The sequence below is a fragment of the Sciurus carolinensis genome, chromosome 5 (genome assembly GCF_902686445.1).
Source record: "Sciurus carolinensis chromosome 5, mSciCar1.2, whole genome shotgun sequence".
NCBI lineage: Eukaryota > Metazoa > Chordata > Mammalia > Rodentia > Sciuridae > Sciurus > Sciurus carolinensis.
In genome coordinates this window covers 134,323,818-134,465,193 of record NC_062217.1, presented here as the reverse complement: position 1 = coordinate 134,465,193, position 141,376 = coordinate 134,323,818, and the positions used below count along the sequence as shown (strand labels likewise).

At 41.5% G+C, this 141,376-nt stretch overlaps 3 protein-coding genes and 1 non-coding gene across 6 annotated transcripts; all 4 read right to left on the bottom strand.

Annotated features, from left to right (window-relative positions):
• Positions 1–5,035: 5,035 nt before the first annotated feature.
• Cdhr1 (cadherin related family member 1) lies at positions 5,036–29,498 on the bottom strand. The gene is made up of 17 exons (XM_047553457.1): positions 29,278–29,498; positions 28,534–28,629; positions 27,424–27,569; positions 25,550–25,600; positions 24,244–24,333; positions 22,859–22,945; positions 21,450–21,566; positions 20,350–20,493; positions 18,554–18,632; positions 16,936–17,036; positions 14,634–14,837; positions 13,635–13,787; positions 11,314–11,478; positions 10,704–10,771; positions 9,904–10,132; positions 8,997–9,254; positions 5,036–8,240 (listed from the first exon to the last, which is right to left on the bottom strand). The coding sequence occupies exons 1-17, from the start codon at positions 29,330–29,332 to the stop codon at positions 7,707–7,709; spliced, it is 2,577 nt and encodes an 858-aa protein (XP_047409413.1). The 5' UTR covers positions 29,333–29,498; the 3' UTR covers positions 5,036–7,706.
• Positions 29,499–37,963: 8,465 nt separating this feature from the next.
• Positions 37,964–45,440, bottom strand: Gpr15lg (G protein-coupled receptor 15 ligand). The gene is made up of 3 exons (XM_047552126.1): positions 45,356–45,440; positions 43,579–43,653; positions 37,964–38,262 (listed from the first exon to the last, which is right to left on the bottom strand). The coding sequence occupies exons 1-3, from the start codon at positions 45,423–45,425 to the stop codon at positions 38,177–38,179; spliced, it is 231 nt and encodes a 76-aa protein (XP_047408082.1). The 5' UTR covers positions 45,426–45,440; the 3' UTR covers positions 37,964–38,176.
• An 8,122-nt stretch (positions 45,441–53,562) lies between these two features.
• On the bottom strand, positions 53,563–67,674 carry Ghitm (growth hormone inducible transmembrane protein). 3 transcript variants are annotated; one of them, XM_047554051.1, is made up of 9 exons: positions 67,558–67,674; positions 65,555–65,718; positions 64,065–64,164; positions 62,581–62,692; positions 62,002–62,143; positions 59,145–59,253; positions 57,737–57,925; positions 57,145–57,316; positions 53,563–54,961 (listed from the first exon to the last, which is right to left on the bottom strand). In XM_047554051.1, exons 2-9 carry the CDS (start codon positions 65,681–65,683, stop codon positions 54,877–54,879), a joined length of 1,038 nt encoding a protein of 345 aa, XP_047410007.1. In that variant the 5' UTR covers positions 65,684–65,718; positions 67,558–67,674; the 3' UTR covers positions 53,563–54,876. The 3 variants fall into 3 exon arrangements, with proteins under 3 accessions (XP_047410007.1, XP_047410008.1, XP_047410009.1); XM_047554052.1 differs by lacking the exon at positions 67,558–67,674 and adding an exon at positions 67,321–67,508; XM_047554053.1 differs by lacking the exon at positions 67,558–67,674 and adding an exon at positions 66,954–66,978.
• Positions 67,675–75,134: 7,460 nt separating this feature from the next.
• Positions 75,135–75,194, bottom strand: LOC124986018 (U7 small nuclear RNA). Its single transcript, XR_007108931.1, has one exon. It is a non-coding gene; the product is annotated as a U7 small nuclear RNA (small nuclear RNA).
• Positions 75,195–141,376: the final 66,182 nt, after the last annotated feature.

The window sequence follows — 141,376 nt, the reverse complement described above, 5'->3', positions numbered from 1 at the left end:
CCCCACATCCTTGCCAACACTTATTGTTGCTTGTATTCTTGATAAATTGCCATTATAATTAGAGTGAGATGAAATCTTAGAGTAGTTTTAATTTGCATTTCTCTAATTACTAGACATGTTGAACATTTTTTCATATGTTTGTTGATTGATTGCATATCTTCTGTGAAGTATCTGCTTAGTTCCTCAGCCTATTTATTGATTGTGTTATTTGTTTTTTTGGTGTTAAGTTTTTTGAGTTCTTTATATATATTGGATATTAGTGCTCTATCTGATATGCTTGTGGTAAAGATTTTCTCCTACTCTGTAGGGTCTCTCTTCACATTATTGACAGTTTCCTTTGCTGAAAAGAAACTTTTTATTTTGAATCCATCCCATTTATTGATTCTTGATTTTATTTCTTGTGCTTTAGGAGTCTTGTTAAGGAAGACAGGTCTTAAGGTGACATGATGAAGATTTGGGCCTACTTTTTCTTCTATTAGGTGCAGGGTCTCTAGTCTAGTTCCTAAATCCTTGATCCACTTTGAGTTTTGTGCAGGGTGAGAGGGGTTTAATTTCATTTTGCTGCATATTTATTTTTAGTTTTCCCAGTAACATTTGTTGAAGAGGTTATCTTTTATCCAATGTATGTTTTTGGTACCTTTGTCTAGTATAATATTGTTGAGGGCTGTCTTGGACAAGATGGCGCCTGGCAGTGAGCCAAAGGGCACTGGCTACCAAAATAAGGAAGTACCCAAAAAGGCTGCTTGCTTACTAGTTCCTTGGAGACTTATGATGTGCTAACACCAAGCTCAAGGATTGGCTATCTAATATGCCGTGCATGGACAGCTCGTGATTTGTATAGTGTTATGCTGGCATTCCTCTGCATGCTCTCCTGCGTGAGAGAAAGCTTTGCTATAATTGACTGATAACCTAGGAGCCTGGGGGAGGAGAGAGGGAGAGGGAGGAAGAAGGAAGCTAGAGAGAGAACAAAGGAGACAGAGAAACAGGGAGGACGCAATAAATCTCGTCAAACTAAAGATTGGTGGTGTCTCCTTTCTCCCCGCCGGTTCCACTGGATGGAACATAATATAACTGTATGTGGGTTTGTCTCTGTGTCTTCTATTCTGTACCATTGGTCTATCTGTCTATTTTAGTGTCAATGCCATGCCATTTTTGTTACAATAGCTCTGTAGTATAGTTTATGGTCTGGTACTGTGATGCCTCCTGCTTCACTCTTCTTGCTAAGGATTGCTTTGGCTATTCTGGGTCTCTTATTTTCCCAAATGAACTTCATAATTGTCTTTTCTAGTTCTATGAAGAATGTCATTGGGATTTTAATAGGAATTTTATTAAATCTGTATAGAGTTTTTGGTAGTTTGGCCATTTTGACAATATTAATTCTACCTATTCAAGAACCTGGGAGATCTGGGAAAGAAATTTAAACCTGGAAACTTCAATGATTTGCAAGGGCAGATGCTGACCTTCCTTAGAGTGGCCATGGGGTTCCCCAATATCAGAATTTGCTTATAATCAATGTTGGTTGACATAATTAAAATTTTTTTTGTCATATTGAAGATTGTACCTATAGCCTTACATATGTTAGGCTATTGAACTACATCCCCAGTCCTTTTTACTTTTTATTTTGAGACAGGGTCTCACTAAGTTGCTAAGACAGGCCTTGCACTTGTGATCCTCCTGCCTCAAGTTCCTAAGTATGTGGGATTACAGGTGTGCACCACTGTGCCCAACTTGAAATAAATTTAAAACAATTAAAGACGACACTCATATTCAGATCAATTGTTCATCATTCCTTCAGGTCCTTTTCACTTATATTCTTTTAGACACTAGAAGAAGAAACACTTTTGAATGGGAATTTACAGTCACATCAAGAGAAGAGAGACTCATTCCTCCCATTCTGTTAACTTCAACAAGTTTTAACATTTCCTGGTCTTATTTAACTGGTTCTTGCCCTCAACCTTTATTATCATCATTATTATCATTATTTTGTATTTTAAAACAAATACAAAGCTTCCCACCTACTTATACGTAAATGTTTTAGTTTGCTCTCTAACAAATGAAGTTCTAAAAAAATACAAGACAACATTATTATTGCTCCTTAGAACACATATTTTTAAAGTATATGTACATACACTTAGATATGTACATGTGCACAATAACATATATATAATAGAGAATTTCTTTTTTATGGTAAATTTTTATAGAACTTTTTCTTTTTTATGAGTGTATATAAATTAAAATTTTATTTCCAATAAGTTATAATTGAATGCATTATAACCGTGCATAATAGTGAGATTCATTATGCTATATTTGTACATGCACATAACATAATTTGATCAATCTCATTCCCCAGAACCTTCCCTTTCCCTCCCCTCTTCCATCCACTGATCCATTTGCTCTACTCTACTGATCTCTCTTCTACTATTATTATGATTTCAATTAGTGCATTATAATTATTATATATAATTATAATATATATAATATGTTATATTATATATACCCCAGTGAGATTCATTGGGGTATATTCATAAATAGATATAGCACAATGTAGTAGGTTTTGTTCCCCAGTACTTGCCCATGTCCCCTCATTCCCTTCCTCCACTCTCTTGGTCTCTATTCTATTTTTCCCAGGTTCCGGTGGTATATTTTTGAAGGTAAGTGGCTGGAGTGAGGCAGGAAATCGTATTTGTATTGGCCTCTGAGTATTTCCTTTCACAGGACTGAGGGTTCAGTCATCATGAAGCAGTTTGGTGCAACCATGAAGGTGATAATGGATGCTCTGATTTTCCTCCCCCAAAGGGAGCTTGGTGGTGGGCATGAAACACAGTGGGCAAGAGGAAACCTGGAAATGAGTCAGAAGCATGTCTGTGAGCAAAGCTGTGAACATGAACATTTAGGGAAGGGGAATCTGGTCTAGAGAGGATTTCTGTGAATCTGATCCTTTTGAAGATCTGTGGATAGCCTCTTAAAAAATCCTAGAGTGAATCAGGCAGGTGGTACACATTTGTAATCCCAGTGATGCAGGTGGCTGAGACAGTAGGATCACAAGTTCAAGGTCAACCTCAGCAACTTAGTGAAGTCCTAAGTAACTTAGTGAGACCCTGTCTCTTAAAAAAAAAAAAAAAAAACAAATATGGATGGGGATGTGGCTCAATGGTTAAGAGCCCCTAGGTTCAATCCCCAATACAAAAAAAAAAAAATTCTAAAGATTCATATTACTGATGGTTCCAGACAGTTCAATTTAGGATTTTTCTACTTAGTGATGATGCAAAAGTGATATGCATTCAGAAGAAATCAAATTTCAAATTTGGAATTTCAATCTTTTTCTAAATTAGTTATATATAGTATGAAGATATTAGACATTGGCAGCAACACACAGCTTCTAGCCAGTCACGTGATCAGAAGGGCAACAACCACTGATACTCTAGTACACTGTGATGTTAAGCTAGGATGTTCAGTTAGTTAGGTATGTTAAATGCATTTTTGACTTAAAATGATTTTAACTTAACATGGATTTATTGGGACAAAACCCCATAAGTCAAGGAGCATTGACACATGTAATGTCATAATATCTATGCTAATATCCCTCACATTTTCTGTATGATTCATGTTTAAAGGATGTTATAGTTTTAGATCCATTTGTCATGCTCTTGGGGAGCTTATGCATTTAGAGTTTAGACCATGTAATTTTAAGACAGGAAGCATTTGTAAGTAAGGCTACTTGTTTTAAGAATAAAGCTATCTCTAGTCCCAGGGTTCTGCTATCAGCAACTTGCAGGAGGAATTTTGTTCCTTTTCTCTTTTCTTCTGTCTTATTAAAGCCTGTCCACCTTACACCTAGACAAGGGCCCAGCACAGATAATAAGACTCAGAACATGTGTCTCCACAGGAGTGATTGAGTGAACTACTGAGAATTGGATAAGTGACAGGACCTCATTCAGCCAAAGAAGTGCACTGGCATGATTTCATGTCACACGGAAGTTTTCAGCAGCAACCTGTTACTAATCCACTTTATTAATCATATTATGGTAGCTTATGCCATGATCACCTCATTCTGGAACCCAGACCCTTCAGGACTCCTCTGTCTCCTAAGAGAACCTCCTTGTGTCCACATGCCAGTCTGCCTGCCTTGGTCCTCATGCATCATCGTCTTCATTATCCCTGTCAACCCTTCCTTGGCTAGAAACCCTGACGACTGTCAGAGAAGCATCACTGCCTGCCAGTAGATGCCAGCACTCATGGAAGATGTGCTGGTCCTGGATTATTTGAAGCTACTGTTATGCTGTGTGTGGTGACATGGACCTATAGTCTCAGCCACTCAGCAAGCCAAGGCAGGAGGACTGCTCAAACCCAGGAGTTCAAGAGCAGTTTGGTTAACATGGCTAAACCCCATCTTTAAATTAAAAAAAATAAAAAATTAAAAAAGCTTCCATTGCTCAGAGAGACACAGACTCCCTGAAGTCCTCGGAGAAGCAGGGGTGGATGGTTTGTCACACATTTCCAGCTGGATTCTGCATCGGGACAGAGTACCAAGGTTATATTAGGGACAGCTCATCAGTTCTACCCTCTCTTGGAGTGAGGAGACCTAAATGCAAGCTGCAAGCTGCACAGGTCACAGATGCCCAGCCCTCTTTTACTTCCATGTACTGTGCTCTCTTCCCCTAGTATAAAGGGAAGGATTCCAAGCCTATTATTGGGTGGAAACATGCTCAGGAGGGTCTGCTTGGAGAGGCCCTCTCCTCCAGGATATGTGCTTTCCTAGGTGGGCCACAATGAGTTGTCCTCAAATGTTCTCTTCTACAACTAAAAATAGCAACTGTCTACTGAGCTAGCATCAGTAGCTACAAAGCTAGTGCCAGGTCATTTGTATACAGTAGTTCTTGTCATTGTCACAGCAACAAGACTTTGTACCTTATATTGAAGAGGAAAGTGAGGCCCAAAGAGACTTAGTCTCTTGTACTAAGTCACATTTAAGTGGCAGAACCTGAATTTGGACCAAGGACTGTCAAACTGTAAAAGCACTTTATTTTTCATATAGTTAGAAAGTCTGGGCTCAACTACAGGAAAGAAAAAAATAACCATAAGATTTCTTCAAGTAGTATCTATTGGTTGTCCATAGGGCTAATGCTCCATTCTTGTAGTCCAGGAGTGGGAGGCCCTAGCCAGATGCTGTTCTGCCCTCTCAGCTCTTTCCCTACAGGCCTTGCATTGTACCAGCTTGTAGGTCTGGGTCTATCCTGATGTGACTGAGCAGAGAGCCCCTCACCCTGATGTTACCTAAGGCAGTGGGACTTGTTTAGCTCTACTCTACCTTAGTGGCAGAGTCTACTCTAGTGCTGACTACATTCACTGATCTCTTCAATTCCGCTGCACCCACCTCCTCTGCCCCAAGGTGGCTCATGCTGGCTATCTTGCCCTTTCTCCTTCCATAGCCAGTTCCAAGACTGATTCTGCCTTGGTTCAAGTTTCTGAGCTTGTCTTGGAGTCCAACTCCTTTCTAGAAACTGTGTGTCAGTTTAGAGGTCTTAACAACTATCATCCCAGAGATGAGCTGCCTTCTCAGTTTTCATGTCATGCCAAGCCTCCCAATTCCTGCCTTGCTGGGATGCACTGGGGTAATTAGTTCTAGCTCCAAATCTCCTTCTTTCCCAAGCAACCCTGGGTGAGTGTGTCCTACTTGGGGAAAAAGCTCAATCCAAGTCCTGGATGAGTCAAGGTCAGGTAGACAATTCTGCAAATGAGCTGCTGTTTGAGGTACATGCAGGCAATTTGGACAAAAATTCAAAGCCTCCCTCAGTTGGATCTGGGGGTCAGGTTGGATATACCCACCAAAGGAGCCAGAAGGCAGGCTGAGCTTGGTGGTGGGTCAAGAAGACTGGTCTCCACAAGTCAGTGAACACAAATGGAAGCAGGGGCAGGAGGTCAAATTGTCCTACAGTTAATAGGTTTTTATTTATCATTTACAAAAGAGGTTGCATGCATGTTGTAAGAATGCTGTATTCCCTATAAAGGGCAGGCATAATCCAACTTAGCCCTCTCCTGAACATGGGCTGGAAAGACCTGTCCAGTCTGGGCTCCTGACATGCTGGAGCCCACCCCTCATTAATACTGTTTGAGTTAAGAACTGAAGACACCCTGGCAAGAATTCTGTACACTGGCACATCTGAGTAATACCTCAAAACACAGATTCAGACATCAAGAGAACCACACAAGCTTAAAAGCTGTTCTCTTAAAAATCACGGACATATTCTAGAGGGCTTATGTGCAAGTGGAGCAAAATGCAAAGAAGAGTTCTATTTTTCTACCTCTGTGTACAAATCTAGATTTTCTTATAACAGGTTCCTTAAAGCAGGGAAGAACCTCTGTGTGTTAACACAGTGAGTTTGCAGGATTTCTGTCCTGAGGGACACGTCACATACTCATAATGTATGCCTGGGCTCTAGGAGAATGCTCTCAGATCAGATCCCTACTACCAACCCATTATGCAACACCGGACAAATCATGCCTTTCTTGGGAACTCATTTCCCTTATCCTGGCAAAACGGAGGCTTGGAATGGACATTGCTGCCCAGCTCTGGCTCTCCCTGAGAGTGGCATGGGTGACAGGAGAACAGAAAGGGAGGTGTAGGAGTCAAGGGTAAAGCTGTCATCTGATTCAGGCTTCTGGGGACCAGTGGTAGCCCCCAAACCCAGCACAGCACCTCCAGAGTATTCTAATACTTTCTAGAAGAACTGTACTCAGAGAACTGGCTTGCAGAAAGAGACTGCATTTGTGCCACTTCGCACTTGGTTGAAGCCTTCATCACAACCTTAGGGTTTATGTTCTTCATTTTACAGATGAAAAAGAAGATGATCAGGGAGTTATAACAGCTTCTCTAAGGTTATCCAATGTGAGCAGAAGAGCTGGATAAAACCAGAAGATCCCCTAGATCTTAGCCCTGAAATCTATCCACTACCCTACACTGTCTCTTGGAAGAGGACTGGTGGGAGCAGTTCCTCAGAGAGGGTCCCAACCTTCTCTTGGGTGCCTCTAGGGCTCCCAGTGTGCCTCCAGATTCTGGGACCAGGGAAGTCCTGGATAGGCATATCTGTCTTCACTCTTGGCAAGACCATCTTATACTCTTATGTCTCTTGTCCCATATGGGCACAACATGGTCCTACAATCTCACTGAGATGCCACGCTTCAATGTTTCAGTGGCTTTGGACAGAGCCATGCAGCCAGGATGAGTTTTCAGTGTATCTTTGCTCTCTGCTTGCCTGCATTTCCTCTCCTATGGAATGTAAGGTTTGCTGATCTTGCATTAGCGAGGACTGGGTTTCCTTCCCCTGTTCCACCTCTTAGCTATGGGCTCCAGAATCCAGATTCACATTGGCTTATCACATACAGCTAAGGTCCTATGATGAGTACCCAGCAGGACCCAAGCAACTGTGAAGTCTGGGATTGGTGAGTAGCAGATGCATAGAGCTAGCTCCTTGTCAACTGCCAGCCTCTGAAGAATGGCGAGCATCAAAGTTGTGTCAAGAATTAGGATATGGGGACATATTTGTCAAATGCATCCTGAGAAATCACTTGCCTAAGGCCCTGTCCAGAGCCTTGTGGGTGGGGTACAAAACAGGGGTGACCTTCAGAAGCAGAGGGAGGGGAGTACGTTGAGATCAGCAGGGTGGCTGTGTTCAGGAGGAAGGGAAGAAGGAGCCACAGGATACTCTTTAGAAGTAAGCCTTGTTGTTTGTACTTTTCTTCTCGAACTTTTGCTTGAGCTCAGAGATCAGAGTTGACTGGGTGGGATTTTTCAAGGCCTCAGATTGAGGTGACTGTTGGGGTCTCTCAGGAGTGAGGGATCCAGAGACTGTAGGCACCGTACAGTGGGTGACTGTGTTGGGTACCATTCTAGGGGGTGGAGGGAGAGCTGGAGCTATGGGGGGCAATGAGCTTCTTGTGCTGTTATTGCAGTTCTCATTGGAAGGATCCTCTTTGAGCATGAACTTGGTGGCAGACTTGGCTCTCCTGAACTTGAGCCACTCAATGCGGACAGTGCGGGGTGCAGGACTGGAGCGCTTGCGGAGTACACGTCTCACTGGCAGGACTTTGTTGGACTTCTTGTTGCGCCAGAAAGTGGCAGTGGAGATGAGGACAGTTATGGTCACAACGATGGCCATGATACCGGCCAGTACACCCACAGCCTTCATGGGATTGTCCTTAGTATGTATCAGGAAGGCAGCCATGGGGCCTCGGGACAGTGTCTGGAAGAGAAAGTCATTGCCTGAAATGAGTTGTTTCCATTGGTCCCTGGAAGACAGAGTGGGGGCATGTGCTTCCTTAAGTCTGATGGGGCAGATCTGGCTTTTTTTCCCCCAGTGCTGGGAAGAGAACTCAGGGCCTATGCCTGCTAAGCAAGCACTCTACCACTGAGTTATACTCCCAGGCCAAGCCTGATATATTTTAAGAGAATCTGAGAATCCAATAAGTGCTATGGTCTTTTGTATAGGAAAAGTGCATCAGGAGAGAACATACTACAAATCATCCTCTAGAATAATCACTCAGAAAGAAAATGGTGCCAACACCTTCTTTTAGATTCAAAACATCTCTTTTGCTGGACTCTGTCCTTGAAGAGTAGGATATCACTTGCCTGTGATTACAGGGGGATTCACTAACATAAATGTATCAGAAATCCCTCAAGTGATGATTCTGCCAGACAACTACATGTAATGATTTTACTTCTACTTTTCAACCCTTGCGTGAAGAGGTATCATTATTTCCATTTTATAGGAAAAGGTAATAGAATCTTAGCAAAGCCTGAAGTCACACTATTTATAGGTATTGAAACTAGAATTTTAAAATGATTCCCAAGGCTATGGGTTTGATGGCATAGATAGCTTTTGACAGCATTGAGCATCTTTTAGAGGAAGCCAGGAGATGGTCATTCACCCTCTGTCTATGTGCCAGAGAGGCCTGGGCTAGACTTCTGCCACCTTTTCCTTACTGTGCTTTGCACCCACCTCAGTGTCTGTGATGTCAATCTTGAGTAAGGCCGTGGTACTGAAGGATGGGGAGCCTCGGTCCTTGGCCTGCACTTGTAGAGACCAAGTACAGTCCCCTCCAGGAGTGATGTTGTGCAAGGCATCCAGGGAGCGGATGGAGTTCTTGAGCCTGATCTCCCCTGTGTGTGCATCAATGTCAAACACATTGACTGGCTCTGCATGCATGATGGAATAGTCCACCAGGTTGTTGGGTTCCTCTGCATCCTGATCTGTGGCCTGTGCACAAAGAGAGACAGTAGAACCAGGCCTGAGGAAAGGTACCTGTTTACACTGGATAAATCAGCATGTAATATGGAGCTTGCTGGGTTTATAGGAAATGGTTCTGATTCTAACTGAGGTGAATTAAGTTGGGAAAAAAGTAGAATGTGTGCACTACTATGAGCAAGGGCTTATGCTAGGTCCTATATGGTTCCATTCCAAGAACAAATCTAGGAAGTAGGTATTGGTGAATCCATACTATAGATAAACTAAAAGCTTCGATACTAGGTGACTTGCCCAAGTATAGAGGTGGAAGGAGGGGAACTGGGATCCAAGGTCAGTTCTATTGGGTTTCAGAGTTCATGCATTTTCCCCATTGGGAAGACAGTGAAGCACAAAGAACAGAGCATTGCTTTGAAGGCAGGCAGATCAGCTATGGGAACTCAGGAAAGCCAAACGCTTCAACCATCTGTGCTTCATGTTTTCCATTTGTAATGTCTTCTTTCTCAGAGGATTTATCTGGGCTGGGGTGGAGATGAGGTTATGTAAAGCACCTTAAAGTCCATTGCCCTTAGTGGGAATTTATTTATTTTAAACTAAATTCTTATGTCTTTCTCAGCAGCTAGAACCAGGTTTTTAGGGGAGCTCAGCTGCCTCCAACACTCACCTCAATTTTCACTGGGGACCCCAGGACCATTGTCTTCTCCTGGATGCTCTTACCAAATTGGGGGTAGTGGTCATTGACATCCAGCAGAGTGACAAATACTTCAGCTAGGCTGTACCTGCCCTCCATGTCCTCAGCCTTCACATAAAAGTTGTACCTAGCAGTTGCTTCGGCATCCAGGCTGGCCCAGGGCTGTGTGTAGATAAGTCCAGTGGATGGGTGTATCAGGAACCTTCCAGACACAGAGAGAACAGGCACAGGTATGCGCGTGCACATGCACGCAGACACTTAGGCACACACGTGCACACACACACACATATGCACACACATCCATGCATGCAATGATAAGCAGATGAGCTGTCTCCAGAAAGCAGCAGTGAGGCACCATGAAGCTTCTTCCAGAAATCCCGCCTGCCTGTTCCAGTCCCATCCTTGGAGTCTGATTAGGATAGGCGGAGCTTAACAACCTGAATTATAGCACTTCCCTCTCTTCCTGTGCCCTGCTCCCTCCCCAAGCCCAGTCCAGCTTGCCTAGCTCAGAAAGTTCCAGGCCTTAGCTCCAGCTGTGACCTTGACCTTCTTTTTTCCCAGTCACCTTACTAATTATGTCCCCTGAAATCTCTGACTTGGGCTCTGCACTACTTCCCTCTATTCTTCACCCTCACCTTGCACTCTGGAATACTCACTGCCCCAACCCAGGCTCCTATTGCTTCCACATTCTTCCTTCCTTCAGCAAAAACACTCTCCTACAACCAAGCAAATCCCTTGCCTGAGGCTCTGTCTGGGGTTCTGGATCTACTTACAGGTCTGCCCCAGTCCCATAGATGGAGTATTTGACTTTGCCCCAGGGTCCTGTGTCTGGATCCACAGCCTGGAAGACAGAAAACTCCCAGTGGCACCTGCCCTGTGTAGGGCACATTGGCAGCTCCCTTAGCAAGGACTGCTTTCAATAGCAATGCAAGGGGAGCCTGGAGTTTGCTCAGCTGAGTAGGAACTCACCTGGAGGCTGCCTTAGGGCCTTAGTTTTCCCATTCTTTTTGTTTGTTTGTTTTGTGGTGCTGAGGATTGAACCCAGGGCCTTGCACTGGAGGCATGCACTCTACCAACTGAGTTATATCCCCAGCCCTGGGGCCCTAGTTTTCTTCCAAGGAGGTCTCAAGTGTTGGAGGAACCAAAAAGTTCAGATCTTCAAGGCAATAATTCCTCCTTTGTAAATGAGGAAGGAAAAGGGACGGGTCTCATGCCCTGTGCTTGGGGTTTATACATCTGTCCTCAATACAGGCCAGTGAAGGCAAGCAGCTCAAAGTCACAGCTAAAGACGGTGGGATTTGTGATTTAAACTGGAACCTGGATTTGTCTCACTTCACAAGGCCCCTTACCCAACCCCATGTCCCAGGCCAATCCCCAACCTACTGTGACAGCCACTACGTTGGAGCCCCCTGGGGCATTCTCAGGGATCCTGGCAATATAGTAATGGGAAGTGAACTTGGGGACATTATCATTGGTGTCCAGGAGCTGGATCACAATATCAGCCGTGGAACTGAACTTCTCTGGAGTATTCACTTCAATGGCCAGGAGCTGGGGAAGGAAGAAAAACTGAGGGCTTGTCTGGATGGACAGTCAGCTGCTCAGAACCCCCCCCCACCCCCCACCTGTCTCTCCAGAACTGGTCCAGTAGTCACCTGCCTTGTCTCGGTTCTTACTTTCAGCTTCCAAGGGGTTATTCCTGCCACCATCTGTGAAACCTCTTCTCATTCTTCCCTCATGGGCTTTTAGCGCCAGCTTCTGATGGCTCCTATTTATATTTGGGCTAGTTTCTTTTGTTCTACTGATCTGCATATTCTTTTCTACTTCCAAATTTCCTGACTATTCTTTTAAGTTTATTTCTCCAAATAAAAACCAGGATAAGGCTTCTTACCACCTCCCCAAAGGAAATTCTAAATCAAAGTTAATTGGGGAGACACTGAATTCTATATTAACCCAAGGAGAACTTGCATTTTTAAAACAAGGTATACCTTTACGTATCTTGCCTTCTTTATAACCCTTTGTGAAATTTTGCATTTTTCATCATTTAAATATTGCATGTTTCTTGTTATGGTAATTTTTAATACTCTTTTATTCCATTATATATTCTCTCTGTTGGTTTGGGGGTACTAACTTGTAATCGACCATGTCAGCAATTTTGCTCCCTTTCTAAAGGTTTCTAAATCATTTCTCTTAGATTTTCTAAAGAAACAATTATATCCCTTACAAATAATGTGAATTTTGGTTTCTTCTTTCTGATATTTATTACTCTTATTTCCTTTCTTTATTCAGGAATAATGTTATTTCAAAAATCATACTAAATAATAGTGGTGATGGCAGGCATTCATGTTTTATTCCTGAGTTCATAAAATTCTTGCAGTATTTCATTTTTAAACATGATGCTGAGCTATATAAGTGTGTATAAGTGTAATAATGATTTAAATAATATCAATGAAGTATTTATTTTTGCTTTTTACTAATATATAACAAGTTAATATGTAATATACATCATTTATATACATTTATAATTTTACATAATTATAAGTGACATTAAAGAAGCATTTTTTCCCTCTTTGGCTAAGGTGGTTATCAGAATAAATGACAGATGTCAAAGACACTTGGGAAAACATCTTGATAATCAAAGGATTTCTCTCTTTCTAATAATAGGACATTTTTCCCCCTTTCAGATCATTTCATTAAAAGTTTCATTAAAAGTCCAGCTCGGTCCGAGTCGTGCTGAGAAGGCCATTAGGTTAATCAAAATACAAGGACAGCTCGCCATCTACTCTTAATTAACAGATTAGGTCCACTGCCGATTCAGCAAAACGGGGACCAGCCAATGACCCTTGGGATGGATGCTGGGCTCAGCCTTCCAGCGCCACCCACCAATCAGAACCTAAGGAGGACCTCAGCCCTGGCAGGAGGGCGGTTCTCACCTTAGATTAATGGGAAAAGCTGCAAGATGTCTCCTTCACCAGCAAACACCTACCATGCTCTCATGAGCCTTGTCTCCCCAGCTAGCACACAAGAGCCACAGGGTGACACATCATTCCTGCTTGCCCTGGACTGAGGGGGTTTCTCAGGGGATGCTAGACCTGCAGGGCTGAAACCAAGATGGACCCGTCAAGCAGTAAGCTGGTCCCTCTAGCTCCTGAAGAGCAGGGACTTGGCCTGATTTATTCATGAGTATATCATGAGTATATCCCCAGGACTAAAACCGTGTCTGGCACATGGCAGACCTTCAGAAATATTATCTGAATGAAGCCAGGTGCCACACACCACTGTAGTTCAGTGACCCAGAGAGGCTAGGTTAGGAGGATTGCTTGAACCCCAGTTTGAAGGCAGTCTGTTCGACACAGCAAGACCTCATCTCTTATACATAAAATAATATTAATATTGAATGAAAATAGTATGAATGAATAAGTCTCCTCTCTTATTGGCAGTTTTCTCTGACTATCCGCCCCTTGCATTCCTGGACCTAGTTGTGGTTTAGGAGCTGGGAGCTCAGTGAAGTCGAGGTGTGAGCAGTCTGCAGGAGGCTGTCTGTGTACCACTCTTCTCCCCCAACCAGACCCACCACCTGCTCCCTGTGTCAGGGAGGAAAAGAGTAGGACAGGGGGTGACAAGGGTCCCTCGGGGGACCAATCAAGGTGCTGGGATGAGCGCCCTTATCACACTCCCTGTTGAAGGCAGCGTAAAATATCACCTACCTTAAAGATTAACACTTGAGACTTTTCAAAGTCAATGGCTGCTGAGTTCTCCACAATGATGGTGACTTGGGCTTCATTTAGGACCGTTTGTGGGACCACTCGGAAGATGCCTCCAGGTCCCACCAGCCGCAAGTTGAATTTGGCATTGGCTCCCTGGGCAATGGAGTGTGGAAAGAGGAAACAGGGAAGATAAATGAAAACAGAAACACATCATATACATGTGCTAAGTGCCCTCAGCACAGGGAAATGCCCTTATCCCTGAAAGGTGAGTCATCTTTCTTTCTAAAGGTGCATTGATCAGGGATCAGACAGATTTAGCAGGTTATGAGGATTAAGCAAGGTAATGAACACATAAGGACCAGTTCTGTGCTGGGCATAGGAGGTGGCAGAACACATTTACAAACACCTGTTTGGAGGGTCAGATGCAGACATTTTGTTTGACTGGTTTTTGCTTTTTTTAAAAAAATTATTGGTACATTGTAACTATATAGGATAGTGGGATTCACTGTGGCATATTTGTACATGTACACAGCATATTTTTTGTTTTCACACAACATAATTTGATCAAATTAATTCCTCAGTACCTCCCCTTGCCCTTTCCTCCTCCCTCCCCCTGATCCACATCCTCTATTCTACTGATCTCCCTTCTATTTTTATGAGATCTCCCCTTTCCTCCCTTTTCTCTCTAGCTTCTACATATGAGAGAAAACACATGACACTAGATGTTCTGAGTCTGAATGGTTTCACTTAACATGATGTTTTTCAGTTCCATTCATTTTCCTGCAAATGACATAATTTCCTTTTTCTCTATTGTTTTTAGTTTTTAGTTGATTCTGAATGCCTTTATGCTGAGCAGATAATCTTTGATGAGCACTGTTCCTCTGCTCCCTCTTGATTCTAACCTCTTGTTTCATTCATTTTGTGACTTTCTGAACTTGTGCCACATGGGCTATGACAGTTGACACAGACCCAGTTAGTTTTGTGGGCAGGACCACGTACCTGGTCGGAGTCATTGACGGTGATCTTGAGGCCCCTCAGGATCTCCCCCTGGGGTGGATGTTCATACATGGACAGCTCAAACCTGTTCTGAGGCCCACTCTCTCCATAGAATGTTGGTGGATGGTTGTTGAGGTCCACAATTCTGATAGTGACAGGGACCATGGCCTGGGCAGCTGGACTCCCTGCAGAGCTGACCTCTGTCACCTGAGGTGGGAATAGGTGGCTATGAATGTGTGGCACATAGACTCTGTGTGACCCCCCATGGTCCTGCCTCCTGGTGTCTATGCTCCTGAATAATCCCTTTTACTTAGGTGTGGTCAAGCCTAGCAACTTGTCTCTGACTGACAGCAGATGGCAAAGATGATGGCTATCAATTCATGGTGAGATTACAAGAGACCGTAACTTCTATCTTACTAGCAGAATCTCCCTTGATGACTTTGATGACGCATCAGCTAAGTGGAGAGGCCCATGTGACAATGGGTGATTGCTAATCACCCATCAAATAACTAAGTAATGTCAATAACCATGTGAGCTAGGAAACCAATCCTTCTGCAGCCTAGGCTCCAGAAGAGACCCCAGTCCTGGCTGACAATCAGATCACAGCCATGAGCAAGATCTTAAAACCCAGGACCTAGTCAAGCTGAACCCGCACTGCTGACCTACACAAACTGTGAATATGGATGTATGTTGTTTTACGCCTCTGGGTTTGGGGTAATTTATTATGAAGCATTGGATAACTAACACAGGCTGCAAAGCCAGGGTGATGGTCCAAAGGTACCTCATGAATAATATGGCAAATATCTGAGCAAAGACCTTCCAAGGCCTCCTTTCCCTTGTTCTATAAAGATGCTCTGGTTCTACAAGGACACTCTCCTAAAATGACTCCTTCACACCCTGGTTGCTGTCCTAACCCTCACCCTTCTCCCACACCAGTGTCCGCTGTTCCCATTTCCTACTCCCACTCAATTCTTACCTGCCGCCATTTAGACACTTCACACTGACTTCCGTACTACCCATACTACCACCTTTGCACCTTCCTGAGGATTCTGCTCTCTTAGATAATGTGATTCAGCTCTTGGCAAGGTCTCCTCAACTTCTCTGGTCCCTCCTGGGTCTCCTTCATCTGCACCTCCCCTGATGCTCCTGCAGATGTGGACTTGGCCAACTGCTCCTCTCTCCCCACAGACATCCTGTGTGACCTCATTCCCTCCTGTGCCTTCACAGTACATATGAACTCTCTCTCCACTGAGTTCCAATTCTGCATGCCCAAGGGTAGATATTTCACCCTGAATGTCCTCTAGGCACCCAGACTCATCGTTTCCCTCCTTCTTAACTTGCAGCCTCTCCCATACTCCCGATGGTATAGTGTCAACTCGGGTTTCATCTGACAACCTCATATTTTGCAATTTGTCCCCTTCTGCCATCCCACCTCCCTTTACCTCTACAGGCCCTCTTCCTCTGACACCTTGACTGATGGCTCTATATCCTGTTCAGATCCCTTTCAGACCCCAGCTGAGTTCTCAAATGCTTGACTAGGACTGGAGCCAGAATCTCCCGAGTGCTCATAACATCCAGAGTCCTGGGGTTACCTCGGACACACTGAATTCCCATTCTTAAGAGGCTCCTGGAAATCTCCATTGGCCACACATTCCAAATTTGGGAACCCAACTGATTCCTGAGTAGCCAGAATGAGCTTTCAAATATAAGACTGTCCAAATGTTTCAGGGGCTCTTCATTGTTCTTGGGAGGATCCAATAGAACATCATAAATTATTGGAAATTTGAAGACAGTAATCAACAGAAAATTAAGTTTAGTGTGGGACCCTTCTAATCAGTTTCTGTGTGGCTGCACAGGTCATATACCCTACTCTAGAGAAAACCCATACCTCATATTCAGGACCCTGCTGCTTTGGTTCCCAGCCTGGGATTTCTACTTTTCTCCTCTGCATGCTGCCTGTGAACTCTACTCCAGTGTCAATTGACTCCTTGTTGATTTCTTACTACATCGTGTGCTGTTGTCCCCAGTCTGGGCTTCCAGGAATTTGTGGCTTGTAATATCTCCACTTAATCTCACCCACCATCGCTTCCTCCACTAGTTTTCACCTGCTGGTTCTTACCCATGCTGGAGGCATTGCTGCTTTAGTCCTACGTCCTCCTACTTTTTCATAATTCCTGCTTGTGCGTGTGTTGAAGCCCGGTACAGGTGCTCAATGCAGCAACATCTAGCTCCCTCCCCAGACAGCCCCAGGTAGCCTTCTGGGGCTGGAGAATGGGTGGAACAGGCCAAGTTAGAGGGAGGTTACCTGTACATGCAGCTCATACACCTCCTTCCGGAGCTGGGCAGGGCTCTGCACGACGGAAATGGCTCCAGATGTCTCATTAATTTCAAAGGCTCCATCACTACCTGTCAGAGAGGTCCCCTGCAGTTCAGCACAGGGCCACACGGGGGAGTAGGGGAGTCACACCAATCACTCCTCAAGCATCACCTAACCGAGGTCTCCTGCAATATTGTCATCTGCGTCTTGCCAATGAGGAAACTGAATCTTATAGAGGCCAAGTTAACTTATCTAGGGCTACACAGAAAGTGCAGACAGGGACTTGAACTCACTTCTGTCTGACTCTCAGGTTCCATGCTCTGTCCCTTCTATGTCAAATACTCTGTGTGTGTGTGTGTGTGTGTGTGTGTGTGTGTGTGTAAGAGAAAGGGAGTAAGAGGGAGATAAAAAGAGAGGGAAGTAAGGAAGAAGAGAGAGAAGAAAAGGAGGGAAGAAATGGAGGGCGTGGAGAGAGAAAGGGAAAAGAACAAGGAGATGATGGGGAGCAGGAGAGGAAGAGGCAAGAACAGGGGCTGGGGCTGGTGCTCTGTTGACTGGGTACAGGCTGCAGTGGTGGTGGGGCAGGAAGGTGCCCAATGTCTGTGTGCCTGGGGAAAGGAGCCCATGTGTGATGGTGGGCATGTTCATTCACGTGTGAGGTGCTGGAAGACGATGTGTACCAGGCGTGTCCTAGGGACAGGATGTGGGAGGTGGTGGCCTCTGGATGAGAGTGTACAGATGTGTGCACATCTGGGATCAGACTCCAGGTGTGATGAACTGGCTTCCTGGAGGCTGCAGAGCCCACCTCAGGAACACTGCAGCCTGTTCAGCAGTTGGCCAGGTGTGGAAAGAGCACACTCCATAGTCAGAAGACCTGGGTTCAAATCATGAAATTGGGGCCGTTTAGCCTGTTTAACTTCTCCAAGTCTCAGTTTTCTCATCCATATGTAGGGCTAGTACTAGGGAAGTGCCAAAAAATAAGTGTGCTTATTTATTCAGTTAAACTATATGCTCTAGTCAAAAAAATTAAAAGAATGAGAAAAAACAACAACTACAGAATTCCCAAGAGTCTAAGAGATGTTGCCACTCTCTGGGTGTGATGGCACATGCCTATAATCCCAGCGACATGGGAGGTTGAGGCAGGAGGTTTGGAGTTTTGAAGCCAGCCTCAGCAACTTAGTGAGACCCTAAGCAACTTAGCAAGACCTTGCCTCAAAAAAAAAAAAAAAAAAAAAAAAAAAAAAAAGGTCTGGGGATGTGGCTCAGTGGTAAGGCAGCCCTGGGTTCAATCTCCAATACCAAAAAAAAAAACAACAACAACAAAAGAAAAAAATAAAATGTTGCCACTCATTTCCCTCCACAAGTGTGTGGTCAGGGTGAAGGGAACAAGAATCAGCACGGTCTGTATGACTTTTGGGTCCCCAGTGCTGTTCTGTTGCTGGACTGCAGCACACTTGTCATCTCTGGAAGGGCCCAGTTCACCCTCTCCACCACATCTTGTCCTGGTAGTCCAATAGGTAAGGGAACCAGGACCAGAGAGATAGGGGAATTTTGCTGTGGTCACCAAGAGAGTCAGAGCTGTAGCTCAAAGCTAGCCCAGGCTCACCGTTCATGAGGCTGTAGAGAATGTGGTTGGGTTTGCCCCGATCTCCATCCATGGCCACCACTGTCAACACCTCTGAGCCCTGGGGGAACAGGAGCAGCTGCTTAAGGCTAATAGCGATACTGGGGTCCCCCATCCCAGATACTGCCCCGTCACAGATGGGAGGTGCCACCCCTGCACAGGGAAAGAGCCAGGCCTCTGGGTGATCCTGAAGTGTAACCCTGCCCTACTCTGCAGGGCGCTTCCAGAACTTACTGACCTCCCAGGGCTCAAGGGACAGCCTGAGCCTCCCTGCTTCCTGGCCTACGAGGTCCTAGCATGGGCTTCCTAGAGACCGTTGGGCCTCCAGACTGGCTTCTGTCCCACAGGCCACGCTCACCCTCACTCTGCTCTTCCCTACCCTCCAGCCTCCCCCTGCTTCCCCCTCCATCTTGTGTCCTCCTTCTACTCCAGAGTGCACAGGAAGAGGTGAGGAGGGGGGCATCCCAAGAGCACCTCAGAGCAACATCTCACACTCAGTACTTTATCCTGTGGACCCTGGAAATGAGTTATTGGGAGGCACAAGTCCAGCTTGACCTTGCCTGAAGCCCCCTTCTAAGCACCCTACTTGGGACCCACCCTCTTGCCTGCCCGTTCAGGGCTATGTTTGGACTGGGATCAGCTGCTACCTCCCCTTTAGAGCTAACCCCTCAGTACCTCTCTCTGTCCTTAGCTCTTCAGCAGGTGGGTCTGGGACTTCCCCAACCCATCTTGCAGCCTGCACTAAGGACAGCCAGTATATATCTCTCTCCCTTTCTCCATGCTTGTCTCCAGTTCTTTGTTCTCAGTTTCTTTGTTTTATGGAGTTGGGAACAATCAGGAAAAGGGGAAGTGAAAGTTGAGAAGGCAAAACAATTGCACAGAGTTGTTGTACCCACTGCGACCAAATGAGGTCTGGCTCTGGCCTGCTTTGCCTGCAGTCCATAGTACAGTTGCATGTAAATACATGGATGTACCCCAAGGAGGGATGAACTCATGGTGGGGTGTGCACTGCATGCTGTAGGAGCAGAGAGGAGGTGCCCACATCTCAGACCAAATGTGCAAGGATAGCAGTGCCTGAGCTGAATTGAGGATGGGGGGCATCAAATGGTGTAGAAAGATGGGGTGGGGTACCCAGAGGATGGCAAAGTCTCCTGGGGTGGCAGTGAGGCTGAGTTTCACTGGAGACCAGCCTGGAGAATGGAACCCTCAGGGATTTGCCAACAAAGCAGAAGATGAGAACAATAGCCGAAAGACCAGGGGCAGAGATTCGATTGCACAGGAAGGAAGTAGAGACTGGCCTTCCTGCTGGACCTGGGTGGGATGTCTGACAAGGGCCACAGTGGTTCAAACAGCAGATGATGGGAAAATGCTGGTCTGGGGCTCCCTAGTCTATATATTTGGGGCTGTGGAGGCAGGAAGGAAATCTCACCCTCCATAGCAAATGTAAGAAAAACCCCACCCCACACGAGCCTTCAGCTACTTGCCTCTCTGCCCTTTCCAGAGGTGGACATTTGCAGCCAGGTTGGTGTAAGCTTGCATGAAAGTAGGAATGCCCGGCATAGCCTCAGCACCCCAAAGGGTGCTCCACTCACTGGTATGGGCTTCCTTCCCCTGGTTCATGGACTGAGCCTGGTCTAGAGCCAGCCTCTGTGTAAAGGGGGTGGTCCTGGGGAGTAGGGTGAATTCAATCATCCTCAGCATAGGGCCCCAAGAAATCACAAAGAGACAGGGAAGGAGGCATCTGGAGGGGACACTAGCTGAGAGGCACAGCCACCCACCGGCAGGGTGTCTTCGTACACATAGCCGTAGTAGGGTGTGCCCAGGAAGACAGGAGGCATGTCCTGGACGTCCTCCACATTGATCGTGACAGTGGTGGTGGCTGAGAACACCACATCGGCACCTCGAAGCTTGCCCCCGCCATCCTAGGGGAAAACCAGGGCCACAGAAGGACAATGAAGATAGGCTAGGCTCAGGAGTGGGACAGACTCATAGGAGTCTGGCACCTGTCACCTACTGGCTGTGAGGCCATCTGCCCTCTCTGAGTTTCTGTTTGCTCCTGTGTCACTGAGGTTACTTCTCTTCTCACAAGGCTGTTGGGAAAATTAAATGAGATGATGCATGAAGGTTTTCATCAGTGCCTTATGTGCAGCAGGATCTTTTGGATACAGGAATAATTCTCTTTCCAGGACTTCATGTGAGCAAGCACTGTGCTGGATGCTATGGGTGCACACAGGATATGACTTGGGTCCTTTTCCTGAGCAAGCCTTATGGGACCAGCAGGGGGCCCCACTAGGGACCCCTGATGGAGGCTGTAGTGGGATAGCCTGTAGCCCATATGTGACCTGTAAAGGGATTTCTGCAAAAGAAACTTCAAGGCCTAGAGGGATGGCTTTTGCTCTTAGAGGGAAGAGGCTCGGCTGAGCCCTGCTGATTTCCAGCTCCCACACTGTGCACTTTAGAAATGTGAGGAAATTAGTTGAGCTTCTGAGGTGGGCAGGTGAGGAAACAGAGGCTCAGAGAGAGTAGCTGCTCACATGAAGAGGAAGAGTGGGCCCAGCAGGCCTGGCCAGACTGATGGAAGTTCCCAGAGGCCAGTTTATGAGGGGTTCACTTGGTCCTACTTAGCTGACCCTGGCCATCAGTCTTGAGGGTTCATACGCTCTCCCTCAGAAGGGAATATGGCCTCTCCACCCCATAGGCACCAGCTTCCCTAGAGAATAAGTCCAGATACAAAAGATTCCACGTAGCTGCCTCTCTTCCCCTCTTTGTTCCCCTTGTGCCTCCTGCTCTGCGAACTGCCCTCCTCTGCAGCATCTCACCGTGCTCAAGGAAGGTTAAGGAGAGACTAGATGCTCTTCTGTTCCTGACCCTCTGTTACCTTGGCAACCACAGTGACAAGATGCATCGGGGACTTCTCATAGTCCAGAGTGGCTCCAGCCTGCAGGCGCAGCACTCCGCTGTGGCGATCCAGGGCAAATTTGGTGGAGTGCAGGTCCTGCAAGAGTTGGAAAGGTACTGGACCTGAGGAAGGAGCCCAGGCCTGCCCAGGAATGTCCACTCTGCTTACCCACGAGGGTTCTCATGGGCCCTCATCAAAGGAACGCTGGTCTTGGGGGTGAGGTTCCAACTTGAGAACACCCAACCCTCTTGGCCCCAGGATACCCCTTCAAGGACTAAGTTTAGGGCTTTCTCTCCCACACCGGCTGTGGAAACCAGAATGTTCCCTCCCAGCAGGGCCTTAGCTTTTCTCTCTGCTCATTTGGAAAACACTGGGTTCAGCCTTGGGCTAAGTTTGGCCTGGAGGTACCAGCTGGTAGAAATGTGGACAGTGCTCTGACCTACAGGGCATTGGAGCTTCAGTGTCATGGTGAAGTAAGGAGCCTTGGGAACCCCCGAACCAACTGTAAGGGCTGCACCTGTCCAGGGAAGCTCCTGCTGGAGCAGCAGGGCATGATAAGCAGTCTGGAGGAGGCCAGCAGGAGCACTGGCCTCTGGTGGGGTGCACAGGAGGCCCTAGGGTTAGGTGTTAGGTGCCAGGTTCTGTGATTGGAACTTTCTGCACATTTAATCCTCACAGTGGTTCAGCAAAGTTTTTATCTTTTCCTTTTTACTTGTGAGAAAGCTGAGCTAGAAAGTTTAGGTAACATGTTGTAAGTACTTAGTGGTAAGTGGGGGACTCCCTGGTACCTGCGGTGTTTCTCCAGAACGTGTGGTTTTAGCTATCAAGCTGTGCACTGAAATTGTCAGGGTGGGTAACCAGATGCAGGGAGAAGAGGAAATGCTATGGAAACAGCAACCATGTGAAGGAGGAAGTTGACTTTTAGGGACCAGATAGGGGTAGGGGGTAGAGGGAAGGGGTTCCTGCCTTTGTCAAGGCAGCATCAATGGACAAGGATGGGGGTTGGGGCATTGTAACTCTTATTGTGAGAGTTGTTCCCTCTTCTCTTTTTCCTATGGACCAATGCAGGCCCAGATAGGTTTCTTCTACCCTGTGTGGGTACAAAGTGTCCAGGGCTTCTCCTGGGGAAGAGACTGGGGAAGAAGAGGGCTGAGGGTCACAGGGTCTCCATGGGAGTGGATGTGAACAAGCCACTCAGAGGACATTAGGATGGGCCAGTCAAGGAAAGAAACCTTCTATCCTTCTCAGGTCCCCACCTGTAGGTCCAAGCCCTGTGTATGCTCTTTGGGAACAGTAGAGGCAATGGTCTAAGGTTCCTGTGATGGGAGGACATACAGGTGTCCCCTCCAGCCCAGAACCCTGGGTGCATCCTATGCATCCCACCTTACCTGCAGGAAGTAGGTGACACTCCCTCCAGAGCCAGCGTCCTTGTCCACTGCATGGACCTTGAAGATGCTGCTCCCGGCAGGTGTGTCCTGAGGGGCCACAGCCACAGGAAAGGATCAGGGGTCAGAGGTATAGGGAAGTGGTGGGTCAGGGGACTGAGGGACTGAAGAGGTGGTAATGAAGTATGTGAGCACCCAATGGGGGAAGGACAGAGATGGAGGAGACATGTTGGATGGAATGCAGGAAAAATGGGGAGGAACAGGAGAGAGAAAGACATGGCAAGGGACTGGGGGTGCTCAAGGAGAGACTGGAAGAAAGGACCAAGATCCCAAGTAGATGAAGTATTTAAATATGAAGCCTCAACTTGCAAATGAGGATATGGTTCATAAACACAAATGTACCCAGGATCACCAGGGACCACACACAGAGTTTAGAACAAGAATGAAATCTATTTCTCTTACTGACTTAGCAAACATTTTAAACTTTGAGAATTTTTGGTGTCGACAGGGTCAGGGGAGACAAACTCTCCTCTGTGTTGTAGGGCAGGAAGTGAATAGGTGACCTGGAAAAGCACTTTGGTAATAGGTATTTATGCTTTTGACTCAGTAACTTCAAATCTTGGGTTCTATCTTAAGGAAATAACCTTTCTCTTCTCCTTCCTTCCTCCCTTTCTCCCTTCCTTCCTTCCTTCTCTCTCTCTGTGACTGAGAGAATGGAACCCAGGGCCTAAGCATGCTAGGCAAGCACTCTACCACTGAGCTCTATTCCCAGCCCCTTAAAGAAAAAAAAAAAAATCCTGTATGTTCAGAGGTTAGTGTTTCTTATGACAGCAAAAATATAAAATTTAAATACCCAAGCATCAGGGAACGGTTCAGTAAAGATGGAGTGTTCACTTGGTGGAAATTTTCAAAAATGATAACTTTACAATTAATGAGGAAAATTTGTCATAAATCAAGTGCAAAGTAGGATATTGATAGTATTTGTTTACTATATTCACAATTATGTCCAACAAAATTAAAAAAAAAACTGTAATCACAAAAAAATTAAAATACACCAAAATGCAACAAGTTCTCAGGTTGGAAGGGTTGAGGGTGATTTTTAAAACAATTCCCTCTACTTTTCAATATACTACACATTTCTACAGTAAACGTGCATTGAGTATAACAGAAAACAGTAAGCAGACATTCCTTTAGAGTAAAAACTAATGTGGGAGGGCATGGAGGCGGAGGTAGGGGAGGACACAGAGGCAGGGGCTCTCCAGAGGGCAGCAAGTGAAGGACAGGGTCTACACTCCGGGCCCTGGTTCCCTGGGTCAGAGCACAGAGCAGCTACAGTGGTGGGCTGTGGGCCTGAGGGGGTATCTTCCCTGTCCAGCAGCTCCTCTTACCTCAGGAACTAGTACAACATAAGGCTCTTGGATGAACCTGGGTGCCTCGTCATTGGCATCCGTCACTAGGATCGTGACTTTTTCTGCCACCTGAGAAGGAGCAGAGGGATCAGGAGTCAGGGCAGTGAGACCTTCTGGGGGCTAAAAGGATGGTGGCCTCTAACAGTCCCAGGCATATGTTCCTACCCATCTCTTCTTCTCCCTCCCCCTCTCCCTTCCTTTCTTCTTTTATGCATTTGAAGTGCCAAGCACTGCATTCCACCCTAGAGACAGCGACCATCTGAAGGTACATTATTTTGCAGTGGCCATGGTGAGCTTGGATATGGGGCAAAGATCAGCATATTCTAGAGCCTGGAGCTATCATTCAGGTTGATAATGGCAGTGTGCCAGGTCCTGAGAGCAGGGGTCCTACATGGGACCCCCTCCAGGGCACCACATGCACCATGGCCTGTGTAAATGCATCCCTCAGGGCTGTTCGCGCTGCATCCAGAGTCCCCTGGAAGAGGCAGCAGCCGGGGCTGTGGTGGTGGACAGTAGGAGGCTTCTCAGAGGAGTGAACATTAATCCCTGCAGCAGGTTGACCAGAGGAAAGAGGAAGAAAGGTGGGCCAGGAAGAAGGGGCCATGTGTGTAAGGGCAAAGAGGAGTGAGTCAGTGAGTTCAGACAGCGGAGGAGATTCTGGCTAGATGCTTGGTCATGGATGAGGGAGAAAAGCTGGGCAAGGCAGATGGTGCCTGACGGGAAGTCCTGCATGTCTGAGTGAAAGCTTGGATTTCATCCTGAGGGTGGTGCAGCCAGCTGTTGGCACTTGCTTTCAGAGTTGAAAAGAAGGGATGGGGCAGGGGGGTTCAGATCTACATTTTACACTGATGTCTCTGAGGGCACTTCGGGGGTGGACTGGGGTGGCTGGGAGCCCCTGGGGCCTTTTGCAGTAATCCAGGAAGAACTGATGAAGACTGGGAGAAAGCAGTGGATGTGAGGCAGGTGAGGGAGACTTCCTGGGTGGCCAGGTGTTCACTTTGGCTCCAGCAAATGAGGCAGAAGGGGAGGGCAGGGTCGAGGTGTTGCTATGGAATGTGGATTAGACCCATAAAAACTCAGCGGGGAGAACATGCGCTCTCTGTTCTCTCCCCCTGGATTCTTTCTCTCCCTCCTCACTGTAACTCTCTGCTGTGGGCACTTTGGGCAGGTCTTATTGGACCCTGGCTTGGATTTACAGGAACCCTCAAGTGGGCTAGGGGAGGAACCATGTCCTTCTCAGGTCCAAATGCTACATGTTTCCAGGGCAGCTCAGGCGCATACTCACCAGGTTCAGGCCGTCAGAAATGCTGATGATGGCTTCAATCTCATCCTCCCTCTGTGAAGCACAGGAACTGGGTGAGTGTCTGGGAGTCTGGCAGGCTATGGGGATGCAGGGGCTAGCGGAACCTTTCCTGGACCATCAGAGGAAGCTGGGCATGTTGAAGAAGCCCTGGGGCAGGGCCGGGTGGTGGCAGTGCACCCAGTGTGACTGAAAACTGCCTCTTACTAGGCCTGAGATTTTATTTTGCGGATTTATGTGTCAGGGGTTCTCATAGGCCCAGAGGGACTGGTAGGGCCCCAACAGAAAATGCTCTCCTTCTAGAGTGAGAGAGGTGAACTCTGGTGAGCTGGAAGAAGAAGACATCCTTTCTTTTCCTTCTCCTCTCCCTTATCTCTCTGCAGCTCTCCATATCCTGGAGATTGGCAATGGTCTATGCCCATGGTGTCTCAAGTGCTCCCCAGGACACGGTGGGACCTCTATGAGGTCAACAGATCCCTGTGTATGCCAGGGGGCTGTGTTCCCACAGTAGTCTCTGAGTCCTCTTTTCCTTTCTCTACCCTGCCTGAGGCTAGTGGATTCTGCCATTGAAGCAGAACTGGCAGCAGGCCTTACAGCTGAGGTCTAGTTGTGTGGCCAACTAGGCTGACCAGCTGGCTATGGGGGTATTTATTTATTTTTGGTACTGGGTATTGAACTAAGGGACACTCTATCACTGAGTTACATCCACAGCCCCTTTAAAAAATTTTTAAGATGGCATCTTACTAAGTTGCTGAGGCTGTCTTTGAATTTACAATCCTTCTGCCCTGAATCACTGGGGTTACAAGCGTGTGCCACTGCACCTGGTCTGGTGTGGGGTCTTTAAAGGGAAAGGAAGCCCTGCCCTGTCACTGACAGGTTCAGATGTATGCAGAAGGCAGGAGGTTTTCCAAACTCAGATATTCTCTCAACTACTCTTTCCAGTCCTGATCTGCTGAGTTTCCTATGGCTTACAGGATCTGTCTAAGGACTGTCTTGAAAGACCACTGCAGGAGATTTTTCAGAAATCTCAAAGTGCAAACATTTCACCTTTCTTTCTTCCTTCCTTCCTTTCTTCCTTCCTTCCTTCCTTTCTCTCTTTTTCTCTTTCTGTCTCTCTCCCTTCCTCTTCCTTCCTTCCTTCCTTCCTTCCTTCCTTCCTTCCTTCCTTCCTTCCTTCCTTCCTTCCTTCCTTCCTTCCTTCCTATCAAGGATTAAACCCAGGGGTGCTTAACAATTGAGCCACATCCCTAGTGCTTTTTATTTTTTATTTTGAGACAGCATCTCACTAAATTGCTTAGGGCCTTGCTAAGTTGCTGAGGTTGGCTTTGAACTTGAGATCCTCCTGCCTCAGCCACCTGCACTGTTGGGCATGCTGGGATTATAGGTGTGTGCCACCACACCCAGCCAAACATGTCTTTCTAATTGCTTAAAAAATATGCTTATGGGCTGGAGTTGTAGCTCAGTGGTAGAGTGCTTGCCTAGCATGTGTGAGGCACTGGGTTCAATCCTCAGCACCACATATAAATAAATAAAATAAAGGTACTGTGTCCATCTACAACTAAAAATATTAAAAAAAAAAAAAGACATGCTTAAAAGTTTAGCAGGGTTGGCAGGTGCTTGTGAAAGGATCCCCACTCCTCTCTGAGAGCAAAGTCTCCTCTCTAATGGAAAGCAGCCCAGAAGCAGAGCTGCCGTGCTGGGGGCAGTCTCTGCACTGACGCCCCCAACCCCCTTGGTCCCCTGCTCTGCAGAGAGGGTCTGACACATACCGGCATGCTCTGGGGAACTTTCCAGTCTACAGTGGTGTCTGCACACCCAGCAGGCAGCAGCCTCAAAGGGCTTCCCACATTTCACCATACCTCTCTGTCCAGCTCTTCAATCAGGCTGATGTTTCCAAAATTGGGGTCAACAGAAAAGACACTTCTAGTGCTGGGGTCAAAGCTGATGTGATAGGAGACCCGGTCTCCCTCGGGGTCTGTCCCATTCAGTGTGTACACATGAGAACCTGGAAGGAGCACATTGGGGAAAACCTGGGACCCAATTTATCCTAAAAATGGTAGCTGCTCAGAACCAAGGATGCAAATGTTTATAAAGCGAATATTCAATTCAGCACCCAAGGTGCCACCCTGAACTGGGTGCTCCTGACTGGCCTCACCCCTGCTGGCTTCTTCCCATTTTTTATCTTTGTTCTTCACAACTGTCAGATGTTATTATCAGCCACTTTGCTGATTGTAATCTGTAAGACAGATTACAGAGGAGTTTCAGGTCTGCTGTGCCTAATTGACTACAGTGACTGTATTTCCCTCTGTCTGGAATGATTTCTTTCTCAAGAGTCAAGACTGGAGAGATGGGGGCTCCCTGGGTTGGGGGAAGAAAAGGGAGAAGGAAGCAGTGCTTAAGGCAGGAAGTGTTACCCATGGTGCAGAGCTGCACCCAAACACCTGGAGTGATTTCAGGGATTTCTGAAGGTAGATGCCTTTTACTTGCTTCTCCTTTTCTCTAGGGATACTAACCTTGATAGGGTAAGGAAGATGGGCTGTGACCCTTTCTTCTTACTCCTCCCTATCTCTCTATATTTCAGCTAGTTGGAAGTTTGTGGTTCTTTTTAGACTAGAGCTAAAATATAGAGTAAATATATTTGCTCAAGTCCCTAAGGAGCAGAGTCTTATCACCAGGTTGCAGACCGCTGACTGCTCCCTGGGGCCTACCCTGTCTTCAGGCTCTCTCCCTGGTTTCCAGGACTGGCCCAGCCTGACTGGCCCGGCTTAGGTCACTATGGCAGCGGTGACCTCTTTTCCTACCATTGCTCTGGGGAACTGAGAGGACAAACAAGGAACCCCGCGGGGGCATGCGTAGCCTGGAGCTAGGCACCCTGTAGGCTCAGAGGAGTCACGGGTTGGGTCTCTGCATCCATGGGAATGCACGTGCTCTCAGGGAGACCCGTGGGGGCTGGAGTCAGGGCTACTTACCCACAGGGGTGTCCTCTGGGAGGCTGAATAGGGCCATGTTTCCATTAGTGCTGCCCACTCCGTTGTCAAAGAAATGGGGGGCGAAGTTGGCCTGGACTAGAAAGAAAACAGGACAGATCCCCCAGACACCCCGGGAGAGCTTCGCACCTGCTTCCGCACCAGCGGGTCGCCCGTCAGACCCTACTAGCGGGCAGGAGAGCTCTCTGCCTCTCCAACTCCAGCTCACTGAGGGTTCCCGCTGGGGCGCGGTGGACAGGACACCCGCACCCCCACACCTCCAGTGGGCTCCGACTGGGCTCCAGCTTCCCCACGACATACGTTATCCGGGGCACTTAGGAGCCAGGTGGCGCCCAATCCTACCCTCATCAAAGGAAGACTGGAAACTCGTGCTCAGAGAGGGGCAGTGCCCCGACAAGGTCATACTGCGAGGCAGGACACCCTCCCTTGTCCCACCAAGCGACTGAAGCAGTCACCAAACCTCCCACTCTGCATTTGAAGAAGCAGAGAGCAGGGAGGGTCTTAGCCCACACCGCGGGGTTCTGGGGTACCCCCCCTGGAGAAGAGCCTCGGGAGCACCCACTGTGCGGCCCGGCCAGGCAGCTGGAAGGATTTCTCCCGCCCTCGTCCCTCAGCCCGAGACCCACTCTGGAAGTGGATGATGTCCCGGAGTCCACTCAGGTAGCTCTGTCACCCATTTTCCGTCGCCCCCAAGGCGGCGACTGGAGGAGCCCAGCGGTCACTTACCCAGGCAGAAGGGCAGCAGCCCCAGGGCCAGGACGGCCCGCGGCCTGCGTCTCATGTCTCCGCGGGTGGGTAGTGAGTTTCACCGCCGCCGAAGCCGGGAGCAGGAGCACCAAGCATGCCCTGGACTCGCGAGGAGAGCAGAGAGGACAATGGGGGTGGCTGCGGCGGCGGCGGCGGCAGCGGCGGGAGGGGGCGCGGGGTGGGAGCGACGGGTGGTGCGAGGGCGCTAAGCGGATGACAGCGCTCGGATCTGTGCCGCTGGAGCACTCCTGCCCGCCGCCTAATGAGACCAATTAGTGGGAACTGAGCTGCGGGACCTGCTCCTAGTTGCAGGCAGGAGGACTGACAGGACTATCCTTCCTACCACGCCCCCTTTGCCCAAGCCTGGTGCTCAGGAGCCAGGGACCTCTAGGTCCTGAGACAGGGCATTATGGAGGAGAAAGAATGTCTTTCCCTCGGGTTGCCCTGAGAAGGCTGCTGGAAAATTGGGGCTTCCCTGGGTCCCCAAGTCCTGGTGGGCTAGGGCTCCATCCCAGTTTTCCTTTTTCATGAACTTCCTCTGTAAGTTTCAGGGAATTCAGGTATTCTTTGAGCTGAGATTTCACGAAGATAAAATAATGGGCAGGGAAAGAGCCCAGTCTCGGTTTAAAGGGATATCTGGAGGAGAAATGAGAAAGAGGTGTAGGGGGTTGGGGGGCACTGCCTTAGCAATCCAAATAGATTCCAGAAACCATGTTCCTAAAGGCTTTGAGGATGATACAAAAAGATGGGGAACAGGGCCCCTTTCTGGGATCCTAGTGCATTCCTGTCCTGCCTTCCACGATAGACTTGTTCTCCCAGAGGGTCTCATCACATGTGTGGTGGGCAGCGTAGAAGGCCCCTCTCATTCCCATCCCCAGTGCGTAGTCTGGTGACCATGGAGTGGCAGCAGACTCACTCTTCAAGCTGACCTAGGAAAGGCAAATGGTTTGCAGGCAGACTCAAACCTCATCTTGAGATAGACTTGCATGTGGCTGACCAACACAAGTGACTACCCAGGTAGGGGGAGCAGGGTATTTAGGCAAAGCATGGCACTGCTCTGGGAGCCTGGCTGGCTAATAACTGGGAAAAGCAGGTAAAGGCAGGAACCTTCCTGGTTGCTGGTAAAGTTCCTTGGTCTGGACTCTCATTGTAATGCTCTGACACAGGCGTGTGCTTGGAAATGTAACCTGTGTCCTTTCTCATGGCCAGGTCACTCATGGGTTGGAGTGGAGGACACAGGGCAGCCACTTCAAGTCAGGTTGCATCCGAGGATGCTCTTGGAAGAGTGTGACTTCAGGCAGAGGAGACCCCCCCCCCATCACCACTGGGGGCCTTCACGGGAGCAGATCATCCCCCATCTCCTAGGCCAGGCTGCCTTGATCAATTGTTAGCAAGAGTCAGGGATTCAGAGAGAAGAAGGAAGATGAAATAGTGGTTCTTGGACATTCAAATTTTCAGGCCCCATTAACTCATCTTTTTGGAGCCTCTCAGGCTTGAAACTTTGAAAGAAGCACTGGAAATTGCACAGAACTTTCTGCATCTTTGCATCACAAAATGCTGGGACAAAGCCAAGGTCAGCATTCCTCACGTCCTGTGTGAAGATGAGAAGACCGAGGCTGGCTGGAGGCAGAGCCAAAATTTCCTGGAGCCATCTTGTCATAGGCAAAAAAGAGCATGTTCTCCCTGTGTCCTGTCCACTGTCTTTTCACTAAGGGGTTCTTTAGGACCTTTGATTTGTCTGTCCTCAGTTCACTTAGTCAACAGACTTGCACCAGAGAAGAACTGAGAAGATGTAGATCACATGCCAGCTATGTGTGCATGAATATGTGTGCAGATGTGTGTGTGTGTGTGTTCATCCTCGCCACTATTATATTATTTAACCTACCCAGTCCTCCTGGTATCATTGTCTCTGCTTTACAGAGGAAATACTTAAAGCTCAGAGAGGGTAAGTCACTTGCCTAGGTCCACACAGCTAGTGAGCAGAGGTTGGATTTATATCCAGTTTGGATTTCCAAGTTGAAACTCTTTCCATGTCTGATGTAGATTACCATGAAGCTAAGGAAGCTTTAGTCTCTGAGCTCCCTCACTCACATATCCTTTCCATAGTCATAATTGCATATTTGTACTTTATAGTCTTTTCCTTGAAGAGATTGCCTCCACCCTCAAATGTATAAGCTCAGATCTGCTAGACAGACCAGCTGTCCCCAGTTTGCCTGCAACTGCGGGGTTTCTAGGGACGTAGTACTTTCAATACTAAAATCAGGAAAGTCTGGGTTAACCTGAGATGGGGTGGTCACCCTAGATCTGACCCTGTCCTCAGAACACCTAGACATGGAAAAGCAGCAATGCTTCATGGTAGTTCTTGTCATGGATTCTGATCTTGACCTTGCAGTGTTGGGGGTTTGGAAGCTACATGGGGGGCTCAGTTTGTTATAGCTGGGAAGAGCTCAAGTGCCATGAATTATGAGACAGTCTTCACCCTGCAGACACTGAGCAGCCTTAGGTACCCAAGTCACCCTTACCTCCACATGCCCACTACCCCTGCAGGGTGACTGAGGAGCTCCCTCTCTCCTGGGCCTCCCCACATATTACCTGTGGTACAGTTCATCAGGTCATCTTTGGGTCAGGTTCTGACAGTTCTTCCTCTGGCAGCTGGTCTATCCAGTTATTGACAAGTGAGAATTACATTGTCATCTGCCAGCCTGGGCATGCACATGTGTTCTAGCTCAGTCTGCCAACACATCAACCCAGGCATAAGTGCACTTCCACACCTTTGCTTTTATCTGATCTTCCTGAGTGTGCCAACCCATAATCTCTTGCCCATGTGCTAACACACACACACATACATTCTCACTGATGTCCACATACATATGTGAGTGCTAGTCCCATTTTCACACCCGTTTGTATGAGCACACATATCATCATCCACATACGAACTTGTTCACATCTTATCTCCATGTGTAAACACTCATGCCCAGCTTTGCATGCACACCTGCTTGCAGGAGCTGGACCAGGCTCCCTCTAGTGCTAGGATGGTGAGCACCTGCTGCAGCTATTCAACAGCCCAGATGGAGAAGGAGGCAAGGGCAGATAAACAGTCGCTGAGGTCTGCAGTGTCTCCCATTCTGCCCCAGTAGTCTGGGAGACTGTGTGTAGACTGACAGCCTCCCCAGTACCCTCTTGTTCCCAGGCTGCCTCAGTTTCCTTTGGAATGAGGATGGGATCCTTTCCCTGTTTGTTGAGGCCATGTCTATCCCTTAAGGTACGCTGAGGTACGCTGCCTTTGTTTCCTGGAACCCACTTAACTGGGTAGTGGCCCCAGTTACTATTTTGCTCATGGACTGACTTCTGGATTGTAATGTTGTAATGCTGACTCTTTGAACATGACATTCACACAGGTAGGCAGACTTTGCCTAATTTCACCCTGTAGTTGCCTTCTTAGTTAGCTGTCTGCTGCATGACTGAGCCTGGTGGGGAACACATCAAAGATCTGTTTCTCCAGAGGGCTTTTCTTCCCCTGGTATGCCTCCATCCCCAAGCAGAACTGGTTACCACTTAGAACATTAAGGGAGCCTTTAAGACTTCATTTGTAATCTGTTTGCTTGGTTGTCTCCTCTAGCGAGCTGTTAGCCATTCAGATAGGCTATGTTTAATTCATAGGTTGCTTCCTCTCAGGATAGGGCCTGGAACACAATAGGTTCTTGTGTGAGTCAGCTGTTCACTACTGTAACAAATATCTGAGGCAATCAACTTATAAAGAGTAAGGGTTTGCTTTGGCTCCCAGTTTTAGAGCTTTTAGCCGATGATCAATTAGCCCTTTAGCTCTGCGTCTATGGAGGCAGAAACAGGTAGTGGAACAAAATGACTCACTCATGGCCAGGAAGTGAATGAGAGAGGAAGAAAGAAGAGACTAGGGTTCCTCTCTGAGGTCATGCCCCCAATAACCTAAATATCTCCCACCTAGGCCCCACCTCTTAAAGACTCCAGCACCTCCTAATAGTGCCACAGGTTGGGACCCACACCTTTAACACATGGATCTTTGGACATTTATCAAAGCTGTAGCAGTCCTCAGTGAGTAGTCATTGACTGTCTTAGTGAATGAGAAAATAAATAGAGTCTTCTAAGAATGTCAGGAGTCTTAGTTCCTAGTTCTAATTAACCAGTGACCCTCTGCATGCCTTTGACATGCTCCTCATCCTTCCATAAATTGACAGAGTAGTACAGCCAGGAGGTGTATATTGTAATGCTTCTGAGCCAGGCAGGCAATGGAAATATTTGAAGCTGGCAAGGATGAAGGACAATGGGAATGGCAGAGAAATTGTGGCTCATACATGAGTGTTCACATCCACAGAATATTTAAACATTGAGCTGAACCCACATATATGGTTGTGTTTTGATGTGGAAAGGGGCTTCCCAGTGTGGACATCTTGTAATTTGATGCCTCCTGTCTTTCTGGTTAATACTTTGCATGTCCTGAGGGGTCCTGTCGCTTAACTGAGGTTACGCAGTTGGGCAGTTGTGAACCAAAGTCTGTTTCCAGGGAAGGAGCTGTTGATGGTGCATCTGCTAGTTACTTCTAAGCTGCCTGCATGTTTTCAGGCTACTAATAAACAGGCAAGATTCAGCCACTGCCAGGGAGAATAAACTAGAGCACTGGACCTACCCATATCCTAGGCGTTCCCAAGAAATGTTAGCCAGTCGGAGCCTGGCTTCTGAAGGGCTCTAGGAGGTGGCTTACCTGATCATTTGCCCAGGATGAGCTGGGAGTTGTGATTAGCAGTCTTAGTTTCACTTTACAGATGGGAAACCTGAGGTTCTGAGAAGTCCCCTGACCTCTCCCAATGTCACACAGTGGGTGCTTAAAGAGGCATCATTTGAACCTCAAATCTGTCTTGGAAACTGATCAAGTACACAGGTGCCCCCTCCCCACTTCAAGGACCATGGACTCCCTTAGTTGCCACGGAGACTCTGTACTTTACCCTACTGTACCCTGTGACCATATCTAGATTCCTTGAGGAATCTATCAGGGCAACAGAAGAACTCTGGATTTATTATTTTGAAGTCACTTACAGATGTTTAGGTTTTCTCTCCAAGTTTGAAGAGACTTATGAGCAAGACTTCCCCTATAGACTCAATCTACCTTTTGAGAACCAAATTCTTCTACCACTGAGAAAGTTTAAAAGCCCATGTTACAAGTTGTGGAGGCATACAGTGAGAGCCAGAAGGGAAGTTTGGGTCATCTTTACAGGAAGGAGTGCCTGTATCCTGAAGAGCCATGGATCCATTCTTCCTGGTATCTGTGTTTTCTTGGGAATCCATCTGAGGCAAAAGACAGAGGGGACGAGACCAGTACAGGGTCTGCAGCTCCCTTTCATGTTATTTATTTATTGGTTTTTCTTAGTTATACATGGCAGTAGAATTCATTTTGATAAAATTTTACAAGCCTGTATTATATCTTCTAATTAGAACCCCATTCCTGTGGGTGGGCACAGTGGTGGGACTCACTTAGGTATTTTCATATGTGTACCTAGGAATATTATGTTAGATTTATTCTACTGTCTTTCTTATTCCTACTCCCCTCCCTTCCTTTTGTTCCCCTTTGTCTAGTCTACTGAACTTCTCTTCTTTCCCTCCCCCCTTTATTGTGGTTTAGTTTCATTTGGCCTTTGGTTTGGGGGATTGGTTTATGTCACTTAATGTGTTAGTCTCCAAATCCATTCATTGACTGGAAAATGTCATAAGGTCATTCTTCTTTATGGATGAGTAAGATTCCATTGTGTATATATAGCACAGTTTCTTTATCCATTCATCTGTTGAAGGACACCTAGGTCATTTCCATAGTTTAGCTATTGTGAATTGAGCTGCTATAAACATTGATGTGGCTGTGTCGCTGTAGCATGCTGATTTTAAGTCCTTTGGGTATATACCAAGGAGTGGGAAAACGATCAAATGGTGGTTCCATTCCTGGTTTTTTGAGGAATCTCCATACTACTTTCCAGAGAGGTTGCACCTGTTTGCCGTCCCACCACACTATATGAGCATTCCCTTTGCCCCACATCCTCTCCCAGCCTGGGCTGCTGTGAGGGGCTGCTGTCCCTGGAAGGCTGGCCTCTTCCCTGCACCTTTTCCCCATGGGTGGCTCTGAGCTATGGTGAGGCAGTGGTCCTCAAGAGAAGGTCCTCTGTGGGAAGCCATCCTTATTTAGCAGAATCAGATGAGGTTGAGCCTCATGATGCGGAGGTCTAACTTCTCGGAGACGGAGGTCTGTCCCAGATTGCCCGGGGGTATGTGGCGCTGCCTGGAAGTGGTTCCCTGTCTGGTTCTGTGATAGCTTCCCTGAGCAAATTGGCTCCCATAAGTCCACCCCATCCTGTTCATCACAGAAGAAGCCCCTCCCATTCCGAACCCCTTTACTGTGTGACTATAAGTAAAAGAGAGTTGGTTACTCCAGGTTCTTAGCGGCCAGATCTGGTATGACCCAACCTGACTCGTCAGGCCCCCACTCATTTAAAAGAGTATGGGCTCTTGTGTGTTTATTGATTAGATAAGTTTATGGGTTAATTGATTGATTTATAGCCAACATCCTCCTCTGGGAGTGAACCCTTTTCTCATCCATGTGGGACGTGACTGAGAACCCTCCCCCGACAGTCCTCCCCTTCCCTGTGTCTTCTTTTTACTTGTATCAACTCTCTTTTCTTCCTAACCTGCACCTCACAGAGAGGTTGAGGATCCAGGGCTGGTGCTTTCCTTACTCTGCCTGTCTCTGGGAGGTGCTCAGTTTTGTGAGGGGGCACATGACTCTTGAGTCATTTCTCTGAGTTGATTCAAGCACATGCGTTAAGTTGTGTGTGTGTGTGTGTGTGTGTGTGTGTGTGTGTTTTCTGTACTTCTGTACTGGAGGGAGAGGAGAAGGAGGAGGACAAGGATACAGGAACTGCCAGCTCCCACTGCGGGTAGATGAGGCAGCTGCCTCACTGAGGGAGTGCCTGGTGAGGGTCTGACTTGTCCCCACAGCCCATCCAGCCAGTGGCATCACAAGGCCACGCCACTGCTGTGCAGAGACACCCCTGCCTTCCCTGTGCCTTACCCTCTCCGAGTCATTCTGTCTCCTTTCACTGTGTTCACTCCTGCTCACACACACCTCTGGTTCTTCAAGAGAAACCCCAGGCACCTAATGATGTTCTAAGTCCTTCCAAGTGCCCCAGGCTGGATCCTCTGCTTCCCCTGAGGTGCCCGATTGTTGTCCAGTTGCTCAATTCTGCTCCAACACTCAAGTCTTTCTGCCCAGTCCTTGGTGTGCCCCTACCCAACACAAACCACACACACACACACACACACACACACACGCATTCTTCACTCCATACACACTCACACACCATACCATACAGCATATATACACCACATACATCACACAACAACCATACAGACCACACACATACACCACACACTACACATACACCACCCACACACCACACACTACACATACACCACCCACACACCACACATAGCACATGCACATGCACACACCCACACTAAACACACATCACACCTTACCTCATCCCCCCCACACACGCCCCTTCTCTAGTGGGACTCTCCATCCCACCAACTCAGTTCCTGCATCAGCTTCCCGTCTTCTCATTCCTCTCCTGCACCCTGCCCTCAGTTCTTCCATCGGTGCTCACAGTTTTGTGAGGCAGTGGCGGCCTCTCAGATGTTAAAAGATGGTGTTTGTTTATCTCTGAGCTTGAGAACCCAGCCCGGTCATTGCCAACCCCAGCAGTGGGGTACTGAAGGTGAGTGAGCCCAGGAGCATTTATAAAAGGGATGGGAAAATCCTGGTCATGACAAGAAAAGGACTTGTGATGTGCCCGAGGACCTCGATTCCTGGACCCTGCACCGGGCACCTGTCCCTGTTACCCTCACACCAGGTGGGCTGGTGGTGTCCTCCATGCCTGTGGGTGATGCAGGGATGGGGCTTCTCACCTTGCTGGGAGAATCTGATTAGAAGGGACTTTACTGAGAATAAGCCTCTTAGATCTGAGCCATCTGTCTCCTGTGAGCCTTGGCTCTGGGCTCTGCCATCACTGTGACAGGGAAGGCAGAGACTTTATACCTGTGTGCGTGCCCTCTGAGAAGGTCCTGTAATCTCCATTTTACACAAAAGGAAACTGTAATGCTCAAGTCACATGAAAAATCCTGGGCAGGGCTGGGCTTTGCACATCGGGGTATTGAATGCAGATGCCTAGTTACCGACCCTCTTGCTCACATAATGGTTAGGGTGTGTTATGATGGAGGGGTGGCTGGAATGCTCTGTAGGACAGTTTCATTTTAGCAGAATGCTGTGACTTGGGCCCTATCACAGCTTCTTAAAAAAAAAATACTTCATGAATTTTACCTGTTTGTTTATTTGTTATCTGTTTGGGCATTCTTTCCAGAAGGCTCATGTCAGAAAGTTAGGGAGGGGTACTTTCAGGGGCCACTGGATGCTGGTGGCTAAATGCCAGGAATAGGGGTATATTTGAGGATGACCGAGACTCTGCAGGCCCAGTTGACCACCCTTCAGTTTTGCTGTGCTGAACTCTAGCAGGCTTAGAAGCTTCTGGAACTGTAGGCACCAGAGGTCATGGTGAAATCCTCAACTATCTGCACTGGAGGGGCCTCCTTTGGTTAAAGTCATGCCGGCTGAGCCTGGTTCACAATAGCTCTGAAGACTGTGGCAGGATTGGGACCAGGACTGGAGTTCCAGAACCTTCCCAGGGACTTCGATGCCTGAGATGGCACCCGCCAACATCACAGCTCACTCGATGAAAGGGGAAAACCAAAGCTTCTGGTGCTGGGAACGAGGATCTCAGCTGTATGGAGCCTGGCTCTGGAAGAACTATACCTGCGGGAGAGCCCCAGGCACCACCCAAGCCTGTGAGGGAGGCTTGAGCTTGCACATTCTGCAGGGCCTCGATGAGTTTCCTGGGGAGGAGCAATGGGTAGACAAGAGGGATGAGGACAGGAGGGCAGAGGGTGGGGAGCAAAGAGGGGAGTGCGGGGGGGAGAGAGGGAGAGAGGGAGAGAGGGAGAGAGAGAGAGAAACATAATCAAGACTCATTTTCAAACACAAAGCTTTTTTTTAAAAAAAAATCAAAACAAGAATCAGACCTTACCCTCCTCCCTGGAGGCCCAGAAGGGGCCCCTCGTGGCAAACATGACTAGCCCAGATGACTTCAGTCATGTTGGGGAGTCAATGGAAATCTGATTTACTGGTAGGAGATGGAGAGAAGGAGGCTTCTCCCAGGCAGAGCACACTTGAGTTGACTTGGGTCCGGAGGCCTGCTCGTGAGGGCTGGGGCAGGAGGGCCCGCCACGTGGAGGCTCAGCCCTCAGACCCCCCAGGCTGTCTCCTCCCAGTCAGTAAGTGCCTGGCTTACATTCGTGTTCCAAAGCTACATGTGTGTCATTTGGCAAGCCAGTCCCATTTACGGGAGGATGATCCACAGAAAGGAAATAGTTCTTCATTAAACTATTCTTCATATTGTTTTTAATAGCAGAAAAAACATGCTGCTAATAGTGTGAATATTCTATAATAGAGAGATGGGTAATTAGCAATGATATCTCATGATGATGGAAACATTTCATGGTGGTGAAACCCCAGGGTTATGAAAAATGTGTAGCAACATGAAGAGAAATGCTTAATTATGGTTAATATCAAATATTTAAAAATGAGGTACAATAAAAATAAAACCAGGCAAACTTTTTTTGTATATAAACAAAGGAAACACGAATGAGAAAAGTTCTTAAGTTAAGGTAATGAGATTCTTCTTTCTCTCTTGTTTCCAGATTACTACTACATGTACTGTAGTATGAAAGTTAATAATAGAATCTGGAGCTAAATTATTTGAACTTAAAGCCTACCTGTACCATTTACTTACTAGCTGTGTGACTTTCAGTAAGTTATGTAACTTCTCTGTGCTTTGGTCCCTCATCTGTAAAAATGAGGATAGTAATAGCATCCGACTTTTAAGATTATTGTGAGGATTAGATGTGTTAGCAGATGTAAATACTGCAGCTAGGAATTGCTATATAAGCACTTGCTACATCGAGAATAAATTTAATCACCATAATTCATCCACGACCTCATGTATTAATCATAAACAAGTGCTAACATTGGTGTGACTTTCTTTCCATTTTTTCTTCCTACTTGGAAGTGCTTTCATCTTTCCGTAGTAATGATCTTGGAAATACATAACTTACTCTTTTCCACTGACACCATGTCATGAGTATTTCCACCAGCATTTCTGATGGCCCATGATGTCCTGACCACTGCTCCCTCTCTGCACCCTGTCCCTATCTGTAGATCCCAAGTGTCTTTAGTGACTCCTACAATAAACATTATGGTGATTGATTGGGAATAGGTGGTCATTCTCCACCTTTCCCTTGTAACTTCTCCCATCAAGGTATGGGATCTATTTCCCTGCTCTTAAGATCTGGGCTGGGCTTGTGACTCGTTTTGGCCAGTAGCAAGGGGTGGACAGAAGTTGGGTGAGTTCTGAGCCTCCACCTGAGGAAGCCTCAGTGTTCTCATTCTCATAAGGGGAACCCTGTAGCCTTTTCCACTGCAGTGGAAAATAGTGTGGGCTAGTTTGGACCAAGAAAGACCAAGAAAGACCATGTGGAGGCAAACCCAGCTGTTGCAAGGAGACCATCCTAGACTGACAGATACCCACCCCACAAGCATGTGAGAGCTTCCAACCAAGATCAGCAGAGCTGATCTCCAAACCTGAGAAGAATGAATAAGCCCAGCCAAGACCAGAAGACATGCTTCACTGACCTGCAGTTTCATGGAAAATAATAAAAACTTACTGCTTTGGGTCACTCAAGTTGGGAATATTTTTAAGGCAGCTACAATTAATGGACATCATTACAGGGAGAAAAGACCACAGAGCTATGGTCCCTCTGGAGGGTCCCTTGGACTGTGGGCTCTGTCCACCTCCTCCTTTCCAGGGTCTCTAGTTCTGGGCCCTCATGTCTACCCTGGTATTGTTGCTGAAAACCCTGAAGCCACCACACTTGTGGTTCTCAATGGGCAATCTTCGTCCCTGCTGAATGAGGTCCTTCCTGAAGACAGAGACCACTGCATGTTGGGAGGGGAATCTTCCACTGTGGGTTGAGTCATTTTGTTGAACTTTGAAGCAGGGAGGGTGGCATGGAACTTCTAGGACCTGGGCAGTCTCTCAAGTTCCAGGGACCTTGCCACAGCCCCCTCCCCTGCCCCCAGGTCCTAAACAGCCATCTGCTGACCCTAGTTTTAACCAGAGCAGCTTTTCATCTCAGGGTCAGTGCCTGAGGCCCCTCAAAGGCCACGGAGTTAGTATATTGAATGTTCCTTAAAAAAAAAAAGTATGACAATGCTGCCATACAGATGGCTCTAACTTTTTAAATACTTTAAGAAAGACTTCTTATCAGGAAATTGGTGAATGTGCTCAATTCAGCAAATGAACCATTGTTCACATTAATTTTTGGAGACGGTTGTTGTCTTGACCCAGAGTCCTGGCCTTCCACATCTTGTCATCCCTTTGAGTTTCGCATAGCACTTACAGGTAAAGCAGAGCCCAGGGAGGGCTTTAGAATGAGGAGCCCCTGCCCTCCAGGTGTGGGTCACAGCTGGTCCTGGCAGCCCTGGGTTAATTTCTTTCCTGCAGATGGAGGCATGGGCGCTCTCATATGTCCATGAGGCCAGATTCCAGGAGCCTGGCACGCCCTGAAATCCTGCTCTCAGTTACCCAACACCCTGATTCATTTTCTCCCTCCTTTTCTCTCAATTCCAGTGTAGGTCCCGGAAGACGATGGGTGGAACCACCAAGCCTGGACAAGAACGTGTGGGCTTCGGTGTTTGGCATTGGAATCACTGCTCTCCTGCTCCAGTGGAAGCAGGCAGGGTCCAGCCTAATTCCATGGCAACAGCCGGGCGTGTTTATAGGGTGCTCTGAGGCAGGCTTGGTGCCAAGTGCTGTTCAAACAGGGCCCCACTGACTCCTCACCGCAGCCCGTGCAGACTCACTTAGTACACTTCTTCAGGGAGGAGAAGACTGAGGCTGAGCAAGGCTGGCGAGCTGCCCTAGGGCGCAGAGCTAGCGGGTGGGGAGCTGAGATCCCAGTCCGGATGGCACTTTCCTTTTAAGAAGTCTGCCGTCCGGTTTGTCATGCCATGTCTTCAAACCCAAGCTACAGGGAACTTTCCCTTCCCAGAGGAGGCAGGTAATTGTAGTGGAAAGAGGGGCACAGAACCTGGCGTTTGGTTCTGCCCCAGTTTCCTCTTGAGCTACAGTTTCCCAATCTATACCATGGTGACAAGATCTCCCTAGGGTGGTAGCAAGGATTTAAGTGAGATCACGTGGTAAGGACCTAGTAATATGTTTTTGCACTCTTTTTGTTCACAGTCATTTATACATTTCTACAATGGAAATTAAATATATATAATATATATTTATACATTATATATATATATATATACACACATAAAAAAATGCAGTCTCAATATAGAAGTCACAGCCTTAGGTTGTTCTTCCAAAGTGTTATGACACTCACATAAAGACTACCTTTGTACTGTGCACAAGGGATGAACCTGGCCATGTTTCCTGTGAACCCTGTGTGCTTGTACATATGTGTGTGTGTGTGTGTGTGTGTGTGTGTGTGTGTGTATCTAGGTGTGTAGGATGTGGTACATGTATCTGTGTGTACGGTGTGCATATATGTGTGTCTATGTGTGGTGTAGTATGTATGTCTGTTTGTTTTTGTGTGGCTGTGTGCCTCTGTATGTGTAGTGTGTAAGTGTATGTGGGTAGGCACACCCCCCCACCCCTCAACTGTCTGTTCTCCAGCTTCTGAGTGTCCCGTGCTGGAGAGGGGTGCAAGGAGTGGGCTGGTGCAGGCAGATTGCCCCCAGTGGGGGGCCTAGGTTTGCAACTCACAGAAGTGCTCCTCCCCACCAGGTCTGGAGGAGCAGAGTTACAGTCAGCCTGTGCTCACTGCCTGGGTGGATGCCTCACACTCCGTTTGCAGTTTGCGAGGAGTGCGTGTGAGAACTGGTTATTTTTACCCAGCCCCAGCTGGGTGTGATGCCAACCGGAAAGGAGGGGCTGTCAGTGTCTCAGGAGAAGTGGCCTGAGGTTAGAGTTGTCCTGTCTCGCTCCCTCCCCACCCTTATCCATGTCTGAACTTCCTTTAGGGTGGGTGGACTCTTGGTTGCTTAGATGGGAATGAGGCTCTGGTGTTGATCATGGGCTTTTGGGTCTACACCTTCAGAGAAGCAAGCAGGGTTGGGGCCTCCTTGGACTCTCTGGAGAGGGTATTGAGGTTGCAGAGAGTCAAAGCATGGGCGCTAGGATGGGAGCAGGTCTGTCTAGTTCCAGATTTTGCAGTCTTCCCATGGGTTCTTCCTGCCTGGTTGTCTACAATCCTCCTGCCAAAGACCACAGAGGTCCTAACCTCATACCCAATGCCAGCAACACTAATGTACCAGTCCGTCCCTGGCCTAGAGCTGTCCGCCATGAGCTGGGTGCCTTCAGCCTTCCTGGACCTGGGCTATTTCCCTCATCACCCTGCCCCTTGACCCAGGCCTGGGAGAGACCAGTCTTGCCCTTCCAGGCCTTACCCTGAGTGTGGAACCCCGCTTGGTGTCTCCAGCCGGGTGCCTGGGACTGGAGTTTGGATGTTGCCAGTCTGCATCTTTGGGGAATGTCTTGTGCTCCTCCGGGCTGGAGCTCCTAGCACCTGCATGCCCCATCCACCTGCTGGTGGCTCGCACTGCTGGCCTGTTCTTCAGGTCTACCCTCCTTGGCAGTCAGGCAGTCTTGGTTTGTGGATTCCATAGGCGTCTCTGACCCCCCAGCTCCTTTTTCTCTTCCATGCCTTCTTTTTGCCTGCCCCAGGCCTTCACCACTGCTGCTTCCTCTTCCCATACCACCTACCTCCATGGTCTCATTAGGCTCCTGGCCTTTTGTGAGGTCTCATAAATGTCACTTCCTCTAATACCTCCCGTCCAAGGGACAGATGCTCCCCCACACCATTTCCCAATTGCATTTTGCTTTTCCTTGACAGAATGTGTTCAGTCTGAAATGGTTAATTTGTTCCCTCTAAGCTCTAGGAAGCAAAGATCATACTTGTTTGTGGCCCCCTGTGTACCAGGGCCTCATGCCAGGCTCAGGTGGGGGCTGATCAATGTGTCTGGCCTGTTCCATGACCCACCAGAGTTATTCCCTTACCCCAGATGAAGCAGGTACGAGCACTTACCTTTCTGGGTTGTCAGGCTGGGAACTCTGTGGCAGCAGTGCCTGTATTTCCAGGACTTGGCAGGATGCCTTTTCCCTGAGGGCGAACACGATAAAATAGGCCCTCCTTTAGTGTGCTTGGGGGTACCCTGGGATGGTTCTGTGCAGGGAGTACTTAGATGAGCTTCTACTCCCAAGGCTAGGTTTAGGAAACCCAGGATGAGCCAGGCTATGAGAGGGAAGGTGGACCTCATTGTATTTTAGTTTCAGAAGTAACAAAGTCAATGTTGGGAGATGACTATGCCCCCAGAATATGTCCTTCTCAAGTTCCTGTCGGAAGAATCATTCAGCACTGTGGCTCAGAAATGTCTATACCCTTCCACATAATTTCCCCTTGCAATCTAGCCTAAGAATCCTAAGTATAGGAAATATTTTATATGCGCATGTTTTTTACATATACTTACTTCAGTGCAAAGTTTTGAACCATCTAAATGTCTGAGCACGTAAATTTATGATATCCCACTCACTTGATGGCAAGTTATATACAAGAATGTTAGTAAAATAACATCATTTCTGGGATGTGCCAGAGATAGTCCTAAATGGAATAATAGGAAACTTTATGGTGAAAGATATTCATACTGATTGAGTTACCATTAGAGTAACATTGGTGACCTCTAAGATGTCTAAAAATATGTTTCTGCTTATGTTAGAAAAACGTTTTCCAAAATTTTAATTTTAAGTTGAAGGCTTAAAGAACATCATTTATAACAAACGCCATCTGCTGTGTTTTCTGTTGTTTCTCCACTGTGGTTCAGCCGGTTTTCCTTGTCTATTCTTTCATACATTTCTTGGTTTTATTTTGTGTTTTAAAATTTTAAGCTTTTTCCCACTGAAGCAACATCACATACAGATTTTTAAAAGTCTTAATAAATAGTGAGGTTTTTATAATACAAAAGACAAAATGTTGACCATATAGAGATATTAGCAATTAAATTTTTAAAAAATGATGAACATAAGAATGAAAAGAAATAAACAGAATATTGAACATGGTTATTCTTGAATCATGAATTCATGGGTGTTTTTATCCCTTTTATATATGTCCACATTCCTGGCTCTAGTAAATGTTGAAATAACCATAACCATTGAGACAAAAAACAAACACACAAAAAACCCAAAGAAACAAAAAAAGTAGACAGTTTCTAGAGCATTTGGCAAGAGAAAAAGTCCCAAACACTCAGTTATCTGAGTAAAGAAAGGCAGGAGAGCTAAATATTCCCATCCACAAGGGTGGAAAGACCATGTCCCCCACTTCTGAACATGTATAAATGTGCAGCATGTCTATTCCCATTTCATACGCACCCTCATCCCATCTGCCTGTGCATGAGGTTCGGGATGTTCAAATTCAGATAGTCAACTAATTAATTATTCATTATTCATTCAGCACTAATTTACTCTGTCCCAGCCATGCCACAGGTCCAACAAAGTGGCTTCAGATTTTCTAGACAGGTGGGACTCAAGCGAAGCAATCTAGCTGAGAAGTCTTGTGTTTGCATGTAAGCAGGATGCTTCACCTCGGCTGTCTCTTTGGGGGAGCTGGGCTATTAATGGAGACTGTGGGTCCTGAAAGGCCACCTGTTGGGTGCTAACTGTGGACAGAGGCACTGCATGGGTTCGGGAGCAAGAGCCTGTTTTGAGCAGGACTGCCTGCCCAAGCCTGATCTCCAACAGTTCCTGTTTGGAAACTTCCTAGAGACTAGAATTCCTGTACAGGTACTAGCACCCCTGGTGGGAAGGCCTACCTTCTGAGGAGGAGATGGAGAAACTGAGAAGCAGGATACAGAACAGGCTGGAAAGTATTAGGAGCCTCATGGTGAGGTGACTGGAATCTCAAGTCTTCGGCGGGAGCTGTGCTGCAAAGGCCTCCCTCAGGGCCACTACAAGCATTTATAGAGAGTGACAGGGAGAGGCGTTGCCCAATGGGCTGGGCACCAGCAACCCTGGAAGTCTTGAAGAGTACAGTCAGCTCCTCCCAAGAGGAAAAATATCAAGTTTTTGAGAAGTCAAGAGCATTTAGTGACCTATAACATAGAGAGCTATAAATGCCTAGCCCCTGAGCTCCCTGATCTGGTTTTAGTGGTCAGAGCAGGAAACTCTTGCTATAAAGGGAGAGCCACTTCCTAGGGTTGAACATTAACTTTTAGTATCAGGAATAATCCATCAAATGCATGTCTTCCTGGTCATTCCTTGATGAAGTTTGGATAAGTACCATAAAACCTTTCACAACACCTCAGGGATGGCCAAACCACTTGGGTTTGAATCCTTGCTTTGTCATTTATCAGGAGTACGACCTTGAACTTGTCATTGAATGTCTGTGAATATGTGTCCATCTGTAAAATGGACACAAGGTTGCCTCTCTTACAGGCTGCAGGAGCAGTTGCACTATTGTTAAATTATGCAGTTGGCCTTTGATTGGTGTTTCATAGGTTGATAAAATGAAAGGGCACTTCAGGTATAGGGCTAGCCTGAAAGGCATGGAGGAGGGAAGCATCCTACCAGGATTGGTCTGGGGAAGTCTGCCGTAGGTTTCCAGTCTAGAAGCTTAGTGGTCACTCATTCATTGGACATGTACCTCTGGCTGGGTCATATTTTGGGCCTCAGGAATACAGAGACACTGTGCCTGACCTCAGGTGACTTCTTTCGGTGGAGGCAGCCATGCAGACAGGTGACTACTGCACTGGATCCTAAGTGCTGTCCATGACAAAGGCCAGTGGGGAGTTGGGGAGGAGGAAGTTTTGTAGAGATGGGCTAGATTGAGTGGGATGTGGGGTGAGGGTGGGTTAGCATGATAACTCAGGTCATGGTGGGCTTCCTGGGTTGGCAGAGGTGAGGTATTGGATTGGCTAAAGTATGAAAAAGGGAGGCATGGGGGGGGTCCTTCATCTGGGGAGAGACTGAGGGCAAGAACACTTTGGGTTCCTTTTGCATCAGGAATGGTCTCTGGGTGTCCCTTTAATAATGGTGCAGGTTGCCTGAGCACATGCAAGACCCTGGCATTAAGTGGGTACGTGAGATTTTGTGCACCTGGGCCTCTTACATAGGGTGGATGGGCGTTTCTCATGCACCTTGCTGAGCCTCTGCCTGGGCTGCACTCTAGCCCCTACTCCTGAAGCAGCTCCTGCCTGTCATTCCTGATCCAGCTTGAGTCTCCTCCTCATCAAGCCTCCCTGATGCCTGGCTCAATAGTGGTCACATAAGCTGTGACTGTTACCTCTCAGCATGCTGTTTCCCCCAGATGCACATACTGTGATGACAGAGGGCCTGGTGACTAGAGAGCAGGATCCCTGAGGAATGAGAGTAAACCGAAAGTGTGGAAAGCGTGTTGGAGGGGGTTTTCTGTTGAGCACTGGGTGGGGGTTGTTCCTGGCTGAAGAAGCAATGTGAATTTTGTGTGGCTGGGGTAAAGAAGATGGGCCAGCCTGTAGGAGCTCCTTTCTGGAAACCAGCAAGTGAAGATACACACATAGCTGGCATGAGTGCACACACAGAATTTGCATTTGTGCTTGTGATGGGATAGCCATCTGTTCTTTGTCTTAAGAATCATGTCCTTCTAACTAAGGAAATGATGGTGGTTCCCATCCTAGAAGGGCATATGGAAAGATGGCAGCATCTGTTCAACTCTCCAGGATCTCCCTGGTTCCTGGCAGCCAAGTCAGATTACTCTCTGCTGCTGGAGCCTAATCTATGGCCCTCCTATTCTCTGGCCATCCTCATTTGCTGCAGATTAGAGAAGTAATCTAATCCACATGCTCAACAGCTCAAGGAACAAGTCAATGGCTAGGGGTGATTTTGGCAGTCATCCTGTCTGTTTTTATATGTATGCAAAGCTCTAAAGTTAATCCACATAAAGGAACTGGTTGGGGCAGCTAGGTTAAGGACTAGATCTCATGCTATGTTAGTTACCCACTGCAGGCGCAGCCTGATTCCTTTTGTGGGCTGATATCTGAATTCTTATGACTGTGCTAAATGTGCAGTGGCCATGGCAGGGGGTTCCAGCAGGGGGACCTTGGGAGTTTACCAGGGACAGAACCAGTGCTGGTGTCCAGGAGATACTTGGGGCAGCCACTGTTGGAAGGAGTGTGAAACAAAAGACTTCTCTTGAGGCTGCAGGTGCCAGGTAGCACACTGTTCTTATTAGATTGCATACTACAGTTCGACAAATTCTGCCAGTTTCCTAAAGGTGTTTCCTAAGATTAGGATTACCATCCATGGTCCACATCAAGGAGAGTACCCCTATTTTATTAATTTTATATATTTTTAGGGTTGTTTGGGTGTGCTGCCACCGAGTTCTCTGAGCAGCAGCATACCTTGGGCTGTGATTCATGTTGTTACCTGTTGTAATAGATACTAAATATTTCCTTGTTGCTCTTGGCAAACCATCATCGAGGGGAAGAGAATGGACTAGCTGGCAGAGGGGGCAGTCAAGAATTTAAGGCCAACTCCTGAACATGAATGTTAATTGCTTAGAGGATACAGAAGTTAGGAGTGGACTCTTAGGTGAGTGAAGAGATTTGTCTGTATCTCAACTAACCTGGGCTGTGGCTAATTTCCCTAGGATTCAGCAGCCACATAGCTATGGAATGAGAAATGGGCTTTGGGTTCACATCACAGCTTTTTTTTCTCTCCAGAACAGAACCCTAAAGGCACGGTCCACTAAGGATGAAGGAGGACTCAATTACCTTCAGGGACTCTGGTCCTTATACACTCACGCATACCATTCACAGATTTGCAGGTTTCTCTGGGACCATATGTTTAATGGGAAGAAGAAATGTCAGAATTCTGCTTTCTAAATGCTCACAAAAAAAATTACTGAAGCTATCCAGGCCCACGTTAATTTAAATAACACAGAGTAAAAAGTGTAAATTCCATGCTCAACCCCATTCCTCAGGGACAATCGATGTTCACAGATTTTCACCTGCTATTAACATTTCAAAGATAGCTGTCAACTTCTTACTTTAAAAAAGGAAAAAACACCTCTGGCTTTTTAGAATATTCAGAATCTCATGTGGAGCTGAGAGAGGTGAAAATGAGGAGCATTTTAACAGGAACACCTGCTAGTTTTAGGCACATGCAGTTTGGGTACCAAAAAAATACTCAAATTTGACGCTTTCAATGATTTCCAAAGATGATTTTGAAAATCCGGCAGCCTTTCTGAGGAAGAAGTCTCCAGACAAGCACTTAAGACACTAGAGATTTTACAAGGAAAAAAACCATTTCAAGTCAAATTTGCCATTTCTAAGACCAGTGAGGATGCTGCTTGAAGTGTTCCCACCTTTTATGGTTGGAGCAGTTTTTGCCTCGTGTCCCACAGCTGCATGCTCTGGTAGAACACTCTTTGTCCAAGTGTTTTATGGATCCTGTAATGGATCAGAATTTGCTCTCCTTCCTTTATTTGCCTGGCAAACTGCAGATCAGCTCATAAGGGAGGGTGGGACCAGGTCCTGGACACTATCTTTTGCTCACCCCCTCATTGAATTTCCTGTTGTAAGAAGGCAAGTACTTATCTTTTGTCTTAAGGGAAAGTGAAGTTTCCTTTCATTTTGCAAAAAAGGTCTTGGGAATTTCTCAAGTGCCACCAGGTCTGTGTACTCCAAAGCTGTGGTTCTCCCTTGAGTTCCAGGAAATAACCCACAGCACTGATGGTTAGGCGTCACTCCACCCCATATTGTGCTCCACACCCCTGAAAGAAGAGACGGTTCTCTACTTTTTACAGTTAATGTGAACTTCCTCCTAACTTCCAACCTCCTGGGTCTTGCCTGCCTCTGGGCATTCTGCTGTGTGGTCAAGGCCGTGTGGCTAAGGCGTCTGGTCCCTTAACCCTGCCCTTGCTGACCCCTTGGCTCTCACCGGTGCTTTGAATCTTCCCACTGTTATTCACAGCTCCCTTCCCCTGGGTTAGCCTGTCCACCTACAGCCTTTGCTGTGAGGTTACTCTGCCTGACCTTGGTGACCACCTGCAGGTGGAATATCATGATCTCCACCATATCACAAAGGTTTGTGGGGAGACTAGAAGGCATTGTTTTTTCTATTTTTCCATGGCCACTCCATGTTGGTGTTGGAGCACTTGTGAAGCCATAGTCTCTGATTCCGTGATAGAAATAGCCCTTCAGCTTTCACCTTTTCTCTCTTTCTGGAGCTTTTGGGCTTTTGTTCCCATTCCCTTACACCACCCCATGGTTTTGGCCTGGTGTGGGGTACTCAGCAGGCTTATATACCATTTTCGTCTCCCTGCCTCCCCTACTCTTGTTCGAAGAACAGGCTTCCTTCATAGCCACGTGACCTAGGCTCTAACCAGAGTGCTACTATGTTTTAGCTGATAAGAATATAATACTAAAATGTTGACTGGAGGGAAATTTATTTATTTTTTAACAGTATATGGTCAATTTCTAGAAAGGTGGGTGCTGATCTTTTTCCTTCCTTTTTGTCAACCCCAAATTGTTTATTATAATTGAGCATTGTAAGTTAAGGATAAAAGACTTCAGCATGCTGAAGTGCTAGTGAAATTTTATTTAATGCCTATCCAAGATTCAAAACCATTTCAAGATTTAAAAACATTTTGATTTCTTTTTCGGTTTTCCTAGTCACCATTGACTTAAGATTTCCATTTTCTGCAGAATTCTCTTACAGTATGCTAATCATATAGGTTTTATTTTACAACAAATTATGATTGTATGTAATCATACAATCATTTATTTGGTAATGGAATGATTGAATCAAACTAATTAACAAATCCAGCATTGCCTTATCATTTTTTCTTAACTGCAACCTAACCAATATGCCTTCATTTATCCTCTTCCCAGTTCCTGATAAACACCATTATCCTCCCTGTTTCTGAGTTTGATTATTTTAGATTCCACATATGAGAACATATGACTTTTGTCTTTTGGTGACTGGTTTATTTCATTTACCCTGTCTTCTAGGGTCATCCATTTTGTTGCAAGGATAGAATTTTTTCAAGGCAAAGTAATATTCCATTGTATGTGTGATTTTTCTTTATCGATTCACTGATGGACTTGTGAATAATGCTGCAGTGAAAACAGATGTGCAGAGACCTCTTTGACACACTGATTTCAAGTTTTTACAATATATACCCAGAAATGGAATTGCTGGATCTCATTTCCTTTTACAGTGACAACCTGTCTCCAGAAAACACTCAACCTCCTACTTGCACTCAAGGATATCTGATGCTTCTTTGATGGGGAATGACTTTCTTGCGTGCGCGCACGCGCGCACACACACACACACTGAAAAATCAGGTCTAGGTGATTGATAGCATTCCAAATGTGGGTGTTGATGGAGAAAGGTGAGAGGACAGGAGCGGCAAGTGCAATAGCCCAAAGGAAGGGAGGGTGTGCAGATTGCAGCTTGGATGCCAAGCACTGGGGGGTGAATAGCAAGGTTTGGAAAGGACCTTTTTTGTCAGCGACTGTTCTAGTGTCTTAGTATTTGGCAGAAGGGTTCCCAGAAGAGAGGTGTCGCCTTGCTTCCTATTCTCACCCACAGTAGGTGTGGGGGCAGCAGGCAGGCGTGGAAGATGTGTGCAGTGCAGTTTGAATTGTGCAGTCCTGGGCAAACTTCTACTCGGTTGGAGGAGCTAGGCTAGGACCTTGAAGGCTCCGAGTACAGCATCACAGGTGGAGCAACATTTTGCTTTCTCAGGTCTTTCCTCTAGAAGTTCCTCAAATCTGAGATTTTTTAGGGGTGGGGAGTGGGTACATGGGATCGAACTCAGGGATACTCAACCACTGAGTCACATCCTCAGCCCTATTTTGTATTTTATTTAGAGACAGAGTCTCACTGAATTGCTTAGCACCTTGCTTTTGCCGAGGCTGGCTTTGAACTCGTGCTCCTCCTGCCTCAGCCTCCTGAACTGGTGGGATTACAGGCGCACACCACTATGCCCAACAAATCTGAGATGTTTATGATAATGTTTCAGTGATTTTTGACTTTCTCTCCATATGTACTTTCCCTTTTACAAAATATACTTAAGGGTAGCTAAACTATACTGAAAGATACACAACTCTCCCATTTTCTAACCAAAGATAGAGTTTCCCCTGACAATTTACTGCAGTGAAAAGTATTTCTCCATCTTCTTTTGAAATGACTGTTCTACTTAAATGAGGCAATTGACTTCTGAGGGTGGCACCGCTTGATTCCAGCTTACCTATAAGCAGAGTCCAGGAGGGTATTTTCAAGCACATACAGAATTTGGCCAGAATCTTTCTGAGGGGTTAAGCTGTCTGTGAAGTAGTCAGGACACTCCCTAAGATGCTGCACGAGGCTTGGCCAGACATTCCCCTTCCCACCAAAGCACAAACCCTTCCCTTTTGCGCTTGTGTGTTAACACATAATGTTCCCAAGGGATCTTGGCACATTTGTCCCTTCCTCTGGACTCCTGTTGTAATTTTCCAGGTAACTTTTTTAATAGTTTCTGAATGACTTTGCCTTGAGATTCATGGAAGCATTTTTTGCTTTTTTCCATGATTTACTATTACTTAAGTGAGTGCCTAATAAATGTTGATCTCTTAAGAATGACCAGTGTTCTATTATGGCATGAAATTTCCCACCTAACAGCATGTGTTTCTGTCTCTAGCACTGCCTTCTAACTGTACATCCCACCTGGCTACTGCCCATCAGATACTGTCTTTTAGACCTATGTCTTTCCATCCATTCTTCCCCACAGCTGGTGCTAAGAATTTCTTCAGAGTACTAACTGGCATAAACCCATTAAACTTCTAACTCTCCTTGTGAACAGATCACATTAAACCAGTAACACAATCTCTCTCCACTTCTATTCACATTCCTGTCTGGGAGTCATTTTGTACTGCTGAAATTGGCTTAGTCAACATATGTAAAGGTAATTGGGTGTGGCTAGCTTGTTTGTACTTTTGTGAAAATAATCTCTGAATCTTTACATCATTTCAATAGTGCTTACTGCCAGGAAACTCATCCGAAGGCCAGGACTGTGGCTATTTATGTGGGGTTGCTACACTTCAGAAGGCAGTTCCTTTTGTTCATCAGTCTCCCCTGCTATACAGGCTACACACTCATGTCTTCCCACTGAATGCTCATTAGAGACCCTTCAAGCAACCAAAAGGGCTTTTGCATTTTGTTTGACTTTTAAACCATGTATCTCAATTATCCTTTAACATTTCAAATGACATGACTGAAAATATAAAATGCTAATTTTCCTTTCTTTTTTGGCATAAGCCTATCAATTTTAAGGTCTATATTCTTCCCTATAGATGATGAGGGATAACAAAAGAACTCTACATGTTAACAGGATTCAAGAAACCAGAGACTTTTTTTTTTGAGTTATCATTTTAGAGCTATTATATAAGTAATCACATTTTATATCACTCACTTTTCTATTTCATATAGTCTTCACTGTCTTGGTAAATTCAGAAAAAGTGCTGTAATAAAATATTAAGTCACTACATTAAAAAAAAACATTTTCTACATCAATATCTGCCTGATATTGTTGAAATTATACCATTTGGATTTTGGTGTGATATTACTTAAAAATAAGGATGTAAACTTAGGTTCTAAAATGTGACTAAAGACAATAGGCTCTTTGATATTTCACTTTAAAATCACATTGATATTGAAGGGGAAAAGGGAAATTGGGCATTTATAGTTTTTTACTTAGGGAAACAAACTAACAAACCAGCATCGGCAACTAATAATTATACAAAGCAACCAAGTGTGTGCACATTTAACCTTAACCCTGAGGCAGGCTTTACCTTCATTTAACAGATAAGAAAAACTAAACGAAGAGAGGTTAAGACTTGTCCAAATTCACCTATGAAATAAGGGTTAAGAGCTGTGAAAGCAAACAGAGACAGTCTAGTTACAAGTACTACTGGCAAAAGCTTAAGTTGCCTTCTTGAACAAATTCCTATTAAAATGTGTGCATGTGGTTTAGTGGGAAAAAGCAGACCAATTACCATCTGGTTGAAACCTTTATTATTTCGGAAATAAGCAACCTTCATACTTTGAGATGGTTAAAATAGCTATTTCTGGATTACTGTAATAAATATTTCTCAAAAACAGCAATCATCTCAATAATCATACATATTTCTTCCCATTCATTAAAGACTTTCAAAAATAACTTTTGTATCAAAAAACTTATAATCACAAAAAGCTAAATAATGGTTTATGCAGAACAGAACAAAAACTCTGCTAGTGGACACTAATGGAGCACTTTCCCTATTACACTTCTGATTCATACATTTCACAAACACTCCTTTTTTGGGGAGGAGGGGGGTTTTGGGGGGGGGGTACTGAGTTACCAAGCCACATCCCCAGCCCTATTTTGTATTTTATTTAGAGACAGGGTCTGAGTTGCTTGCTTATTAAGTGCTTAGTCTCAGAGGGAATGCAAGAAACCAACAGTTTTATGAGAAAACTGCTTTCATAATCTCCAGTGTAAGCAACAGACTTTTCTGGAAAAAGGCTTCCAAGTTTGAAGAGATGAGAAAAGCAATCATATATTTAATTAGACAATAAGTATGCAACAAATCCTCAGCAATTATAAACACATCTTTTGTGTACTTGAAAAAAAGCAACAAATTTTGTTTCAAATAAATATTTTATCTTGAAAGAAAAGATTCAATAGTAAAACTCACATAATTCTATCAGGAATTCTCTGTATGATAATACTTTGGGCTGCCCTAACAATGAGAAGCCAACCAATTCATCTACAATGTAGAGACATGAGAAGTAGAGCAGATTTAGTCACCTCTGTCTTTGTTTCATAGACTCGTGAAAATAGCACTGTTTCCAAATACTTAAGATAACTCTTACTGGCTCCTCATGATCACATAGCTAAGACATAAGTATTCAACAAAATACTGCAAGTGATCTTTTACTTCTCTCTGGTCTCTATACCAAAACCCGTATTTTCAACATTCTGTATCCCCCCAAATATGCAGGCAAACGTGAGGTTGCTAATTCAACCCAATAAACTTAAAACCTTAAATTCTTATAACACAAACCTTAGATTTCACATTTTGTTAAAGTATTTTAAAAATGAGAATTGGAAATGTATGTGCTTATTTGGAAGAGAACTATTGAATTTATTCTCTAAAAGAAAAAGCAAACCTGAAGCATCACATTACTGGAACATTTTAAACATGTTGACAACATATGTTCCTAACTTCTAAACATCATGGAAAGCTGCTTGTACAAACTATGTGACAAATATCTGCTGTTATAAACAAGCAAGACATCTGATTCAGTAGAGAAGCCAGAAGCTGTTACTTCATTTCTTTCTGTTGCCTCCAGATGCTAGCATACTTGTAATTCGCATAAATATATTTAGTGTATCCATGTAGATCCCCAACATCCTAGAAAAGAAAATTATGCCTATTGTGAATAATGCAATTCTAAACTTTTTTAATATGTAAAAGAAAAAGTAATATTCATTATCTGTTCTAGCTATATGAAATAGAAATTTGTTAAAAATAAGATGTTTAATTGTCAACCTCCGAAGCCATAAGTTAGGAAATAGTCAGGGTTTCCTACTAACTTACTAATCTTTTAAAATGTTTTAGGCAGTTTTCAACAGCATTAGTCTATTCTCTGACCATCTGCTATGAGTATAGCTTACTTGCAAAAGAGCCTGGGTGACAGACAATGAAATAATCAAGACAAAACCAAAAAACACCTTTATTTTAAAAACTTGCTAGACACAAGTCTGGCATTTTAAAATATAACATACCCACTCTAACCCCCTAATGAAAACTACCACAAATCTGTAAGCTTTACAGCAACAATTTTTAAACCATTACATTAAGTTTTATTTTTAGATTTAAAAAAAAATTACTTTAAAAATGTGACAGATATCATGAAAGTCGAGAAATGTTTTTAAATAAAATAACCTAGAGTTTAGTAGAATCCAAAGGGGGAAAAAAAAACAATATGTGACTAACACTTAATTTTTTTTTTTTTTTTTTTAGTTCTAAAGTCTGCCAAATATATACTACCCAAAAAACTGACGAAGAGCACATTATTGCACTCTAAGGCTAATTAACAAAAATAGGTAAAATACTCTGAATTGGATGAATATCTAAACATTACACTTTGTTGCAAAATGATCAGTTTTTTGGATACATGCAGTTTATTAAGAGAGAAAACTGCAACAGAAATAAATTGGTAAAATTTGACAAAGTCATTGGTGTTGGCTGAATTGTGTTTCACCAAAAGATATGTTGAAGTTCAATCCTGGTCCTGTGAAGATGACCTTTTGGGGAAACATGGGTTTTGCAGATGTAATCAAGATGTAAGTTAGAAAAGGTACACTCATACATTGCTGGTGAGGCTACAAATTAGTGAAACCACTCTGGAAAGCAGTGTGGAGATTCCTTAGAAAACTTGGAATGGAACCACCATTTGACCCAGCTATCCCACTCCTCGGCCTATACCCAAAGGACTTAAAATCAGCGTACTACAGAGATACAGCCACAACAATGTTCACAGCTGCTCAATTCACAATAGCCAGATTGTAGAACCAACCTAGCTGCCCCTCAATTCATGGATGGATAGACAACTGTGGTATATTTATATATACCATGGAATATTACTCAGTCATAAAGAATAATAAAATTATGGCATTTGCAGGCAAATGGATACAGTTGGAGAATATCATGCTAAGTGAGATAAGCCAATCTCAAAAAACCAAAGGACAAATGATCTCACTGTTAAGTGGATGATGACACAATATAGGGGATGGGAAAGGGACAGGAATGGAGGAAGGAGGGACTCTATAGAGGGATTAGAGGGGTGGGAGGGGTGGGAGGGAGAAAAGAAAATAACAGAACAAATCAAAAACTATTACCCTAGGTAAATGTATGATTACACAAACGGTATGCCTCTACTTCACGTACAAACAGAGAAACAAGATGTATCCCATTTGTTTACAATAAAAATGAATTAAAGAAAAAAAAGATATAAATTAGGATGAGATCATACTGGACTAGGGTGGGTCTTTACTCCAATGATTGTTGTCTTTTAAGAGACAATGAGACATTTAGGGAAAATGCCAGCCCAGATCAGCAATAGGAATGATGAATCTACAAGTCAAGAAATGCCTAGGGCTGTCAGTGGTAACAAGAAGCTAAGAGAGGCATGGAACAGATTTTCCCTCAGAGGCCTTGAACGGCACCAACCCTGATGACACCTTAATTTCATACTTCTGGCTTCTGGAAATGTAAGAGAATAATTTTTTTTTTTTTTTTTTGGGTACTGGGGATGAATTCAGGGGCACTCAACCATTGAGTCACATCTGCAGCCCTATTTTGTATTTTATTTACAGACAGGGTCTCATTGAGTTGCTCAGTGCCTTGCTGTTGCAGAGGCCAGTTTTGAACTTGCAATCCTCCTGTCTCAGCCTCCCAAACTGAAATTTCTGTTGTTTGAAGTCATCAGCTTGTGATATTTTGCTATCGTATTGCCCTGAGGAACTAACACAGTCATAAACAAAATAAGACTATACTAACACATAACAGTAACAACGGTAAAGATTACTTACGAATTGATGGGATCATATTTTTGAACTCCATATGCTGGTATTACTTCTGCACGCTTGATTACTTTTTGAGTATCATACAGAAGGAACATGCTGAAAAGGACTAATCCACCATACATGGCCACTGAGTACAGAGTGGCTCCAGCCACAGTCGTAGGTGGAAGAAACATAGATCCTGAAATCGAAATTGAAAAGAAAAATTAAGATTTGTTAAAAAAAAAGGAATTTCCTATAATTGGACTAATAATTTAATTACTTAAAAAAATCTCTTTGGTATACTGTGTAAGTAATAAGACATGTGAGTATGTGTTCTCTCTAATGTTATTTATATTTGTTCAAAATCCATGGCATTCATTTCTTCAACGGGTCACCTGTCCATATCAAAGGAAGGCTCTTGTATCAAAGCAATTTTCATGTTCTTTAAACCATTTTAGATTTTATTTCATAAAATCAATATGATTTTTTTTTGACATCAATGAAAACCAAATTAGCATGGCTACAACTTTAATAACTTATGACTTAATTATAATATTTGAGTGTTTCATATTTCAGGACATATGAACCAAGTACCAAGTGTCAAAGCACAGCAGCTTACCCAGTGAGGAAACAAAGACGAGACCCAGGCCCACTCCCAGGGGTGCTCCCATGTTCAGAAACTTCTCACTGGGTGCACACATGGCCACAGTAGAGAGGCCTCCCACAATGCCGGCTGTGTACCATGCAGCTCTGATAAGAAGAGGTCCCCCTAATATCGTCAGAGGAGCTACTACTGTACCCATCACACCTGTAGGAAGAGCAAGTACTTGTTAAATATTTACTAAATAACAACAAAAGAACAAATGCCATATTGAATGTGCTATCTTAAAATATCGTACCTTTCTTTTAGATACTACTATCCTCCAAATTCCACAAACCAAACCTGTCGCTATCCAAATTCTATTACCATATTAACATTATTCCTAATCAGTCACAACTTATAAACATTAACCTTAATTTTTAGCAACTTTATAAAATTCCAAGTAGCTCACTATTTGGATCTAAACCCACCATCAATTTTTACAAATTTATAGATTCAAGAACTGAAGTAAAAAGGCTTAAAACAAATAACACAAAGTGAAAACTAGTGTGGTAAAATGAGAGGAAGAGTGTATGACAGAAAGTGGAAAATACAGAACTTACAGGATAATAGTGTTACTTGTGTACTAGGGAATGCTGTCACAGCTTATAAAAGTTATTTTAGCTATCAGATATTTATAAACATATTCATAAAAATTACAGTGGAAAGCATTATTAATTTAAAGAACAAAGGTAAATGCAACTCCTTAATAGAGAATAGGTCCTAGATAAGGCATTAGTCGAGTGCTGAGTAGAAGTTACCCTTTTGTTAAATGTAGTTTACCTCACACAGAACAAGCACAGTGCTATACACAGTGCTATCTTCATGCTGAATCTTCAACACTAGTGTGTCCCTTGGGTCACAGTACCACTTTTAGATCAAGTAATAAGGCACACTGTTATTTCATGATGATGGCTAATTTAAAAATACCTTTTGTTCTAGGAAAGATAATGGATAAAAATTTCTACCTATGACATTTCTCTTAGGATTACCATCAGTTTTGCAATTGGCAGCAAAATTTTTAGCAACTTTCTATACCTTCAGTTTTTCCCTATTTCTAAAAACACCAAAAAGCAAGTCTCAAGAGAGATGTATCAGATTTGAAATCCTTTTGATATTGGATAAGATACACAAAGGTAAAACTATACCCATACTACAGACTGCTACAGGAGACATGTTTAACATTGGTGTGTTTTAAGGTCAGCATCACAACCAACCTTTCAAAGCAAAGGTTTAGCAATAATTTAACCAGTAATGACTATAGAAAATTTTATTTTCTTCACATGAGGTTTCACTAACTTATGTCTGAGCCATTTACGTCTGTGAAGAGCCACCTAAAAAAGGTAGTTTTCAAGGTTGTTCAGTAACAATTTAAAATAGAACATACCAGAATGTAGTAACCAAGCAAGATGCTTTGGGCCTGGGCTTTGCTCATATGATATGGAGTGTACCAGCATTCCAGCTCCAATCATGGCTGCAAAGGTCGCACCAATTGTCTAAAATACATGGAAAACCCCCCCAAAACTGATCTTTAAATAAAAACAAAGTAGAGACTCATAAGTTTCAAACATAATTAGGCATTTCTAATAAACCAGTTTTTATGAAGGATAAATGGTATTCTATATCATCCAGCACATTAAGGCAATGGTTTATTTCAGTTTTGACTACGGTAGTAAGAGTGCCCCCTCCTGCTATACATGAGGTTCTGCAGACAGCTTCAAGTACCTGAGTGGAGCTTAGGCTAGCACCAACATGTTTTAACAATTAACAGAATTCTATCAAAACCCACAGAATAGGGCTGGGGTTGTAGCTCAGTGGTAGAGCGCTTGCCTAGCATGTGTGAGGCACTGGGTTTGATCCTCAGTACCACATAACATTAAATAAATAAAATAAAGATATTGTGTCCATCTACAACAAAAAATTAAAAAATCCTTTAAAGTATATATTCTGGTACAACACAAATAGCATGTGCAATATACATATTATGTCTATATTTATATATAAATATATATTTACTATGTGACATACATATTGTATCTATTTATCTATGTATCTATCTATCTATCTCTACATATCACATTTCCTTGAAATCATTTTCAAATGGATCTGAAAAGCTGAAGGTGAATGTCATGGCATGTGGAAAATAATGAGAAGTAAGACTCCACATTTCTGTACTTGCAGGTTTATGGCTGACTCGGTCGTCATTTCTTAGACTATCTTAGGAGATTTCCATGGTTTAACATATAAAAATTCCTTGTGTTATGACAAGAAATGTGTATGACAGAAACAATAGTGATAGTCAATTTTCAAGTAACTTAAGGTAGAGATTGCAAACATGCAGTCTCCAGATAGAATCAGGCAGTAGATATGCTTTGTTTGGTCAACTATTCCTAAAATCTGAATGTTTTTAGATGCCCATAATCCCATGTGCCATAGCAGGCCTCCTTATTCATCTGTATTGTCTGGCAAATCCATGGGTATCAGAATTTTCAGCCTATGATATAAAATACAGGTAAACAGTTGTTTTTCGCACAGGACAAAAAAACCCTTAATTAACAAAGAAAAGCATACTTTATTTAATTTTCCAATGGAGAGACAATTACTAAAAACTACTTCATGCCTCCTCTAAGCATAATATTTTCAGGATATTTACTACAATTACATTTATTTTCTTCAGAGGTCCTTCATGATTCAGTCTCATTTTTGCCATTTACCTTTCCACACTCTACATTTCTATAATGACTGGTAGGGCTGCAAACAGGCCACGCGTTTCATGTCTCAATTGTGTCCACTGTGCCTACACATACTTCCTTGCTATTTGGCTCACTGAGCTTTTCATCTTGAGTTTAGTTTTTTGTATTACGCATTTTGACTGCCTAGGAGCAGTGCCAGATGCTTCTCTATTCCAAAGCACTTGGGGCAAACTCACTCCATCTCATCTCCCAAAGGCTACATCTTCATTTCTGTCGCACCTGTGTTTGGCTTTCTCAACTATTTCACTTAACTATCCTTAACAGCAGAGGAGAATAATCTTTTGACCAAAGAGGGCTGAGGGTATAGTTCAAGCTCAAAACTTCTTTAAGTCTTATTTTAAGGTCTAAAATTTTATGTGTATCTTTTGTGTTTATTACAAAAGTATTGTTTTAAATTATTTACCTTTGATTCAAACTGACATTGCTGGTGAGAATTCAACATGCTCACTGTGCATTCATGAATCTCCAGGCTGAGAGATTCATGATGCACATTTGAAAAGCATGATCCTGGACTATATAAGTGTTCAAATGGCTATGCAACTGTGAACAGTTCTCTTCTTAAAAAGCAGAATACAGTGGAACCATCACATCTGAAAGTCAGATGGATTTGGGGTCCCTATGGAGGGAACTGGTTAAGTACTACATCATCTCTTCCATCTCTTCACTCAGTTTCATTCACCGATGTAGTTTAGGTTGTTATCCTACATTTCAAAGGCACAGCTGGTACACCTGTTTCATGTCTCTTCCACCTCAACTCTTAACATTCAAATACAAACCATATTTTTGCTTTTTCAGTTTCTTTAATGGCCTTCAATGGCTTAGGTAATCACCTTAGCTTAGAAATCAAGTGTACTCTTTCTAACCTTGTCTAACCCACACCTCAAACATGTGAAACTTTACTCTTACTGGGATTGTAAGCACCTTTTCAAATTAGATTTTCCGATCTCTTCTCCTTTGTTCAAGCTGTTTGGTGAAGCTGGACTACCCTTACCTTCTTCTAAAAATAAAACATGTTAGCTGTTCAACAGCCTTGATGAAATGTCTCCTTCACAGAGCTACTCTAAGAGTACAAGACAGAAACAGTCTTTCTATTAATTTTTGTGCTTTCTACATCTTACTGCACATCCCATATCATGGACTCCAGTTCAGCTTATACTAAATAGTGTGAAACAGGAACTGCATCTGAAACCATATTTTGGTATCTATAAAAATCCAAGTGTTCAAGAAATATTCAATGAATATAAAATCTTATATCCAAGAAGCTTAGGAATAACACTATTCTACTCTTAATAGCACAGAACGCTTTACATTCAATAAAGAATAGCTGCTAAGAATGCATTTCCTTATTTGTCTCAGCTGTACTAGTAAGTCATATAATCATCTGAACTACAACTTGCCTAATATTATATTCTTCCATTTAATACTCCAGTATAGTTCATCTAATCTATTGATGTTTACACACACAAGAAAAATGAAAGCAAGCTGACTTACCACCCAAGAGCCTCTCATCATGAAGTTCATAAGTGCAGGTGTTCTAGATACTGCTAAAGCAGACAAAGTAGTTAAACCAATACTTCCTGCTAAATACATATAGGTAGAATGAATTCTATCCTTCACATACTGAGGCCAAATTCTGTAAGAAACATGACATGGTTAGTTTATGGAATTAGGGCTACGAATTCTGGTTGAATCATTCACTGGTTATGTGACCATAAGATAAATTATTTAAGTATTCTAAATTATATTCACTTCATTTATCATGGAAATAATTACAAAAAACTTGAAGTACTATAAAGATTAAGTGACACTAAACATAAGCTCTTGGCACACATAAAAAGCAACATATTTTCTCTCTGCTAAAATACATATGGCCTTGGTAAAAGATGTTTACTTGGGTTTGAATAAATATAGGCCAAAGAAGCAAAAAGTAATTCTATTTTTTTTTCATGTATATACACAGATAAAGATTGGATACAAAACATTCCACTAGTGATTAAAGGTTAAAGATTAAAGAATGAGAATTGGAATATTTAAGGAAAGTTTGGAATCATTCAGCAACAATTTACTTACACAGCCTTTTCAATAGCTCCAATCTCATTAGACATTCCCAAGCCATAGTAGCACAATGCTCCAAGACCAACAGCAGCTCCTCCAGCAACGAACCACCTCCCCACCTGATCAACTAAAGAATACAGGAAGAAATACAGGTTAATACTGTCACATCTCAACTAAATTAAAGTGCTGGAGGTAAAGCCTTCTCAACATTTTAGGGGATCAAATCATATACTGCATTTCTTCATAACTGCTATAATTTCATGTGGACAGACAATGTTCTCAAGGTCAGGAGACCATAGTGAAGAACACTCCTAAAACAAAGGAGTAATAATCACTACAAAAGGAAAGGCCCAGCTAGGTGCTATGACTCACACCTGCAATCCTACCTACTTGAGAGGTTGAGGCAGGGGAATTGCAAGATTGAGGCCAACATAGTGGGGGCAGATTTTACTGGCCTTCAGTCTTATTCTAACAACATTTTAGTGGGGTGGGGCAGTATGTCTATAGATGTGGAGATGACTCTGAAACACCTTATTGAAAGGAGTTTGAGTGGGTATGTTCTCATGAAGTTTTTAGACACTAAAAGATGAAAGGAAAATATTAATAAATAATCATCCATACTATGTCTAAAGTGGTATTAACAATGATGAAGGTTTAACATGGCATCTAGAAAGAAGAGACCAAAGAAGAAATCAGTGTTTATGCAGCAGTCAAGGGAGAGGATGCTCTTGCTTACAGTACCAACAATTAACTTATCAACTCTATCTCATAAAGAGCATCTTGCCCTTCAATATAAATTTTTTCACTAAGAATGTTACTATGCTATTGCTATGTAATTATGGTTTGTTCTCTAGGATCAACTTACTAATCAGAAACAAATACCCTGAGGATACCAACTAGGGCTTTTTCCCATTGTAATATACTCCTATTTTATAAGAATGTTAAGGAAGAGTGGTCGTCTTTGATTAGCTTTGGGAATATTAACAATCTAGGTATGGAATTTGCAAAGCTGAAATGCAAACTGTGAGTGGGAGTGACTTCATTAAGGTAATACATTTCTGAAAGGTCCTAAGTGGGCAGTTTGATGACCCTTCCTTAGATAGCTAGGTTTTTCCTAACATGTATGTTTGGTGCCACATTCTTGACTTAGACATAGACAAACATTATATGCTCAAATGAAGATTCTATATGACGTTAAACGAACCTCCTTAACAGACTATGCCTTTAAAATCATGGCATATTAATAATCTTGTATTTTTTTCTAAAAACAGTGAAAGTAAAAATTTTTACTGGAAGAAATAAATGTAACCAGGAACCACCAACCCAATGCAAAATACTAATGTTTTTTGGATCATTAAATCTCTGAGAACAGAAATCCCTTTCTTCCAGAAAATGCATATATACACAAGTTTGTATACATTTTTAGGAGGCTATTCATAAACTTCTTAAAACATCATATAGTTCAGGTTAAAAACGAAAAACTAAAAATTGCCACCTACTTTTAAATATTTTTTCCATTGATGGTTCCATTGCAGCCTCTTTGAGTTCTTGGCCAGTTTTCCCACGGCGGATCCCAATTCTTGTCCTGGTGGCATATTCCTGATATTTAAACGAAGATATATTATCCACACGAAACAGTATGTTTAATAATAAAATAGAGGATCTCTCTATACTAGAAAACTCTAAAGAAATTTGATACTTTCTATAATGTAATGTCAATAATAGTCAACCAAATTAAATGTATGCCAAACTGTGCTTCCTCTTCATAGTGATTCACTAATTAATTCATTAAACACTTCTTGGTTTGAGTTTCAGAATAATTTCCTTTCATAAATTATATATTTTATTTATATACCTAGAATTATTATAAATGTTAAACAACTCTCAAGATGAGAATCTAGTAGTAGGTTTTAAAAATACAGAAAAAACATTAGCTACATTCTGTCATCTGGGAAATAGATTCAAGAAAAGTCTTTCTCCTGAACATGAAGCCAAGGGAAGCCATGATTACTGCTTCTGTTCTGGCTCTTTTTCAATGCTGGAATGGTTAATTTAAGAGGGAAAAGTTGACTTTTTTAGCTACTGTGTATTCTTCTTAAGTACCTCATACTTTAAAACTTACACTCCTACTCACTTGAATGCTAGAGGAGAAATCTGTTGTAAAAGGAAATGGGCTCCTCTCTAACCTGAGAGATTTCATCACTCTCTGAATAAGAGCTAAAATAGTTATTTTACTAACTTATTAAGAAGCTGTTGGCTTCCTGGCAATATCTCTGGGTTCATAAGCATTTGCCTATAGGCCCCACTCACAATTTCCTTGTTGCATCCACCATGTAACTCTTGATCCCTTACTATTTACTCTCAATTTTCTGAGCGAGAAACCCCAAGAGGTGTAAGTAAAGGAAAAGTTATAATACCTCTTTTTTCATACATGATAAGAAAAAAAAAAAAAAAAAACAGAATAAAAAAATTCATGGGGAAAACAATCTGAATAGTGGCATTACTGGTTTTTTGTTTGATAATGAGGAATGAACCCAGGGGCACTCTACTACTGAATTATATCCCTCTTTTTGTGTGTGTGGTGGAGATCAAACCCAGGGCCATGTCCATGTTAGGCAAGCACTCTACCATTGAGATACATTCCCATCCCCAGTTCTTTTTCATTTTGAAACAGGGCCTTGCCAAGTTGTTCAGGATGGCCTTAGATTTATGATCCTCCTGCCTCAGCCTCCCGAGGAGCTGACAGGTATGCACCACCTGCTGGCTGTTACTGTTAATTATTTTTAATAAATCATTACCTGTAAATCACTAGAAGGAACAACAAAAAAAAATTCCCAAACGAACAGACCCAAACCAATCTCAGGGTCCCACAAAGAGAGAAGAGAGAGGACAGAGAGAGAGAGAGAGAGAGAGAGAGAGAGAGAGAGACACACACACACACACACACACACACACACACACAATAGGAAAACATTCAAATTATCTTTACCCTGCTGGGTGTTAAGAGCCATTGATTCTTCGTGATGGAACTCTTCACAATAGGGGAGGCCTTGGTGAAGGCTGGGTGGAAAACCCTGGAAGGTAGTGTCCGGAGACACACAAACCTTGCAGCCAGCATGGTGACACACCAGGTTTACCAAGCAGATCTAATCACTAGTTATAAAGACAAAAACACCAAAAACCAAAATCCATTAAATAAGGGAAGGAGGATATGGAAGTGAAAGAGACTAGAAGGAACACACTATCTTTTAGTAGGGAAAAAAATGGAATACAGCAACCTCTTTAATTTTCAATAATGAAGCCTCTTCCTGTCTCTTCTAATTCAAGAAATTCATCCCATGGAATCTAGTTTGGAATGGAGCCACCAAATCAGGTTTAAAGCCCAGTTTGACAATAGGATTTATGACGCTGAGAAGTTATGTGTAACTCAGAAGGAATATTATTATTTTAACATGGTTAAGTCTATGACAGCTTTAAAAACATGTAGTTTCGACTTTAAGATTTATATAAGCATACAGTGGGAAAATTTAAAAGAAGAATTTGCGTAACTTTTGAGCACAGGAAAAATGTTATCCAACAAAGAGATGAATAACTTTTTTTTTTAGGTCATTTTGTACTGTAAGTCTAAAGGACATCAAGTCAAACATAAATTTCAGCTAAATATTCAAATATTACTTCCCTTCAAGATAAATGATAGATATTCAAATTAAGTTAACCTATTACTTATGCCTTTCTACAACTACATAAGGGCAATTACTCTTTAAAAGTAAACTTGGCCACAAACCAGGTTTTCCTCATGTTAAACTCTAAGTGGTGAATTCAAAGAAAAGCATGCTAAAAATCTGATTCTATTAGCTCTGGGACAGATTATACCAGATAAGTGGTCAATAAGAAGTTAAGTAAATGTCTTACTGCAATGCTAAGGTGATTGTGGACAGACAGGTAAGAATGCAATGACAAGTTTAAGTCAACTTGAGCTACCAACCCATCTCTACCAATGATTTGTAGTGAATCTGAGGCAAGCGACCATCCTTTTGTGTCTCATTTTCTCCATCTTTAACATAAGAAAACTTGGCCCAAACAGTGTTCAGACACAGTGCTGACCTGGGACTACGCGCTTTGAAACTGTCAAAGATGCCAGCGATGCATCTTGCAATGTAGACTCCTGGGTCCTACATTGCTCCTAGATATTCTAGTTTTAGAAATGAACTAGTAATGCATTTTAACTAGCACCCCTAACGCTAGGAGCTCTTGCTTTAAAATAGACGAATGTCCTTCCAGCGCTGCCACTGGAACTATGAAGGGTGTACAACACTGGACATCTATCCTTGGGGAAAATACCAAGACCTTCGGGTACTTGCAAGTCATTACATCATCTCAACCCTTACCTTCCTCAGCCCACTGACGGGGGCAGAGGTCCAGACCAGAATGGCTTCCGTGTCCTGTAACAACCCAGAGTGGGAATCCCGCTTCTGCCACAAGTTAAAAGTGACCTTGCGCAGGTATTGGACCTCTTAAACAAATACCTTAGCTAATACTGTATAAAATACTACCGCCCCTTACATAAGGCTTTACATTCCCGAAAGCACCGACGAGCTCCGGCGCCAGGTCTTCCATCCTGCCCACTAGATTCGGATGCTAACCCCTCCGACCTCCCAAAGTCCAGCGCACTCTGCGACACCCCGCCCCTTGTCGGGCGCCCCTTTATCTGCCAGGGCCGAGGCAGTGAGGCTCGGCGGATGGATGACTCAGCACCTTGTTGCCCAAGCAGCAGCAGTCGGCGAGGCGAATCCTTGTCCGCTGGTCCAGGACCCCAGGGCTGCCGCTCACTCCACGGGGGTCACCCACAGGACGACGACCCTGACCCGCAGCCCAGGCGTGACAGCCGATGGAGCCGCCGCCTCCAGCCCTCCCCGGTACCGCCCAGACGCCCCGCAAGGCCGGCTCTGAGAAGTATGGAGAGGGTCTCAAGTCAGGTCGAAGGAGAATTACCTCAGTTCCCGGTCACCTCCACCACGCAGTTCCCCTTCCGGGCCTGCGAAATGTGTACACCCCACCTCCTCTGCCCTCCACCCGCTCCTTACTGCCTGTGCGCGCGCAGTCTCTGAGGCTCGCTGAGTGACGCCACATCCGGAGAAGAGGTAAATAGTACAAACAGCCAATAATGAGCAGACCTCTGAAGGAAGGGCGGGCATAACGGGGAGCCGGGGTTCCGGTTGGTGGGGTGGGACCAGTGGAGGATTGTGGTTGGAAACGTCACAGTCAGCGTCCATTTTGGACGCGGGCTGGGAAGCCCCCTCGGCCATATTTGCTGTGGGTAGGGGCGCTTTCTCGTGTGTTTCAACCTTTTTACCCACAGCAGGTATAAAGTTTAAAAACTGAGAGTAGTGTTACAGTCGAAAATAATTCCTTCACTGTGTCTTATGCCGCCTTTTGTGCCTTTATTGTGAGATAAGTAATTAGGCCAAATGTAATTTCTGACCTGAGCCAACCCGTTTCTTGGGTCCGACGTCAAGGATTAGATGGTTGAATCTAGTGTTTTTTTTTAATTGCTTTGCGACCTTGCTATGGAACTTTTTCAAGCCCAGTCTATACCTGAATAATAGAGCATATACAAAGGACTTTCCTCTTTCCAGAGTTTTCCCGAGGACCATTAAGATGTTTCCATTGAGAGTAATTCGTTATGTAAAAGCCATTTCTTGGTTTCTAGGAAGCACCCCTTTCCGTTTTATTATTCACTCTCGCTCTCTTACCGTTAAACAAATATTTACTGGAAGCTCTCTTTGAAACAAGCACAGGGCTAGGGATGTATACAGCTGATTAAAACACACCTGGTATCCCTGTTTGGCGAAACAAAACTTTGCTCTTAAGCTTTCAGTTTCGGGTGAAGACAGAATAGACAAATACTACAGTTAGACTGCTGATAATACTATGAAGAAAAAGGATAAAGCACTGGAGGGGTGATACTATAGATAGGTGATTAACCACAAGAACTTTTATTACCTACTAAGCAATTGCTAATTGTGATTTAGGATCATCTCTTAACAGTGTATTACTGACAAACATAAAGGTTTGCTTTTTTTTTTTTTTAATGTGGCTAATAAAACTGTTTAACAAGGACAGAGTTCTTATCTTTTTCCTGGAAAACATCAGGCAAACACTAAAATCTGGCACTGAACAGATCCAGCATGAGCAATTTAATCTTACTTTAGATCTTCACCTGACTTGATAAGTTAGCAAATAGGATCTCCGTTTAGCTCTTTCTGTGATATTCCTTTTCCTAGAGCTTCTTTTTCAGCAAAGAGAAGGAATTTACAACATAATACCTGAATAAATAGAATCTTGAAGTCTATGACTCAGGATTCCTCCAAGATTGCTATTAATTACCGCTTATTCTCTTTGTATAAGAAGAAAAATTTCTGATTTCCTAATTTTCTTTTTCAACTATGAGGCAATTTCCACTGGCATCAAATATTTTGAAGCAGGGGTGTAACAGTGGTCCACTTTATGCTTTGAATATAACCCTTGCTGCTTTACCATTGCAATTTATTTTTAAAAAGGACATATTTCTTTCTCTTACTCTCTCCCTGCTCCTCCCTAATCTCTTCCCCTCCCTAATATCAGGTTAAACAGGATTACCTTTCTTTCCCATCCTAGGCAGAGTTATCTGTCCCCAAGTACACAACAACCCTAGGAACCAGACTTTGGAAATGGTACCGGAGGATCTCAGAAATATTTGTCTCCCATTACAACTCCAGACAGAGAGCACATGGAATGTAGCCTTTTAGCCACCTCTTTAAACGCCCCCTGTTCCTGCTGATGGGCAGAATCCCAGCCTTTGGGACTGGAGTCCCCTGTGTTTCTTCTTTGCTAGCAAAGCAATAAACCTTCTTTTTCTTTTTTCTTAAAACCATGTCCTCCTTATTGCATTGGCATCAGGGACAAGGACTGAACTTTCAGCAATGGGGGAGGAAGCTCCTCACATTATTGGGAAGAAAACTCTGTGGCACTGTGTGTGTGTGTAGAGGTTCCATTGCCTTGGGAGGCTGATTGGGTATTGTAATTGTTCCAGCAAAAGGTGATGAAGACTGAGTATAAGAGAACAGAGGGACAGAGGAAAGGCTTATGACAGAGATATGTTGCTGAGGTGGAATTTACAGGATTTAATGACTGATAGAATATAGTTGATAAGGATGAGGGAAGTGCCCTTAGTAATTTCTCTTTTCTAAACTGAGTGAAATTGGGCGGATAATTACACCATTAATTTGGAGAAAGGATACAGGAAGAGATACAGATGCGGGGGAAGTAGATAAGTAAAACTGGTATGTAGTGTTAAATTGTAAATTTACAGTTTCTAAGGTCTCAGAACAAAGGAGAGATAAAAGACTCATATCCTAAATTCCAATGTTGAATATAACATCCTAATTTTTTTTTTTTTTTTTTTTTATGGACCGTTGTTTCCTTATTCTCTACCTGCTGATTACGGGCAAGTGCTGACTGATAGTGGAGAAAATTCAGAAACAAGGACAAAAGGGAAAACATTTATTTTTAGTTAAAATAAATGCTCCTCCTCTGCCCTAATAGACTTTTCCATTAGGAGGTGTGTGGGTGCAAGAGAAGTGAAAAGTGAATTTTCAAGGGATTTAACTCTGTCTTCCCTGTAAGGTCTCCCAACAAAGGGAAGGTGCTTCTTCTGGAAAGGTTGCGGATGTTTCCAAGTGTGGGCACTAACAAACACCTGTTTTTCATGTGTTTGCTGAATGGTAGAAAACAGTAGGTGGTGCTATGGTTCCTATCTTGAATGTCTGCCAAAGGCCCATGTATTGAATTCTTGTGCCTTGGAACAAGGGAGGTGGTGGAGCCTTTAAGAGTGTGAAGTCTTGGGTCTTTTAGGGTGGGCCCTTAAGAGGACTGTGGAACCCTGGTCTCCTCTCTCTGTCTCTCCCTTTATTTTTTTCACTTCAGTCATAAGATGAGCCAGTACCATGCTAGCACCATGATGTGCCTTCACAGTCCCAAAGCAACAGGACTGACCAATCATGGACTGATCTCCCTGAAATCCTGGGGTAAAATAAACCTTTTCTCTTTGTAAATTTATTATCTCAGATATTTGTCATAGTGGTGGAAAGCTGACTAACACAGGTAAGAGTTGGGTCAAGATCTCCTCTTACTTGTTTTCCCTTGGATTTGAGATTTGCTTCAAAACTGTAACTGTGAACATGTATCTATTTGTTTGCAGCCCTTGGAATGCTGCCTAAGGTTGGCAGTAGAATTATGCAAGGTTGAAATGCCCAGATGTGTATAATAGACCATTTAGTGTACTACATGACAGTCAGCGTCTGACTGTTTGGGTGAGAAATCGAACTGCCAACCTCAAAAGTTGTATCATGTCAGTCACAGAAGGTAAATGAAACCACTGAAAAGAAGGCATTGTTTTCTCTGGATCCTGCCCAAAGCATCACCTTGCATGCATGCCCTGACTGAGGGTAGAGAGGAGGCACAGAGAACAGGCCACACTTTTTCCATTGAATATAAAAATCCATGCCTCCCATTGAACATAAATCCCCAACATGACTGATGGTGATAAATCCTGAATCTGACTGACAAGTTGTCAGATTATCCCAAGCTTGTCAGAATGGAATAAACTGGGCTGTCCACCTTAAATTGACTAGGACCTCATGGAGTAATGTTGGGACTAGTTTAAGGAAAAATGAAGTTCATTTTTGCACTCACCCAACTGGCAATTTTTTAGCAATTATTTAAGCAAAGACTAATGGATTAGACTAAATGAATCTTCATGTCCCATCCTGCTCAGTATTGCTTTGAAGATAGCTTGACTTTCCAGTAAAAATATCCTTCAAGAATTCAGGATAAATAAAATCATTTTCAGGTAGAGGAATGGTAAGAGAATCTGTTGCCACATATATGTTCGAAGAGACATGCTTAAGAAATATCTTCAGGGTGAAGGGAAATGATATCCAAGAGAAACTTGGAACTTCAGAAATGAACAACAGACATGGCAAATAACTGAGTAGACATAATAGACTACTCCACTTAAAGTCCTTAAAATACCTATGAGTATTAAAAGCAAAACTTGTGGGCTGGGGAGATAGCTCAGTCGGTAGAGTGCTTGCCTTGCAAGCACAAGGCCCTGGGTTCGATCCCCAGCACCCAAAAAAAAAAAAAAATGTGGAAAAGCAAAACTTGTAACACAATTTTGTGGGATTTTCAGCGTATAGGTATAATAAATACGACAACTGAACATAAAGGGGTTGATGGGGACCATGAAACCTATCTGATGGTCAGGCATCTTATGTTTTTTTAGTGGTAAAATATTAAGTCTAAATAGATTACAAAAGTTATTATAATCCCTAACACACCACCACCACCAAAATGTACAAAGAGCTATAGCCAAAGAGTCAAAAAATAAAATAGAATACTCTTGTTATGGACTGATTTGAAAATCAGCCCAGACTTTCCCCATTTTGTTCAGATGCCTAACCCTGTGTGAAATTGACCCCCTTCCTCTGGAGCCCACTTGCATGGAAGGCTAACACCTCCATCCCCAACCACTTACACCCTGACCACAATATCCTTGATATATGGAACTAATGCAAGATTGTTTTTATGAGAATGTAAGTTCTGCTTTTCTGAAAATGTCATTTCTGAAAATGTGACCTTTTTTTGTAGCCTGGTAATTTTCCACTTTATGAAATGTATCTTGTGATTATGATTGCTTCTTCTGTCCCCCTTCTTTGTGGTTTCGAACCTTATAAGTGTGTTCCTGCCTCCTGTTGGGGTTGAGAGTTACAGAACTGTTTGGTTCTCTGTACTCTCTGCCCCACGCAATAAAGTTTTTGTCTTCACTGCCAAAAGACCTGGAGATTTATTTGGTAATTTGGGAATAGTGCCTTAACGCTATAATATTGTTAGGCATTCTAAAGAAAGGCAGGGAAGGGAGAACAGAGGAAACAAATACAAAATGCTAGACTTAAATCCAGCAGGTCAATAATCACACCAAATGTAAATGGTCTAGATATACTAATTAAGGATAGAGATTTTGAGATTGAATTGAAAAAAGAAGACCCAATTGTATGCCACCATGTGAAATCCACTGCAAGTATAATAGGGTAGATAGATTAAACATCAAATGAAAGAAAAGATCATCAAACCACTAATCAAAAGAAGGGTAACTGTATTAAATTTAGACAAAATAGACTTTAGACCAAGAAAGATTACCAGGGATTGAAGGGATATTACATAATGACAAAAGGTAAAATTCTTCAAAAAGACAAAATAGCTCTAGAGGTATTTGACCTTTTTACAGAACAGAGGGTCAAATAAATGAAGCAGAGACTGATAGAAGAGAAAGGTGAAAGAGGCAAATCCACAATATACATGCAGATATCAACTCTTTCCTCTCAGTAAGCAATAGAATAAATGGAAAAATGTGAGAAGACATCACAGACCTGCAATCACTAAAACCATTTTGGTTTAACTGGTGTTTATAGAACATCCATCCAAGAATAGAAGCATACATATTATTCTCAAGTGTACTTGAAGATTCCTAGCAATAGACCATATACTGGACTGTAAAACTAACCTTAACAGATTTTAATGAGTTAAAAATCATACAAAGGGTGTTTTGTGGCCATATGGAATTAAAAAATAACAAAGTTGTTTGGAGCATAACCAAATATTTGAAAACTAAATAATACAATTCTCTAGAAACCATTGATCAAATAAGTTCTCTCAAGTACATATAGAAAATATTTTCAACTGAATGAAAATAAAAATATAAGATACAAAATTTGTGTTTTACAGCTACAGCAATGCTTACAGAAAGATTTATAATATTGAGTACTTGCAATAGAAAAGAATAAAGTTCTTCAATCTATAATCTCAACTTCTAACTTAAGAAGCCAGAAAAAGAACTACTAAGCCCAAAGAAGCCAGAAAGAAGGAAACTATCAAAAGCAGAAATCAATGAAATTGAAAATAGGAAACAAAACAAAGAAAGTACAATGAAATAAAACACTCTTTAAAAATAAAATGGATAAACCACTATCCATACTGTTCTAGAAAAAAGCTTAGAAACAAAATGAGAGATATTAGAAATAGAAAAGAGGACATTGAAAATGTTAGAAGAACAATAAGGGAATACTACAAATACACCATTTCCCCAAATTTGACTCTTAGAGAGTAAATGGACTAATTCTTTGGAAGACACAAACTGTCAAAATTACCTTCAGAAGAAAGGCAAATAAGAAAAAAATAAGCATGTTGAATAGTGCTATGCCTAAAAGAGAAATTGAATGTTAATCAAAAACTTTCAGCAAATCAGTCTCCAAACCCAGATAGTTGGATGAATTCTACCATTTAAGGAAAAAAAATGATGAGGGAATAATTCTCAATTCATTTTATGAGATTATGATTACTTACATAAAACAAAACAAAAGTTTTATAAGAAAGGAAAATTAAATCAATATCTCTCGTGCAAAGCAAAATCAAAGTCATAATGAGAAATAAAAATAGACTAATACCTATAATCAAAGACACAAAATTCTCCACAAAATATTAGGAAGCCAAATCCAACAACATATTAAAAGGCTAATCTATCTTGACTACATGATTTATCCCAAGAATGGAAAGCTGACTAAAATTTATAAAATAGTCAATGTAATTTATGATATTAACAGACTAAAGACGAAAAACAACCTGATCAGTAGATTTACCAAAAATGTTTTATAAAATTTAATATTTATTCTTTATAAAAATTTCAGTAAAATAGGAATAGAAGGGCATCTACAAAAAAAAAAAAATCCCTGAAGTTATTACTACATTTAGTGGTGACATATTGATTAGAAAGGAAAATACAAACACCATTATTATTTATAGAAAAATCCCAAGGAACTATTAGAAAAACCACCTTAGGAGTATTAAATGAGTTTGAGAAGGTCACAGGATACCTGATTAATATATGTATTATATCAATCATGCTTCTGTATTTTTGCAGTTAACAAATGAAAGTCAAAATTACAAAACAGCATTATTTATATTAGTACAAAAATACTTAGATATGAATTTAACAAAATAAATGCAGGTTATATGTGCTGAAAACTGAAAAATACTGATGAAATAAATCAATGAAGATCCAAATAAATTTGATGTATCATATTTGTGGATTGGAAGATCCAACATAGTAAATATGTTTATTTTCCCCATGATGATCTTTAAGTATAACACTCTTGCACACAAAAATATCAGCAAGAAATTTTAAGATATTGACAATATAATTCTAATATATACATATATGTAAAAGAAAATGAATTATAATACATTGTAAAAAAATATTTTCAGCACTGGGGTTTAAACCCAGGGGCATTCTACCACTGAACTACACCCCCAGCCCTTTGTATTTTGTTTTGAGACAGGTCTCACTATGCTGCCCATGCTGGACTCACACTTGCCAATCTTCCATCCTTCTGCCTCAGCCTCCTGAGTAGCCAAGATTACAGATGTGCACTACCGCACCAGGCATGTTGTAAAATAATTTTTTGAGGGTGTGGAAGGGTTCTGGTAATAGCCAGAAAGCCTGCTAGACAATTTCTATAATAGCTGTAACATTTGTAAAACATTTAAAAAAAAAGTTTGAGAATTTACTCTATCTGAATTGAATACATACTGTGAAAAAATAGTCCAAATTTAGACCCATATTAATATAGACAATTGATTGTTGATTCTGGAAGAAAATTAAAAGTTAGGGAGAGCTAATTCAAAACACTAATGAATATCTAGTCTCTGAAGGGCAAATAGCTGCGCCCTTGGTGATAGAAGGTGTTCATTAAATAACCCGGCCAATAAATGCTGGCTTGAATTTTTCTCTGCCTTTGGAAAACTGAACAGTTGACAGTAGCAGTCAAATCAGTTTTGGTAAAAGGAAGTCCATATAGTTGAGTCCATATAGAGCTTCTATTCCTGATTCTATGACCACTTATCCTGGGCTCATTGGGCAAGAAATGGGGTCCATTAGAAAGTGGCTAAGTATGTGTGGAAGGTGCCTGAGTTGCTTGCATATTCTCAAAAATGCTGGCTTGTATAACTAGCTCTTGTCTACTTCTTGGTAACTGACTTCTTTGAATGTTTCCTGTGCAATTGATAGGGTTACTGTGTATGCAGAGCCTTAAACTACTCTGTTCCTGCTCATCTAGATTGTGCAAAGGGTGTAATTGATGGTGAATACCTTCTTTTTTTCCAGTGGGTTTTAAATTTCACAAATTACAATATCATAGATACATAGCACTTTTAAAATCCCCAATGAAACTCTGGTCATAGGCTTGAGTGAGATTTTGTGGCAGAAAAAACTTCTTACATATTGCTGCAGTTTGTTGCTGGGGGATCAAATGTATCCTGTGGGGGTCTGGGGAGAGGATTCATGGAAACCCATGCTTGGTATCTTCCAGGATATGATCCTGGGTTGTGAAGTCACTTGATTTTCACTGGTCATGTACTCATGACCTCTGTGGCCTTAACAAACAGGTGTCACATTTTCTCTTAGCAACTAGATGCTATGATTATCTACTGACTCCTTTCTCCGGGCCTACATTCCATCCCCCCTCGCATCTACCAGTAATAATTTGAGTAATTGTGAGAGTACCACATGTCGAGAAAAGAGACCATCTGTGCTCTCATCAAATATGTGAGCAATTGCAGAATCCTGTTTCGAGAGTCTGTCTTCTGGGTACCACTTTTTGTATTAGCATCCAGTAGGAAACACATGGAACATCAAAAAGAGACTGTTGAGGGGTTGGGAATTTATCTCAGTGGTAGAGCATGTGCTTAGCATGTGCAAAATCCCTGGGTTCAATCTCCTGAACACACACACGAGGCTACTGACCTGCACACGCGCACCTGCTTGTCCCTTCTGAGACTGAACCCTGCTCTAAGCCAGAGGAGGCAGGCACTATACAATCCCTAGAGGTCAGACTCCCAGGGCCCAGGACAGGGTAGGTAAGCATGAAGAGTGTTTCTTCAGGTTCTAATCTATTATGATTAAATTGTGTCTTCCCACCTTCCACCAAATCCCTATGTTGGAACCTTAACCCCCAGTGTCACTGTACTGGGAGATGAGTTCTTTATGGACATAATTAAAGTTTAATGAGGCAAGGATGGTGGGTGCATGGTGCCTTTTTAAGAAGACAGGGAAACACCAGAGATCTCCCTTAGCTGGTGAGGGCACAGTGAGAAGACACCATCTACAAGCCAGGAAGAGAGCCCTCCCTGGACAGCAACCCCAGTTGCACCTTCATCTTGGACTTCCAGCCTCCAGAACTGTGAGAATAAATTTCTGTTGTTTAAGCATCTAGTCTGTGGAATTTTGTTATGATAGCTCATGGAGACTAATGCATACCTATAAGATGAAGATTGTAATAGGTATCTCCTGGGATTCCTGTGAAGATTAAATGAAGTAATATGCTTAATTTCTAGTTTAAGGTAATATATGGTCATCTTATTAACAATTCTTCTATTATTTTTATTCTTGGATTTAACAATTAAACAGAGTCTCTTTTTGTGCGTTGTAGTTATCATTCCCTCTTTTTTTCTTTTCTCAGCTTCATTTATCTTTCTTGAGGTGAACCAAATAGGCCTTCATACATTATATATGCTATGGGGTTTAGGATAGCTTTTACATTCTATTTGAAATCTGTTCTTGTTAATGTCTTACTACCCCCACCATCATATTGGATTAGTGTCTCATTTTAGCAGTTTATAATATCTTCCTTACTGGTTTATAGCAGATGGTTCTGAGTTCATTACTCCATAAATATAGATTATATTATTTTTTTCTGAGTGAATTACTTTGTATCAGTCCCTGATGAAGTTCACCTGTCACATTTCAAAATGTTCTTGTCAAACAGCAGACCCAACACTATTTTCATTTTTATCTTCTGTGTTTTACATCTCTCTTTTCTTTTCTTTTTAGTACATAAATGCTTTATGGGCAGAAAGCACTCACTTCATATCATTTTATATGTCATTTTTCAAGCATCAAACATACTGATAGTTTTAAAAAAATAATGAAAATTCTTTCAGGTAAAAAGAAATTCATGTTTTAGTGTTTGACTTATTTAGATTTACTGGAGTGGTAGCTGCAAAAATAATAAAACTCTATCATCCAGAGTTTTTTTTGTCTGGGCCATGTGATCAGAAAACAGAAGTGTGGGGTCTGCATAAATCTTTTAAAGGCAGATAATCCTGGTAATACAGTTTATTAGCTATTAAGATTATGTTCTTTTAAGGTAGGTATGGTGGCATGTGCCTATAACTCTAGTTACTTGAGAGGCTGAGGCAAGAGGATCACTTGAACCTGTGAATTTGAGGCCAGCCTGGGTAACAGAGTGAGATACTGTCTCAAATAAGGAAAATATTGCTACTCTTTTAGCAGTAATATAGAGTAAACCAAAGGAATAGTTTAATAATACCTACATCTTATTGAGTTCTGCTACGAATGGAAATAGTGTGTTGGTTATTTTATAGTTATCATATTATGTATTCTTCTGAGATAATCCTAGAGGCTTGTTCTTCCCCTGTAGAGACCCCCTCTGTAAGAAATTAAGTGATTTTACTGGATTTAACTAAGGACAGGTTTTTCCAGGTAAATGTGTAGGTTGGGAAGAAAAATGACAGACTTATTAAAGGTTTTCATGAGAGGAATTCCAGGGGCTAACTCTAGGGTTTAGGCTGGGTTACATGGAGGTGAAAGGATGAGAGAATAAAAAACTGGGGTGTGAATGGATTGGAGGTTTTTGAATTTGCACAGTTGCTAGAACTGGTGATTTAAACGAGATTATGTTGTATTAAAAAAATCAGCCATTTGAAATTCAAATTTTGGGGAAAGTGTGGTTATTGGTTGTATGATCATGAGGTATTGGGTGAATCTTCCAACAGATGATGAAGCAGAAAATGGTGACATGACCCAGAGGAAAGGTAGGCATGGTGGGTGCAATAAAACCTCTTAAAGGCATCCGTGTTGAAATCCTCAAAGCCCATGAGTATGTTAGCTTAGTGGCGAGGGGACCTCTGCACATATGATTTCGTTCAGGTTCTTCAGAGTTCATCTTGGATTATCCAGAAAGGGGGAGGGGCATCTTAATTGCAGAGCTTTATAAAATGAGGCAATAGGATTGAGTCAAAGATAAACTTGTGTTGACAGGGTCAGAGGTTTAAGTGATATGGGTTCTTGGGCTGAGGAAAGTGAGCAGTCTCTGAAAGTAAGAAAAGACCTGGAAACAATTCTTCCCCTCCAGAAGACAGTGGGTCCAAAAGGATGGCTGCCTGGATAAAATGATTTCAGACCCCAAAACTGTAAGGTGATAAATTTATATTGTTTTAAGCCAACAAATTTGTAGTATTTTATTGCAGGAACAATAGAGTAGACATTAGAGTCATCAATTAAGGAGAATAATGGTAGTGGGGATAAAGTGGGATGGTAGATGACAGAACTAAGGAGGCAATACTAGTGCATGCACTTAGGGTCACAGGGATTTTGTTAATTTTACAGGTGATGCAGCATGAGGATGGAACCGTTGGGAAGGGAGGTGAAATTAGTCATTAGGCTGAGTCCAGATGGCTGTGGGATATGCTCATGAAGAACCAGGAGAGGTTGGGTTTCTGGTGGGGTCTGGATAAACAAGAAAGAGAAGTGAGAATCCTAGGCTCCCTTAGCTCCAGGTAGTTTGATTTATTATTCTAACACATCCAGAGCATCCATGATTTGTGATGGTTCAACTTAAGATTTTTTTGACTTTATGATGGTGTGAAAGCAAAACATATTCAGGAGAAACCATACTTCAAATTTTGAATTTGGATCTTTTCCCAGGTTGGCAATGTGTGGTAGGACATACTCTTGAGATGCTGGGTAGGGGCAGTAGTGGCAGCTTCCAGTCAGCTATGTGGCCTGGAGGGAGACCTAGAGGGGTGCTATTCTGCTAAGGTATGACATTCAATAAGTTAGGTGTATTAAATTGCATTTCTCTTTGCGATGCTGGGGATTGAATGCAGTACTTTGGGCTATATCCCCAGCCTAAATACATTTTTGACTTAACAATATCTTCAGTTTATGACAAGTACTGGGACCCCATAGTTAGTCAAGTAGCATTTGTATTTTTCAAACACACCTCTGGTGAGAAAGCTGATAGGGCTGGTGGTTTAGTGATCAAAGCACAAACCAGCGTGTCCTCCTGGGACTGTTGTCTTGAATGCTAAGAATTCAAGTTGTTCCAAATCTGCCTTTTTCTGTTATAGAGGCACAGTGGTGTGACAGACTGGGTGGGTTGAAGGAGTAAGAGAGAGAGAAAAAAAAAGAATTTTGATTGAAATATCATCTTATTTGGAATAGGAAGCTTGCAATTTCCACTTTTCTCTGGAAGAAGAATCAAACTGGTATTTTTCTTATCAACAACATTGGATGTTGGATGTCAGTGCATTAATGCCTTCAAAACTCTGAAGGAACAGAATTGAGGACCTAGACTTGCATGATAAGCAGAAACATATGATAAGGGGAATGAGGGCGGGCATACCTGTCCTTGACCTCTATGACATAACATGAAAACTGTTTGGTTTGACCAAACCTGTCAACCCACCCAGTCTGTCACACCACTGTGCCTCTGTAACAGAAAAAGGCAGATTTGGAACAACTTGAATTCTTAGCATTCAAGACAACAGTCCCAGGACAACAGTCCTGGTTCCTGTCATAGATCACCTAAAGCCCCTGAAATTTTCCAAGTGATAGGAGTATCTTTTGTTATTTATAATAAGCTCCTTTAATTACTCCTAAGTTATCATAATGAGCTGTCTTAGAATGGGGCCCCTAGATAGGCTCAGGCTTGGGCCAGTCATCAGAAAGATCAAATGAATTTTTGGGACAGAAGGTTGGAAGTCTTTTAGTCCTACTCACTGACCTCTGGGAAGGGCAGTAGGGAGGGGCAGCTGGAGATCAATTTCTATGAAAACTCTTGAACGACAAGACTGGATGAGCTTCCAGGTTGTTGAACATGAAGAAGTGCTGGGAAGGTATGGAAGCTCACCCCCAGAACCTTATCCTGTGTCCCACTTCACCTGTATCCTTCGTAGTAAATCAGTAAACATGAGTGGTTCCCTGTGTTATGTGAATTGTCCTAGAATTATTATTCTAAATTATTGAAACCATGAGGGGTATAACCTTAATTTATATCTAGTTGATCAGAAATATAGGTCACAATGTGGGACTTGCAAGTAGTATCCTGAAATAGGTTGTTTGTGTAGTACTGAGCCCTTAAACTATGGGACCTGACATTCAGATAGTGACAGAGTTGAATTGAATTATAGGACACTCAGTTGATGTCCACTTGAGAATTTCTTGGTCTGGGAAGACCATTTCCACACATCTGGTCACAGAAATGTTCTGTGTTGAGTGTGAGTAGAAGGAGAAAATGTGTGTGTGTGTGTGTGTGTGTGTGTGTGTGTGTGTGTGTGTGTTCCTTTCAGAGATGGCTGCTCTGGGATGGGTTTCTTGCCCTTTCTTTGTATTGCAAAGGGCTGGCCCTGCTGCATTTCTTAGTTTCCCAGTTTACTGGCTTTAGATTAGGTTTAAGCAATGGGAGTGCAGGAGGAATGAACAAACCATTTGGGGTTCTTCCTCCCCATGCCCATAGTGGGAGGTGACAGCTGCCATGTCTTTTTCTTCCGGGTGACCTGGCCCAGGTCCACACCTGGGAACTGGTGAAAGCCACCTCCTGCTTTGTCTCTCCAGTCTAAAGGTGGCTGTGAGTGTTTACTGTCTGGAATGTCTGTGTTGCCTTTTGCCCTGTGTGATTTCTTGGTCCTTCATTATTTATACATTCAATTTTCTCCTTTAAATTCCTTCTGTCTAAATGCATTCAGTACTTTCAGTTTTTGTTTTTTTTGTTGTTGTTGTTAGAAATCTGAATGATGATAAAGACATTTTCAGACATTCATGGAATCAGAAAGTCTGTCTCTGGAATAATCCTTAGAAAGTTCTATGATGATATAGTCTAACGAGGTCAGAATTCAAGAAAAAGGAAGCATTCAGTCCAAGAGGGCAAGAGGGAGCAGTGGATCCAATCCAAGAGGGCTGTGAAGGAAAATCCAGACTAAAAGCCATTCCACAAACTGGGAGCACAAACAATCCACCTTCAAACAGCAGTTCAAAAAATTCCAAAAGAGCAATTAAATCCTGCCCCTAAAATAAAAGTCAGGAATGATCACAAGTCATTGTATTCCAGATTTGAAGCAAAAGATTCCATGATCTTCAACATAATTGATAGAGTGTAAAGTTTTCTCCTCTTCATGGCCCAGGAGTTGACAATGGACTTGTAAACAGGGAAATATGATCCTAGCATTATACTTGACCTTGCAGTAAAAAGTATTTAGGGTCAAGTTAATGTAAATGCTATTAATTGGCTTTTAGCTTTTAAAAATCAATCTTAAGTATGAAGAATGAAGACTTGATTTTGGTTGCTGAAGAGACTATCACAAATTCAACAATTTTTCTTAGGTAAAAATAAAAATGAAGTTGCAGAAGGTCAAGGGAGGAGGTTAAAGGAAGGTATAGGGCATCGTTGTTCCCATAATGCATAGTGTTCCCATCACTAAAGCTGATGGAGCAAGTAGAAGACTATGATAGTATTTAAAACTATTAAGGTAGTCAGTAGTAGAATAAAAAACAATATTGAAGTTGTCAAACATTAGGAGATGGGGTGTATCATAGGTGAATTCAGAAGATGCTGCCTCTAATTGTTAAATCAATAAGAGGTTTCCACTGGGGCAGGGCAGGAGGGGGACCAAGGAGGTTGGAGGTGTCTCTGTTTCTTTCCAGCCTAAACTTTCTTTTATTATTTAAGTTGTTACCATGTGTATCTATTATTTTCAGCATTGAGAATTTTCACAACACATAGGAATAAAGCTGCATAAAATCTTAACAGCGTCTCTCCCTGGGAAGGGAAACTGTGTTTCCTCGATTTTGCCTTATCTTTTGTGTTATCTGTAATGAGCACTTACTTTTTCAGAGAAACTTTTGCTTAACTTTATGAAAATGAGCAACTGACTGTCCTATTTTTCTTCATCTTGGAGAGAAATAAGTCCAAACTCCTTATATCATCAAGAGACAATATCAAGGAGTAGTTATGAGCATGGTTCAAACCTCAGTACTTATGTGATGTTAGCAAGTTATGAGGTTTCGTGGTAATTCTGTTTCTTATCTGAAAAACCGAGACCTTAAGTATGCTGACTTACTAATTACCCTTCTGAGGACGACGTGAGTTAGTCTGCAGGATGCACATAGAATGGTGCCCAGCACATGACAGACATGATGCAAGTATTTTTTGATTATTTTGGTGTCTAAGATTCTTTATGATCTGGCTCCAGGGCAACTCTCCAAAGGTGTCTTTCCTTACTTGCTCTTTGAATTGCTTGCTGTTCTTTACACACAAATACTATTTTCCCGCTCTTCTTTTCTGTCTCAGTTGCTTTATTTTCGAAGCAAACTCTTTCTTTATAGACCAATTCGGTACTGCCTCTCCAGGTAGCTGTTTCGAACCTGCCCAAATAGAAGTGTCTCCTTCCTCCTCTCCACACCACACCACACCTTTTATCAGTGCCATAAGGATCTTATGGGTCATACTGTTGTTAAAAATACAACTTTAGACATAGTAAATGTTAGGATTTAGGTTTGAGATGTCCTCCCAAAACATATGTATATATGGGCCCCAAGTGAGGCAGAACATCCTGGGGGAAAACAGCTCAGGATGGCATGTTTCTGGAGGACAAGAGTATTTGACTAAGTACCTGGCAGAATACAGGTGTTCCCAAAATATTGTTAAACATTAATCAACCAGTTAAAAAAGAATTGCGCAAGCAATATGGTATCTTAGTTAAAATAAAAGCCTTAATAATCATCCCCTCTCTGGTGAAATTGTTATGCCTGTTTCTCTTTTGTTTTTCTTTCATAATAGGCTGGAATAAGAGAAGTGACTTTGATAATAAACCACATTTGCCATTTCTAGTAAATCTTTTGTGGCTTGGTGCCAAGGTTCATTAGAGTCCCCTCCTTTTGTTACTGAACAAAGACCAGTTTTTTTCCTGCTAAAATGCTGACTCATTCTTTTGTGGCTTTGATTCAGTTCCGTTGTTCCAGAAGGAACCCATTTGCTATCAGCAGAATTTTAAAAAATTCTTGTTTCCATAGGTGGCGCTAACTGTGCATGTTAAAGTCATAAATTGGGCTAAGAATTAACCTTGCCTAGAAATCATCGAATGTTCATTTGTTTTTCATTCTTTCTCTCAAGCTTTTGCTTCTTTGTACTTATTTACCCTTAGAGAATATTCCTAAGCAGTGTTCTGGAGATGCTGCCCTAAGGTTGGTCATTAAAACCAGGTCCGTTAACAGGAGACCATCTTCAGTATCTGGGTAATTCAGGCTTTAAAGAAAATATTAATAATAAAAAGCTACATCATTTATAGTGACTGAGAGTATTATGCTGTAGAATTACTTTAAATAAATTACATCTTAATCATATCTTGTTAAATGTAGAATGCTAATTACTAATATCCATGTAAGTGTGCCTATTCTAGTTTCCCTATTTTATATTTTGTGCTTAACCTCTCTGCAGACCTTTTTAAAAAATATATCGTTTTTTAGTTGTAAATGGGACACAATACCTTTTATTTATTTATTTATTTATTCATATATGGTGCCGAGGATGGAACCCAGTGCCTCACATGTGCCGGGCAAGTGCTCTACCACTGAGCTACAACCCCAGCCCCCACTGTAGACTTTGTATTATACTTTTAAGTAAAAAAACTGACATTTCTCCATTTTATTTTCAAAATTATTTTTGCATTGTGAGTGTGAGCATTTGATGTTATTATGCTTATGGCTCTATTTTATGTTTAAAAAATTGTATAGTAAAGATTAAAGGTGAGCATCTTGTGCTTTGACCCATGAGTCCAAGACCTAAACAAAACTGGCAATGAGCTCAATGAAATGGAGTCAATAAGTCAGTATCTTCTGCTTCTCTTTTCAAAGTATATTCTTTCCATATGGTTCCACATAAACATGCACACGTGCACACACACACACACACACACACACACACAAGTGCTTGCATTGTCTATGTTTAAGAAACAATCAGGGAAATTGTACTGGAAACATACAAACAGTGTAGCCAGTATACATTCTATGCATTGATTGTGGGAAAAGGTGAATAGCAACAGGGGCTGTATTCATGGGCATGTGACCCCTGCGGTAACATGTGACCCTCTGCTTAGAACAGCACTGTGCTTGGTTTAACACTTGAATTGCTGTCTTAAATATCCTAATAATTTATTTAACATTTTCATTTTGCACTGGACCCTTTTGATTTTGCAAATCATGTATCTGGTCCTATCTAGGCCTTACTGACTTTAAAAACAAGATGCTGGACTGGGTGAATTGTCACGGGTACTGTATCCTATATGACTGTCTTCAAGGTTTGAGATTGTATGAAATGGAGATTCAATTAAATATTCCTGAAAGTGGCCCCAGCACAGGGCCATTGTCAGTGGACTATGGAACAGTCTTCTTTGTAGACCTTCAGTAGACCCTCAGTAGAAGGCAGCTGAAAACTCTGCTTTCAGCCTTTGCTCACCCAGATTTCATTCTGCATATTCTTGAGAAGTTTGTGTTAAAGGTTTTTGAGACCTTTCCAGAAATACGCATATCACCTCCTTGCATTCATCTCCCAAACAGATGTCATATGGAACATATTTTCTGGTAGGTGGAGTGCATTTTCTTCTAGTTCTAAGTAAGACAAACAGAAAGGTAGAATCAAGTCACCTATATATTTAGACTAGTGCAAACCTAAGGTGCATTAGTATATAGGGTGATTTTGAAATTTGGAGCTGAAAATCATAACCACATTCTTGGCACCCTTTACACAGAAAGATGAGTTTATCAGCTGTTCGCATGTCTGTGTTCATCAGCAGAAAATAAATGAGTCTGTGCTTAATATGAGTTCTCCTTGGACTGAGCTTGCCCTGAAGTTTTTAAATTAGATCTGGGCAAAAAATTCTGAGCCTGCTATGGCTTTGCTTCCTGCTTTGCATTCTGGATGCCTCTCCTGGTATATTTCACAGGGTTCCAGGAGCTTATCTATTGCAGCTCTTTATATTATCATATCATTTAATAAGATAGCTTTTTTTTTCTTCCAGTCTTTATAATAAACATTTTAACAGGAACATATGGAGACAGCATTCATAAGACCATAGACCTGGCTCAGAAGAGATTCTGAGAATATGCCTAAATACATCATAGAATTCTTAGAGCTTTGTCCTTCAGATAAGTGAGAATAATAGATCCAGTTCTTTCATATAGATTTACTTATGTTCATTAATTTGTTATTATTTGCTTATTTTTTTTATTCTTGCTTTAGAAATGAACATAAATTTGAAGCTTGAAAGTTTACAGGTGGACATTACTTAATGTAGAGAACACTGAGAGTTGGAGCCCAAAGACATCATAATATTCTCTCAAATGACTCAGGAAACAGAAGAAATTCATTTGGAGTTAATAGGTTTGGTAGTATCCACTTGAAATAGTCTACATTTTGAAGTTATTTTCAAGAAAAACATCAGTCATCATGTATTGCAGAATTTTCAAGCTTATAATCAGTCAGGAACCATACAGTTTGCATATTTGCCACAAAGTTTGAAAGATTAAGATATTGGGGATGCAGCATTGGCTCCCTATTGCCAGGTTGGGAGTACCCACAAGCTAGGTTTTTATCCTAAGACAAATGCTTGTGAGGAATCTGGTCTCTGACTAGTTTAATCACAAAGCAATTCTTTGTCTTACCATTTCTTCAAGAAGTCATGGACAGTTACAGAACTTGAGCTCAATAAAGCACTGTTAATACCCTGACTTTATTCTAACAGCTTAGAACAGTTGTTGATTTCAGTTAGTTTTTAGATATAAATTAGTAAACATCTGTAAAATAAAAGCTGCAAGAGAAAAATCATTTCTTTGTAGGTGAGTGGATATAGTGGTGGGTAGAATTTCCAGGTTAGTATTTTCTCCCTTATTTAGAGTTCTGTTTATGAATGGTATAATGATGCCCTTTATTGTAAGGAACCCATTTATCATTTTTATGGTCAGTCATCATGTATTTCAGATATATATAATTTTCTTTTTGTAATTTAAAAGTGGTTAGAATAATAAAGGAAGGTAATACGAATATTTTTGTGGGATAATTGTGAAATATGTATACCTATAGAAATGTACACTAAACATTTCTTATTCTTTTCAATGGAAAAACTTAGCAAAGTGCCCAGATCCTGTTTGATTTGTGCTTTTGTCCTGCTTTGGTTCTCTATAGGCTAGGAGCAATATATCATTTGGTGTAATCTAGTTCCCAGGAAGGATGTTACCTAAACCGGGGCTCCCAGTGAGTGACCACGGTTACCCCAGAGACTCATAAAAATGAAATGCTCTGCAGAAGCAAAACTTAAGGGAAAACATACCAAACCATCATTTCAGTGATCAGGGATAAGCACCTTTAATACAAGGGCTATGTATTCTGAAGAATGTAGGTTAATTACTACTAATCTCTCTCTCACTCTCTCATGTACATGCCTTTATATATGCCCCGTGTGTGTTTCCATAAAGTCATTTTTCCTTTAGGATAGTTGCTGCTTTAAAACAAACAAACAAACAAATAAACAAGCAACTCAGAGAGAGGTTTTATCTACAAATCTACCTCCTGGACTTTCGGAGACAGAAAAGCAGCTCCTACCTCAAGAGGTTGGGATCCTCAGACGGGCACTTTCAAGGAAAAGTGTTATTTATCTGATTGTGAACAATTTCTAGAGGAGAGTCAATCACTAGCCTTGTGTCTAGTTGCTGTGACTCTTTCTGTTGTGGCAATTTGGCGTCTGCTCCCGGCTGTGGACTACAGAGTGCTCTCCAGCACCCTGTGAAGAAAAGCTTTCGATGGGATTGCAGACCTTTTTGTCTCATTGTGCTTCAATTCTTGTCTGCTCCTTTGGCTTCTAGTAGCTCTTTTCCACACTTGAGTTAGATGATTCCCCTTCTGCTACTTCAAGTTGCTATTAAAAAAACAAAAAAACAAAAAACAAACAAACAAAAAAAACAGTGGTCACCCTGTGTCTCAGTCACTACAAACAAGAAAGAGATGAGAAAGCCAAAGATGGAGAAATGGAGAATTTCGCTTACTCTTCATTTCTTTTACTTCAAAATCTTCTGTTACCTTGGTTTCATCTGTTGGTCCTCTTTATTTTTGCTCTCTCAACTAAAGTATTAACTTATAAAGATTTCAGAAAAGGGCTTGTGAACGTGAAAGTCAATAGGACTCAAAGAATTGTCAACATACTTGTATACAGAAGTGAAACATACTTGTATACAGAAGTGAACCAATCTCAATCAACTCAGATGAGTAGGGCTAACACTTGTCTGTAAGGAAAAGCTATTTTAACTGTTTGCTAAAGCATAAGTCTATGAGCCATTTTATTTGCCATCTTCACAGACACCATGTTATTAAAGTCATTCACCTACTGGGAATATTTTCAAGAAAATTTATTCCCCCGTGGGAAATGATGAAAAATTCAGAATGGCACATTTTAACTATTGAATATTAATGCAACCTTTCCTAACTACTAATAAAAGACTCAAATCCCTGTTTGTGAATATATTAAGAAATTGGGACAGGTTGTTTCATATATGCACTAGTAACTTCTTCATTGTGATATTCATTTTAACTTTAGGATTTAGACAGGATTGTGATAGAACTGATAAGAGCAGAACTATGCACTTTGTAAATATGCATAAATGGGTCTATCTTTGGATTTATAAAAAGTGATCTTAGTGTTTGCATTTGAGATGAATGAGTTCAGAGTCCTCATTCTATTTTATGACACATGCCATTATAAGGTGTTACCCTCTGCCAAAATGTTCGATTAAGCTGATATAAAAATTGAGTTGATGACCTTGACTTAGCTAAGGCATATGTCATAACTTGAGAGTTCAGTGATTGGACTGGAATTTATCAGTTCAATAAAGACCAGTGGTTTGGGAATCAAGGAATTTAAATGTTCTATATCCATTAATAACAAAATCAGGAAATGTGTGTGAGGGGAGGCACAAAAAATGGTACGATGGGTGTGGTCTGAATATTAATGTCCTCTCAAAATTCCTACATTGGAACTTTATTATTTATTTATTTTCGTACCCAGGTTTGAACCTAGCGGTGTTTAAGCACTTTGGGAAGGGCTTAGTCCTTATGGAAGGGGGTTAGCACCCTTTAAAAGAACCCTTCTACCATGTGAGAATGCAGCCACAAGGCACTAACCATGAGGCAGAAAGCAAACTTCCCCAGACACTGAATCTTCTGGCGCCTTGATCTTGGACTTTCCAACCTCCCGGACTGTGAGTAATACATTTCTGTTGTTTATAAATTACATGGTTTAATGTATTTTGTTATAGCATCAGAAATGGATGAAGAAACAAGATGAGTTAGCACAGCTGCAACATTGGGTGTGTCTTGAGCCGGAGTGGAAGGCAGAACTGTGGAGAAGTAGGTCAGACCATGAAGAATGTTATACATCATGTTAAGGAAATTGGATTTTATTCTGTAGGTACTAGGGACTTACTGATTTTTTTAAACGTAGTTTGAAATACTTTTGGACTTACATAAGAGATGTAAAAATAGTACATAATCCCATATACTATTTACCCAATTTTCTCTAATGTCAACAACATGCATAGCCATATCATAATTATTAAAACTTAGAAATTAACATTGGTATAATACAAATAACTCAACTTTATTAGTCTTACCAGTTTTCTTGGTACTTGATGTTGATATCCTTTTTATTGGGGATTTTAACCACAATCATTTGCTAAAATGAGACACGTCAGATTTATCTACTCTGAGTTCTTTTTTTCCCGTAATTACTAAATATTTCAGGTAAATATCTTTGACACTGTATCAATTTCTTGTTTCTCTTTAATTTTTGTCCACTAGTTTTAGCATTTATCTGTGGATCTTGTCTGCAACCATAATTTCTGTGTTGTTCCAGTGGTGATAGAAATTCCTATCATTCTTTCTGTGTTTGTTTTTTTTTTTTTTTTTTTTTTTTTTTTATTTTTTTATTTTTTTTTTTTTACGTTTACATAGGGTAATGATGTTTATTATATTTTTCCCCTCCCCCCCACCCCTCCCACCCCTCCCACCCCTCTTTTCCCTCTACACAGTCCTTCTTTCCTTCATTCTTACTGCTCTCCTTAGCCTAACTCTAAACCTAACCCTAAACCTAATGCTAGCCCCTCCCACCCCCCATTATATGTCCTCATCCGCTTATCAGCGAGATCATTCGTCCTTTAGTTTTTTGAGATTGGCTTATCTCACTTAGCATGATATTCTCCAATTTCGACCATTTGCCTACAAATGCCATAATTTTATCATTCTTCATTGCGGAGTAATATTCCATTGTATAAATATGCCACAGTTTCTTTATCCATTCATCAACTGAAGGGCACCTAGGTTGGTTCCACAATCTGGCTATGGTGAATTGAGCAGCAATGAACATTGATGTGGCTGTATCTCTGTAGTATGCTGATTTTAAGTCCTTTGGGTATAGGCCAAGGAGTGGGATAGCTGGGTCAAATGGTGTTTCCATTCCAAGCTTTCTGAGGAATCTCCACACTGCTTTCCAGAGTGGTTGCACTAATTTGCAACCCCACCAGCAATGTATGAGTGTTCCTTTTTCCCCACATCCTCGCCAACACCTATTGTTGCTTGTATTCTTGATAATCGCCATTCTAATTGGGGTGAGATGAAATCTTAGGATAGTTTTGATTTGCATTTCCCTTATTACTAGGGATGTTGAACATTTTTTCATATATCTGTTGATTACTTGTACATCTTCTTCTGTGAAGTGTCTGTTCATTTCCTTAGCCCATTTGTTGATTGGATTATTTGTATTCTTCGTGTAGAGTTTTTTGAGTTCTTTATAGATTCTGGAAATTAGCGCTCTATCTGAGGTATGGTTGGCAAAGATATTCTCCCACTCTGTAGGCTCTCTCTTCACATTTCTGATAGTTTCCTTTGCTAAGAGAAAGCTTTTTAGTTTGAATCTATCCCAGTTGTTTATTCTTGCTTTTATTTCTTGTGCTATGGGAGTCCTGTTAAGGAAATCTGATCCTGAGTCAACAAGTTGAAGATTTGGACCTACTTTTTCTTCTATAAGATGCAGGGTCTCTGGTCTGATTCCGAGGTCCTTGATCCATTTTGAGTTGAGTTTTGTGTAGGGTGAGAGATAGGGGTTTAGTTTCATTCTATTGCATATAGTTTTCCAGTTTTCCCAGCACCATTTGTTGAAGAGGCTATCTTTTCTCCATTGCATATTGTTGGAACCTTTGTCTAGTATGAGAAAATTGTATTTATTTGGGTTTGTGTCCATGTCCTCTATTCTGTACCATTGATCTACCTGTCTATTTTGGTACCAATACCATGCCGTTTTTGTTACTATTGCTTTGTAGTAGAGTTGAAGATCTGGTATTGCAATACCCCCTGCTTCGCTCTTGCTACTGAGGATTGCTTTAGCTATTCTAGGTTTTTTATTCTTCCAGATGAATTTCATAATTGCTTGCTCTATTTCTGCGAGGTACATCATTGGGATTTTAATTGGAATTGCATTGAATCTGTATAGAACTTTAGGTAGTATAGCCATTTTGACGATATTAATTCTGCCTATCCAGGAACATGGGAGATCTTTCCATCTTCTAAGGTTTTCTTGAATTTCTTTCTTTAGTGTTCTGTAGTTCTCATTGTAGAGGTCTTTCACCTCTTTTGTGAGATTGATTCCCAAGTATTTTATTTTTTTCGATGCTATTGTGAATGGAGTAGTTTTCCTAATTTCTCTTTCTGAAGATTCATCACTTATGTATAAAAATGCATTGGATTTATGAGCATTGATCTTGTAACCTGCTACTTTACTGAATTCACTTATGAGTTCTAAAAGTTTTCTGGTGGAATTTCCAGGTTCCTCTAAATATATAATCATGTCATCAGCGAACAGGGATAGTTTGAGTTCTTCTTTTCCTATTCGTATCCCTTTAATTTCTTTGGTTTGTCTAATTGCTCTGGCTAGAGTCTCAAGGACGATGTTGAATAGAAGCGGTGAAAGAGGGCATCCCTGCCTTGTTCCAGTTTTTAGGGGGAACGCTTTCAGTTTTTCACCATTTAGAATGATATTAGCCATGGGCTTAGCGTAGATGGCCTTTATAATGTTTAGGAATGTTCCCATTACCCCAATTTTTTCTAGTGTTTTGAGCATGAAGGGATGCTGTATTTTATCAAATGCTTTTTCTGCATCTATTGAAATAATCATGTGATTCTTAACTTTAAGTCTGTTGATATGGTGAATGACATTTATTGATTTCCGAATGTTGAACCAACCTTGCATCCCTGGGATAAAACCCACTTGATCGTGGTGCACTATCTTTTTAATATATATTTGTATGCGATTTGCTAAAATTTTGTTGAGAATTTTTGCATCGATGTTCATTAAGGATATTGGTCTGAAATTTTCTTTCCTTGATGTGTCTCTGTCTGGTTTAGGTATCAGGGTGACATTGGCTTCATAGAACGAGTTTGGTAGGGTTCCCTCCTCTTCTATTTCATGGAATAGTTTGAGGAGTATTGGAATGAGCTCTTCTTTAAAGGTTTTATAGAACTCGGCTGAGAACCCATCTGGTCCTGGACTTTTCTTTGTTGGTAGGCTTTTGATGACCTCTTCTATTTCATTGCTTGAAATTGGTTTATTTAAGTTGTGTATGTCCTCCTCGTTCAGTTTAGGTAGTTCATATGTCTCTAGAAATTTGTTGATGTCTTCAAGGTTTTCTGTTTTGTTGGAGTATAGATTTTCGAAATAGCTTCTAATTATGTTTTGTATTTCACTCGTGTCTGTTGTGATGTTTCCTTGTTCATTCCGAATTTTAGTAATTTGAGTTTTCTCCCTCTTTCTCTTTGTTAGTGTGGCTAAGGGTTTATCAATTTTATTTATTTTTTCAAAGAACCAACTATTTATTTTATTAATTTTTCCGATTGTTTCTTTTGTTTCGATTTCGTTGATTTCGGCTCTGATTTTAACTATTTCCTGTCTTCTACTACTTTTGGTATTGGTCTGCTCTTCTTTTTCTAGTGCTTTGAGCTGTAGTGTTAACTCGTTTATTTGTTGATTTCTACTTCTTTTTTTGAATGCACCCCATGAAATAAATCTTCCTCTAAGTACTGCTTTCATAGTGTCCCAGAGATTTTGATATGATGTGTCTTTGTTCTCGTTTACTTCTAAGAATTTTTTTATTTCCCTCCTGATGTCTTCTGTTATCCATTCATCATATAATAGTGTATTATTTAATCTCCAGGTATTGGAGAAGTTTCTGTTTTTTATTCTGTCATTTATTTCTAATTTCAATCCATTATGATCTGAGAGAGTACAAGGTAGTATCTCTATCTTCTTGTATTTACTAACAGTAGCTTTGTGGCATAAAATATGGTCTATTTTAGAGAAGGATCCATGTGCTGCTGAGAAGAAAGTGTATTCATTCTTTGTTGGATGGTATATTCTATATATGTCCGTTAAGTCTAAATTGCTGATTGTGTTGTTGAGATCTATAGTTTCTTTATTCAATTTTTGTTTGGACGATCTATCCAGTGGTGAGAGAGGTGTGTTAAAATCGCCTAGTATTATTGTGTTGTGGTCTATTTGATTTCTGGAATTGAGAAGGATTCGTTTGACGTACGTGGATGAGCCAATGTTCGGGGCATAGATATTTATGATTGTTAAGTCTTGCTGATTTATGCTTCCCTTAAGCAGCATGTAATGTCCTTCTTTATCCCTTCTGACTAGTTTTGGTTTGAAGTCCACATTATCTGAGATGAGGATGGATACTCCAGCTTTTTTGCTGTGTCCGTGTGCATGGTATGTTTTTCCCCATCCTTTCACCTTTAGTCTATGGGTGTCTCTTTCTATGAGATGTGTCTCTTGCAGGCAGCATATTGTTGGATTTTTCTTTTTAATCCAATCTGCCAGTCTGTGTCTTTTGATTGATGAATTCAGGCCATTAACATTCAGGGTTATTATTGTGATATGATTTGTATTCCCAGTCAATTGACTCATATTTGTTTTTGACATGATTTGGTTTCTCCTTTATTTGGCTATTCCTTTAGGCTAGCGCCTCCTGTTGCTGATTTGCATCGTTGTTTTTCATCTCTTCCTCATGGAATATTTTGCTGAGAATGTTCTGTAATGCTGGCTTTCTTTTTGTAAATTCCTTTAGCTTTTGTTTATCATGGAAGGATCTTATTTCATCGTCAAATTTGAAGGTAAGTTTTGCTGGGTATAAGATTCTTGGTTGGCATCCATTTTCTTTCAGGGCTTGGTATATGTTGTTCCAGGCCCTTCTAGCTTTTAGGGTCTGGATTGAAAAATCTGCTGATATTCTTATTGGTTTCCCTCTGAATGTAATTTGATTCTTTTCTCTCGCGGCCTTTAAAATTCTGTCTTTATTTTGTATGTTAGGTATTTTCATAATAATGTGCCTTGGTGTGGGTCTGTTGTAATTTTGTATGTTTGGAGTTCTATAAGCCTCTTGTACTTGGTTTTCCATTTCGTTCTTCAGATTTGGGAAATTTTCTGTTATTATTTCATTGAATAGATTGTTCATTCCTTTGGTTTGTTTCTCTAAGCCTTCCTCAATCCCAATAATTCTCAAATTTGGCCTTTTCATGATATCCCATAGTTCTTGGAGATTCTGTTCATGATTTCTTACCATCTTCTCTGTTTGTTCCACTTTGTTTTCAAGGTTAAATATTTTGTCTTCAATGTCTGAGGTTCTGTCTTCCAGGTGTTCTATCCTATTGGTTATGCTTTCTATGGAGTTTTTAACTTGGTTTATTGTTTCCTTCATTTCAAGGATTTCAGTTTGGTTTTTTTTCAGTATCTCTAACTCTTTATTGAAATGATCTCTTGCTTCCCGTATTTGGTCTTTTAACTGTTGATTGGTGCGATCATTTAATGCCTGCATTTGCTCTTTCATCTCCTCCTTCAATGCCTGCATTTGCTCTTTCATCTCCTCATTAGCTTCCCTGATCGTTTTAATTACGTACATTCTGAACTCCCTTTCTGACATTTCTTCTGCTGTGCTGTCATTGGGTTTTATTGATGTAGTATCTAGGTTTGTTTGGGACATTTTCTTCCCTTGTTTTCTCATAATGGTCAGTTGTCAGTGGGACCCTGAGATATTGCAGTTTTCCACTATTGGCTTATAGTGTCCCAGTAGATTTCCAGTGTATCACCTCCCAGCCTTCAGTAGCCTGATGTCTTGGAGGAATCTGATAAAGCAGCTCATTCGAAGAATACTGCCCCTAGCCCCCTACTGGTTCCACGTTTTGGAACTGGCTCTGTGCGGAAATGCTCTCACTGTGGGCCTGCACCGTGCAGCTGGCCGTGTGGGAAGAGCCCACTGCCGGAGTGTGGAAGACTACCTTGGGAAGACTCAAGCCGGAGTGGGCAGAGCCGCCTGAAGAGGTCTCCGGCTGCCCTGCCCTTATCCCTGAGGCTGACTGCAGATCGAGGCTCTCCGCTGGTTCTTTGCAGGAGTACACTGCACTGCAGGGGCTCCGGGACTCGGAGCGTGCTCTGTTCAGACAGGCTCTCACTAGCGGGCCAGTTCCGTTCGGAGAACCTGGAGAAGCTGGCTGTGTGGGCGGGGCCCACCGCCGGAGTGCGCAGGACTGCCTGTGGATGACTCTAGCTGCCCTGCCCGGCTCCGATAAGCCACCTCTATCTGGGCCTGCCACCCGGGCCGAGCTTTACCCAGTGGGCAGACTCACCCGTGGCTCCACTTCAGTCCGAGTCTCTCAATGCCTCCCCTTCTTAACTCCTGGGTTGTGGAGCGACCGGAGGTGCAGTCTCCCTCTAGGCCGCCATCTTGGATCGCCCCGTGAAGTCTGTGTTTGTTAATTGGGGTTCTTATGTAAGGAAGAGTGCCGGGGTCCAGCCCTAGCAGCAGTCAGGGGTCTGAGGTGAATGAGAGGTGTCGGCGTGGTGGAGAAACAGCACACAGAGACACCAAGTGTTCTGGGACTGAGTCTCAATCTTTATTGTTCATAGAGCCTTTTTGTATGTTTTTCTTTGGTATTGATTACATCATTTCATGGTTAATACAAGGAAATGGTAAGTAAAAAATCTTCAAGAGTATAATTAATGATCTTATTCAATAAACATGTTTTTACTGTATGATAGCCTAAAAAGGAAAAACAGTTCCTAGCAAGGTAAAGGGCACCATGCTCCATTTAGTTTTAATTTCCCTGAAAGAATACGACATTAAGTTTCTGTAGAAGTTACCCCTTCCAAGAACTCCAATGTTAGTTATTAACAGTGGAATGTTTTTTGTTATTACTAACAGAGAATAGAGGAATCAGCTTATAGTTAATATTTATTCTATTTCATGTACTCAATGATGGACTAAAACTCTAACTAGACATAGGAAGAATACAAATTGTACCTATGATTAACCTATTTATTTATTAAGTAGGAAAAATATCCTTAAACTTAATCATAAACACTAAGAAAGCAATGAAGACCAAACACCACATCAAAGCTCAGAGGAATACTCTCACATACTTATATATAACTTTTAGAGAATTTGTATACTAAAAGAAATCACAGGCTCCTTACAAATTTGAGTAAATCACAATTGCTTATTTATAATTTCATCTAAGTATTAATATTAAACTTTATTGTATGTTATTTTGTGTCCCAGCACCATGAAATCTCCCCAGTATTCTCTATAATCTGAATCTAAGGATATATTGATTATTAGTATTAAAAGCAACTGCACATGGAGACATGCCACGTCTATGGCCCCCAAGAGGGAGGATGATCTTTCAACAGAACAGTGTCAAGTGTCAGAGTGGTAGGAAATAGATGTGGCAGAAGAGTCACTAAATTATTTTTAGGAAAGATAAGATATGGATGATAGATTGGAAGGAGTGAGACTGGAGGTAGAGACTACAAATTAGGAGACAACTGAAATAATTAACAAAGATTCCAAGTCCCAAACTTAGGCAGAAGCAATGGAGATATAGGCAATTAATATGAGAAATGTTTAAGAGGCAGAATCAAGAGAACATGGTGATTAATTGCATGTAAGGGAAGAAGGCAACAAATATAATACCCAGGTTTCTGTTTGAGGATAAAGTACATGGAGTGATAAATGGTTTTAGAAGAAGATGAATTCAGCTATGGATATGTAGAGTTGAGGCACCTCCATGGAACATCCAGGGAACATTGTCTGAGAAGTTGGACATACAAAAGGCTGGAGCTTAGAAGAGAGGTCTGACATAGAATTATAGCTCTGTAAATTATAGTGGATAAATGGGAGTTAGAATCACGGGAATGCATGATATTGTGTTCTCTGTAGAGGCAGAGAAGTCATGGCAAGCTAAGGGATGCCAATATTTAAAGGCAGAAAGAGGACAAGGAACTCAAAGAATAAAAGCATGTCCCAGAACAGTGGAAGGAAAATCCGCACTGGTAGTGAATGTAAGCCAAGGGAGGAACAACCTCATAGAGGAGGTAATGCTCATCAGCATACAGAGTTACAGAAAAGTTAAGTAAGAAAAAGACTGACACAGTCTTGCAACTATGAGCTCATTGCAGTGAGTGGTGAAGGCAGCACCTATAGATTCCTATGAGAAGTGAAAGAGACACTGTGCATATAGAATGCCCTTTCAGTGGGTTTGGAGGAACAGAGAAAGAGGCTGGATAATAGCAGGGCAGAGGGCCCAACCTGGGAAATTCTTATCACACACTCTTCCCTGTCATACTCATAGATGACGGTGTTAAGCATGGTATTCGTTCTTCAGACATTAGCAGGGTTAACTTCCCTTATTTCTCCAGTTGCTCTATATTTACACACATATACACAATTTTATCTGACAGCATCCTAGATAATTCATCATTTCACTGACAATGAAGAAGTTCACCTGGCTGGTACAGAATCACCTGCAATCATTTCATCTCAATGTCATTATATCTCGAGTTAGCTTGTTTGGATGGATCCTTTGACCAAGGTCTCAGCAGGCTCAGTGGATGGGTCAGTTTGCTTTGCCTGACCAGGCAAACCAGGATGCCCAGTCCCCAGGCTCATAAATGCCTCATCATCAGCTGAACAGAGAGCAAGGTGAAAGAAGAGAGAGGATAGCTCAGCTCAAATCTTTCCCCATGAGGTGAAAAGCAATTCAAAACACATGCCCTGCTTACAGAGGAGCAAAAGAATCATAACTCAAGGTGGAGGTCAAATTTTCTTTAGGAAACAAAATTACTTCCATTATTCTATCTAGTAAGAAAAATATTTGCCTCTAGTATATCCTTTGAGCATGAGGAATTAAACCTGGAATGTAAACCATTTGAACTAAAAGTAAAAAAATATTCTGGAAGCTGAGATTGGGCCTGGAACTGTTTATTTACATTACAAGGGGCTTGTTTATATTCTAAAATAAGTCAATAATATTACAGAAAGGTAAAAAAACAGAAAAGAAAACTGCCTCTAATCCCATTAACATAGTTACTATCATTTTGAATATTCCTTTATATCTTTCTGTATACATCTATATTTTTATATAATTACATCATATGAAATGTATTGTTTCATCCCTAGCTTTTTTGCTTGACTCATAGGCACTATTCTGAATTGCTATTTACTTTTTATAATCATTCTTTTTAACAACTACATAATATTCCATGAAGTGGATGTGCCATAAGTTAATTAAACATTCCTCTTCCTTAGGACATTTAATTTACTTCTAATTTATTGCTATCATAAAAAAGGCTGTATTGAAAAATTCTGTATGCTGCACTTTTCCCTTTTAATTTTCATTATTTTTCTTAGAATAAATTTTCAAAAGTGAGATTTCTAAGTCACAGGGGATGAAATTTAAATTCTCTCTCTGTTTTTGTTTATGTGTCTGTATCTCTCTATGTAGGTAAATATTACACCGCCTTTTAAAAGAGTTTATTGATTATACTGTCACCAACTAAGGTTTGCCAACTGGGTAAGGGATCCAAGACATTATGGAAGGTGGTTTGTGTCTTTCTGTGTGGAAAGAGGAAGGAGGGAAGTGCAAGTTCTGTCTAGGTATTTGCTGACAACAAAACTTAGTGAAGCTGAAATTCTGCTGCGAAGTCCAAGCAGAGGAACAAATGGAATCTGGAAGTAGAAAAACAAAGGGTTAAAATCTGGTAGACACTTACAGATTAAAGAAACTTTGAGGGCAGAGAAGCCAAAAAGGGGAAGTACAAGACAATTTCAGCTAGTGGTTTGCAGGGTGTGTTGGTTATAGGGGGCCTGTCTGAGACTGATGCACTGGGAATGTTGCAGACATGCAGGATGACACTGGACTTGGTGATAATTAAAACTTAATTTATTTTTCACTGCCTGTTGGATACCGTCTAAAGCTTTTCACAGATTTTCTCATCTTCATTACAAAATTAACAGGTATTATTATTGCTCCCATTTTTCAGCTGAGAACACCAACACTTGGAAATGAGTGGTCAAGTGACTTTCGCAGAGTCACAAAGGGTTCAGTTAAGGAGCTGAAATTAAAATCCTGGTGATCTAATGCCTGAGTTCTGTCCCAGTGGGCTCTCTACTCTTGCTGGAGTTTCTCATTTTGTAAATGTAGTGTGGGTAAATGTATACTTCATTCTTCCTTTAATATATATTTCTCTGGTTTCTAGTCTTGTTTAATGTTTGAAGACAACACATTTTAACATAAGTATCAGGACATAGATGATAGGATCATTTGCACATTTGAAAAATATACCCACAGACAAGGAGGTGAATGTATTCTAAGTTAGGATTGAGATAGCATGAAACTGAGAGAAGACATTCCATTTTAAAATTCAAAAATGTTTGTCTAACACTGACACGTTCTAGATTGTGGCTATTTGTTGTAAATATTCCATCTTGAGAAATGAAAAGGTACAGTCATGGTTTATTATTCCATTGCATCAACATGCTGTGTATAGAGACGGATGACTTCAAACATAATCCCTATAGGAAAGATCATCTCTGGGGTAGAGGGAACTGGGAATGAAATCAGGTACCTTTTTAGGAAGGCTGTGGAGGTTCTGCTCCAAAACGCCACACCAAGTACCTAGACTTTCATTTGCCTAGTCCTGGATTCCAACAGAGTTTGGAGGAAGATGCTTCAGTGACTTGGATAGTCTTTGGTTTTGAATTGCCTTGTGAATTTATTTTTCTTTTCATTGAGGACATTTTAAATGAAACTTTTGTGCTCAGGTTAGTACTGAAAAGACTTCTGGTTTCATCTTCTACATGGGAAGAGTTTGTAAGGTGTTTCTCTTATTCATACAAGAAAGAGAAGCTGAAAAAGCTGAAAACTAATGACTCTTCTTGGACATATGCGATGAGGTTGCAGGGCAAATCACCACCCTGGAGTTTGGAGAGAGAAATGCCTCTAGAGAGACACAACTGAGAGCTTCTTACTAGGATTGGGAACTACTGGAGCTATGCGGTAGTATATAAGCTAATGGTGAGTTATTTTGCCAAATTGTTGGAGCTGAAGCATGGACTAGCATAAGAGGGAGAAATTCCTGGGGGCAGCAGTCTTTGAAGGACTCCACAATTTCATGGGTTTTAACTCTAAGGTTCTCATTGGTGATTGTCTGAGGACTATATCTTTATGGTTCTGGCAGGGGGAGAGTAATAATTATGAAATATTCCCGCAATTTTTATAACAAATACTCTCCAGAGGTAAAGATTTTGCCCTGGCCTTATCATACCCGGAGAAAGCACATTCTAGCTCTCTCTAGCCTTCCTGTCTCATCTAAGTGGAGAAAACATAGTTGGTGGAGCTCAGGGCTTTAAGGAAATAGATTAGAATTTACACAGCTAGGGATGGTGGAGGAATAAAGCTAAACTGCTGGAGAAACACTTGTGAGGGTCACAGAATTGTCACAAGTGACTAAAATATTAAGGTTTAATCAGAGTATCGAGCAATCCCTTTCCACTCACCTTACTATCACACCAGGTATCCTGTCTAGTAACAGCAGATTATAGCTAAAAGCACTATAAGGCATAGGCTCTCTCTGAGAAGTAGGATTTAGGGAATCTTGGAGTCAAGAAGGAGCAAAAACAAGGACAATAGGGGTAATTGCAGCCTCTGGCACCTAGAAACACAGCAAACATTACACAGCTCAGATCTTACCCAGATCACCATAAACCTCCACACTTAAAGTCTACTTAATTTAGTTCTTATTACTCCATGCAAGTCATCTAGATTTCAACATAAAATTACAAGGTGTACTAAAGACAAGAAACCCCCCCACACACACCAAAATCACACTTAGTCTTTGAAAAGAAGATACCATGGTCAGAACCCAATTCAAATATGACAGATTTTGGAATTATCAAATAGGAAATTTCAAATAACTGTGATTTATATGCTATGGGCTTTGATAGAAAAACATGCAACTTTCTGACAATATGCAACTTTGATTAATATAATGATTAATGTAATCTTTAATGTATAATATAAATCTAACATAATGATTACCATAAAAAAATTTAGACTTTAAGAAAGAATCCAAAGAAAATGCTATGAACTAAAAATATTGTAACAAAAATGAAGAATATCTTTGATGGACTCCTTTGCAGGCCAGTCACAGCTGAGGAATCAAAGTTTGTCAGTAGAAACTTCCCAAAATGGAGTCCAACCCCTCCCCCAACCAAGAAAACAGAAAAAACAGAAAACCTAAACCAAAACAGAGAACAGAATATTCAAGAACTGAGGGACAATTTCCTAAAATGTAGCATTTATGTAATTGGGATATCAGAAAAAAAAAGATAGAAAACAGAAGTAATGTTTGAAGCCAAAATTACTGGAAACTTTCCAAAATGAACTAGAGACTACAAACTACAGATCCAGGAAACTCAGAGAACACCAAACATTTTACATGACCCAAGGAGCCTCACTTCAGTGTATCATACTCAAACTGCCCATAGCTAAAGAGGAAGAGAGAATCTTGAAAGAAAGTGGTGGGTGGGACCAGCGGACCACCGACCCATGGCAAAACAAGGATAAGAATAATATGATTACATTTCTAATCTGAAGGCACGCAAGCAAGAAGAGTGGAACAAAATATTTAAAGTACTAAGAACCACCCCTCAACCTAGAATTCTACAGTCAGCAAAATTATCCTTCTAAAGTAAAAGAGAAATACTTCTTAAGACCAAAGAAACTGAGGAGATACATTACTACTAGATCTCCTTTGAAAGAAATGTTAACAAAAGTTTTCAGGCAGAAGGACAATGATATATGTCAGAAACAGGATCTGCATAAAGACAAGAAGAGTGTTGGTGAAGGAATAAATGAAAATAACATAAAATAATTTGTTTTCTTATTCTTTCTTTCTGGGAGGGTTGCTGTGGATTAAATCTAGCACCTTGTGCATGCTAAGTAAGAGTTCTACCAATGAACTACACTCTTAACCCTCTTATTCTTAATGGAACTAAAAGAGAACTACTTGAAGCAATAATAGTGACAGTTATTAGGTAATTATTAGCAAAGGGATAATTGAAGTGAGTTATAGCTATATCATAAGGGACTGGGTAGAGAAATTGTCTGGGTAGAGAAATTGTCTGTACTATTTAAAATTTTGTGTGTGTTGGGGGACAGAATCCAGGAATCCAGAGGACAATTAATTTTCTCACTGACAACAGGACTCTGCAGATTAACAAGTCCCAATGTCGCTAGACTAGTGGCTCTTAAGTTGTCGTCCCTGGCCAGCGACATCAACAGCACCTGAAGACTTGTTAGAGAGGTAAATTCCTGGACTCCAACTTAGACCTATTGAAGCAGAAGCTCTGTGGGTGTGGTCCAGCAATCTGTGTTGATCACTTTAATTAATTAATTAATTTGTATCAGGGACTGAACACAGGGTGCTAAACCACTGAGTTACATACTATCCTGTTTTATTTTTATTTATTTTTTAATTAGAGCTTTATAATTACACATAGTAGTTGGGTTCATCCCAACAAACTCATATATGTATGGATTTTGATTTCAGTTGTGATCCCTCCCTTTTCCCTCTCCTCTTGCTCCTGTCCTCCTTCCTTCCCACCCCGTTCTCCTTCTTCTACTAAATTTCTTTTTGCTCATCTATTTGTTTATATTTGATTGGTTCTTTTTACTTATACATAAAGGTGAAATTCCCTATGGTGTATGTTATCTGCACATAACATGATGTTTAAAGACTTCATTCTACATTGCCTCCCCTTACCCATCCCTTTACTCTGCCTCTTGATCTCTTTCTGTATTACTGATCTTCCCTTTATCATTAGATATCCTGTACTTCCCTTGTGTTTATCAATTTCCAGGTGATTTTGATGCGCATTCAGGTTTAAGAACCTCTGCTGTGAGGATACTTATGTGAGTTTGGTCATAGATCACATTCTGGGCATTTTCCAAGAATAAGCATTCATTCTCAGACATATGCTCCCTGAGACTACTTATTATATGGGTGTAAATTTATTTTCCTAATCAAACTATAAACTCCTAGAGAGTTGGGTCCTTGTCTCAGTACCTGTAAATCCCTTAAACCTTCTGAAGGGTTGGTCCAAGACCAAAACATCAGTGTTGCCTGGAACTTGTCATTAGTTGTCACTTGGCACTACCCCAGATATTCTGCATTTTGACACGATCCCCTATGTCAACTGATCGAGCAACTGGGTAGTGAAATTACTCATTACAAAGAACAATCCCTGAGAACTGAGTTAAAAAAAAATCACTTTTGATTTTATCAAGAGTGTCTTAGACTAGGGTACAGGATCATCTGGGGGTACCAGGGAAAGAGTCAGAGGAAGTTTCCTTCTAAAGGAAGAATAAAACAACCACAGCTGAGGAGAAGTGGTTTGGAGGACTCAGAAGTGTTTGTCACTCTAGTTTGTATCCAAGTCTTTCCTCCTTGAATTTCATAGATGTGAGCATCCCTTGGAGAACAGGTGTGCATAAATAAAATCTGACAGTGCTGTTTCTCTAGCACATTAGGGTGTGAGTCATATGGCATTGGTACTGAAACAGAGCATAAGACAAAGGGAGAGAGACTGCTATAGGGTGTTGCTCTTTTGTGGGTTCTAGGATTTCAGCTGCAGAGGGAGAGGGCCACATCCCTGATCAGAGGGATAATAGTCACACTTGAACGGAACCAAAGTGTTCATACATACAATTGACATGGGAAACTTGACTCCAAGAAACACCTAAAGGGACCTGTGGTGAGATGATTCAATGAAAAATGAGTTTTTTCACTAATGTCACCCTTTTCCTTTAACAGATTGTGGAGAACTGGACAGAGTTCTGTTCCTTTCCATGAATAGTTTTCTGTTCTAATTCTGATTAATCCTTCAGCTAGTCCTGTGGTTACTGTGCACAAGTATCTAGAAAAAGTAAAAAAAGACCCAGGGACCAATTTTATTTTTTGGGGGCTCTGTTTCCCTGCTTAATTTTCTTTACTTTGGGAAATATGAATCTTGTTAATATCTACTTGAAAAATGGATAATTGGGTTCAGCATATTTGTTAAGTTCTTTGTACCTTCAATTTTCTCTTCCTTGAATAGTAGAGTTTGTAATCAGTTGAACTCCAAACTACCCAGCTTCTCAGTTTTTTATCTCATACTTCACAAGTTTCCCCCTAAGAACATCATATTTGCTTTTCAGGACTTGGGTTGTGTGCTTTATTTCCTCTATGGAAAGACCCAGGTAAAGTTTAAATTACAGTTAATTGATAGAGGCCAAGAAGGAAGATAGAAAAATTTAATTAGTTTCTCTGCAAAGTAATGTGTATTAATCTGACTTTCCACACTAGAGACTAACATATCTTCACTTAAGGTGCACACAAAATGTTCTGTTTAAATATACAGGGTCTGAGTCATTCTCCCAGCTTATTTTCTGTCTAGACAGAGAAGAGAATCAAATCCCTTTTAAATTATAAAATTGTTCTGTGATTAGATATCATGCTTGTCTCCTGGGGCATGTGCAGGACTTCATAAATAGTTAACACCTGTTAATGCTTGATTATTTTGGAGGTTCAGAGCAGACACTGTTGCTGTCCCTTTCTACACGCCCTCGGCCCACCTCTGCTTTCAGCTGCAACATGGACAGTGTCTCCTGCAGACCACCTCTCACCTCAAGCACTCATGTCTTGCTTCTTTCTGCCTCAGTTATTTCTTCCAAGTACAAGGAACTTACTCGGTCCATGGGCTTAGACTTGGAAGTGTGAGGGACCTGATGTTCCCCCTCCTCCCAGCTGGGTGGGGCAGGAGTTGGTGGATAAATGCCCCAGCTTCTGCCCTTGGACTGAGAATCTAAGCTTCCTTTCTGCTCAGCTCTCTGTTATGATTTGAACATGGTTTAAGTTTGTGAGTCTATTCTCAGAAACTGTAGGGTCATCACAAGTCTCCTTCTCATCTTGGTTGTCCTACCAGCACTCCCAGTGCTCAGGCAGACACCAAGGTGCATGATGCAAATCTCTCCTTCTTGAATCCACCTTCACTCTGCATGCTTTTTGGGACCCTCCCTCCCTTGGCTCCAGGAAATGGAGCACTGGGTTAAGGAAAGAGGTGTTTCTCTCTGCAAGTGTTCTTTTGCTTCTTTCCTCTCCTGGAGGTGTAACAGGGGGTGTTGTTGACCGTGGAAGAGCTTTTGTAGCTAAATGATCCCTCTTGGCAAATCCTGAGTTGGTTTCAATTAGTGCGTTTTGAAACTTACTGCACAAGAAACTTGGTCCCTTTTGAACTTAGTCTTGAGCTTAAAACCGAGTTCCAGGAAAATGTGAACCTCCTGCAAATTCTCTCATTGCATCCTGTTATATTAGCACTGCTATGGTTTACATGTGTTTCTTAAAAGCTCATGTGTTGGAAACTTGGTCTCCCATGCAGAAGCGATGAGAGTTGTTATCTTTGAGAGGAGATTGGGTCATGAGGACTCTGCCTTCATGATTGGATTAATTTATTCATGAATAAATATATCAGTGGGTCAATGGGTTATTAAAGGTGTGGTTTTGTTATAAAATCAAACTCTCCATTGCATTTGTTCTGTCCCACCACATAATGCCCTCTGCCATGTTATCATGTAGCAAGAAGGCTCTCAGTGGGTGCTGGTGTCATACTCTTGGACTTCCCAGCCTTTGGAACTAAGGATAAAGTAAACTTCTATTCTTTATAAATAATCCAGGCTGTGGTATTCTGTTATAGCAATAGAAAAGGGACTAAGGCACAGAGAGAAGGAATAGGTCCAAGGTTACCATCAAAGTCAACAGCTCCAGGAATAGACCTGAATCCTGAACCCAGCTTCTCTGTCCCCTTTGATCCTCACTGTAGGTGTGGAGATCCCAGGGCTTAGTGAGTCCAGGGTAAAGCTGCTGTTCCTTCTTGAAATATCACATTTTGAAGAAAAGTGATTGTTTTTATGTTTAAAACTGTGATTTTTATAAAAGAGGATGTAAAAAGTTTAGATCAATTGGAAAAAGGAGTCATGAGCAACTTTCTGCTTGTGGCAGCTTCTGTGACTTTTGCCATCTATGTGGGTGATCTAGGGGAAGTGAGCCTGATCCTATTTACTCTCTTCTGTCTCTATAGTGAGTACACAGTGTAGCACCTTCCCCAGAGCTGAGAACTGCCAGATCATGTGCTTTTCTCTTTTTCTTGGGAATGCTTAAACAACTCTCCATGAAACATGTAAGGTGTGTGAGGCATGTGAGCCTGTGTATATGTGTGTGCATGCATCCACATGGTGGTTTGTGATTGTGGCAAAAAACCTAGTTGATACAGAGATAAGATAGAACAAAAAGGATTCTTAGACTTTCAGGTCCAAGGGTTGCCCCTTACAGTGAAGTTTTCATTTGAGGAGATCCTGATATCATTAATTTATAGCATGTATTTGTGTGTCCCTAGATGAACTAGGGAGAGGGTAAACACTATGAGCTTGAATTCATTTAGTTTTTGTTTTTAAATATTCTTCTTCTTCTTCTTTTTTTTTTTTTGGTACTGGGGATTGAACTCAGGGTCACTTGGCCACTGAGCCACATCCCCAGCCTTGTTTTGTATTTTATTTAGGGACAGGGTCTCACTGAGTTGCTTAGCACCTTGCTTTTGCTGAGGCTGGCTTTGAACTTGCAATCCTCCTGCCTCAGCCTCTGGGGTCATTGGAATTACAGGTGTGGACCACCCTGCTTGGATGCTTCTTATTTAAAAAAAATTTTTTTTTTAGTTGTAGATGGACACAATATCTTTATTTATTTTTAGATGGTGCTGATGATCAAACCCAGTGCCTCACATGTGCATGGCAAAGGCTCTTCCACTGAGCTCCTGCTTATTATGTTTAATGGACATGTAATTGTATGTATTTATAGGAAAAAGAGTAACATTTCAATGCATATGTACAATGTATAATGATCAGATATAGTTAATTGACATATTATCACCTTAAACATTTATTATTTCTTTGTCCTGGGAACATTCAAAATCCTCTCTATTAGTATCTTGAAATATTCATTGAAATATTCAATCAATTGTTGTCAGCCATAGTTAAATTCACTTATAATCAGCTTAAAAGTACCTTATTTTTAAAGAAGATTATGATGGTAAACTTTCCTATTTGTTCTTCCTTGCCTAGGCTAGGAATGGCAAATAGCTTTCAATTCCCTGCTCACCTGTTTTGGGCAGTGGTTTTCTGGAAAGCTGTGTTGAGAAGGATTCTGAGGCCATAAGCAGGAATAACAGGGAGGTAATTAGTATGAGATTCATTGCCAGAGTCAGGCAGCAATTTAGGAGGGAAGACAGCTGCGTTTTTAAAACATAGTTTTCATCCTTGGCCCAGTTTCATACTAACTAGTTACACTCACTGGATGAGACAACCTAACCGTCTTCCAGCTTTTTAATTTGCTAGGTTTGACCACTCAGGTTTTTGGTTATAAGTTATAGGAACTTAAATAGAAAATAAAAATGTAAAGATACTGGATAGCTCATGGAATATACAGGGAGACTGGAGAAACCATGTCAGAAAGGGGGAGCAATAGAGGGAAGCTGGCCATGGCCAAGGGCAGGCTTAGGACAAAGTGGCTTCTTATCTAGTGCCCCTTGGGCACCTGTTCTTCTGACACACTCTTGATTGCTCTGGGACATTCCCTGCTGTAATCTTGGACTTCAAAATATTTTAGCATTGTGTTAATTTTCTGTCACTGGGGTGAAATACCCAACATGATCAATTTATAAGCAGGAAAATTTTATTTTAGCTCACATGGTTTATTATGGAGCTGTCAGTCCACACTTGGTTGGCCTGTTGTTTTTGGACCTGTGGTATGTACACGTTGTGGTGGGAACATTTAGCAGAGGAAGCTGCTCACTTCATGGATGCCAGGAAACAACAAGGGAGGAAGAGGAGGGGCTGGGATCCTAAAATCCCCTTTGAGGGCACACCCCCAATGACCTACCTTTCTTCCATTAGACTCTACGTCCTAAAGGCTCAACTGTCTTCCCAGGGCCCTACAGGCTGACAACCAAGCCTTTAACACATGAGTCTTTGAAGGACATTCCATTTATGAAATATTTCACAGAGATATAGTAGCAATATATGATGAAGTTCCACATATTCATTCCCAGAATCCCTGATTCATTACAATTCCACTAATCTTACTTAAACTATCCCCCATTTAAACATTTTTGAAATGGTTTTTTCTGGAATATTTTGAAGGAACCCTAGACATCACATTAGGTCATTCGCAAATATTTTACATTTTTGCTGTCAGGTAAGGACTTAAAAATACCCCTAAGTCCCCAAATACTATTGCTTCAGTTTGAGATGCTGCTTTTCCTATAAACTAAATTTTGATAGTATTTTAATTATTAGACAATTTTAGCAAGCTCTGTCTTTCCCCATGTCTTTTTATTGCTTCCTAATAGTCTGTTATCACATACCTATTCCCATGCTGTTGGGGAGCTCGGAGAGATGTCTGTCCCTTTGTCATGTATGATGGGAGATGGGACTGTGCCTCCTACCTCTATTGGAATTACTTCCAAATAAGAAGGGTACTCACATTCTGACAAACAAAAGAGTAGATAAGGCATAACAGAAATTGCGATGTGCTCACACAACCATCAGATGAGTAGCCACTTGTCAAAATTGCCATTAATGCTTCCTAATTGGTTTTGATTTATAGCTTCACATTCTTGTATAACTTTGCAAAACAACTTTGATAGTCATTAAGCTTTGATTTAAAGTGATATCATTTCCACCTGGATGGAAGGCTAGTTTCTTCTTGGGAGGCTTATTAGCAATTACATATGTAAATCTATGCATACTTTCTTTTGATACATTCTCTTGGGAAAAATTACACCAAGAAATTATTAATGTACATGAAAACAACAGTTAAAATTCCCAAAGGATAAATGAGGCATTGAATATCTTTACATATTTTAAGTCATCCGCCAATATCACTTGAGGGTGGCAGGGTTGGGGAAAGAATATTAAAATAATGATTTGCCCAGTTGTGCTTTTTTAAAAATTTGATCAATGAATGTCTTTATATTACACCAGAAGAAGAATCAAGGTTGTGGGCTATTGAATTCTCAGCAGTAAGATGGAAATGAAACTCATGGTTCTATCTGCTGGGATTCTTACAAAATGCAAATTTACAACATTTCCTTGCATGAAAAGTGAGATATATGATTTTTCTTTGTCTTCTTGATTTGAATAAAATATTTGCCATCATTAGTATTTCCTAATGTCTTGCATTGTTTTTAATCTTCCTCCTTATCATCAGATATCATGAGCAATAACTACAATCAAGTTCCCAATATTAACCATTCGTCCATAATAAATTTATGGCTGAATATTATCAAGGGGAATTAATTCATCCAATAGCTATTGAAGGTATTAATTGGTATTGGAATATCCATTTTGGGGATGGGAGACGAAGCAAGGGGAGCAGAGACAAGATGAAGAAATCAGAAAGTAGTTGAAGTAGGAAGCTCTTAGCCTTTGCAAGGGTGAAAGATGGTATAATAATAGCCTTTCCTGGAGAGATCAAGGAAGGTTTGGTGGGGTAGGTGGCATTTGAGCTGAACTTTTAATATCAGAAAGGATCTTGACACACAGCTAGAGCAGTTTAAGTGCCTTCTATGTGGAGGAAGCACAATAGGAAAGCACAAGCAAGCACTGGGAATTGCACAGCTTAACAGGATGTGTGCGAGGGGGAGAGTGAGATTCCAACAGAAAACAAGACATTTCAGTTTATCAGCAAAGCCTAGAAGAGGAAAATGATTCAGAGTTAGTAATACAGACTGCACAAAGAAATGGTCGTTGTCACACAACATCTTTCCAGTTGGCATCACCCTAGAGGAAGCGTACAACTCATGCTGGCCATGGGTCCACTGGGGACAGGCAGTCTCAGTGTGCCCTTTGGGAGGTGCCCCTCCTATCTGAGAAGCCCCTACAGGACCATCACTCACAGACTATCCCAGAGGACCTTACCCACAATTATTTTGGTCCTGCATACATCCCTTTCCTAGTTGTCACTGGCCTTTGTTCCACTGGTGGGAGAAGACATTTTACCAAAATGGATATAGTTCTTTGTGGCTGGATCTTACTTGTGGTTTTGTGTGATAATCAGTTGCAGTAGGTCAAGAGCTCAGCAGGTGGATAACTTCCATGATGTGTGAGGGAGTGGGCTCCTGGGAGAAGCCGTCTGCCCAGTTTGAATTATTACCTCCACTGCTTAGGATCTGTATGATTAGGCAAGCTACTCATTCTGTCTCAGTGTTTCCTCATCTGTAAAATGGTGGTCAATGTACTGTTTTCTTGCAAGGTCCTTGGGAGTGTTAATTTGGTCAAAAGGTATAAAATGCCTAGAGAGTTCACTGATTTTTTTAATATTAAAGATTATCTTTACTTATTTTTATTATATTGAAACAATATAGCTGCACATATTTATAGGCTACAGAGTGGCATTATGATTTTGAATACCATGTGGAAAGACTAAATCAAGTCAACTTACCCATCCATCATCACAAACATTGAACATTTTCCATGAAAATGGTGTTCAAGATCCCCTCCCAGTGATGTTGAAATGTACAGTCCTCAACTATTTGTTATATTCATCAGGCTATGCAGTGGAGCTCAAAAAAAAAAAAAAAAAAGAAAGAAAAAAAAATCAAACTTACTTCTCGTGTCTGAATTTCATACTGTTTGTTTATCACCACCCCAGCCTCTGGTAACCTTATTCTGATGTGCTTCTTTGAGTTCATTTGTTTTACATTCCACATATAAGTGAGATAATGAGATAATATATTTTGAGTCTTTTTGTGTTTGACTTATTTCACTCAATGTAATGATCTTCGGTTGTAAATGATAAAATATTTCCCTTTCCTAAAGCTGAAAAATATTGCATTGTGTATATATGCCTATCAAAGTTTAGATAGTAGGTGTACCCTGAGAGCTCATGTTTGAGAAAATACGTGAGAGTTTAGAGGTGAAATGATTGGGTTATGAGAACCTTAACCTAATCAGTGCACTGATCCCCTGATAAGGAATTAACTGGATGGTAACTGTAGGCAGGTAGGGTATGGCTGGAGGAGGTGGGTCCCTGGGGGTGCAGCTTTAGGGTATATATTTTTCCTTGGTGAGGGAAAGCTCTCTGTCTCTGCTTCATAGGACTACGTCCTGAACTGCTCTCCTCTGCCACACACTTCTGCCATGAAGTTCTGTCTCCCCTCAAGCTCCCAGGAATACAGTCAGCCATCTATGGACTAAGACCTCTGAAACTGTGAGCCCCCAAATAAACTGTCCTCCTCTAATTGTTTTTGTCAGATCTTTTGATTACAGTGGCAAAAAATAAATAAATAAATAAATAAATAAATAAATAAAAATAAAAAAAATAAAAAAACCAAAAAACTGACTAAAGTATTCATCTTCTTAGCTCTTACTGTTTCAATATGTGGAAGAGCTGTGGATAGGGAAAGGACAGGGGCTGATTTGTGGATGAGCTTCTGTGCTAATGTCTGAGGCAAGACTTCTTGCTCACTGGAATGCTGGGTATGACATGAATGTGGGTCTTCATTTCTGAGCTCAAAATCACTTCAAGGGGATAAAAAGGAAGTTTATCTCCTTTCTAGGTACTTAAGAGGTACTGGGTCCTCTTTCTGTGGTTATTAGGGCAAGCCTGGGAGAGGATGTTGGAGTGGACTCCATGTGTATGCCTGCCTTTAGCCCATCACACAACTAAATGAGCTGTAACTGAGTCAGTGGTGTGTGTGGCCCTGATCAGAGGGAAGCAGGGCTGTATAAAGGTGGCTCCTGTGACTTCATCCCTGCACCATAAAGCTTCCATTCTGAGGCAGGTCACACAAGAGCAATGAGGGATTATGGTACACAAGCACGTGTAGAGGGAGATATATGCTCGTCTAGTTTAAATGCCCAAGACCAAGATCAAGAGAGTGAGAAATGAAAATCTGGCAGTGGTAAATCTTTGAGACATTTTGTGCATCTTGAAGGCATTGCCTTTGTCAATACAAGCTCTTGTGTTGTCAGTTTTGAACAAGTTTTGCAGAGCAGAAAATGTAAAAGTAAGATTACCTCTGAGAAAACCAGTGTCCTGGAACCTGACAGGCTTCCAATGGTACTATGGCTCACAGGGCTGAACTAGGCTGGTTTAAACGGTGCAGTGCCTCTGGGCTGGACCTGGGTATCCCCAGAGGAAACTTGCTTGAGGTTTGGTTGGAGGACAAGGAGGAGAATGGAGACCTGGGAATGCATTTGAGGTGAGCCTTTGGTGTTCATCCATCTGAGGACTTCCCCTCCTAAGGCAGGAACAAGAACCCCATTAGTTCTGTTCTGGGTGAGCACTAGACTTCCTTCGGTGGCTCCTGGCCCTGTCTCCCTTCAGGAAGTTCTTAGTGAAGAGACGTTTTCAACAGTGAATGGAATGTTGCTTTCTGAATATGCCTTAAAGACCACCTCATCCAGCACCTGCTATTATTTTTTCCAGGAAATTAACAGAATTTAGAAAAAATGATGAGTGCTTCTGCATATTTTGTATTTCTTCTTAGGGTAGCTAATAATACCTATCCAATAATGTTAGCTTAAGAAGAGTTGGTCTAATCTAACCCCTTCATCATGGAAGAGACAATTGAGTTTCTGAGAAGGGAAACAGTTTAGCTAAAGGTCCCCAGGCAGCTGGTAAATGGGAGAGATGAAATAGAAATCCAGTCTCCTGGTTTTTCTACTTCATTATTATTTCCATTGCATTACAATACAGTCATGTGTTTTTATTTTTCTAGCTGTTTACATATTATAATTGTCTTAATTAATCACTTCCCTTTATTTGTTTGGATAGCACCAAGACTTATGGGTTTCATTCTGTATCAACTGACATCATTTGGATGTCACTATACCAAAAAGGAAATGGAAGTCGCTAGAAGCTCCCTTTTACATTCTTGATATTTCCAAATGCCTCCAGTGATGATGAGCATTTGTTTGAAGAGAAAGGATGAAACTAGGGCAGACTATCTTCCTTTCCATGAGGAAAATGCCAGTAGCTCGCATGATCTATCTTAACCTTTCTAACATTTTCTAGAGTACCTTCAAATCATTCACAGTGATTCAGATATAATAGAGGACCTTACACACTCTTCATGACCATGTTTCCCCAAATGGGTGGAACTTATCAGTGGTATTTGAGATGATTTTAAGTAGCATAAAGATTGGATCTTTTCATAGTAGATATTAAGTAGGTATTTATTTTAATGTATATAATAAATGATATGATAAAAACCTAATTAGCACAACAAACCCAGGGCATTTTATTGCTTGAAATGGAGCTAAGTAAAAATGCAAGCTGATGTAAATGAAAATATTAATTAATAGTGTAAATGTACCCAACTTTGTCAAAACTTGTAACAGTGACACATGACACTACACACACAATTGTAGCTTGGGAAAGACAAAAGACCACTTGGTGCATGCGAATTGAATAGCTTTGATAGTTGACAAAACTTGAGAGCACAAGAGTGGAACCCACGGTTGATTTATAACTGTAAATGAGTTTTTCATGCCCAAATCTCATTCCTGTGAATGAGTTGATCTTGACTCCTTACAAATAGTAAGCACAATCTGGTCGTTTCTGTGGATGGAGTCAAGGCTCTCTTCTCAGTCATGGCTTTATCCTACTGACATCTCACTGAAGAGTTCCCCTTTGGGATGGACCTCAGGTGGACAAAAGGAGAATGGGCTTCCTCTTGCCTCCTATTTTCTCTGAGTGGACAGGATCTACTTTGCTTTATTCAGCCCATCTGCTGGAGGTGGCATCATTTTGGCTTGCCCTGTGATGCAGGTGGTCTGAGATGCCCAGCTGCACCTCCTAGTGGGTATGGATCCCTGGGGGTGCAGTTGGGCACACCTCTTTACCTCAAGTTATTGTTCATCAACATATGCACACACATATGCACACTCCCTTTTACCTCTGATCTAGGATCTCTGCTTTTCTGAAAGGATGCTTAGACCCAGAGAAATCTTTTCTAAGCTACTTCAACTCTGCTGGGCCCTGAGCCAGGCTGGAGTTATTTTTGCCCCTTATGTCCTGATACACTTTTCTACTCTTCTAATTCTTGTGGGTTCCAGATGGACCTGTGGGGACTGATGCTCAGCAATATTCCCTGTAGCCACACAGCGCCAGTCCCCACTAATGTGGAGGGTGGAGGCAGCAAAGCTCACTTTCATGCTCTTCACTCTCTTTCCTCTCTGCCTTGCAGACCTTCTTCTCTTCTACCCTGGTTCCCTAGGTGATCTCATCCAGTCTGTGGCATCAATGAGGAACAGGACAGAAATGGTCTTTGCCTGCATTGAGCTTATATTCCATTTGGGGCTAAAAGTACCAAAGGCAGTATAGATAAGTAATAAAACATAATATTAGTTATAGCAGGTTTTTAATGAAAGAACTGAAAGAGCCTAAGTTGCTACAAATCCTTCTGTGATAAACATCTCTTGCCCCAATTATTGCTTACTCTTCAGATTGTTATGGGTTTGTAAAAGTGGAATTGTTAGGAAAAAGTTGTGATCATTTGGCAGCTTCTAGATATTTCCATATTTTTAAAGTGGAGATAATAATTCAGATAAATCTGGGGTACTGGGTGGGGTATGTCCCTAATGTTTTGAGTTGAGAATCAAAGAAGGTAATAGTCATCTTTTTTTCAAAAGATAACATTTTATTCCAGAGTCCAATGAGGAGACAAAAACTATACAGTAATTTGAAAGGGGAAATTTAATTTAATATGAATAATAATTGACTATATGAGGTTTATTGACCATATTTTCTTATTTTCTGGGTCCTGATAATCTGGTGATTGGGTCTTGATTCTGATTGGGTCCTTGATCCCAAGGATAGTGTTCTTAGAGATAGCAAATTCTTTTTCTGTGAGCATGTCTTTGGTATACAAATCAATGAAGTCAGAGCCCACACCTTTAACCATTGTCTCCTTTATCAAACTTTCATAATCCCATTCTATAAATCACCCCAGAGCCAGATATTATCCAGAGCACACTGAAATTATTCAGTCTACTGTGCTGTCTTACCCCATTCCTTCTAAAGAAATCTCCAGTTAGGATTCTTTTCTCTTCCCTCTCCCTCCTGGCCAACCTTAGTGCTTCCTGTAGCTGATGTGCCCTGACTCCTGTCTCTATGGATCTGTGGAGTAGAAACTTTTCTCTTCAGAACAATTATTTCTATATTTGCCTGTCTTATCACACTTGCGTATGTTTTAACACATCAGGGGGTTACCTAAGGAAAAAAAGAGAACTTGAAGAACATAGGAACAACAGATAAAAGGGGTCAGTTAACTCTAGGGCTGTTGAGACCTCAAGGAAGGAACATATCTTGAAGAAGTCCTCCATTAGGGTAGAGATCCAGATCTAATTAGAGTGGGCATGGGCTCACTGGGTGGTAGAGAAGTTTGCTAAGGTGGCATGCCTGTGGGGCTCGCTGGGACTCTATCCCTCCAGACAGTTGGGGAAAGTTGTTCCCAGGGATGTGCTTGCAGCAGAACTTGCTGGGGAACTCCTTGGGAGATTGGTACTACTGGAATTATGGAGTAAATGTGGTAAGTGTGGGTTTCCCTGGGGTCCTTGCACTGCCAGCTACTGCCAAAGGAGAAAAGAAGTTTTCACTGGAACTAGGAAGAGAAGCCCCTTCCTCCTTCAGCCTTCTCCCATATCCAGTACCCTTTACTGACCAAGTCTAACATTGTGCCAGTTGATGGGCGGGGAGAGTATCTGTTTATTCCAGGAAGCCAGTGAAGGACAGATTTGGAGCTGAGAGGAAACTACAGTTATTTTTGGGTATTTACAGGGGCTTGGTTGCAGGACCCAAATGGATACTCTAACCTGCAGTTTTTCAAGTCCCTTAAATAAAATGGTGTAGTATTTTCATAACACCTATGCACATGGTCTCACATACTTTAAATCATCTCTAGGTTACTATAATACCTAACACAATGTAACTGTGATGTAATAGTTGTCTTACTGTATTGTTCAGAGAATAACAAGAAAAAAGTCTGTACATGTTCAGGTAGATAATTTTTTTTTCTCCTGAATCTCTTTGATCCATGGTTAGTTGAATCTGTGGATGCAGAACCTATGGATATGGAGGGATGACGGTATATCAACTCTCATTCCTCAGTTGAAGGCTACTTCCAGGGCATTAATTCACCATCACTTTTGGCCCTGCTCTGCTAAGGCCAAACAAATTTTTGTGGTAATAGGAAACCCTTAATTCATTGGTCTCTGATTAGCAGTCCTCAGTGGGTTCCCTAGGGATGTGGGTACAGCACCTACAGCATCTACAGCAAGTACTCATCAGATACAATCTATACTTACTCATCTATTGTCTTTATTATGTGTGTTCCCACACTAGAGTGTTGGATTTATGAAGGCAGGAGTTTTACCTGTTTATAGGCTGCAGTCAGAACAGTGCCTCACACATGTTATTGGCTTAGTTCATTTTTCTTTTTTTCCAAATGAATTTCCCATGAATCTCAAGGAAAGGACGTGATGTCAATGACTTTGGTGAGACTGGCGTTTAGTTCTTGGACTGTGAGGTTCCATCCGTTCCCTTGCAAAATGACTGTGTGCTTGGTAAGCTTTGAAATTGCAAGACAGAGCACAGTTTTTAATACTTCTGGACAACCAACACAAGGCTCAAGATTGTTCATTTTTCAAGGGTAATTGCAAACCATAGCAGGTGCACTGCCTCAGGTGTGCTGGGCATATTTTACTGCAAAGGAAGATGCCTGTGACTGCTGCTGACAAGAGAGGGCAAATCCAACACAGAGGCTTCCTCGGGGGAGATCAGCTCATCTTCTCTCACCTTGGCTGGCACCGTTCAGGCGTCTTCACTCATTAGCTACTTAAGGCACCATCAACATATTTAATCTGTGTTCTGGTTCAGGGTGAGAGGAGCATGTTTTATTTGCTAGTACTGTTTTGGGTGAGCATCTGTATTTCAGGATAATTTATTTTACTTTGGGATGAAAGTCTGAATAGTTATCCATTTTATCTACCATCCCATCATCTTAAACTGTAATGTAAAAGGCCAAGTACTTATTTTATCTGATATTTTTACACATCCAAAAACTTTTTAAAATGAAATTCAAGGAACAGAACCTGAGTCAGGATTTTGACTCTGGCATCTCACCAAAGGTCCAGGTAACTCAAGTGGAGACAAATACAAATTCTGAATTAAGTTGGTGATAAATTTACAGAACAGCATGGAATGAATCCCTGAGCCCACAGCCGGGTCTTTTAAAATGATGAAGGGTCTGAATACATGATTCAAACTAATCTCGGGAATCAACACAAAGTTCAGAAGCTTTATCAGTGCTGTAGGGATCAATGGGATTTGAAATGAGGAATCATAAATCAAGTGTGAGCGGATGTTAATGCAAATCCTGCCTCTGATTTGAGAGCTTATGTGTGAGTAGAGATAGATGCCTGTACAAGGCCAGCAGCAAAGATGATCTGTATTTCAGGAAGAGCCTACTGGGTGGGTCAGGTTCAGGGCAGGACCCAGAAATCAAGTCTGCAAAAGGGCATGCCCCTGTCCACACCACAGCATCAGGGAGACAGGCCTTCCCTTCACTTGCTCCAGATTTGGACACAAGAGAGTATAGGGGAATAAGGACTTCGTACTCTCAGGCCTGGCTGGGTGGCTAGTCCCAGCCGAATCCTGTTTTGGGAAGGTGGCTGGTATGGTGGCCAAAATCTTGGGTTTTCTCACTGAGTGGTAAAAGTAGTGCATCACAAGTTTGTTGGAAAAATTAAATGAGCTACTCCATACCAAGATTAGAGCACTGAGCACACAGCACAGGTTAAATCATGTCACAGCTGATTATTTTCATTATTTATGAATGAATGTAATGTGGTTTGATGTGGTAAGTTCCTCCAAGCTCTCTTTTTCCCTTTTAAATTTAATTTTTCAACTCAAAAGTCACAGGGATTCTTGGGAAATTTCAAGAGTACCCCAGACTCCAGCAAGCCCACTGGATTAGGGTCCAACCATGTCCTTGCTTGAAGAAGATGAAAAACACTTCATCCAACACGTTCAACAGATTTAGTTTATTTTAGGAATCAGGAATAAATGATTTTGTAAATATGCTCCCAAATGATATTGAGAATTTACCACAAAGCATGTTAACTTCTAATATCAGTTCAGTTATAAGCAACAGAAAAAAGGTAAAATGATCTTGGCTAAGACAGATTAAAGGTTTGTTTCTCTCTTACTAAAAGAACTGGCAAGTTGGGCACATCTGTGATTGTCAGCAACCCAGGCTTCTTTAACCTCACTGCTCTGCCATCCCAGGATTGCTGCCCCATGGTCTGAGATGGCTGCTAAGGCTCCAACCTTTTGCCCACATTCCAGCAAGCAGAAACGAGGAAAAGACTAAGAAGAAAGATAGCCTCCCTTTTGAGAAGTCTTCCCAGAGCTTGCACATGATATTTGCTCTTACATTTCGTTGTCCAGAACTTAGTCATGGGACCACACCTGGCTGCAGTGGTGGTTGTACCAGGAAGGAGAAATAAATACTGGTCTGTCACATGTCTCTTCATTTTGTAGAAGATAAAATCAGCATTGCTGAACTATTATTCCTCAGGTGTGTTTCCGCCCTTCTCTGATAGGGACATGATGACAAAGGATGGGTGCCTCTATTTTACAGCACTTGGAAGGTATTGTTGTTTTTATTTTATAGATTAGAAATCCTGGGGGCTGGGGCGATAGCTCAGTCGGTAGAGTGCTTGCCTTATAAGCACAAGGCCCTGGGTTCGATCCCCAGCACCCAAAAAAAAAAAAAAAAAAAAAAAAAAGAAACCCTGAATTTATAGATGCTCACCTATCTGCTTTAAGATTAGATAGTAAGTGCTGGAGACAGGACTGGAGACCAGGTCAGCCTGACTCACAGCAATGCCCACTCTTCCTCCTGCACAGCAAGCTGTTGTTGTGGGTAGAAGGGGAGACTGGGCCCGGAAATCCCTTGTTGGTCATGTGACCACGTAGCCCTCCAACATCCGCATGTGTGCACCATGCAAATGGCTCTGGAAATAGTGGCAGCTCATTGGTTCAACCAATTCTCTGCCAGTCTCCTGGCAGGTCAGACACATGCCTACTCAAATGAACCTGACTCAGGAGTGGGGGATTTTGCCTTGAGATGCTTCCCTTAAGATGCTGAGGGTTAAAACAAAAAAAAGGGGACATTTTCAAGTATTTATTTTGTTTTTGTCTCAACATAAAGTGGATTATCTTCCAGGATCTAGTTTTCATTCCCATTCTCACTCTGCTTTATCCCCCCTCTAGATAAATTTGCTGCAAGGCTCTCTCCTTTTTTTTGTTTTCATGGAGAAATGATAGGAAAAGGGCTAAATCAATTTTGGTGAACTTCATACCACTTAAAACCCAGGGTGGGTTCCAATGAAATGATGAAACCAGAAAATCCAGAGCACACTCACAATTAAAGAGTTGGCAAAACATCGGGATGATTCTTTTTTTTAAAATTTATTTTATTGTAAACAAATGGGATGCTTCTTGTTTCTCTCTTTGTACATGAAGTAGAGGCATATCATTTGTGTAATCATACATTGACATAGGGTAATGGTGTTTGATTCATTCTGTTATGTTTCTTGATGGAAGCAGTGCCTGGGCCTTATGATGTGCTCTGTAGCAAAGAAGCAGGAAGAAGGCCCTGGGGAGGGTTCCAAGGGATTGTGGGAAGTGTGGCTTTTGTTGACTTGACAATTTCTTTGGTCTGGCCACCCACTTCATTGATGCATTGGAGACATATGAGTTCATCAGGCCTCTGAGTACCAAAGAATCATGTCACAGTTAAGGGTGGCATGATGCACTGGGAGGAACACAGACTTTGAATTTATAGGTTCAGTACCTGGGTCTATTATTTTCTAGGCTTGTGACCTTAAATTGGTCTTTGTCAGTCTCTTTATCCTAAATAGGGATAATTGTGCCTGGTTTGTAGAGAAGGTCTTAGGAAACGTATATCCTAAATATACATATTCCCATTTACAATTGGCCTACCATATAAAGTGTTACAAAAGCATGTATGATAGAAGGAGGTCAATGTGCACATCGAGCCTTTAATTGGAAACCGTCATTAGTTCCATTAGGTATTTTGTGTCAGTTCTCTATTACCACGTAAAAAACCACCCCAAAATTTAACCCTTGAAACAGGATTCTACCACCCGGGCAGGGCTCAGTAGGGATGGCTCATTGCTGCTCCAGGTGATGTGGACTGGGGCCACTCATAAGATTGCCTGCACCAGGAGTTTGGTTGGGGCAGAAACAGAATGGCCTCATTTACTTCTCTGGCACCTCCGTTGCAATGACAGGAACCCCTGGGGGCTGTCCATAACCTTTCTCTTTTTGCTTGGCCTCTTCAGCAGGGTGGCCCACGTACATGGTGGCAAAACTCCCAGGGAGCAGAAGGGAAGCCTGTTAGGGTCTGGAGGAACTTGACCTGGAGCGTGGCCTGTTACTGCTTTTCTGCTCTGTCTTGACCACCATCGGCAAATGCAGGCAAATCCTGTTAAGATGTAAATTCTGCCACCTTCCAGAATAGAAACAGGTGCTACTGTTAACAGACCCAGAAATATATCGGTGGTACTGGAATGAGGCAGAGCAGCAACTTGTCTTTCCTGAGCATCTTCCCAGAAGTGGCACCTTTACAAAACATTTTAATGGTAAGATGTTAACATGAGGGCTGTTAAAGGCCATGATGAAAAGAGGTCAGAGGAAGCAGTTTAAAACAGCACCTTGAGCCATATAGAAAACACACTTTTTTTTTTTTCTGTTCTCTAAATATTTATTTCTAAGTCATAATATGGATATGTTTCTTGTAACAGACTCAAAAGAACAGAATGTATAGGAATTAAAGAACATTCTCTATCTTCCAACTCAACATCTCCTCTTCTACAGAAGTAACTTTGCAGGATAGCCTTCTAGAATTTTTTCATAGCTATGCAAACACATAAAAACAAATATGCATTTTTTCAGATACATGGAATGAAATTACACATATTTTTAGGTCTTATTTTTTCTCTTTAAAAATATATCATGGATTTTTGTCTGAGTTAGATCTATAATATTCATTTGAATGACTGCAGAACTTCTATATTGTCTTCTTTTTTTTATTGTAAACGAATGGGATACATGTTGTTTCTCTATTTGTACAAGGCGTACCATTTGTGTAATCATAAATTTACATAGGGTAATGTTGTTTGATTCATTCTGTTATTTTTTTCCCTTCTCCCCCACCCCTCCAACCCCTCTTTTCCCTCTATCCTTCCTCCATTCTTGCCCCCCTCCCTAACCCTAACTCTAACCCTAACACTAACCCCTCCCACCCCCCATTATGTGTCATCATCCACTTATTAGCGATATCATTCTTCCTTTGGTTTTTTGAGATTGGCTTATCTCACTTAGCATGATATTCTCCAGTTTCATCCATTTGCCTGCAAATGCCATATCATTCTTTATGGTTGAGTAATATTCCATTGTATATATATATATATACCACGTTTTCTTTATCCATTCGTCAATTGAAGGACATCTAGGTTGGTTCCACAATCTGGCTATTGTGAACTGAGCAGCTATGAACATTGAAGTGACTGTGTCTCTGTAATATGCTGATTTTAAGTCCTTTGGGTATAGACCAAGGAGTGGGATAGCTGGGTCAAATGGCGGTTCCATTCCAAGTTTTCTAAGGAGTCTCCACACTGCTTTCCAGAGTGGCTGCACTAATTTGCAGCCCCACCAGCAATGTATGAGTGTACCTTTCTCCCCACATCCTCACCAACACCTGTTGTTGCTTGTATTCTTGATAATCACCATTCTAATTGGGGTGAGATGGAATCTTAGGGTGGTTTTGATTTGTATTTCTCTTATTACTAGAGATGTTGAACATTTTTCCATATGTTTGTTGATTGCTTGTATATCTTCTTCTGTGAAGTGTCTATTCATTTCCTTAGCCCATTTGTCGATTGGATTATTTGTATTCTTGGTATAGAGTTTTTTGAGTTCTTTATAGATTCTGGATATTAGTGCTCTATCTGAAGTATGATTGGCAAAGATTTTCTCCCACTCTGTAGGCTCTTTCTTTGCATTGCTGATAATTTCCTTTGCTGAGAGAAAGCTTTTTAGTTTGAATCTATCCCAGTTATTAATTCTTGCTTTTATTTCTTGTGCTATGGGGGTCCTGTTGAGGAAGTCTGGTCCTAAGCCGACATGTTGAAGCTCTGGACCTACTTTTTCTTCTATAAGATGCAAGGTCTCTGGTCTGATTCCGAGATCCTTAATCCATTTTGAGTTTAGTTTCGTGCATGGTGAGAGATATGGGTCTAGTTTCATTCTGTTGCATATGGATTTCCAATTCTCCCAGCACCATTTGTTGAAGAGGCTATCTTTTCTCCATTGCATATTTTTGGCCCCTTTGTCTAGTATGAGAAATTGTATTTATTTGGGTTTGTATCCGTGTCCTCTATAGAAAACACACTTTGAAGGTGGATCTTTCATGTGTTTTCCCTACTGTACACACAACGACACAGACCTTTCTCTCCATCTCCACCCCTCAGGAAGATGTGGCCCCCACTTTGGTGCTAGAACTCACTGGACTCTCACAGGACCAAGGAAATGCTGGAAGCAGCCTCCCTCCCCATGTATCTTCTGGGTGCTGCTGTGTGGTCACCTGTGAGATTGCAAGTCTGGAGCAGGTGGAGGGGAGAGTGCATGGCCATGTAGGTGGGTGCGTATAAGCATGCTGTGTGTATAAGCATGCTTAGGCTGTGAGTCTGTGACTGTGCAGGTGCCTGTTTGTGAACCTGCACATCAAGGTAGATGTGTGTTTAGAGTTTGGAGCAAACTCAAAACTGGGCAAAGATAAAAGATCCCATGGACTCCTAAGGTTTTCCAGCACTTGGAATGCTGCCTGACTCCAAGGCCGCAGCAACTTCTGCCATCATAGGTGGTGGAGCCTCAGAGTCTTTTTAAGTGATTGGAATAATCGCTAAGATCCTGCCAGCCCAGGACTGAGTATCTGGGGAGTGTGGGGCTAGGTTTGGGAAGGGGAAGGCACAAATGACCCTGGAATTGGGGATGCCATGAACAGAGTAGGAGGGCTCTGCAAAGCACCAGGCCCCCTTCCAGGAGCTAAGCCTGCACCCCTTCCTCCTGGGCAATGGGCATCTTTAAAGAGCAGAGGGTGGCATGTTGTGAACTGGCATTTTCCTTTAGCTCCCTGCTGGCCCTTGCAGAACCCTGTTGTGTTCTTTCCAGGCTCAGGCAGACCCCAAACATTCTCCTGTTTTCTCAGTCACTAAACTCTGCAGATTTTGGAACTGGAAGGAGGAGTAATGGGACAAACATCTTCATCTGTTAGTCTTCCACCCTATCTCCTTCTCTTCCTTCCTTTCTTCCTCTTTCTGTCTCCTCTCTCCCTTTCCTTCTTTACTGCCCCTACCCCAACACTTCAATAGCAGGGTGAGATTTGTCTCTGTTGCCTGGATAAATATTTTTTCTCATTCCTTACTTGTGTTGCTAATGTCCCCCTATCTCTCTTCCACTTTTATATTCCAAGTATGCTTATATGGACTTAAGTTTGATAAGGTAGTTGGGCTTTCATTGAAAGACATAGTGATAAAAAAGTAACTCATGGAATACCTTCAAACATGTATCATATTATAGTACAGGAATATTCAGGAGGAGAGGTGATGTTATGAATAGTTTGTTATTTAATAGTTATGTTTTATTTATTTAAGCGTATGCCTTGTGCCAAGCTCTTTTCTAAAGACTACATGAAAATACAATTCTCATTTTATGGATGAAGAAAAAAATATGGTCTAAAGATTGTGGGTAACTTTTCATGGTCCACCAATGTAAATAGTGGGTCAAAGTTCAAACTTGGACTTTCCATCACTGTGCCTTGCTGCATCAGTTAAGAGTGTGCAATAAACACTGCCAGTGTCGCCAGCCAGGGAGTAGAAAATGACCTTGATATTGACCTTTCCCTTGGTTCTTAGCCTCTGGCTTCTTATCTGCTTCAGATTCTGTCTTTTCCAGCACCAACTTCTTCAATTATTTCTAGGATCACCCCTACCCCCCAGGTGTGCTTTCTCATATCTGTACATCAATTTTGCTTGTTCTTTGCTGGGGCTGTGGAGAGTACTGTCACCCACTTCCTGTTGCATGTCCTAGCGATCTAGTTTTATGTAAACATTCACATGACTTGGTGAGGCAAAACTACTATTGGCAAAGGGCAGCGCATCCATTTCCTCATTTGAGCCCCACCATGATTGGATGACTGTGTCAGGTCGTAGCACAGTTATTACCATCAGCAGCCCCTCCCCACCTCGACAAGTGAGAAAACAGCCTCAGCGAGGCTATTGTCTGGGAAAACATAGCTATTAAAGAGGAGGGTTGGATTGAACAGGGCTGTGTCTGATCACAGGTGACACATGCTTCCTTATTAACTCCTGGATGCTTTCATTTATACCTGCTGTTACAGGTGTCAGAGCTTTGACACTTATTTTTGTGACAAAACCCTTTATTACTTGTAAGGTAGAAAGAACTAAGCTATGGAAATTAAGAAGCACTCTTCTAAATAACCGTTGATTCAAAGACAAAATAAAATTGATATGACATTGACCAAAAGGAGAATAATATACATAGGGAGGTAGCTAAATATATATCAAGAGGAAAACACATTGCATTTAGATGCTCTCATCACTTAAAAATAGAAATAAATTAGTTTTCAATGCCAGAAGCCAGAAATTAAGAGAAAAATAAGCTAAAAGAAAATAAGATGGTGGTAAAGTTTATAACATAGAAAAAAATAAAAGAAGGGATCCGTGAAATTAAAAGCTAGTTCTTTACAAAGAAAACTAAAAATAGAATGTTCCTAGCATGTATGCGTAGTGGGGGGATATTAGGAAGAAGCTATAATCAAATTATAGATAGATAATTTAAAACATACAAGAAAATATTATTAGCAGTGCTATGATTTAAATATGGTTTGTCCACACCAGGACTCATGTTGAGGCTTAATTCCCCAATGTAATGGTATTGAGGTGGTAGGTCCTTTAAGAGTTTACTAGGTTCTTAAGAGGAATTAATGCTGTCTCTTAGGAATACTAGTTCTCATGGGACTAGGATAGTACTCAAGAGAGCAGATTGTTATAAGTGACCTGGGCACATCCCTTGAATCTCTTCCATATATGCCCATTTCCCTTTCTAGTTCTCTGCCATGTTTTGGTGCAGTCAGGAGGTCCTTGATAGTTACTGGCACCATGCTGTTTGACTTTTCTGTCACCAGAACTATAAAAGTATCAAGTCTCAGGTATTTTGTTATAGCAATATGAAACAGAGGAAGACAAGTCATTTTAAAGAAATACATTTAAAAGTGTAAATAAGGTGGACATTTCTCTATCAAAGTATACATTACTAAATTTGGTTCAAGAAGAGATGGAAGACTTGGTGCAGTGGCACACACCTGTAACCCCAGCAGTTCCAGAGGCAGGAGAATTGTGAGTTTAAAGTCAGCTCAGCAATGGTGAAGCACTAAGCAACTTAGTGAGACCCTGTCTTTAAATAAATAAAAAATAGGGCTGGGGATGTGGCTCAGTGGTTGAGTGTCCCTGAGTTAATCCTTGGTACCCTTCCCTGCCCCCAAAAAAGAAGAGATAGAGATATAGAGATACTAGATGTGTACCAGACTAAGTCCTGTGCATCTTTTTAATTTTAAAAATTCTTTTTCGTTATATACAATACCAGGATATACCCTGACATAATCACAAAAGTATGGAACCCAATCTGCTCCAATTAGGTCCCCAGCACTTCCCCCCTACCTTCTCTCCACTCCACCATACATGCCCATACAAAAGTTTGGTCAGGTTCATTCCCTGTTCTTCCCTTTTCCTGTTTCTTCTTTCTCTTCCTTAATCCTCTTCTACTCTACTAACCTTTCTTCTATTTTGATAGAATTCCCTCTTCCCTTCTCCCCTCTTTCTTTTTTTTATAAATTTATTTTTATTGTAAACAAATGGGATACATCTTGTTTCTCTGTACATGAAGTAAAGGCATACCATTTGTGTAATCATACATATACATAGGGTAATAGTTTTTGATTCATTTTGTTATTTTTTCCTTCCCCCACCCCTCCACCCCTCTTTTCCCTCTATACCATCCCTCCTTCCTCCATTCTTGCCCCCTCCCACCCCCCATTATGCATCATTCCCCTCTTTCTTTTATCCCCCCAATCCACCCCACTTATTTTGGATCAGCTTCCACATATCAGAGAAAACATTCAACCTCTGACTTTTTGGAACTGGCTTATTTCACTTTGCATGATAATCTCCAGTTCTATTCATTTACTGGCAAATGCCATAATCCAATCTTTTATATGGCCAAGTAATACTGCATTGTGTGTGTATGTGTGTTTCAATCACATTTTCTTCATCTGTTCATCTGTTGAAGGGTATTTGAAAAGACCAACAGTATAGGATAAATTCAAAACATTATTAAAAAAATCATCTTTTAAAAGGCATTAGATTTTGGGTGTAAAGTTTTTTAAGTTCTTTATAAACTTTGGAGATGAGTGTTTGGTCTGAAGTGTGTGTGGAAAAGATTTTCTCCCACTCTGTAGGCTCTCTTTTCACATTATTGATTGTTTCCTGTGCTCAGAAAAAAAAAATTAGTTTAAATCTATCCCATTTATTGATTCTTGTTTTTATTTCTTGTGCTATGGGGGTCTTGTTAAGGAAGTCTGGTCCTAAGCCAACGTGATGGAGATTCGGGCCTACTTTTTCTTCTATTTGGTGAAGGGTCTCGGGTCTAATTCCTAGATCCTTGATCCATTGTGAGTTGAGTTTTGCATAGGGTGAGAGATAGGGGTTTAATTTCATTTTGCTGCATATGGATTTCCCAGTTTTGCCAGCACCATTTGTTGAAGAGGCTGTCTTTCCTCCATTGTAAGTTTTTGGCACCTTTGTCTAGTATGAGATAACTATACTTATGTGGCTATGTCTCCATGTCTTCTATCCTGTATCATTGGTCTACCTGTCTATTTTGGTGGCAATACCATGCCGCTTTTGTTACTATTGCTCTATAGTAGAGTTTAAGAACCCAATCAATAAATGGGCTAAGGAAATGGGCAGACACTTCACAGAAGAAGATACACAGGTGATCAACAAATATATGAAAAAGTGCTCATAATCCCTAGTAATTAGAGAAATGCAAATTAAAACCATCCTAAGATTTCATTATATCCAATTAGAATGGCTATTATCAAGAACACAAGCAATAATAAGTATTGACGTGGATGTGGGGAAAAAGGCACACTCATACATTGCTGGTGGAGTTGAAAATTGGTGTAGCCACTCTGGAAAGCAGTATGGAGATTCCTCAGAAAACTTGGAATGGACCCACCATTTGACCCAGCTATCCCACTCCTCAGTTTATACCAAAAGGACTTAAAATTGGCATACTACAGTGATGCAGCCACATCAATGTTCATAGCTGCTCAATTCACAATAGCTAGATTGTGAAACCAACCTAGATGCCCTTCAATTGACGACTGTATAAAGAAACTGTGGTATATATACACAATGGAATATTACTGAACCATAAAGAAGAATAAAATTATGGCATTTACTGGTAAATGGATGAATTTGGAAAATATCATGCTAAGTGAAATAGGTCAAGCCCAAAAAACCAAAGGCTGAATGTTTTCTCTGATAAGTGCATGACAATATAGAACGATGGAGGAGTGATGGGGGGAAAAGAAGAATGAAGGAACTCTAGAAGGTGTAGAGGAAAATGGAGCGGGGGGGCGTGGAGGACAGAAAGATAGTAGAATGAAACAGACAGTATTATCCTATGTATATGTATGATTACATGAATGGTGTGAATCTACTTTGTGTACCACCATAGAAATGAAAAGTTGTATCCCATTTGTGTATAATGAATCAAAATGCAGTCTATAAAGATAAAAAAGATTTTAATAAAAAAATTTTTAAAAGGCATTATATTCCATTGGTTTTATGCCTAAAACATACCTAAGTTTTAAATAATAAATAATTTCTATATATACAAAACTCTTTTAGGTAATGGAATAAGAAATCTTTCTCCTTATTTTACAAATCTAATATAAGCATAAAGCCAAAAGCTTAAAAAAGACAACAAAAAAATAACTATAAGCCTATTTCACTGGTGAATAGAGACAGGAAAATTTCAAAGAGAGTATCAAATTATAAATCAGTTCATGCATTACAGCAAAGGGAAATGCATCAAAATTGAGAAGAATTGTTTCTAGCAATATAAGAATGGTTCAATACTAAGAGACATATTAATATGAATAATTACATAAAATGTGATTATATTCCTAATACCCTAAAAGCTAGTTAATAAGATTTTGAATAGTCAACCCTAAAAACAAAACAAAACAAAACAAAACACAATTAAATAAAAGATTCTGGTACAGGATAAAGACTTTGTGCTAGATACCCAGAATAGTCTCAATTCCTGTTGGAATACACTGAAGTCCATGGTCCTAAACACGTTCAGAGACATGCATGTGTGCTCTCCTTTCTCCCTAGTGTCTTGCTCTAGTTGCCCTTCATGTGCGGAGGACTCACAAGGGCAAACTCCAGAATGGGCTTCTTTCTTTAAAACTCCATTGATGGTATCTAACTGCCTGAACTGTCTATGCAGCATTTTCCCTGAGTGCTTTTTGCTCTTTGCAGGGTCACACTGGAACTCCTGATCCCCCTCTTCCCCAAGTTGAGGCTTCCCTGCTACCCTCTCATCTCAGGGGCATGGTGCCACTTGAATGCATTCATTTAAGAAACTGAGACAGACTTGGTCCCTCACCTTTTAATTTGGCCTATTCATAAATCTGGTCCTTTCTATCTTTAAAATGTATCTTAAATCCACCTCCACTGGAGATTAGTGGAGTGCTCAATCATAGTGCTCAATCATAACCCCTAAGGACAATCCCAAGTGCCATATCAGGAGTACTCAAATACTGAAAGACCAAAATCTCCCATACCCCTTTTTTTTTTCTTTTTGAGATGGTATCTTTCTATGTTGCCAGGTTGACTTTAAGCTTGTGGTCTCAAGTCATTCTCCTGCCTCAGACTCCTGAGTAACCGGGACTACAGTCATGTACCACCACATCTGGCAAAAATCTGAAATCCTGAAAGATTAAAATTCCAGATGTTGAAGTCATGGAAACCAAAATCTTGAAAATCATAATTCTTATTTGAAGAAGAACATGAGAAGGATAGAAAGATAAATTCTGGAGAAGAGATTGGCCATGCCATATGGCAACAAGGAGAACTACATTTTAAAAATGCATCATTTGTCCTCATTGACATTTCTTCCTGCTGATGAAATTCCAGACACTTTTAATTAATTAAAATTGCCTTTGCCCATAAAACCCAGTGTTACTCACTTGTTCAAAAATAAGTGGATAACCAACCCATCTTTGGTCAACTTCTGCATCACTGATGGGATTTGGCATCTAGATAATAGAATAAGAAATCTTTCTCCTTATTTTACAAATCTAATGTAAGCATAAAGCCAAAAGCTTAAAAAAGACAACAAAAAAAGAACTGTAAGCCAATTTCACTGGTGAATAGAGATAGGAAAATTTCAAAGAGAGCAGCGAATTATAAATCAGTTCACACAATACAGTTTTGTTGGAGTCCAGGAAAACTTTTTGCCACAGTGGAGGACATGGAGGTGAACATCTTTCTAGTCTGAGCAGACTCATGACTGTGACTTGGCAGGAAAAGACCCTGTGATGATTTTTGACCAATTTATTTATTTATTTATTTTGGTACTGGGTATTGAGTCTAGGGGTGCTTTACTACTGAGCTCCAACCCCAGGCTTCTTTATTTTTTTATTTTGAAACAGGGTTGCACTGAATTGCTGAGCTAGCCTCAAACTTGAGATCCTCCTGCCTCAGCCTCACAAGTAGCTGGAATTATAAGTGTGTGCCACTGTGTCTGGCTAGTTTTTGACCCATTTTGTCAAACGACTTAGGTTGTCCATTATGGCATTGTAGATGATTGAAGTTATAAAGTTGGGTGCACAGAATTACCAACTTCAGTGATATGTATTTCTAAAGTTCCCTTTTTGGTCTATTTCTTTATGAATATATGTCATCTGCTCACAACCATTATACTGGTGTGAGTGTTGTTAATATTCCTAAGTGTTCATGCTTGCAAAAATACAAATGGTATTATTGTCTATTTTATTATGCAAAGAGACCAATGAAGCGTTCTGTCCTGTTTTTATGTTTCTCAAATAAATCCTCTTTTTAAAACATAAATGCCTTTTTTTATTTTTATTTTTTTATAAATGCCTTTTAAAGAATTTCTAATTAAAAATTTTTTTTTCCAGAAGTATATTTTTTGGGTTTTGATCTTTCAGGATTTTAGACTTCAGTGATTTTGATCTTTTGGTATTCAGACATTCAGGGTGATGGTGTCCAGGATTGTGTCTGTTAGGATTATGGTCCAAACTCTCAGGGGACCAGAGGGGATGTGATTAAATTAGCAAAACTACATATGCATCGGACAACTTGTTACATGGTACGTGCACGACTTTGTAATTCAAGATCTAATAGAGTAAAAGGTAAATGAGAAAAAAGTCACTTTGACATTGAGTCATGAAAGTGCTTCTCCTTGCCTTTCAGTGCCACGTTTCGGAGAACACTTTCTGACTGGAGTAATAAATTGTGCTTGAAAAAGAGGAGCAGAGGAGAGGGCAAGGTCACCACGGAAAGAAAACCAAGTGACACTCGGCTTGAGAACCCTGGGAATCGCTGGCACTGCCTGCTCAGGCTGAGTAGAACAAATCACTTCCCAAACCAAATGTAAATAACCGTTCTTTGAGATGCTGCAGGGAACTTGCTTTCCTTTCTCTCCTATCCTTTCCCCTCGGATCCCCTCTTTTCTTTCCTCCTCTGACTCCTGCACCTGGCATCCACCTTCCCCGTCTGAAAGTCTCTCTGTAAATACCACCTACACCCTCATGGAACTGAGGTGTAAGTCTCAAGAGACTAGTCACTTTTCCAGATTCTTGTGCTGGAAGCTCCTCTCTCTAGAGCTTAGATAATTGATGAGCTTACTCTGTTCCGGTGGTCTGTACCCCTAAAACTCCTTCTAGTGTCTACAATAGCATTCAGAAAGCAATTTAAATTTCCCCAGTGCACATCACCTTGACATGCATTTGTGGATGTTTGGTAACCAAACCCAAAATATAAATATGAATTAAGCCAGGAGCACCTGCCTGGAGATGGAAATAGGTACTTAAAAATTCAGCCCCACAAAATGGCTAGTTCTGCAGCAGTGCCATGTGCTGAGGGTGCTGAGTGAGAAGAGTGATAGATAGTTCTGCCTGGGACGGGGCTTCTTCAGCATGGCTATTGTGCAGGTCTTCAGGGATAGGAGGAGCTCTGGGAGGCTGGGGAAGGGACTGGGAGAGAGTGGGGAATGGAAACATGGAAGAGAAATCTGATCAAAGAAATGGTATTTCACAAAGTAGAAGGAAGATTTTCTAGAAACATGGAGGGTTCTGTGTTTAAAAGCAGACATGCAGAGCTTCTGAGCTAGCTGGGAGCCTGACAGGAAAGCTGAATTTTGCAAGCTGAATTTTGTTGAAGGCGGGTTTTTGGACTTGGCCCTACATGTGGTGAGGTCCTCTTACATACACGCTTGCCCCAAAATACACAGTCCCTGGCCCTGCAGCACTGGCAGTCCCTGGGAGTTTTCTGAGAGGGCAGGTTCTATCCCAGACCCATTTAATCAGAATCCACACTTTGATATTATTCTTTGATATTATTGTATGTGCACTTTAGAGTTTGAGGATCACAGTACTACATGGTTTTAAGCAGATTAGCAGTATGAATAAGCACGTTAGGAATAGCACTCCAGCCATGATGCTGAGAATAGACTGGAGGGAGCAAAACAGGGTTAAGAAGATTCCCGAGGAAGCCACTGCTATGGTCCTGCTTAGAAGACCACCGTCATTGTCCAAGTGCAAGGGCAGTACCAGTGGCCAAGCCCTTTGGTGCTGTGCACTGCTGTTATGAAGCAGAGCTTAAACTTGAAATTTTAACTATAGTTTCCATTGTTAAATGCCTTTCAGTTCCCTAAATAACAGTATCTATTTTTGAGTCTTTATGATGATTAAATGAAACTGTACCCATGAAGAACCAAACTCATATGTGCCAGTCATGTGCTAAGTACTCAGTAAATAGAAACTTTTTATTGTTACTATTAGAATGAGCAAGGGTTTGATTTTCTTCCAGTAGTTTACAAATGACAAGTCTCCTGAATCCACTTTTTAAATGATTCTTAGGCAATGAATGCAGTAATTAAGAGAGTACTACTGTCCAAGATCAATTCCTTATTGGTTTTATAGTACTCCCACCAATCTATTTTAATTCAATTCAGTTCAATACATTATTTAAAAAAAAAAAACCTTTTGATTGTAAAATGCTTCACAAAGTATTCATAATTTGGTTTAGTTTTCACTATGACCCAGAGGGTTAAGCTGCCACCATCCCCATTTTATATAGCAATGAACTCAGACCAAGAAAAAATCAGTTATTTGTCAAAGATCACACCCTTAATGATCAAAGTATGTGTGATTACAAGTTATCTTTATTTCTGGTTTAGTTTCCTAGCTATATAGTACAACTGGTAATGCTGTCTTGTCTCAAAAAGGCAGGACTAACAACCCAATGAAGTGGTGGCCATATATTTGTGACTGCTGGTATAAAACAAAACAAAACAAACAGCTATCTGTTTTAGTCACTGTTCCTAGAATAGTACCTGATGCTTAGTAGTGCTGAATATGTTTGTCGAGTGAATATGAAAATGCTCTATGAAGCATAATAATAGCCCCCGAATGAGGGGGTATGGTTTCATGTAATTTGAGAATAATCTTCCATTTGGTATGTTAGTTCCCTGTTGTGGCTAATTCCTGGATACATTTTTGTATTTCTGAGTAGGAATCAGTATTTATAAAACCTTTAACATTAGTAATTACAATGAGAGAGCAATTATATTCTTGGTGATAGTGCTTGCTAAAGGGTCTGTACATTTCTAGATAAATTCAAGTGTTATTGCTATTGAAGAGAATAAGAATATGTGGGATATAGATTATTTCAAGCTGAAGGCTATTGAGAATCAACAGATGCAGAAAGAAACCTTCTTGGGTTCCCTTTATTTAAGAACAGAAACTTGTGAGAAATTTGGACTGCCATAAATCCTCTCTCCTAGGGAGTTTTATAGCCTTGAAGAAGATGGAAAGTCAGCACTGAGATGGGCCCGCACCAACAAATTTTACTCAAAACCTTTATCTTTCATTAGTTTCCCCATATATTTACCATCCCAAAGTCCACCACTCCCAGAAGCTCAAAACCCGTTTCCTTTGTTTTATCATTTCTCCGCACGACTTCATTATCCTTTGTTAAAATAGTATATAAACCTCTGGTTCTGACCACCTCTTCAGAGTTTTCATTTTATTTATTTCACATCACAGGAAATAGTCATTTTCTCCTGTTAATCTGTCTTTCATTTGTTCATTTTGCAGGGCCCTTGCCACGGAACCTAAGAGGGTAGAGGAAAAAGTTCTTTTTTTTCTTCTTCTTTTCATTACTACAATAGTCAGAGTCCTAAAACACAATGAATTAATATCAGACAATGCATGTCATATATAAAAATACCTTTGATGGAACATACTTCATTTTTATAATTTCATTTTCATTTTTATTATTTACATTCAATTTGGATTTGCCCTGGTGCCCTCCTGTTTTCAGATTTGACTCTTTCTGTCTTACCTTGATGATAGAGGCTCTATTATCTGTGCTGTTCCTCTAAGAGCCTGTGTCCGCTCTACTGGTGCTGGTGAATACTCCCTCTTACTCTATCATGTGCTTCTACCCTCTCTATTTTTTGTCTTGTATGTCCACAAAGATCAGAGCTGGTGATTCCTGCCTGAGAGTAGTATGATTTCCTCTTCGAACTACTCCTGGTTTTGAAAGCTGTGTGGTGCTTTTACCTCAGTCAAATTTATGTTTGAAATTCCCACTGAGCAGAGTCACCCAAGCTGGGGCAACAGGCAGGCCACGGTGGTCCAGAGAATTTTGTGTTTCTTTGCAAAGGGTTTCTGAAGCCCCTGGCTTCAAGATTGTCAGGGAAGTAGCCTGATGGCTGATCTTCCAAAAAAGGGAATATGAATGATGGAATACACCTGCCTTGTTCAGGACCCTGCAGCACAAAAAGACTCTGTCAGCTTTAGTCTTGCTGGGAGTTGCTCATGCAGTCTCTACTCATGGTCCTGGGAGACCCCCACCGAGGAAGAAGCCATTTAACAATGTTAAATATGAGGGAAAAACTGCCAAAGGGATAGTGAGTGGAACAATATCAGAGTTTATTTGCCATTTATTTTGGCAAGACATTTCTCAACATCAGTTATCAGTGAAACCTAAATTGTGATAGTTTTTATGTTGCCTCTTTCAAACTGAGAAGTCTAGTTTTAATAATTTCATGAAATATGGTGAGGTTGCTTTGAAATGAGTATCAACTGACAGAAAGCCATTTGATAAGTTTGATTTCATGTATCCCTAAGGTTTTTTAAAGCTGTACTTACCTATCTTTGAACTAATCAGATATTTTCCAAAAAAGACTCAAACAAAGTCTGGAGAAGCAACATCTCACTTAATATCACTGAGCAAGGGATTGCAGAAAAGGTCTACCACTTAGGGTCTATTCAGGAGATAATCATACAGTAATTTGAATAAGGAAGTTTCATGTATAGAATTAATTCCAGGAACTTTACTAAGAAAACAATTCAAAATGTACTCTGTGGCTGTGAGAGAGTATGCAATGGCTTTCAGAGACTACCCAAAGAAAGACAGACTCAGGAGGGTGCCCTTCCCCAAGGCTGGGATTCAGACCTCATTGCAGGTGTGGATATAGTTCACTGAATAGTGGAGAAATTTCCCAGGTTGTGTGGGCAGACCTAGACTAACAGGAAGCTGCTTGCCAAGGTGCCGATGGAATTTTCTGGGAAGGTACCTTTAGGGGAGTGCTGTTATAATTTGAATCTGTATTGTTTCCCAAAAAATCATGTTTTTAAGACTCAGTCTCCAACAGGTGGTTATTGGGAGGTGGAGGAGACCTTAGGAGGTTGGACACTGGGGGAATGTCCCCCTCCTCCTCCTCTTCTTCTTTCTATCTCTATCTCTATCTCTATCTCTATCTCTATCTCTATCTCTATCTCTATCTCTATCTCTATCTCTATCTCTATATCTTTGTGCTTCCCAGCTGCTGTGAGGCAAGCAGCTTTGCTCTTCCAAACCCTTCTGCCATGATGAGCCTCACCACAGACCCAGAAACAATGGAGCAAGCTGATCATGAACTGAAACCTGTGAAACTGTGAGCCAAAATAAATCTTCCTTCTGTAAGATGTTTTCCTCAGGTATTTTGTCACAGTGATAGACAGCTGACTAACATAGATGCTGCTGAACTCACTAGCAGGAAACCAGGTGGGGCAGCCAGGGAACTCACAAGAGTCTACCTGTCAGGCTGTTTGGGATGCCTTGCTGGGGCAACTGCAAAATTCCCTAGGAAACTGCTCGTGGAGGATGTTTACTGAGCTTGCTTTAGGGAGCCATCTGGAACAACCATGGACCTCGCTGGAATTTCATCTTACTTTGCTAGGAGAGAGCTTCATTTGGTGTTCCACACACCAACCCAGGAACCAGGAGGAAAAGTCTGCTCTGCCAATGTCCTTACAACATCTCTCCACCTACTTAACATTGTGTTGGTATGCTGGCATTTCAGGCAGGGCAATGGAGTTGAATCAATAAATTGACAGGCATCATAGGGGACATTGAGACTCAATTCTTTTACCTTCCAGTATGTGCACACCTTTACTACACTTTACAAAATTATCATTGTTTTTCTCCTTTATGTAATGGTACATTAAGAGAAAACAATTATAGTAGAGTTTTGGTACCTATTGATGAACTAAGAAAAGAACTGTAGGATTTAGAACTTATTCTAAGTTTTGGAATAATGTCTGATCTGAATATTTCAGGCAGTGATCAGAATTTAGCACCATATACCTGGGACCAATTCTGTACTCACCAAAGATATACCTGGAGACAATTAAATGGGAAATTCATGCCCCTTCCCCCCCACCCAATTGCATCAAAGCAAGGTGGAGAATTTGGAGGGAAAACAATAATAGTGAATTTAAAAAGATCTATGCCATCTAATAGAATAGTACTAACCACATGTGGATTTGAGCACTTGACATATGGCAAGTGCAATTAAGAAACTGAGTTTTTAAATTTAATTTAAATTCATTTAAATTTAAAAATTAAAATGATATTTAGTTTAGTTATTGGAAATTGTTTAGGGTATTTGGAACAACTTAGAGGACAGTGTGGAGGTTTTATGCCTGAGCCTTGAGGCAGGTGTATTTTGTTTCTGCTTCCATTCAATTGACTGTGTCAGGGAGGAAAAACTTGTCCTCTACCCTTTTATGTTTAGTGATTGGAGTGTGCAAATTAAGCTGACAAAAGGCAGATTAGCAAGAGAAAAATATAGATTTTTATTCATGTACATACATGAAAGTTCATAGGAAAATGTAACTCAAGGAGATAGAATTTGAGGTTTGTATAGTATTTTAATAGGGGTCTGGTGGGGAAGAAAAGTACTTAAAGGAAAACAAGTGATTTCTTAATGGGGTCAGAGGGCGAAAGGGTGCTTATGGGAAAAAAAGTGACTTTTAGAAGAGATAAATGGGCCCTTAGAGAATGAGTGGGAAATCTAATAGTTTTGTGACAATGTCTATTTAGGTAGTTTTTATGCTGGTACAGGCCTCTAGGGAGAGGAGTTGATCTTCCCTGGTTTCAAAACTTCTAGGTTGGTCTTATAACAGCTAAATTATTTTGAGAAGCTCTGTTTTTAGGCAGGTAAGAGGAGTTCAGAAAAATTGTTTTCCTGCATCTGTTGATTCTCAAATATCTTCATCTCAGAACAAATTTTATGTCCTTGTGGTGTATTCTGAACCCCTTCAGCTGCAATTCAGTTATTTGATCACAAGGCAGGTCCTAAACATGAGGCAAAAGGAAACAATGTGGGGCACAAGTAACTGGGGTCTCTGTCAGGAGGTTTAGTCAGGACTGAAGCCACCCTGGATGTGAATGAGAGACTGTGTAGTCTGTCAATTGGTTTATACGATTTCTTTGGGCATCATGATTGGGTCAGAGGCAGGGGTGTGATCCAAGCTGATCCAATCAGAGTAAGCCTCAGGACTTTTGCAGAGGATGTTGGGACAAAGGCTCTGTTCCCGAGGTAGTGATATGAGGTTCAGAGCTGCTATACACAAAAGAAGAGCCTGGACTATTGGGATTCATGGTCAGGAGTCTGAGTATGGCTCCTTCAGAGGACACAGAACCAAGTCATCAATTCTGGTGATATAATTTGAGGTCTAGACACAAACCTATTTGAATCTAGGTCATATAGTGTGAGATCTAATATCTTTCCTTTTAACCTAGGCCAGTTTAAGTTGCATTTTCTGTTGCTTGCAACCATTAGCATTCTAATCACTTCATATGGTACACTACAATAAGTGAGTTCTTTGGTTTTAAAGCCAAGACGCATTCAAGCTACTTTAGGCAGATTAAGGTAGATTACCAAGACATACCTGGAACGAAAGTAGAATCCACCAAGGAACAACTCTAGTAACAAGTTGCTCTCTTCACCCTCTCAATATTCTGTGGTCTTTTCATTCTGTATCTCTGCTCCCTATAGGCTTCTCTGTGAGTCATATTTTTGATTTTTGATTCTGTGAGTCATTATATTAAGGTAACAATATATCTACTGTGCATGGAATAGATTTAATTTACATAATTCATTCTAGTATCATTTTGGATTGTTGTCTTTGGTTTTAATTTTTAACATTATGTTATTAAAAATAGCATTAAAATGAGTCAGGATGGCTTTGGTAAACCTTCACCAAAACTTTGCCTTTAGCAAAGTTTTGTCTAGTAAAACATGAGATGCAAGTACAGTGAACTGGGTATCATTTTAAACCGTGGTTAAATCACACTTTATTTTTCTTTTCTAGGCTCTTTCTTGATGCAATATAATTAACATCCTTCCCTCAAGGTAGTATTTAGGATGCTCACTCATAAAATAAAGTAGGCACTTTAGCTTGGGATGACTATAGCTAACCTTTGTTCTGACTGGCTATGGAGACATATTTCAGGATTGCCTCTGCTGACCATTTGATCTACCAGCAAGTTGTGGTATGGTCTGAGCCTTGAGAGGCACAAAGTTATCACAAGGGTATTGAGAAATATAAAGAATTATAGGTGAAGTATGTGAACTAAGTACAGAAAATAGAGACTGAGAACTGGAATAGAACCTATAGAGAAAATTTTGAATTTTGTATTTTATTGTGTTGTATAAATCTATAGGTTTTTATTTTTGGTAACAATGTTATAATCTACAGTGATTCTAGTTATATGATTTTAATGGTATTTACTGTCTTTTTTAACTCTCTAAAATGTCTTTGTTTGGATGATAAGTTATATGGTCATCCTTATTGTAAAATTCTTTTATTGGTCTTTCTGTTCCAACTGTCTCTGTTATCTGACTGATTTCCTTTTCTCTCTCTCCCTCCCTCTCCTCTTCGCTAAAATTCCTGAGATAATCTAATGGTTACGCTTGTGGCAATGACAGATGATTCGTTATTGGTTAACCAATAAGTCTGTGGCTCTAGAACCACCAAGTACTCCCATTTGGCCCAATATGCTGCGATGAGATTGGGTGAGTGGGGGTGGGGGTATCCTGTGATGGAAAATATCTCTGTATAGGGAGCAGGCAGCTTGGCTTTGAAGTGAGTATGGGCAGGACAGTAATTATCAATTCCTATTCAAAGCACTTGAAAGTAACTGCCAAAATAAGCCACTGAGTCTATAACTGAGTGAAAAAATTGCTTTTTGAAAATGGAAGCAATATAAGCCCTGGGAGGTCCTCACAGTTGTCTTGCCGGCATCTATAAAAGTGATTGATCCGTATAATGGATATTCATTTAATATATATTAATAAATATCAATTTCAGGTGCTGGCTTCAGAAATAAGAAAATGTTATGTGCCCTGGAGAAGCTGGGAGCAGTGTTTGATCCTGTGTTGTTTCTCTGTTGAGCAGGGACTTCATGGTGTGTGGCAGCTGGCTGAGAGTTAGGCACGATGGGGTCAGGGAAACTGATCCGTGTCTTGTCCTTCCTCTTGGATGAATCCTAGAAAACTGAAAAAAGCAAAATGGTTTGTTGTGAGCTTTCTGTAATCTAACTGCGAAGCCTAAACTCCCCCTCCAATAGAAGAGGGGGACCCTCCATCATCTTGCCCCTCTCCGTGGCTAACTGTTTCTCACTCTCCCTGTCAGTCGCCCTCTGGACCAGCCCACCTAACTACAGATGGACCTTAACTTATGATGTTTTGACTTATGAGTTTTCAACTTCATGATGGTATGACTGCAAACCCACACCACCACTCTGGTTTCTCACTTTCAGCACAGTATTCACTACCTTACTGGAGATGCTCAATACTTCATTGTAAAAGAAGTTTGGCATCAAATCATTATCCAACTTGAGTTTAAGGTAGGTGTCCTGGCCATGTTTAAGGTGGGCTAGGCTAAGCTATAATGATTGGTAAGGTAGATGTATTAAATGCATTTCCAATTTAGGATCTTTTCAATTTATGATTAACCCCAACATAAGTCGAGGATCTTCTTTACTGACGGTCTCCCAAACAAGCCGTCATTTCCATGTCCCTTATACTACTGACTCTGTCAGAAGGCTCTTTCTCTCTTCCCACTTGGTGAACTCATATTCAGTCTTTAAGACTTATCACTTGTTTTGGCTTATTATTGTTGCTGCACAACAAATTCCCACAAACTTAGTAGCTTAAAACAATACTTGTTTATTATATCACACCTTCTGTGGTAAGTTATCACTGCATGGCTTAGCTGGGTTTTTATTAGGGTCTCCAAGTCTTTAGTTAAGGTGTTGACTGGGCTGCAGTCCCCTGTCACTGGGTGGTGGGCAGGCAATGTGTTCTGTCAATTTATCCTTGCCTGAGGTTTAATCCTCTGGTGTCCCAGACTAATATTAGGAAAGACTTTCTTAAGACATCCCATCTGAGGCTTGGATGGACATCTGTCTCCTTTGCTTCTTATGCCACTTAACTGAAGCTCAAATGCAGTTTCAGCAACACTATGGCTTTCAACCTTCCAATAATCCACTTACCTTTCTAACTTCAGGACTTCTTCCAGAATTTGGACTATCTTTTTAGTTGTCAAACTAAACTCTTAAACTGGCATGATTCTTTTTTTCATATTTTATCCAGCATTTTGCACTGCTTTCAGTAGAAAGGTGCCTTAGTCTATTTCCTGTTGCTACAACTAAATACAAAGAGAGGGTAGTTTACAAGGAATAGATGTGTATTTGGGTCATGGCTCTGGATGCTGGGAAGCCCAAGAGTGTGGCACCAGTACCTCCTCAGCCTCTGGTGTGGACTTCATGTTGCATCTTAACATGGCAGAGGGCATCACATGGTGAGACAGAGCGAGTATGCTCTCAGGTCTCTCTTCTCCTTACAAAGCCACTAAAGTCATCACGGAGGTCCCACCCTCACAACTTCATCTAATCCTTGTTGACCTTTCCAGGCCCAACCTCCAGATGCCATTAATCTATGAATTTGAGGATTATGTTTCCAACACATGAACTCTTGAGGGATGTAGTCCAACAGTAACAAAGGGTTAGTTAGAATAAGCAAGTTCACTTACTAGAAAAAAAGAATCTCTTCCATAACTCATAATATTGAATACCCCAGGTGTGGACCTCTCCTTTTCCATCTGGACTCATTACCTGGGTGATCTTATCCAGGTTCATGGTTTTCAGTATCATCTGTATGATCTATATGATGATTGTATGTACGTGTGTATGTTCATATGTGTATATATATATATAGCATTTAT

Coding starts and splice junctions, on each gene's coding strand:
- Gpr15lg (XM_047552126.1), bottom strand. CDS start 45,425: ATGAGGCTCCTAATACTTTCCAGCCTGTTCTGTATCCTGCTTCTCAGT. Junction 43,654..45,355: donor CTCCATCTCCTCCTCAGAAG/GTAGGCCTTCCC, acceptor GTTCGCCCTCAG/GGAAAAGGCATCCTGCCAAG. Junction 38,263..43,578: donor CAGCCTGACAACCCAGAAAG/GTAAGTGCTCGT, acceptor GCTCCTCCCCAG/GAAACTCATCGAGGCCCTGC.
- Cdhr1 (XM_047553457.1), bottom strand. CDS start 29,332: ATGAGACGCAGGCCGCGGGCCGTCCTGGCCCTGGGGCTGCTGCCCTTC. Junction 20,494..21,449: donor TTGTCACTGTGGTTGCCAAG/GTAACAGAGGGT, acceptor GTTTTCCCCTAG/GATGGCGGGGGCAAGCTTCG. Junction 9,255..9,903: donor GGTCCCCAGTGAAAATTGAG/GTGAGTGTTGGA, acceptor CTTTGTGCACAG/GCCACAGATCAGGATGCAGA.
- Ghitm (XM_047554051.1), bottom strand. CDS start 65,683: ATGCTGGCTGCAAGGTTTGTGTGTCTCCGGACACTACCTTCCAGGGTT. Junction 62,693..64,064: donor AATGGAAAAAATATTTAAAA/GTAGGTGGCAAT, acceptor TGTATTCTTTAG/TTGATCAGGTGGGGAGGTGG. Junction 59,254..62,001: donor TGATGAGAGGCTCTTGGGTG/GTAAGTCAGCTT, acceptor CATGTATTTTAG/ACAATTGGTGCGACCTTTGC.